Source organism: Salmo salar, chromosome 06, assembly GCF_965601325.2.
Source record: "Salmo salar chromosome 06, fSalSal1, whole genome shotgun sequence".
In the NCBI taxonomy this organism is placed as follows: domain Eukaryota; kingdom Metazoa; phylum Chordata; class Actinopteri; order Salmoniformes; family Salmonidae; genus Salmo; species Salmo salar.
In genome coordinates, this window is record NC_138296.1 from 70010989 (window position 1) to 70130418 (window position 119430).

General features: G+C 42.2%; 1 protein-coding gene across 8 annotated transcripts; it reads right to left on the reverse strand.

The window, feature by feature from the left end:
* Window positions 1-6374: 6374 nt before the first annotated feature.
* Window positions 6375-115205, reverse strand: LOC106607874 (CD2-associated protein). Of its 8 annotated transcripts, none has more exons than XM_014205331.3 (19): window positions 114928-115205; window positions 73111-73271; window positions 63471-63645; window positions 62438-62538; window positions 61178-61298; window positions 60737-60915; window positions 57482-57569; window positions 57006-57100; window positions 55645-55743; window positions 55424-55480; window positions 48645-48681; window positions 47340-47402; window positions 24216-24360; window positions 23605-23714; window positions 18781-18893; window positions 18243-18326; window positions 10866-11077; window positions 10422-10485; window positions 6375-8904 (listed from the first exon to the last, which is right to left on the reverse strand). In XM_014205331.3, the coding sequence occupies exons 1-19, from the start codon at window positions 114929-114931 to the stop codon at window positions 8863-8865; spliced, it is 1950 nt and encodes a 649-aa protein (XP_014060806.2). In that variant the 5' UTR covers window positions 114932-115205; the 3' UTR covers window positions 6375-8862. The 8 variants fall into 8 exon arrangements, with proteins under 8 accessions (XP_014060806.2, XP_014060805.2, XP_014060804.2 ...); XM_014205330.3 differs by having other exon boundaries at window positions 10866-11119; window positions 73111-73268; window positions 114928-115203; XM_014205329.3 differs by having other exon boundaries at window positions 10866-11119; window positions 114928-115203.
* Between the last annotated feature and the right edge of the window lie 4225 nt (window positions 115206-119430).

The following is a 119430-nucleotide window of genomic DNA, read 5'->3' on the forward strand; positions in this document are numbered from 1 at the left end:
TCTAGGGCCTGGAGGGTAGCATAGGCTGAGATGAACTCAGCCTTGTTGGCTGCAGACCGGCAGTTCCAGAGGCTGCCGGAGACCTGTATGACCTCCCTACAACGCCTGGGCATGCTCCTGATGAGGTGGCGGATGGTCTCCTGAGGGATCTCCTCCCAGACCTGGACTAAAGCATCCGCCAACTCCTGGACGGTCTGTGGTGCAACGTGGCGTTGGTGGATGGAGTGAGACATGATGTCCCAGATGTGCTCAATTGGATTCAGGTCTGGGGAACGGGCGGGCCAGTCCATAGCATCAATGCCTTCCTCTTGCAGGAACTGCTGACACACTCCAGCCACATGAGGTCTAGCATTGTCTTGCATTAGGAGGAACCCAGGGCCAACCGCACCAGCATATGGTCTCACAAGGGGTCTGATGATCTCATCTCGGTACCTAATAGCAGTCAGGCTACCTCTGGCAAGCACATGGAGGGCTGTGCGGCCCCCCAAAGAAATGCCACCCCACACCATGACTGACCCACCGCCAAACCGGTCATGCTGGAGGATGTTGCAGGCAGCAGAACGTTCTCCACGGGGTCTCCAGACTCTGTCACATCTGTCACGTGCTCAGTGTGAACCTGCTTTCATCTGTGAAGAGCACAGGGCGCCAGTGGCTAATTTGCCAATCTTGGTGTTCTCTGGCAAATGCCAAACGTCCTGCACGGTGTTGGGCTGTAAGCACAACCCCCACCTGTGGACGTCGGGCCCTCATACCACCCTCATGGAGTCTGTTTCTGACCGTTTGAGCAGACACATGCACATTTGTGGCCTGCTGGAGGTCATTTTGCAGGGCTCCGGCAGTGCTTCTCCTGCTCCTCCTTGCACAAAGGCGGAGGTAGCGGTTCTGCTGCTGGGTTGTTGCCCTCCTACGGCCTCCTCCACGTCTCCTGATGTACTGGCCTGTCTCCTGGTAGCGCCTCCATGCTCTGGACACTACGCTGACAGACACAGCAAACCTTCTTGCCACAGCTCGCATCGATGTGCCATCCTGGATGAGCTGCACTACCTGAGCCACTTGTGTGGGTTGTAGACTCCGTCTCATGCTACCACTAGAGTGAAAGCACCGCCAGCATTCAAAAGTGACCAAAACATCAGCCAGGAAGCATAGGAACTGAGAAGTGGTCTGTAGTCCCCACGTGCAGAACCACTCCTTTATTGGGGGTGTCTTGCTAATTGCCTATAATTTCCACCTGTTTTCTATTCCATTTGCACAACAGCATGTGAAATGTATTGTCAATCAGTGTTGCTTCCTAAGTGGACAGTTTGATTTCACAGAAGTGTGATTGACTTGGAGTTACATTGTGTTGTTTAAGTGTTCCCTTTATTTTTTTGAGCAGTATATATATATACATATATATATACATATATATACATATATACATATACATATATACATATATATATATACATATATACATATACATATATACATATATATATATACATATATATATACACACACACACACATACACATACACACACATATACATACACACACATATTTGACTGTGTTACAAAATGGGATTAAAATGTATTTGTCATTTTTTGTCAACAATCTACACAATATAATCTGTAATGTCAAAGTGGAAGAAAATGATTTGTTTTTAAGATGAATAAAAATTTAATAACTAAAATATAGTTATTGCAGAAGTATTCAACTCCCTGAGTCAATTCAAGTTAGAAACACATTTGGCATCGATTATGGCTGTGAGTCTTCTTGGGTAAATCTATAAGAGCTTTACACACCTGGATTATGCAATATTTGCCCATTATTCTTTTCAAAATTCTTTAAGCTCTGTCAAGTCTTTCCATAGATTTTCATGCAGATTTAAGTCTGAACTTGGCCACTCAGGAACATTCACTGTATTCTTAGTAAGAAACTCCAGTATAGATTTGGCCTTGTGTCATAGGTTATTGTCCTGCTGCAAGGTGAATGCCTTGCAGCAGTCTCTGGCGTAAAGCAGACTTAACCAGGTTTTCCTACTAGGATTTTGCTTGTGCTTAGCTCCGTTCTGTTTCTTTTTATCCTGAAAAATTCCCCAGTATTTGCCGATCTCAAGCATACCCATACCATTATGCAGCCACCACCATGTTTGAAAATAAAGAGGCAGTTGGATTTGCCACAAACATAAGGCTTTGCATTCAAGCCAAAAAGTGTATTCCTTTGCTGTTTTTTTTTCTTCTTCAGTATTACCTTAGTGTCTTGTTGCATACAAAATACATGTTTTGGACTATTTTTATTCTTCTTTTCATTCTGTCATTTAGGTCTTTATTGTGGAGTCATTACAATGTTTGTGCACACCTCAGCTTTCTCCCATCACTGCCATTGAACTCTGTAGCGGTTTTAAAATCACCAATAGCCTCATGGTAACATAAATTTCATTCCTGTCCTGCTGCTCAGTTCGGAAGTATGACTATCTTTGATGTGTCTGGGTGGCTTAATACATCATCCACAGCGTAACTATTAACTTGACCATGCTTAGAGATATTCAATATCTGATTTGTTGATGTTAAGCATCTACCAATAACTCCCCTTCTTTCCGAGGCTTTCGAAAAGCTCCCTGGTCTTTGTAGTTGAATCTGTGCTTGAAATTCAGTACTTGACTGAGGGACGCTTAAAGATGCATGTATGGGGGACAGAGGAAGGGTTAGTCGTTAAAAACGTTATGTCAACCCAGCTATGATTTCACAGCCTGAGTCCATGTAACTTATGTGATTTGCTAAGCCAAATTTTCCTCCTGAACTATTTTAGATCATTTTTATTTCTCTTAAAAAATATATATAATTTCTATACCACTTTGACAGAGTACTTTGTGTAGATTGTTGACTAAAATGACAAATCCATTTTAATACCATTTTGTAACAATAAAATGTGAAGAATTCCAAGGCATACATATTGTACATCACTATAACATCAGGCTACGTCATCATTACAGTTAGACAGAAACATGACATTCTTTGTGAGAGGTAAAAGTAGAATTTCATATTTTCTGTCCGCAAGAACTTGAACAAATGATTAGTGACAAACAATCCAAATATTTAATAACAGAATGTGTAAGGCTTGAAAGGCAATGGTGCTCTCAGCCCTCTGCGAACCCTGTACACCCAAACACTTCCTCAGAAATGGTCAAACGGATGCAAACCAAGTTTACAATAGTTTAAATGAACAGAAAACTCCTCCACAGCTATGCCTGAGGACTCAGTGAACTTCAGTCCTAGCTGAATAAAGAGGAATTCTGTTGATGAACAAAAGCAAAAAAATCCAATCCTGACAGGTAGCAGCATGCAATCATCAAGCAGTGGGGTGGTGCTCAGAGTGAGTGTGTGACCATGTTGCTAAGACCAGTGGAGAGACACGCTTTAATTTGAACCAGTGGGTCTATCAAATGGAACGTCAGCTGATCCACACAGGAACAACACATAACACATGGAAAGCCTGTGGCTCAGCCGTAACATCAAAAATAAACAACTAGAAAGGAGAAAAAAGACAAAACCTGATATGAAGATGTGAGAATCTCATACTTATTCATCATTTTGTTTGTTATTCAACGTAACAAGTGCATTACGTCATGTCACATCTTGCACACTGTCATACACGTCTACACTCTTTTTCTCTAAATAAATGCAATCTTCAAAATGTAAGAAATTGTGTAATCCCTGTGTAATCCTGGCTGGCAATTATCATAAAAGCTTCCTCTTCAATACAGCATTAGATACCGGTTACGAAACAGGCTGCTTGCTATGAAATATCAATTACACAGATGGTTCAGGAGGGCAACACTTTTATGGGCACCTTAGAAAATGAATCAAGTCTGTTTAATTAACTAGCATGTAAATCTGTTGAGTGGGGAGGGCAACCAAACAGGGTATTATTGTACTTGATAAAATACTGTACAAATTAAAAAATATCACACACAGTCACTTGTAAATGTCAGTCAATTGCAAATATCTTAGGATGTTAAAATAGTTTGGACTTTTGGCCATGTTTTTCAACATAATGTCTAAGTAATGTATTGGATTATACTGAAATATCAGAGTTTAGTGGGCCATTGACAACCGCACTGTAGCACCACATCTTGATGCTCATGAGCAAAATTACTATGGCAAAACATGGTCAACAAGCTTATTTGAAGCTACTATTACTATGCCCTCTACCACGTCAATTAGGTATTCTCAGACTGTCTAATTAGCTAGTACTATAACCATTCATGCTGTGATCTTTCCTCACGTTTAGCCTGAGTAAATACAGCTCTTTTACAAGATCAATACTAATTAGGCATCACTCACTGAAATTCCATGCACTGAAAACTGTATTTAAACATAATCCTTTACACGTGGTGTCACAATACCAGTCATATTGTGACTCACAGGACAGTGTTGTGTTGGGCTTCCAGTAGGAGGATTTGGGGGTAAAGTGTTACCAAATTAAGGCAGGAGAAAGCTGTTTGCCATGATGCTAGTCAATCCCCTGAACCCGGGTTTTTGTATGGAGGGCTTAAGTGCTCACAGCTGCTATTGTCAAACTGACAAAGATGCGTAAGGCAGTATGACACCCGTCTTTGTCTCTGGGAGACTCACTGTCCCCCTTCTCCTTATGACTGGAGTGCGGCAATTGCTTTCAGAAAAGACAAAGTGGTCAGAGTTCAGACAGTAGATGAGAACAGAGGGCAAAATGGTGTTGTAAATTGCCATTGTGGCATTGCTAGGACATTGGATGTTCTTGCTATTGTGTGACGGTGTCAGTGAAATCGACTGTAGCCTCTGACAGTCACTCTCACTCTGCAGGACAGCAGTGCTCCAAGAATCCACATTGATTAGAAAATGCACATCTGTAAAAATAATTTTCCCGTCATTTAATTGCAGAACTCGGTTTCCAATACATCTCCCCTGTCGGGTGCTACTGTGCATTCAGAAAGTATTTTTTTCCCTCATCAATCTACACACAATATCCAGTAATGAAAAAGCGAAAACAGGTTTTTAGAAATGTTAGCAAATGTATTAAAAATAAACTGAAATACCTTATTTACATAACTATTCAGACCATTTGCAATTTACCACAGGTGGACTCCAACTGGATTGGAGTCCACCTGTGGTAAATTCAATTGATTGGACGTGATTTGGAAAGGCACACACCTGTCTATATAAATTCTCACAGTTGACAGTTCATGGAATTGTCCGTAGAGCTCCGAGACATGATTGTGTCGAGGCACAGATCTGGGGAAGGGTACCAAAAAAGGCACCTAAAGGACTCAGACCATGAGAAACAAGGTTCTCTGGTCTGATGAAACCAATATCGAACTCTTTGGCCTGAATACCAAGCGTCACATCTGGAGCAAACCTGGCACCATCCCTACGGTGAAGCATGGTGGTGGCAGAATCATGCTGTGGGGATGTATTTCAGCGGCAGGGACTGGAAGACTAGTCAGGATCGAGGGAAAGATGAACGGAGCAAAGTACAGAGAGATCCTCAATGAAAACCTGCTCCGGAGCGCTCAGGACCTCAGACTGGAGAAAAGGTTCCCCTTCCAACAGGACAACGACCCTAAGCACACAGCCGAGACAACGCAGGAGTGGCTTCTGGACAAGTCTCTAAATGTCCTTGAGTGGCCCGCCAGAGCCCGGACTTGAACCCGATCGAACATTTCTGGAGAGACCTGAAAATAGCTGTGCAGCAACGCTCCCCCTCCAACCTGACAGAGCTTGAGACGATCCGCAGAGAAGAATGGGAGAAACTCCCCAAATACAGGTGTGCCAAGCTTGTAGCATCATACCCAAGAAGACTCAAGGCTGTAATTGCTGACAAAGGTGCTTCAATAAAGTACTGAGTAAAGGGTCTGAATACTTATGTAAATGTGATCAGTTTTTTATTTTGAATACATTTGCCATTTTCTAAAAACCTGTTTTCGCTTCGTCATAATGGGGTATTGTATGTAGATTGATGAGGGGAAAAAACAATTGAGTCAATCTTAGAATAAGGCTGTAACAAAATGTGGAAAGAAATCAAGGGGTCTGAATACTTTTCGAATGTACTGTATAAAGTCAGCTCTGATTCATCCTATAGACAGGAGAGATACTATATGCTTCCAAGATAGACTCCCTCGCTGTAATAACATGTGGACCTATCAATTCAGCTCTGTGTCAATATTCTCTGCTGCTTCCATTTACTGATGAGTAAATATGTCCTCTGGCTTACCAAGCCATGAAAAGGACTCCCCATGAGGGTGTGGTGTACCTATGTCTAGTGATGAGAGGAAAGACAAGATCGAGCTCAACCAGTGGACAAAATCACATAACACAATAACAAATGATTATAAAATAACCTGGTACTCATGAGTGTAAATAAAGATATTTATTCATTTTGGAGAAAAAAAATCAAATTTCATGCAACTTCACAGCACATGTAAACAAGATCACTTGAAGATGTTAAATGTGCACATATTTTCTATTTTCTTTGCATTAAATAATGGAATGTACAGTAATTAAGTCAAATAACCGTTACATGGATAGCCTTTTCTTTATATATACATACTGTATATACCTTTGCATGATTATCTCTTTAGTCAACCTCAACTTAGAATGTAGCCATGTGAAACATGGAGGGATGGAAACAAGACATTACAGATTCTTATTGCTTTAGGGATCAGCATGTAATCTTGCCCTTTATTTTAGCTAGAGCAGTCAACAAGGCCAAACACACTTACAAACCTAAAATCCAACCTCAGACACACACAGGCTCTCAGGCTTCCTTCCATGCATACACATGGACACACACCGCCCGTGATCAGGAATGCTTTCTTTTAAGGGATAAGATAAGCCTGAGGATAGTACACAGCTTGGTGTACTCTTGTGAAGGACAACATATAATTTCCTGGATAAGACATTTTGTGAGATCAGTATATATAAAAACTTTGAAATAACGCATATGGAATCATGTAGTAACCAAAAGTATTAAACAAATCAAAATATATTTTAGATTCTTCAAAGTAAAAGCAAGGGGTGACTACTTTGAAGAATCTAAAATATATTTTGATTTGTTTAACACTTTTCTGGTTACTACATGATTCCGTATGTGTCATTTCATAGTTTTGATGTCTTCACTATTATTCTACAATGTAGTAAATAGTAAAAATAAAAGAAAAACCCTGGAATGAGTAGGTGTGTCCAAACTTTTGACTGGTACTATATATTTAAAATGTAAAGCAATTGCTAAAATATAATATGCAGAAGGATGCAGACAGAAGGCCATCCACAGTATTCAGGAGGACCTGGAGTCGAGGCAAACATCCTTCTGATCATCATGGTTAAGTAACACGTTAAGAATCATCAAATTGCTGCATAAACTAGATGCAACCGATGCTTTTTATCAAAGGCGATTTCTTTCATGATTTGTCTGAGCGGTACACAGAATGCATACCATCAAAAACACCTTGTGTGAACTCCTTCCATGAGTTCACCCTGGTCACGCTAATGTGGCGTCCATCTTTAAGGCTTTCAACTCAAACTCTAGCAGGGTCTCGGAGTCCTCCAATACCATTCGACAGACAGTCACAACAGATGGTTCAATGACAAACAGTGGTGTTGGCGGTGCATAAGTACGGTGTAGAGCTTAACCGTTCTGTATGAAGTAGATCTCTTCCCTAATGCCTTTCTATTCAGCCTCTCACTTACAGTACTGAGAAATGGCAGAGATACTGTGTACTGTCCAGTTAGCCTCCACGCTCCATGTTTGCACTTGGTCAAAGCATAAAGACATGTGACACATTCAGGACAACATGGAAACAGACACACAAAAGGTCACTGCTATACAGGACTTCAGGTCTCATCTGGGAGGATGGAAAGAGATTGCTCACTCTTTAAAGTACACATGGCTTTCCTTTACAGAGAAAGAGTTGGAGAGAGCTGCATATGGTTCATAAAAGAGGGGTCAGCGCATTTGGCGTACAGGAGAACAACAATCAATGAGTAAGCCCCAATTTTTACAGTGGCATGAAATAAAATTGAGTTTTAGCCCGTAAATCACTGGTGCTCTTTTCAAGTATGGCTATTATTGGCTGTATTTGATGGTACTAAATATAGGATCTATATTATTCACCTGTACAATGACTCTAATTGCTCTTTCTGAGAGAACCTTTTCACATAAATTGTACACGAAGAGAAAAACGGCCCTCTATGTGTAAGCACATCGTCAGTAGACTTAAAAAAATATATCATGCAGCAAGCCTAAACCATTTGATAAATGTAAGCTACCAATATTAACACTAAGATTTTTTTAACAGGCACAATAGTGATACCCTGGATAGGAATGTTAGAAAAAAGAAAAGGAAAAAAAAAATCTCCCTAATGCCAAAGCAATGGAGTACAACGCCGCCATAGCAACAGACAAATCACAATATCATTCATTATGATCTAAAGACGCTAACATGGATACTTAAAATGAACTACTTGGAAGTCGTAAAAAATAAGAAAACAATCGCAAAAAAAAAAAAACTATCGCTTCATACAGATTCAGTAGTAGTATTGAGAGCAATCCTCACACATTCCCATAGAGAATGCCAGTCCAGCACAGAAGTAAGGCCTCAATCATTTGTGTTGGCAAAACAAAAACTAAAACATAACAAAAAAAACATATACATCTGTATTTAATTACACCTTTATATAACTAGAAAACCTTCATGTGCAAAAATGTAAATCTTACAAATGTGGAATAGGTTGATAACTAAAAGGATTATAGGAATGCCATCGTGCCCCTCCTGAGTCTCTGCCCAGCGGGGTCAGCGACAGACAGATAGGTGACTGATGTTCCAGGCTGATTGGGTCAGACTTCACGTCGACTGAACGGTCTTCTTTAATTTCTCTATCTCCATCTGAAAGGCAGGCAGGAACACACACAGCATGTGTTTTAATACATTTTCTTATGCGAAACCAGCATCAGATGCAATTCTGATAACATCGTAGCTATCAGCCTCACAGGGAAGTATGTATGGGCATCAGCTCTTGAATTTTATAATGGATTATTTCCACTTGTGATGAAAATTAACCCATCCATAGCATAGCAGGGATTTTTCTGTCATTGTAATCATTGGGTGGGCTGTGTAAGTGTTGTTTTGGGTTGCCTAAGTGCAAACAGTGTAATTATTATAAAAAAAATATATGTAATTTCCAGGATGTAAAAAACGCTTTAAGTGTAGAAAAAATAATGGACCTATATCTTTTTTTTTATAATATCATCTTTGAGAACTAACAATAACCAAAATAAAAGCTAGGCAGCCCGGAATAACTTAAAATTCTATGTCTGAGTATAAAAAAAACAGCATTAGCCATGGCAAAATGCATAGAATTGCAGGAAACTAGTTTTAAAACTGCAATGCGTTCTCTTAGCTCCATGGCAGAATATGAAGAATCATAGGAAATTTGCTTTAATACTGCACCATTTTCTCTCAGCTGCATAGCATAATTTGTAGAATTGCAGGATATTCGCTTTAAAACGGCTGCACAGAGCTATGAGCAATGACAGGAATAATAGAGTCCAATCATGAGTCACCACTAGGGTTGCAAAGCGAGAGTATATTACTGGAAACCTTCAAATTTTGCTAGTAAACTAGCACCATTTTGGTAACTTTCAAGGAATATATGGAATGATCACATGACATCTTTTTGGGGTACTTAAGATTATCACAGGTGTCTTTAATCATCTCTGACCCTCTGTGTGGCCTTATCACATGTAAAATATATTAACAATTTTAAAATGTAAAAATAGAATGACAAAGCTGTAAAACATTATCCTAAACAAACTGTGAATACCATTGGTGTTTAGTATGAGGGTTTCAACATGGGTTTCCTTTAAAAAAATGTTCTCACTTATTTGACTGTCAATATATTTTTGTTGTAAATGTTTTGGGGACAGACTGGTGGCAGTTGTGAAAAAATAGTTGGAAGAGTTGCCGAGCTAAATTGGAAGAGTTGCTGAGCTATTTGAAAATAATGCCCCTGTTTTCTCTTGAACCATATGGTCTATACACTCGAACCCCATGGACACTGATATTTAAAAAAAAAAAATATATATATATATATGAATACATGTAAAAGTTATTCAAGTATAAATTACCAAAATGACAGGAGATTCCAGTAACTTTGGTAAATTACCAGTACCTCCCTTCACTGCTCCTGGGGAAAAGGATGGACAAGGTTGTGGTAGGCTGGGTCTCTCCCTGGGTAGTGCCGAGTAGGGCCATAAAGCATCCCACAGTGTGTGTGCGTGTGTACTCGGCGTGGGTGTGTCCAATAGTAATGTCTATTCATACCTCTCACTCTCTACAGCCCATCTCTCACCATCTCACTGTGACAAGCTGTGATGTAAAGATGGACATGGTGATCAATTTACCTGCAGGGCCACTCGTTTCAACTTCTCCTCATCCAGCTCGCTTCTCAGCTCTGCCATCTCTCTCCTGCAAAGCAATGCCAAGACGTTCACATCAGTGCTTGCCTGGCTAGCATCTGCTCAACGATAAGATCACATCACCATCAGCTCTGTCCGACCAGGCTTCACTCAAGTTCTAACAGTGACTCGTCTATATACCTCCCTAGAAACAAGCCATAGGGCACTATATAAAATATTATTTTGAAAAAGGTTCACAAAGAAAAATTGTTGACTGATATTTCTAGCTAGCTTTGATAATGATGAAGCTAAAGGATCTTAACCAGGCAACATTCGCTTGGAAAAAAGGGCTTGATTGCAAAAATGACGCACTATCCCTTTAAAGTCAGAGTTTGAGAGCAGTACGTAGGAACTGAACAACATCATCTAAGGAAAGTGGTAGTTAGTTACATTTGCTGGGTCTTCAGGAGCTCCACAGACAGCAGAAGTTCTTTCATCTGGGATTGGAGGTCCTCCAGCTCAGACCTCTGCTCCTCTGGCTCTGCCCTGGGCTTGGGCTCTGTGCCGGGGTCTGGGCTGTGGCTGAAGCTAGGGCTGGGGCTTCTGCAGCCAGGGACCGACGCCAGGTAGGCTTTTGGCCCCTCCAACAGGGATGGGCTGGGCTTAAGGACGGGAGACTGGGAGTGTGAGCTGTGCATGGAAGGCTGTGGACACCAGACAGATACTGTTAGCTGGACAGGGGGATCCTAAATATTCTTGCCCTGGCTGTGACACTCCTTTAAGCTTTCTGAATGATTTTGACTAATTAAAGTCTGTTTCTTTGCTCAAAATTAATCAAGTCAATGTTTCTGGTCATAACATACATTAGTCTTTAGCCACGAGACATCACTGCGTAGGAGGGAGCTACAGTAGCCATTTTAATCACACTGTTGTTGAGCATTATTGTACCTACCGAAGCTGCGGACGTCTATTTCATTTAGACTGAACACAATTGATTCCCTGTGCTTCCTTCTGAAGTTATGTCAGGGGTGCTTTAATATTGTGATCTTCAACCTCCCATCGTCTGGGGGATATGGTTTTCATTTATTTATTTTTTGTCAGAGGGTCAAAATCTTTAATTCAACCTATAGGAGTTCTGAGCCCACAGTTATGGGGCTTGATGCGCAGGGATTATTCACTCGATTTGAGTGGTACTGATAAACGACGGGTCTGGTGGGTCCTTTGAAAGGGCCTCCAGTGGGGCTGGTCTCCTCACATAGACCATCACAAGGGCTTTTATTGCTCCCAAATCATGATATCTCCACTGTGAAGTTTCCCCACAACATCCAGCCCATGGTCTGTCAGCCAATAATAGAAGGTGTGCCTTAATTTGGGCAATAAGAGGGGACGTGAAACACATACAAAATCTCTCGTCTCCTCAAGTGCAATTATAGTGAAAGCCACATGCTAACTGGAAGATGACAATTAGCCGCTGTGTGTAATGGGTCGGTGTGAGTCTGGGGATAACAGGATGAAGAAGACAGCATGCCTTCACTATAGAGAGTCCTGGGGATTTGTACGGTCTGTGGAGAAAGGAGAGGTTCTAGAATTATCATTTCTAAAACCTCTCCTTTCTCCACAGACCGTACAAATCCCCAGGGCTCTCTATAGTGAAGGCATGCTGTCTTCTTCATCCTGTTATCCCCAGACTCACACCGACCCATTACACACAGCAGCTAATTGTCATCTTCCAGTTAGCATGTGGCTTTCACTATTATAGGTTGTTAGCATGGAGGCGGAGGGCGTTGTATTCCCTCAGTCTCCCGCTGAGCATCTGGGGAAACACTAACAAGACAAACACCACGTGGATGGAAACTAAGTCTTCATTAGAAAAGTGAGGATGCGCTTCATCACGCATCTGCAGGACAACTAGCTAAGTTATTAACAGAGTGTCCCAGTGTGACTGTAGCCTAGCCTCATGTGCTAATGAGAACCACCTGCCTTACACTGGACCTGAGTGCGTGTGTAGGAATGCAAGAGAGAATGATTTGGTGAATGTGTGCGAATATCTGCGTTAGTGCGTTTGACTCAAATCAAGTGTTATTTTTCACATGCGCTGAATACAACGGGTGAAGACTTTACTGTAAAATGCTTGCTTACGAGCCCTTCCCAACGATGCAGTTTAAAAATAATAAACCAAAAATAAAATATAAAATAAATGGCGCTATATACAGGGAATACCAGTACCAGATCAATGTGTTTGAGGTACACTATATATACAAAAGTATGTGGACACCCCTTTAAATTAGTTGATTCAGCTATTTCAGTCACACCTGTTGCTGACAGGTGCATAAAATCAAGCACACAGCCATGCAATCTCCATACTAAACACTGGCAGTAGAATGGCCTTACTGAAGAGCTCAGTGACATTCAACATGGAACCATTATAGGATGCCTTTCCAACAAGTCAGTTCATCAAATTTCTGCCCTGCTAGAGCTTCCCCAGTCAACTGTAAGTGCTGTTACTGTGAAGTGGAAACGTCTAGGAGCAAAAACGGCTCACCCGCGAAGTGGTAGGCAACAAGTTCACAGAATGGGACCGCCGTGTGGTGAAGCGCATAGCGCGTAAAAATCTTCTGTCCTCGGTTGCAACACTCACTACCGAGTTCCAAACTGCCTCTGGAAGCGACGTCAGCACAAGAACTGTTTGTCGGGAGCTTCACGAAATGGGTTTCCATGGCCGAGTAGCCGCACACAAGCCTATGATCAGCATGTGCAATGCAAAGCATTGGCTGGAGTGGTGTAAAGCTCGCCGCCACTGGACTCTGGAGCACAGGAAATGTGTTCTCTGGAGTGATTAATCATGCTTTACCATCTGGCAGTCCGATGGACGAATCTGGGTTTGGCAGATGCCAGGAGAACGCTACCTGCGAGAATACATAGTGCCAACTGTAATGTTTGGTGGAGGAGGAATAATGGTCTGGGGCTGTTTTTCATGGATCGGGCTAGGCCCCTTAGTTCCAGTGAAAGGAAATGTTAACACTACAGCATACAATGACATTCTAGACAATTCTGTGCTTCCAACTTTGTGGCAACAGTTTGGGGAAGGCCCTTTTCTGTTTCAGCATAATTTTTTATTTTTATAACTAGGCAAGTCCATTAAGAACAAATTCTTATTTACAATGATGACAGTGTACATGACAACGCCGCCCGTGCACAAAGCGAGGTCCATACAGAAATGGTTTGTCGAGATCGGTGTGGAAGAACTTGACTGGCCTTCACAGAGCCCTGATCTCAACCCCATCAAACACCTTTGGGATGAATTGGAACGCCGACTGCGAGCCAGGACTAATCGCACAACATCAGTGCCCGACCTCACTAATGCTCGTGGCTGAATCGAAGCAAGTCCCCGCAGAAATGTTCCAACATCTAGTGGAAAGCCTTCCCAGAAGAGTGGAGGCTGTTATAGCAGCAAAGGGGGGGACCAACTCCATATTAATGCCCATGATTTTGGAATGAGATGTTAACCGAGCAGGTGTCCACATACTTTTGGTAATTTAGTGTACATATGTACATGAAGGCAGGCTAAAGTGTACAGTGTAAAAGTGAGTGAGTGTGTATGCATGTGTGTGTTTGTGTTGCGTCGGTATGTGTGTTTGTACTGTATGTATGTGGGTTTTGTGTGGGAGTGTCAATGTAGTGTGAGAGATTATATTGTGTGTATATATTAGAGGTAGACCGATTAATCAGAACGGCCGATTAATTAGGGCCGATTACAAGTTTTCATAACAATCGGGAATCGGTATTTTTATACCTTTATTTAACTAGGCAAGTCAGTTAGGAACACATTCTTATTTTCAATGATGGCCTAGGAACGGTGGGTTAACTGCCTTGTTCAGGGGCAGATGACAGATTTTTACCTTGTCAGCTCGGGGATTCAATCTTGCAACCTTACAGTTAACTAGTCCAACGCTCTAACCACCTGCCTTACATTGCACTCCACGAGGAGCCTCCCTGTTACGTGAATGCAGTAAGAAGCCAATGTAAGTTGCTAGCTAGCATTAAACTTATCTTATAAAAAACAATCAATCAATCATAATCACTAGTTAACTACACATGGTTGATGATATTACTAGTTTATCTAGCCTGTCCTGCGTTGCATATAATCGCTTAGGTACACATTGCTCCAACCATAAACATCAATGCCTTTCTTAAAATCAATACACAAGTATATATTTTTAAACCTGCATATTTAGTTAATATTGCCTGCTAACATGAATTTCTTTTAACTAGGGAAAATGTGTCACTTCTCTTGCAAACAGAGTCAGGGTATATGCAGCAGTTTGGGCCGCCTGGCTCGTTGCGAACTGTGAAGACTATTTCTTCCTAACAAAGACAGCCGACTTCGCCAAACGGGGGATGATTTACAAAAGCGCATTTGCGAAAAAAGCACAATCATTGCACGACTGTACCTAACCATAAACATCAATGCCTTTCTTAAAATCAATACAGAGAAGTATATATTTTTAAACCTGCATATTTAGCTAAAAGAAATCCAGGTTAGCAGGCAATATTAACCAGGTGAAATTGTGTCATTTTGCGTTCATTGCACGCAGTCAGGGTATATGCAACAGTTTGGGCCGCCTGGCTCGTCGCAAACTAATTTGCCAGAATTTTACGTAATTATGACATACATTGCACAACCTACAATGTTAATTGGAATATTTAGACTTAGGGATGCCACCCGTTAGATAAAATACGGAACGGTTCCGTATTTCACTGACAGGAAAAACGTTTTGTTTTCGAGATGATAGTTTCCGGATTCGACCATATTAATGACATAAGGCTCGTATTTCTGTGTGTTAATATGTTATAATTAAGTCTATGATTTGATAGAGCAGTCTGACTGAGCGATGGTAGGCAGCAGCAGGCTCGTAAGCGTTCATTAAAACAGCACTTTCGTGCGTTTGCCAGCAGCCCTTCGCAATGCATTGCGCTGTTTATGACTTCAAGCCTGTCAACTCCCAAGATTAGACTGGTGTAACCGATGTGAAATGGCTAGCTAGTTAGCCGGGTGCGCGCTAATAGCGTTTGAAACGTCACTCGCTCTGAGACTTGGAGTAGTTGTTTCCCTTGCTCTGCATGGGTAACGCTGCTTCAAGGTTGGCTGTTGTCGATGTGTTCCTGGTTTGAGCCCAGGTAGGAGCGAGGAGAGGGACGGAAGCTATACTGTTACACTGGCAATACTAAAGTGCCTATAAGAACATCCAATAGTCAAAAGGTATATGAAATACAAATCGTAGAGAGAAATAGTCCTATAATTCCTATAATAACTACAACCTAAAACTTCTTACCTGGGAATATTGAAGACTCTTGTTAAAAGGAACCACCAGCTTTCATGTTCTGAGCAAGGAACTTAAACGTTAGCTTTTTTACATGGCACATATTGCACTTTTACTTTCTTCTCCAACACTTTGTTTTTGCATTATTTAAACCAAATTGAACATGTTTCATTATTTATTTGAGGCTAAATTGATTTTATTGATGTATTATATTAAGTTAAAATAAGTGTTCATTCAGTATTGTTGTAATTGTCATTATTACAATATATATATATATATAAAAAAAAAACACAAAATCGGCCGATTAATCGGTATCGGCTTTTTGGGCCTTCAATAATCGGTACCGGCGTTGAAAAATCATAATCGGTCGACCTCTAGTATATATAGTCTAGTGCAGTGGTCGCCGAAGCATTCCACCAAGGCATTACTAGTTTTTTATTCATTTTGTGATTCTTGCGGTAGGTGCACTTGATTCAGCAGCCCTAGCGCCGGGAAGCCAAAATGTTCCCATTTTGAACCATTTCATGTGTCTGAAGGTAGAACTCCGCCTACCTGGCAAGCCCAGAGAGCAAATCAAGTGCGCCTAAAGGCCAACTGCTCACCAATCAGATAGCTCAGATCACCGTGTCTGCACAGTTTCCTTGAGCCATAGATGTAAAAAGAAGCATCTAGCGCACAGCAAAGTTAATACTGTGATATGTCCAAACTTTTAAAACCATGACTATAGAGAGACTCAACGAATACAACAAAGCGCTGCAGTTTTTATGAGTAAGTTCATGTTGAAGTTGTTATTCAGCACTGTCAACACCTTGTTCAACACGTTTATTTTATAAGCCTTAAAATGCGTGTTCTCCCTACTTCCACTCACGCTACAACCAGCACTGCAGCTGCAATGAATGAGTATAGCAGTGTTTTGATAAGCTTGCGTTGTTATTATTAGCAGTCTCTTATTATATAGAGTAATATTAAACTTCCTCTGGACATCGGATTAATAACATGAATTGGTGCATGAGGCAGAAATAACGGAACGTGACTTGAGTTTCGCCATCAGCTGGAAGACTGTCCCCCCTTTTCTCACCACTGCCCTCTCCCTCCCCTCAGACTGACCATCAGATGCAGGCCATCAGTCCAGTAAAATAAAAAAGCAAATTATGCTCACTCAGCTGTGTTTTACAAGTAATACAACACATGATCTATTACTAGTATGAGCATACCAATTATATATATATATTTTATTTCAAAATGGTCTGAGAAGAACATTGGCAGGGCAATTCAACATAGCCAATATGCAGTGATAATGTATTAGCCATATAGCCTACTACAAAACCTCATTTCTAAGTAAGTGTTTTTAATAGGTTCATGTTGAATAGGCTTGGGTTTTTGAAGTCATGTTTAAAAAAAAATCTGAGCGGTATATCTCGACATGCATTTTGACTCAAAGAGATCTTGATTTAAAAAAGGTTGGTGACCACTGGTCTAGTGAGTGTGCGTAGGGTCAGTGCAAGATAGAGTCAGTGCAGGTAGTTCGGGTTATTATGGCTATTTAGCGGTCTAATAACTTGGGGGTAGAAGTTGTCTCTGAGCTTGTTGGTCCGAGAGCCGAAGCTCAGGTACAATTTGTCGGATGGTAGCAGAGTGAACAATCTATGGCTTGGATGGATGGAGCCTTTGGCAAATTTTTGGGCCTTCCTCCGATACCACCTTATATAGAGATCCTGGATGGCAGGGAGCTCGGCCCCAGTGATGTACTGGGCTGTCTGCACCACCCTCTGTAGGGCTTTGCGGTCAAGGTCGGTGCATTTGGTATACCAAGCGGTGATGCAGCCAGTCAAGATGCTCTCGATGGTGCGGTTGTAGAACATTTTGAGGATCTGATGGCCTATGCTAAATCTTTTCAGCCTCCTCAGGGGGAAGAGGCCGATGCCATGCCCTCTTCACGACTGTATGGGTGTGTATGGACCATGTTAAGTCCTTAGTGATGTGGACGCCACAACACTTTTGTGTGTACGCCAGGCTTGCGACTGTGCTGTACTGGAGGGATGAGGGTTCATCAAGATAAGAGGATGATTTAGACATATTAGTGAGGGATTACTCAGAGGCACTGAGAGAGGTCTCCAAGACATATCTATGACATAACTAAAAACCACAAGATGGTTGCAGGCCATTTTTCATGGGATGTATTAGTTAATTTCTATAGTCAAACCTGAGTCAGTTTCTGAGCTGAGACATATGCTTTGCTGTTCTTCTTTTGGGGTGTTGTGTCCTCTGTATGTATGAATTCTCCACTGAGGGAAAACATTGGCTGAGGTGACTAACTTTTAGCAATAGGATGCATTCTGGATGAATGACAAGTGTCTGAACTGAGATAGATCTAATGTACATTTGGGACATTGATCCATACATACAAAATAGTTGTTCTGGAATGGTTCATGGTGTACCAAACATACAAGTTCAATACAGGACGGACACTGACCAATACAATCAGACACGTCAATGTCATCGTTACCTTTCTCGTGTCTATCAACTTTGGTTTGGGGGCTTCCTCCTCGTCCAACTTTAAGGTTTTCTCCACGCTGATGTCCTTGTTTGGCTGAGAAGACAGAAAACAAATCACAACAGGTCTGCTCAGTTTATGACACACCTTGCCAGACACTGACTGAAACACTCTGGCTTGTCATGTCCCCCTGTTTCTAATGGAAGGCTTTCACATTACTCTTCAGGGAACACGGTCAATCAAAGACAATCGGAACGACCCGACAAGTCTCCTCTCAGCCCTTAAAGTAAGTCAAATGTTTTTTCAATTGGACATTTACTACCCTGTTCCCATCTCACCCCAACCCATCATGAGGTGCAGATAAGGTGAGGTATGGAATATGGTGATGTACATTTACTGTACAGAGAGGGCCTGCATGTGGAAATTCTGAGAGGAATTTGATGTCTCAATGTAATGTATGGAGCAAGATGAACACATGGTGTGTAAGTGTGGGTGTGCAGAGTTGTGTGTTCTCCGTAGCATGTTGGTATTTAAAGGTGTGTGTACTCACCGAGTGTCCTCCTCCAAACTGAGCGGGCAACCTCCTGCCTGGCATCTTTGGTCTGTTAGCGGTGGGGTGAGACAGCTTCTCAGAGGTAGACGACAGATCAAAGCTCATCAGTTCTTCACAGAGGGAGAGAAGAGAGAAAAGATAACATTTTGGATAACCATTTTTTAAAGGAAAACAATTTTACACATTTTGTAATACATTTTAGGTCATATTTTGGAAAGTTACTTTAAGACAGCCTTGACAATTGTATACATTGAAACATTGCCACACAGTATGACAGACACCATCTTCAATCACTATAACAAAGCCATCACTACAATCTAAGTAAGCACTATATAGCCCTATTTAAAGACTATAGACGGGATCTTAAATAAGATTGCAGAACTCCCAGAGGAGTGAAGATGGAGGTAAAGGAGAATGAGGAGTGTGTTTCCGTGTTTGTCTTCATGCCCTGAGCCCATGGGGCTGATGACCTCTGGAGCTGAGAGCCATCATGGTTTTAGCAGCTATTTTGTCGCTTTTAGCGGTATGGCTCACAGACACGACTCCCTATCCTCCACACTGTCATTATTAGGCGGTGGGCCATAGCAAGCTATCTGCTTTAGTTTTCTGGATGATTCATCTCTGTCGAGGGAAGAGCTGTTTTTTACGTAGTGTATATTTACATATTCTGAAAACATTTCCTTTTGTTGGCAATGCCAATTTGAGCTATTTTTTTCAAAATTATTTTATGTTCACTAGCTGGACAGGTACACCACCCAGTTCACAAAAATGGTTAGCCCCTATAGACAGTGAGTCACGGGGCCGTGGCTGGCTATATCAAGCAGGCAAGACGGGCATCAAGGCATTCAGTTACTGTTCAATTGAACGTTAGAATGGGAAAAAACTAGTGACCTAAGCGGCGTTGAGCGTGGTATACTCGTAGATGCTAAGCGCGCCAGATGAGTATCTCAGAAACGGCCAGCCTCTAGGGCTTTTCAAGCACGACAGTGTCTATTGTTTACAGAGAATGGTGCGCCAAACAAAAAACATCCAGTCAGCGGCAGTCCTGTGAGCGAAAACAGTTTGATGAGAAGTCGAAGGAGAATGGCAAGAATTTGGCCACAAACAGGTAAATAACGGTGTGCAGAACAGCATCTCGGAAAGCACAACTCATCGGTCCTTGTCATGAGTGGGCTATTGCAGCAGACAACCACACCGGGTTCCACTCCTATCAGGTAAAAACAAGAAGAAGCGGCTCCAGTGGGCACGTGATCAACACTGGACAATTGAGGAGTGGAAAAACGTTGCCTGATCCGATGAATACCGGTTCCTGCTGCGTCATGCTGATGACAGAGTAAGGATTTGGCATAAGCAGCATTAGTCTATGGTCCCATCTTGCCTGGTGTCAACGGTACAGGCTGGTGGTGTAATGGTGTGGGGAATGTTTTCCTGGCACACGTTAGGTCTGTTGATACCAATTGAGCAACATTTGAATTTGTAGAATCATTTGTAGAATCCATGACACAAAAAAATCAGGCTGTTCTGGAGGCAAAGTGGGGTCCAACCCGTTACTAGATAGGTGTACCTAATAAACTGTTAGACAGTACATGCCATATGTATCGGCTAATTTGCATATATAGCTGTCGTTTTTAAACCTTCATTCTAGCATACATGGCACACACACATTTCTATCTACATGCATTTATTTATTTATTTGTATGCAAATTATATAATTTCATGTTTAATTAAGTCTGCAGCTAGTTAATGAGACAATCATGCCAAAACATGATAAAAAAATGTAATTCACCGACAGAGATAGCTAATGAAATGCTAGTTTTCTGAGCAGGCACATTGATGTTTAAAGTATTAGCAGGCTAGTGGCTAAGCTAGTTAACCGTAAGATTGGCTAGCTTTCAATAAATTGCCCAAACGGAGTTACCTCTTCATATGATCTAGACCATTCGTAATGCATGCTGCATATTTCAAGTGCATTCAAAAACATATATTTCTCTTATTTCAGTCTTTGGGACCTAATATTAGTTCCTCTTAACACATTGACAGCAGATCACAATTTCATGGTAGGCTGTGTTTACATCTTTAGATGTAAGCAGGCCAATGGCTGCCTTCATCATGAAGGGTATGTACGGGAGTTCTGATTGATTCCAAGTTTAGCAGTTCTCAAATTTGCCCGAGTAGACAGTGATGAAATATATTTTTCAGAGAAAATTAACAAGAATTGAAGGTGCTTGTACAGTAAACATAAGAATCGTTCATTGTCATATACAAAAATAAATCCCTCGACATCGATCGATTAACTTCCTTGTTCTCGTCATCGGCCCCCCACCTACATTCTGAGAACTCACCAAAACTCCCTCGTGTCCTCCCTCACCTTTGTCTCACTCCATCCCCTACCCTCTTCCTAAATGCTCTTCTCTTAATGTTTTTCCTGTTTGTGATTGAAAACAGAAGCAACCTCCCCTTTCCATCTATCCTCCCATTTCAGTCTATCCTCCTTTATCCCGCTGTCCTCCCCTTTCCGTCTATCCTCCTTTATCCCTCTATCCTCCTGAACTCAGGACACAAGCTGAAAAATTATCTTTCCACGGGTTTAGAGGATTAAATCAACACATTAGCAACAACTCTAAAATATATATATTTTTTAAGTAAGTAATTATGGATTTAACGGGCAAAGCTGTCCACATACCTTAGAGCATTTGGTAATGTGTCAAAGTACGCCTGAATTGCTTTACAAAAGGAAGCAGTGACTGACATTAAACCAATGCGTTTCAGAGTTTACATACGTCTCCATTTTCATTTGTTATACAGAATCATTGTCAATCTACTGATATGCTTCAAAAGGGCAAACCAATCACATAAAATATACATGTTAGCAAAACTAAGTTCTTAAACGAACACAAAAAGCGTATTGTACCTTTTAAAAGTTGGAAGCCAACATTTTGAAGAATGTCCAAATAAGAATAACTCAAATGAAAACCGAATTATGAAAAAGGGTTTTGAGCTCATTCCCTTTAGGTCAGTGTTTCCTGCTCTTGAAGCCATTACTCCAACATCCTGTTGCACCAGGACGAGCAATATACAACTCAATTATGGATCTGGTGCACTAATCCTCCGTTTAGATAGAATCCTATTAGCATGTAGCAACTCATCCCAAAACTGTTTAAACACAGGAGGGCTGTAGACCCTTGGGGAGGAGGGAGCTACTGCAGAGTGCTACAGACAAGACAACTGGTGCTGGTGGTACTCTACATGGATAGGCACAGACACTGTCAAAGTGACAGAGGAGCATAAACCACTATGCAGGGTCACAACTGTTTAGGGTAAGTACTAGTAGCTACTAGTATTCAACTTTAAAATGAATTAAGCACCTTGAACTATTTTTAGTAAAAAAAAGAAAAAAAGTATTGTAATCTGTAAAACTGCCACGTCCATTTGCAATATTTCAACAAAGAAGTTACTCCAGACAACCAATAGTGTTATTTTTTAAAACATTTTTTTTTACCTTGGACATCTTTGCACATGCGATAGAACAGCATAGTATGTACTGCAATGTTTTTTCCCCCCACCATGCTGGATGCTCCTCTCCTCAGTTTCATCAACAAAACAAAAGCAATAACAAAAGTGCTGGGGCGAACAGTGGCGCTCTTTCACCTTATACAGATTTCAGCTTTAAAAGGAGCTATTTTTTACAAAACAAATCTCTATTTTTGATGTAAATGGCATGTTATAGAAGGTTGCAGAGACCCTTTGTGATGTCACATGTTTTTAAGAAACTTACCCCATACAGCAAATCACAACGTCATACTTATTGTGTAGTATGGGGGCCTTGAAAAAACATCCTTTTAGAAACAGCCAAGCTCTCAGTATAGTGATGCAGGTCTTTAGATGTTGTAAAGTACACACAAAATTGTGTAATTCCTAATTTTAAACGCAATGTTATATTCCCTTTTGGGTGACTCGAGCGGTTCCATTTTCTGTGTAGCCGCGCTCGGACTGCCAAAATAAAGGAAATGCAAACAGTGTCTTAATAGGGCATTGGGCCACCACGAGCAACCAGAACTGCATCAATGCACCTTGGCATAGATTCTACAAGTGTCTGGAACTTCCTGTGTGGAAACACCCCATGCTTTCAATTGCGGTTGTCACGATACCAGCATCGTGATCCTACAATACCTGATTTCCTTGGCAAAAAGGCAAAGCAGACTAAACTCTTCGGTCCTTTAAAAAACAAACTGTTTGTATAATCTTGTGTGCTATAGCTTGGAAAAGAAACGTGTGATTCTGGGTGACAACATAAGGCTGTTTGTTTCCAACAATAGGACTGTTTTCCTCAGGAAATTTAGTCCACTTCATGTTTTGTTTGTTTTCCACAATACTGGTATCGTGGCAACCACGTGTAACCATGCCAGCCCAGGAACTCCACATCCGGCTTCTTCACCTGCGGGATCGTCTGAGACTAGCCAGCCGGACAGCTGATTAAACCAAGGAGTATTTCTCTATGTAATAAAGCCCTTTTGTGGGGAAAAACTCCTGATTGGCTGGGCCTGGCTCCAGCCAGTTGCACCCCTGCCCAGTCATGTGAAACCTATAGATTAGGGCCCATTTTATTTACTGATTTCCTTATATGAAATGTAACTCAATAAAATGGGTGCATGGTGTATTTATATTTTTGTTCAGTATAATAATGATATCATGGAGCTTTATAATTGTGTAAGTGTATATGTTCGGGACCCCAAATGAACGTTTCACTGCATGTCTTATTCAAGGTCTTAATGCTCAGAATGTCCTCAAAATAAAAGTTCACTTCAGCAGAGCCATACATACCCATGTCAATGGCTTTGTCCCCCCAGTCACCGGACAGCGTTTTTGATTTGCTGGGTAATGTTGGCTCAATGTCAGACTTTGGTCGCATGGAAGGCACCTCTCCATTGTGCCTGTAAAGGGGGAAAACAACATCAGTAACAGTAGTAGCATTAGTAACGGTTGTAATCAGTAGCGCTAGTGGTACAGTGAGAACATTTTATTTGCATATGTGCCTGATATTTTGCTATGCCACCTGGAATTTTTATTTAGGAGCACTAGTGCGCCTAGAAAAATTAAGGATTCTGGCTTTATTACCTGTAGACTTAGAAAATAGCATATTTTCAGCGTGAATGCAATCATTCAGAAGGCATAAAATGTCTAAAGGCATGACAAACAAAGAAACGAAACACATTGGTTTGCTAGTGTTTACATTAGTTTATTAACATTATTATACAAACATCATTATGCAACATAGAGGCATGAGTCAGAACTAGGCAATGTTATCCTTCCTCAATGTACAGTGTATATACCCAAAATGTGACCCTAGATGGCTCAGACATTGGCTGAATGGATGTTTGAACAGAGGGAGGGATGGAAGAAAAGAAAGATGGCAGAAGTAAGGGGAAACTTACTTGGACCCTGGGGAGGGTGCGAGAGGCTTGTCTGGTCGTTTTGGAGGGAGGCTGCCTGGTCTTCCCTTGCTTGGCGGGGGTACGGGCTTCTTGGGGGGGACCAGAGGGGCAGTAGGCTTTGACACTTTGTGATCTGTCTTGTCACCTTGAGAGAGAGAGATTGATTCTGAATCAGCATGATCATTGTGATCAAATATTTCTAATAGTTTTATGGCACGAAGCCAGAAAGGTTGATGGTTGTTTTAGGTGCCTTAATTTTTCATTCTCAGCAGCCAGGACATGTTAGCATCTATCCCAAGGCATTCTCCAAAATAACACTAAAGTAGCCAACCCTTAATCTCATTAGGGAAATTCTTCATTCTTCAAAGAGAAGTAAACAAACAATCCTGGGAAAAATGTGTCATATGCATTGAGGCCGATTAGATACGCCAACCAAGAATAGGGGTACTTCTTTGATTTGAAAGGGGAAAAAATAGCTATATATTTCTAGTAGCCCTAGAGAGACAAGGGTCCCAGTGGCCCTGAGGTCATCCTTGGAAAGGGGGGAACGCCACGGCGAAGGAACGTTTTTCAGCCACCCTGAGGACTGCTAGTGACATCACTTCTGTAAAGTGACAGGACACGGCAAGTTATTTTTTTCTAATTTTGTGATATCCAATTGGTAGATACAGTCTTGTCCCATCGCTCCAACTCCCCTACGGGCTCGGGAGAGGCGAAGGTCAAGAGCCATGCGTCCTCCGAAACACGACCCTGCCAAGCCACACTGCTTCTTGACACAATGCACTCTTAACGCAGAAGCCAGCCACATCAATATGTCGGAGGAAACACCGTCCAGCTGGCGAATGAAAACAGCTTCCCGGCCGCCACAAGGAGTCGCTAGAGTGTGATGGGACGGCCAAACCATCCCCTAACCCGGACGGCGCTGGACCAATTGTGTGCAGCCTTATAGGTCTCCTGGGCATGGCCAGCTGTGACACAGCCTGGGATTGAACCCGGGTCTGTAGTGACGCCTCAAGCACTGCGATGCAGTGCCTTAGACCGCTGCGCCACTTAGGAGGCTCGACACGCCAAGTTTTTTCACAAGAAGAATGTACCAGACAGTGGATGTGTGTAACTGCAGCACTTCACGTTGACACCAAAGGTCAAATGAGAAATGTGCATGAAACCCAGGGGTGCACAGTTAAAAATATATGGCAAAATAGAAATCAAACTGGATGAGCTTCAGAGATAGATGGGAGGGGTTGATGGTAGCTGAAGGATTTGATTAAAAACAAACAAAAGATATCTATTGTAAAATACATTGTGTCCATAAAATGTATAAGCTGGAAGTAGAGCCCAAGTGTCATTGTCGATTAGTTTACTCCAATTAGGAGAGGGGTGGTAGGGTTAGGGGAAAATAAAGGAAAACACATACAAAAAAAAGGTGTATAAACAGTTGAAGTCGGAAGTTTACATACACCTTAGCCAAATACATTTAAACTCAGTTTTTCACAATTCCTGACATTTAATCCCAGTAAAAAAATCCCTGTTTTTAGGTCAGTTAGGATCACCACTTTATGTTAAGAATGTGAAATGTCAGAATAATAGTAGTGAATGATTTATTTCAGCTATTATTTCTTTCATCACATTCCCAGTGGGTCAGAAGTTTACAAATACTCAATTAGTATTTGGTAGCATTGCCTTTAAATTGGGTCAAACATTTCAGAGAGCCTTCCACAAGCGTCCCACAATAAGTTGGGTGAAGTTTGAGCCCATTCCTCCTGACAGAGCTGGTGTAACTGAGTCAGGTTTGTGGGCCTCCTTGCTTGCACACACTTTTTCAGTTCGTCCCACAAATTCTCTCTGGGATTGAGGTCAGGGCTTTGTGATGGCCACTCCAATACCTTGACTTTGTTGTCCTTAAGCCATTTTGCCACAACTTTGAAAGTATGCTTGGGGTCATTGTCCATTTGGAAGACCCATTAGCGACCAAGCTTTCACTTCCTGACTGATGTCTTGAGATGTTGCTTCAATATATCCACATAATTTTACTTCCTCATGATGCCATCTATTTTGTGAAGTGCACCAGTCCCTCCTGCAGCAAAGCACCCCCACAACATGATGCTGCCAACCCGTGCTTCACGGTTGGGATGGTGCTGCAAGCCTTGCAAGCCTCCCCCTTTTTCCCATGGTGTTTATACTTGCTCACTATTGTTTGTACAGATGAACATGGCACCTTCAGGTGTTTGGAAATTGCTCCCAAGGATGAACCAGACTTATGGAGGTCTACAAAATTTTTTCTGTCATATATTTAGATTTGTTTAATACTTTTTTGGTTACTACATATTCCATATGTGTTATTTCATAGTTTTGATGTCTTCACTATTATTCTACAATGTAGAAATAGTAAAAATAAAGAAAAATCCAAGAATGAGTAGGTGTGTCCAAAAGTTTGCCTGGTACTGTATATATTTACAAAAAAATATATGGGGGATTGGAAATGAGACAATTACAATGAAGCAGACAACTATAATTTGCACTATTGAAGCTAAACCTTTTTTAAAAAAATAACTAAAATCAGACAAAAATGCTGGAGCTAGGGCTGTGGTGGTCATTATATTTTGTCAGACGGTGATTGTCAAGCAAATAACCGCCGGTCTCACGGTAATTGACAATTAATTAACAAACACATTTAGTATCTCTTGGCTTCCACGCATAGCATAAAAGCCACTGATGCAGACCTTCGGAACATCTACATTTTGAAAAGTCTAATAAATACATTTCATATAGCGTACACCATCACAATAAATCCAGGATTTAATTTAGACAGGTCTAAAGAAACATGATATGAAGAAAATGTAGTGTATTTCAGAAGAACAGAATAGCATACTCAGTTGTCCTTATGTTAGGTCCTGATCTAACTATGCCATATGGCTGTGGGCTACACTAGTTCATTTAGCAGACAAGATTTGCTTAGAATTCAGTGGTATTATTTTATAATATGAAGAATACAATTGAACATAGATTAATAAAAGATAAATATTTTCTACAATCGGTGTTGAGCGGTTACCTAAGAAACAAGTCCTCCTATATGATTAATTTAGAGTTATTTCTGCAACTTTAGTTGTGATAGAAATGTTGGGCTATATGTTTTGATTTTTAATACATTTTAAGGCTGCATGATACGACTAATGATGATTTGAAAAAAGTTGCATGAAAGGCATGAGCTCTGCTTTGTTTTTTTGCACAGGCTGTACAGACTTCATCAGTCTCTCATTCACAATTTAACAAGCACTTAATGACTCGAATTTCCCGGCGCATCCCCTTTGTGAGGTCTCCCCGGCTGCGTGCTCCGTAGCACCTCTCACTCACATGGCTCTCGCAGATCTCAATTCTTATTAGCCAATGCCCGTCACGTGATCAGGTCCTTCTCACCGGCTACAAATGAAGACAGACACATCGGGGACACAACTGCGCGCGTTCTTATCCAATTCCCGAGGTTGGAAGAACTGTCCATATTTACTTATCGTCAGCAAACAAAATGAGTAGGCCTAACAAACAGCAAAAGTACAAGCCTATGTCAATCTACTATCCCGCATAGAACAAACATTTACCTATTCTATTCGAGAACAAAATATTCCAAACATAGTCTGGGACAGTTGTGGGATGCAATAGATCCCAAATTAATACAACCACTTGCATCAAAAAAATTGTTTAAAAAGCAAATGAGGCTAACGCAACAGATCAGAACATTTAGATTAAACGGTTGATAAACTATTAGTCTATTTCTTAACATTGTAAGCGCAGCAATGCGCACGCGGCAGTAGTATATAAATGTAAATGTTCCAAAATGCAATCAATTAGTGGGAAAACACCATTTTCAAAAATGACCGCAAATGCGCATGTAAAGCTTTTATTATAAAGGTACATTTTTATGGTGAAAATGATCTTCCCCAAACTTGAAACTCACGTGCTGCGCATGTATGCTAGTTAGGCTCTATACCCGTTGTAAAGCAGATTAATGTGCTTAATTGTAAGAAGTTTTGGCCACTTTAGTTGTGAAACAATTCTTATAAAAAAAATATTGGCCTATGGGCTAGGCTAAATGAGGTGTGCGACTATGATTTGAAAAAGTTGCAAAAATAAAAAAAAAAGGCATGTGCTGTTTGTCTTACTGTACACAAGCTGGACATTATTCACAAGTGATACGCTAATAGCCACCCATCAGCCTATTCTTGATTTAATCTCGTGTTTACAAATACCAAATAATGTGTGAAAATTTGTTTTGATTTAAAATGGACCATTGTCATGCACCTGTCTGGAAACATGGGCAGGGGGGAAAAAAATACATGTCATCTATGCACTTAAATACCTACTGGAGGACACATTTCACATAGTTCATTATCATGCCAGCCAGGTAAGCTATACTCATGTTGTAAAGAGAACCAATGTGTTTAATATTAGGAAAGTTGAGAAATAAATATATAGTCAGCCTATAGAAGCTGATGGGATCCTCTTGTTAATAGAGAGCGTCAAAACTCTGTTCTCTCATGCAATTGCATAGCTTATAGAAATGTTGCGCAACATGAGCTCATGGGCTCTCATTAAGTGTTTGATTAGATTTTCTAATACATTTGCATTGACGTAAGAGTGATTAGAGGGACAATAGAGTGCTGAGTACCAGGCAGTTAGCAAGTTTGGTAGTCTACTAATGACCAGCAGCAGCATCAGAGCTTGGAGAAGCTAGTTACCGAGACTAAACGGTCACGTGGAATTTGACTGTGGTCATGACTCGTGACTGCCAGTGTGGCGGTAATACAGTCATCGTAACAGCCCTACCTGGAGCTACAATATATATACAAATTAAGGGTGCTTTGAGGATAAAACAAGAAGTAAACTTACATACATGAAAGAAACGTATTAATAAAAATATTTAGGCTACATTTAGATTTTAGTCAATTACCAGACACTCTTAAAAAAACTAAATGCATATGCCAAAACTGAAAATGATATCTAAAACGTAGCCCAGTACAGGACATTTACATTAAGAGTTAGTTGTACATTACAGTGCATTCAGACCTCTTAACTGTTCCACATTTAGTTACGTTGCAGCCTTATTCTAAAATTGATTAAATAAAACATTTTCCTCATCAGTCTCCACACAATACCCCATAATGACAATGTGAAAACAGGTTTTTAGAAATTTAGACAAATAGTAATAAGTTACTTACATAAATATTCAGATACTTTGCTATGAGACTCGAAATTGAGCTGAATCCTGTTTCATTGATCATCCTTGAGATGTTTCTACAACTTGATTGGAGTCCACCTGTGGTAAATTCAATTGATTGTCTATATAAAAGGTCCCACAGTTGACAGTGAATGTCAGAGCAAAAACCAAGCCATGAGGTCGAAGGAAATGTCCATAGTGCTCCGAGAAAAGGATTGTGTAGATGCACAGATCTGGGGAAGGGTACATAAACATTTCTGCAGCATTGAAGGTTGCCAAGAACACAGTGGCCTCCATCATTTTTAAATGAAAGAAGTTTGGAACCACCAAGACTCTTCCTAGAGCTGGCCGCCTGGCCAAACTGAGCAATTGGGAGAGAAGGGCCTTGGTCAGGGAGGTGACCAAGAACCCGATTGTCACTCTGACAGAGCTCCAGAGTTCCTCTGTGGAGATGGGAGAACCTTCCAGAAGGGTAACCATCTCTACAGCACTCCACCAATCAGGACTTTATGGCAGGAAGTGGCCAGGAAGACACTCCTCTGTAAAAGACACGACAGCCAGCTTGGAGTTCGCCAAAAGGCACCAAAAGGACTCTCAGACCACGAGAAACAAGATTCTCTGGTCTGATGAAAACAAGATTGAACTCTTTGGCCTGAATGACAAGCGTCACTTCTGCAGGAACCCTGGCACCATCCCTACGGTGAAGCATGGTGGTGCCAGCATCATGATGTGGGGATGTTTTTCAGCGGCAGTGCCTTGGACACTAGTCAGGATCGAGGGAAAGAAGAACAGAGCAAAGTACAGAGAGATCCTTGATGAAATCCGGATCCAGAGCGCTCATGATTCACCTTCCAACAGGACAACGACCCTAAGCATACAGCCAAGACAACGCAGGAGTGGCTTTGGGACGAGTCTCTGAATGTCCTTGAGACCCCCGAAAATAGCTGTGCAGCGATGCTCCCCCTCCAACCTGACAGACCTTGAAAGGATGTGCATAGAATGGGAGAAACTCCCCAATACAGGTGTGCCAAGCTTGTAGCGTCATACCCAAGAAGACTCTATGCTGTAATCGCTGCCAAAGGTTCTTCAACAAAGTACTGAGTAAAGGGTCTGAATACTTTTGTAAATGTGATATTTAAGTCGTTTTTTGGGGGGGGGTAAAAAAACAAACAATTGAATCCATGTTAGAATAAGGCCGTAACGTAACAAAATGTGGAAAAAGTCAAGGGGTCTAAATACTTCTGGGCTCACAAAAGCCGTCAGAAGAGAGGCCTTTGAGATGTCTTCACCAGATAGATCCACTGCCCTGGCTGTTCCCCCTCAACCAGTGACTCATTAGTGTCAACTAAATCACTGTATTAACAGCACACTCACAACACAAACGCTTTGTCCTACATTCAGTCTGACAACTGATAGTAAACAGCACATTCAGCCATTTTACACAATTGAGTGTTCCACTCTGCATTCTCTCTCTCAATCATAGATTAGGCCACATGGAGTTATAGATTAGGTTAGGCCTAATCATAGATTAGGCCACATGGAGTTATTATTTGATGAATAACCTGGAAGAATAAATTAATTCTAAACGTAAACATCCCAGAGAAGGTTAATTGATGTCAGGAAGCTGATTACCTACCGAGCTGTTTCCTGTTTGGACCCCAGGAAGAGTAGCCTCTGGGAATCCTTATGAATAGAAAAAAAAAATAATTCTAGGGACATTTGTTTTTAAATGCCAGGTAAATGTTAATGAGCGCATGCAAACATGTACTACTAAGACAGACAACACAGCTAATAAAGTTATGGAAGTATCTCAAAACGCAGTTCACAGCACGCAAAAAACAAAACATTTGACAGCAGGTATCTTAATACAGGAGGGGATTGTCTCCGCTGCTGTTACCAACAAGCTTGATCTTGCAAGCTAACGTTAGGCACTAAGTTAATGTTAGCAAAACCCAGCTGGAGAGATTTTTTTTGGCACATCTTAGATACGCTACATGTATGTGGACACCTGCTCGTCGAACATCTCATTCCAAAATCATGGGCATTAATATAAAGTTGGTCCCCACTTTGCTGCTATAACAGCATCCATTCTTCTGGGAAGGCTTTCCACTAGATGTTGGAACATTGAGGCCACAAAAGCATTATTGAGGTCAGGTACTGATGTTAGGCAATAAGGCCAGGCTCGCAGTCAGCATTCCAATTCATCCCAAATGTGTTAGATGGGCTTAAGGTCAGGGCTCAGTGCAGACCAGTCAAGTTCTTCCACACCGAACGACAAACCATTTCTGTATGGACCTCGCTTTGTGCACGGGGGCATTGTCATGCTGAAACAGTAAAGGGCCTTCCCCAAACTGTTGCCACAAAGTTGGAAGCACAGAATGGTCTAGAATGTCATTGTATGCTGCGGTGTCAAGATTTCCCGTTGCTGGAACTAAGGGACCTAGCCCACACCATTAAAAACAGCCCCAAACCATTATTCCTTCTCCACCAAACTTTACAGTTGGCACTATGCATTCGGGCAGGTAGCGTTCCCCTGATATTTCATCAAGTTCCAGACGAACAGTTATTGTGCTGACGTTGCTTCCAGAGCCAGTTTGGAACTCAGTAGTGAGTGTTTTAACCGAGGACAGAAGATTTTTACGCGCTACAGCACTTGGCGGTCCCGTTCTGTGAGATTGTGTGGACTACCACTTGTTGCTCCAAGACGTTTCCACTTCACAATAACAGCACTTACAGCTGACCGGAGCAGCACTAGCAGGGCAGAAGTTAGACGAACTGACTTGTTGGAAAGGTGGCATCCTATGATGTTCCATGTTGAAAGTCACTGAGCTCTCCAGAAAGGCCATTCTACTGCCGATGTTTTGTCTATGGAGATTGCATGGCGGTGTGCTCGATTTAATAGTTGTCAGCAATGGGTGTGGCTGAAATAGCCAATTCCACTAATTTGAAGGGGAGACCACATACTTTTGTATACAGTGCCTTCGGAAAGTATTCAAACCACTTGACTTGTTCCACATTTTGGTACGTTACAGCCTTATTCAACAATGTATTAAATCGCATTTCCCCCCCCCCCCCCATCAACCTACACACAATGCCCCGTAATGATAAAGCAAAAACAGTTTAAAAAAATAATATTTGCAAATGTATTAAAAATACAAAACTAAAATATCCCATTTGCACAAGTATTCAGACCCTTAACTCAGTACTTTGTTGAAACACCTTTGGCAGCGACTACAGCACCGAGTCTTCTTGGATATGACCCAACAAGCTTGGCACACCTGTATTTGGGGAGTCTCTCCCATTCTTCTTTGCAGATCCTCTCAAGCTCTGTCAGGTTAGATGGGGAGCGTTGCTGCACAGCTATTTTCAGGTCTCCAGAGATGACAGATCGAGTTGAAGTACAGGCTCTGGCTTGGCCACTCAAGGACATTCAGAGACTTGTCCCGAAGCCACTCCTGCGTTGTCTTGGCTGTTAGCTTAAGGGTTGTTGTCCTGTTGGAAGGTGAACCGTCGCCCCAGTCTGAGGTCTTGAGTACTCTGGAGCAGGTTTTGATCTAGGATCTCTGTACTTTGCTCCGTTCATCTTTGTCTCAATCCTGACTAGTCTCCCAGTCCCTGCCGTTGAAAAACATCTCCACAGCATGATGCTGCCACCACCATGCTTCACCATAGGGATGTTGCTAGGTTTCCTCCAGACCTGACGTTTGGCATTCTGGCCAAATAGTTCAATATTGGTTTCATCAGACCAGAGAATCTTGTTTCTCATGGTCTGAGAGTCTTTAAGGTGCCTTTTGCCAAACTCCAAGCTGGCTGTTATGTGCATTTTACTGAGGAGTGGCTTCTGTCTGGCCACTCTACCATAAAGGCCTGATTGGTAGAGTGTTGCAGAGATGGTTGTCCTTCTGGAAGGTTCTCCCATCTCCACAGAGGAACTCTGGAGCTCTGTCAGAGTGACCATCGGGTTCTTGGTCACCTCCCGATTGCTCAGTTTGGCCGGACGGCCAGCTCTAGGAAGAGTCTTGGTGGTTCCAAACTTCTTCCATTTAAAAATGATGGAGGCCACTGTGTTCTTGGGGACCTTCAATGCGGCAGACATTTTTAGTACCCTTCCCCAGATCTGTGCCTCGACACAATCCTGTCTCGGAGCTCTACGGACAATACCTTTAACCTCATGGCTTGGTTTTTGTTCTGACATGCACTGCCTTTCCAAATCATGTCCAATCAATTGAATTTACCACAGGTGGACTCCAATCAAGTTGTAAAAACATCAAGGATGATCAATTGAAACAGGATGCACCTGAGCTCAATTTCGAGTCTCATAGCAAAGGGTCTGAATACATATGTAAATAAGGTATTTCTGTTTAGTTTTTTTAATATACATTGGTAAAAACGTATAAAAACCTTTTTTGCACTTTGAGAAAACGTTTTTTTTAAATCAATTTCAGAATAAAGCTGTAACTTAACCTAATGTGGAAAAAGTAAAGAGGTCTGAATACTTTCCGAAGGCACAGTATATAGTGTAGTTAACGTAATAGTTATAAGATATATAGCTGGCAAACATTAGTAGTGAATTTCATACAAGTGTAATGTGATCATCTCACTTAAGTTGCGCTGCAGGAAACTCAACCCAAGAAGCGCGTTTCGCTCGATGTGCTACTTGGTAAAGAAACACACGACTGGCTCAAAACAGCTGTTTTGGGAAACTATTATTGGTAAGATTCATAATTAAAACTAATTTAACAGGCAAAATTATGAAGGCCATCCATTTTACCTAATACCTAGTGGACAAGTTGACTGCAGGTATTCATTTAAAATGTACAAATATTCACATTTATTAAAAACAGTATTGACTGTAATGGAAAATCATACAGAGGGTATTTCAAAATACCCCAGGATTCAGTATATCGCCCAACCCTAGTCCGGACCATTACTGTTTTTTACCTCATAATTAATTGCACAAACCTGGTGTCCCAGGTCTGAATCAGCCCCTGATTAGAGGGGGAGACATTTTATTAAAAAGCAGTGGAATTGGCTTTGAGATCCAGATGTCAATTTGAGGGTTGTGGATTAACAGGTGTCTCAGTGCACTATGCACATATAAATAGGCATATGGTCTTCTGGGCTTACATAATCAGCAAGTAGCACAGCGGTGCACTTATTGGGGCAGCAGGTAGCCTAGTGGTTAGAGTGTTTGGCCAGTAACCGAAAGGATGCTAGATCAAATCCCCGAGCTGACAAGGTAAAAATCTGTTGTTCTGTCCCTGAACAAGGCATTTAACCCACTGTTCCTAGGCCGTCAATGTAAATAAGAATTTGTTCTTAACTGAATTGCCTAGTTAAATGAAGGTTAAATAAAGGTTAAATACAAATATTATTAAGCCTGACTGGAGGCTGAGAGACAACAGCAAACAAAAGCAGATAGTTCCAGCACAAATTAATTGATAGCACCTCAATCCCCCTGAGCTATGAAATGTCCCTATTAACATCAAGTACACAAAAACAAATTACATATGTAATTTGATGTGGTTCCTGCCACTCGGGAGATATAGAGGGGGAGTTTACTTGTCCACTAAAAGTATGGTAATATCAAATCACGATTGATTGACAATAGAATTACATAAGGGTGGTAGAGTATACAAAAGGACCTGAAAAAGATGTGTACACACGTCCACCACACACAAAAGTAGGTCAGAAGAGAGGCCTATGAGACATCTTCACCAGATAGACTTGGCTGTCAATTAGTGACTTAGTGTCAACTTCATCACCGTGTTAACAGCACACTCGCAACACTTTGTCCTACATTCAGTCTGACAACTGATAGTAAATACGCAAATGTCTCTCTCTCTCTCTCATTGGGCCACGTGGAGATGACTTATATGATTAGTACCCTGGAAGAAGAGTGTTAATTGTAAACAAGAACATCCCAGAAAAAGTATGTTGAGGTCAGGAAGCTGACTGCCTGTTTAGAAAACATGATGCTGAAAAGCAGCACAGCTTTCAAGTAAAATAACATTGTTGTAGAGCAGGGGTATTCAAATCTTGCTGGTGTTCTGTTCTACCTGATAATTCATTGCACACACCTGGTATCCCAGGTCTGAATCAGTCCCTGATTAGAGGGGAAGAAAAAAAGCAGTGGAACTGACTTGAGCTCCACGTTTTAATTTGAGGGCTGTCGAGCAACAGTGTCTCAAAGGACAGACAATAGGCTGCAGCTGACATTGCTCTGAAACCACCAGGGATCCTCACATACAAAGAAACTTTCAGAGAGATACAGTGCCTTTAGAAAGTATTCATCCCCCTTAACTTATTCCACATTTTGTTGTGTTACAACCTGAATTGTAAATAGATAAAAAATATATAATCCTCACACCCATCTACACACAATATTCCATAATGACAAAGTGAAAACATATCTATAAATTGTAGCAAATGTATTGATAATGAAATACAGAAATCTCATTTACATAAGAATTCACACCGCTGAGTCAATACGTTAGAATCACGTTTGGCAGCCATTACAGCTGTGAGTCTTTCTGGGTAAGTCTCTAAGAGCTTTGCATACCTGGATTTGAACATGAATTATGCCCCGATTTAAAATTACTCTGATGTTTTTCGTATGATTACTTAAAACTTGCTATGTCCTCATTGTGGTTTTATGGACGTATTCAATGCGTCTTATTTATACACTTTTGTAGTGTTTGTGAAATGCATATTGTTATGTTTGGTAGCACTTATTTATTTTTCCTTTGCCTCCCACCCCTTTCCATGCGTGGAACGGATGTGGGTGGGGCTAGGTCTACATAGAGGTACTGTTTTCAGAAAATTCACAAAAGCTCTGACGAAGGCCGTTAGGCCGATACGTAAGCTTATTAAATATCAGTGTTACTATCAAGAGCAGTGTGCGGTTTCCTTTTTCCTTCATCCTGTTTCAACTGTTGCCATGCACCTGCAATAAGATTGCTCAGATGTGCGAGTGCCTTTTGAATTTTGTATACCTGGATTGTACAATATTATTAAACATTTTTCAAGCTCTGTCAAGTTGGTTGTTGATCATTGCTAGACAGCCATTTTAAAGTCTTGTCTGAGATTTGAGCCAACTTAAGTCAACTTAAGTCAACTTAACTAAGCCACTCAGGAACATTCAATGCATCTTGGAAAGCAACTCCGGTGTAAATTTAACGTTGTGTTTTAGGTTATTGTCCTGCTGAAAGCTGAATTTGTCTCCCAGTGTCTGTTGGAAAGCAAACAACCAGGTTATGCTCTTGGAGTTTGTCTGTGCTTAGTTAGCTCTATTCCGTTTGTTTTTATCATAAAAACGACCCAGTTCTTGCCGATGACAAGGATACACATAACATGATGCAGCCACCACCATGCTAGAAAATATGAAGATTGGTACTGACTGATGTGTTGGATTTGCCCCAAACTTAATGTATTCAGGACTTAAAGTAAATTTCTTTGCCACATTTTTTGCAGTTTTATTTTAGTGCCATATGCATGTTTTTGAATATTTTATTCTGTAGTCTTCCTTTTCACTTAGGTTAGTATTGTGGAGTAACGACAAGGTTCTTGATCCATCTTCAGTTTTCTCCTATCACAGCCATTTGTAACTGTTTTAAAGTCACCATTGGCCTCATGGTGAAATCCCTGAGCGGTTTCCTTCCTCTACGGCAGGTATTCCCAAACTGGGGTACGCGCAATGCTGTCGGGGGTACGCCAAATAAAAATGTGATTCACATTTTTTTTTTTTAAATGTACTTTTTTCCCCCTTTTTGCATTTTCAAACAGTCTATTTAGATTTTCCAACGGGTGAGGTTTTTCTCTCGCCTGAGTAGCTTCATATCTCTCCCAAAAATAAAGTTAAACCATCTAGCGTTCAGCGAAATAACAACAATGTCAATACAGGTAGCCTAGTCAAATAATTAACATCCAATCACATTAACGTTACTCTCTAGCGGGAATTCCACTAACGGTCCGTATGTAGCCAAACGTAGCTGCTGCTCATTCCGTTTGCTCGAAAATTGATTAATGGTTAAAAAAAAAGGCCCGCATCCATAGAGACACATATCAGCTTTATTGGTATTACTGCTACTACCAGCAGTACTACACCTGCACCTGTCGATGACACAAGTTGTTCTGCTTCCACAAGCACATGCAATGCTAGCATCAGTAATTCTAAATTTCTTGTTAGCCCAGCTAGCATGGACACTGACAGTTGTGAATCTGATGCAGCCGAAGAGCTACTGCCCCCTTAACCGGGAAAGCACCGAACAACAGACAGGGACGTTGGACCATCGAAGAGGCTCAAATATGGAAACTGGAAACCAGGACAACAGGAGTGGATATAATTTAAGTACTGGACAGCTTTGTGACATCAAATGGACTTTGGTAATCAAGATGTGTTGGTACAGTGAGGGAAAAAAGTATTTGATCCCCTGCTGATTTTGTACGTTTGCCCACTGACAAAGAAATGATCAGTCTATAATTTTAATGGTAGGTTTATTTGAACAGTGAGAGACAGAATAACAATAAAAAAATCCAGAAAAACGCATGTCAATAATGTTATAAATTGATTTGCATTTTAATGAGGGAAATGGCTGGCCATGCTTTTCTCCTGGCTACCCCAACCCCGGCCAACAGCTCCGCACCCCTCGCAGCTACTTGCCCGAGCCTCCCCAGCGTCTCCTTCACCCAAATCCAGATCGCAGATGTTCTGAAAGAGCTGCAAAACCTGGACCCGTACAAATCAGCTGGGCTAGACAATCTGGACCCTCTCTTTCTAAAATTATCCGCCGCCATTGTTGCAACCCCTATTACCAGTCTGTTCAACCTCTCGTTTCGTCCGAGATCCCTTAAGATTGGAAAGCTGCCGCGGTCATCCCCCTCTTCAATGGGGGTGACACTCTAGACCCAAACTGTTACAGACCTATATCCATCCTGCCCTGCCTTTGTAAAGTCTTTGAAAGCCAAGTTAATAAACAGATCACTGACCATTTCGAATCCCACCGTACCTTCTCCGCTGTGCAATCCGGTTTCCGAGCTGGTCACGGGTGCACCTCAGCCACGCTCAAGGTACTAAACGATATCATAACCGCCATCGATAAAAGACAGTACTGTGCAGCCGTCTTCATCGACCTGGCCAAGGCTTTCGACTCTGTCAATCACCGTATTCTTATCGGCAGACTCAATAGCCTTGGTTTCTCAAATGACTGCCTCGCCTGGTTCACCAACTACTTCGCAGACAGAGTTCAGTGTGTAAAATCGGAGGGCCTGTTTTCCGGACCTCTGGCAGTCTCTATGGGGGTACCACAGGGTTCAATTCTCGGGCCAACTCTTTTCTCTGTATATATCAATGATGTCGCTCTTGCTGCGGGTGCTTCCCTGATCCACCTCTACGCAGACAACACCATTCTGTATACATCTGGCCCTTCTTTGGACACTGTGTTAACTAACCTCCAAACGAGCTTCAATGCCATACAACACTCCTTCTGTGGCCTCCAACTGCTCTTAAACGCTAGCAAAACCAAATGCATGCTTTTCAACCGTTCGCTGCCCGCACCCGCCCGCCCGACTAGCATCACTACTCTGGACGGTTCTGACCTAGAATACGTGGACAACTACAAATTCCTAGGTGTCTGGCTAGACTGTAAACTCTCCTTCCAGACTCATATCAAACATCTCCAATCTAAAATCGGCTTTCTATTCCGCAACAATGCCTCCTTCACTCACGCCGCCAAACTTACTCTAGTAAAAGTGACTATCCTACCGATCCTCGACTTTGGCATTTACAAAATAGCCTCCAACACTCTACTCAGCAAATTGGATGTAGTCCATCACAGTACCATCCGTTTTGTTACCAAAGCGCCTTATACCACCCACCACTGCGACCTGTATGCTCTAGTCGGCTGGCCCTCGCTACATATTCGTCGCCAGACCCACCTGTTCCAGGTCATCTATGAGTCTATGCAAGGTAAAGCTCCGCCTTATCTCAGCTCACTGGTCACGATAACAACACCCACCCGTAGCACGCGCTCCAGCAGGTATATCTCACTGGTCATCCCCAAAGCCAACACCTCCTTTGGCCGCCTTTACTTCCAGTTCTCTGCTGCCAGTGACTGGAACAAATTGCAAAAATCGCTGAAACTGGAGACTTACATTTCCCTCACTAACTTTAAACATTAGCCATCTGAGAAGCTAACCGATCGCTGCAGCTGTACATAGTCCATCTGTAAATAGCCCACCCAATCTACCTACCTCATCCCCATATTGTTTTTATTTACTTTGCTGCTCTTTTGCACACCAGTATCACTACTTACACACCGTCATCTGCTCATCTATCACTCCAGTGTTAATCTGCTAAATCTTAATTACTTTGCTACTATGGCCTATTTAGTGCCTTACCTCATGCCATTTGCACACACTGTATATAGACTTTCTTTTTTTTCTATTGTGTTATTGGCTGTACGCTTGTTTATTCCATGTGTAACTCGTGTTGTTGTTTCTGTCGCACTGCTTTGCTTTATCTTGGCCAGGTCGCAGTTGTAAATGAGAACTTGTTCTCAACTAGCTTAGCTGGATAAATAAAGGTGAAATAAAAACATTTTTTTTTAAATGATGCTTTAAAACGCACTGTTTGATGAAATTGTAAAGATACACAAATGACAAGAGGGAGTCTGACCGCAATTGATTTGATTGTGACGGGTCGGGCTCAGACTGTGTGACTAGCACCAGTTGTCTCTCTCTCGTCCCTGCTGCAGCGACCACCACAGAACATCAGTGTTTATCACGCTGTCCGTGTTGCTGAAGCTGCAACATAATTACCACCACTTCTGACAAAAGTTGTTACCAAAATACCTCATTTGTTTAGGAAAAACATTCTCTATTCCCTTAACCCGTGCTTTCTTTACGTGACACATGTATGCATTGCTTTAAAGAAAGACTTTATTCCAGCAAAGACTAAAAACAGTCGCATGCACTCGTGAATGCAATTGCAGACATGGAACGGTTTATTAATTGTTTACGCTAATTATTCAAGACGCTTTGCTATTTTATAACTAAAATGCTTGACTGCATATTAAATCATGATTGACTCATATGCTGTGTGATGACAGGAACAAATTAACTATTGATTGATACAGTAGCCTACATACAGTAAGTATTGAAATACAGGCATAAGTAAGTTACGCTATTAAGCCTAAACAGGATGCGCTCCTAGGCCTACAGCTCGATGGTGGTTATACAAGGCTGCTATACTAAGCCTACATTACATTTATTAAAATGGCCAATGACTTCAAGTCTGTATGTAGGCAGCAGTCGCTCTGAGTTTTCTGATGGCTGTTTAACAGTCTGCTGGCCTTGAGATAGATGTTTTTCAGTCTCTCGATCCCAGCTTCGATGCACCTGTACTGACCTCGCCTTCTTGATGATAGCAGGGTGAACAGGCAGTGGCTCGGGTGGATGTTGTCCTTGATGATCTTTTTGGCCTTCCTGTGACATCGGGTACTGTAGTTGTCCTGGAGGGCAGGTAGTTTGCCCCCAGTGATGCGTTGTGCAGACCACACCACCCTCTGGAGAGCCTTGCGGTTGTGGGCGGTGCAGTTGCCGTACCAGGCTGTGATACAACCTGACAGGATGCTCTCAATTGTGCATCTGTAAAAGTTTGTAAGGGTTTTAGACACATTTCTTCAGCCTCTGGAGGTTGAAGAGGCGCTGTAGTCAATGAACAGCATTCTTACATAGGTATTCCTCTTGTCCAGATGGGATAGGGCAGTGTGCAGTGTTATGGCGATTGCATCGCCTGTGGACCTATTCGGGTGGTAAGCAAATTGAAGTGGGTCTAGGGCAGGCCTAGGCAATTGCAGTCCTCGGGGGCCTGATTCGTGTCACACTTTTTCCCCATTCCTAGCAAACAGACCTGATTTAAACTAATTGCATTTTTAACTCAAGATCATAATTTGTTGATTATTGGAGTCAGGTGTGTTAGCTGGGGCAAAAGTGCGACACCAATCAGGCCCCGAGGACTGGAGTTGCTCAGGCCTGGTCTAGGGTGACAGGTAAGGTGGAGGTGATTACGATCCTAGACTAGCCTCTCAAAGCACTTCATGAAGACAGAAGTGAGTGCTACGTGGCAATAGTCATTTAGTTCAGTTACCTTTAACCTCTTGGGTACAGGAACAATGGTGGACATTTTGAAGCATAGTGGGGACAGCAGACTGGGATAGGGAGAGATTGAATATGTCCATAAACACACCTGCCAGCTGGTCTGCGCATGCTCTGAGGATGCGGCTAGGGATGCCGTCTGGGCTGGCAGCCTTGCAAGGGTTAAGACGTTTAAATGTCTTACTCACGTCAGCCATGGAGAAGGAGAGCCCACAGTCCTTGATAGCGGGCCGCATCGGTGGCACTGTATTATCCTCAAAGCGGGCAAAGGTGGTGTTTAGTTTGTCTGGAAGCAAGACGTCAGTGTCCGTGACGTGGCTGGTTTTCTTTTTGTAGTCCGTGATTGTCTGTAGACTCTGCCACATACGTCTTGTGTCTGAGCCGTTGAATTGCAACTATTTTGTCTCTATACTGACATTTCGCTTGTTTGTCACCTTCCCATGTTTAAATGTGGTGGTTCGCGCTCTCATTTTTGCGCGAATGCCGCCATCCAGCCACGGTTTCTCGTTAGGGTAGGTTTTAATAGTCACAGTGGGTACGACATGTCCTATGCACTTCCTGATAAACTTACACACTGAATCAGCGTATATGTCGATATTATTTTCTGAGGCTACCCGGAATATGTCCCAGTCCGCGTGATCAAAATAATCTTGAAGCATGGATTCCGATTGGTCAGACCAGCGTTGAATATATCTTATCACAGGAACATCCTGTTTGAGTTTCTGCCAATACGAAGGGAGGAGAAAAACTATTTGCCTGAAATGAGGGCGGGGAAGGGCCTTGTATGCATCGCGGAAGTTAGAGTAGCAGTGATCCAGTGTTTTGCCAGCGCGAGTACGACAGTCAATATGCTGATAGAATTTAGGTAGCCTTGTTCTCAAATTTGCTTTGTTAACAAAATCCCAAGCTATAATGAATGTAGCCTCAGGATATATGGTTTCCAGTTTGCACAAAGTCCAGTGAAGTTCCTTGAGGGCCGACGTGGTATCGGCTTGAGGGGGGATATACACGGCTGTGACAATAGCCGAGGAGAATTCTCTTGTGAGATAATACAGTTGGCATTTGAATGTGAGGAATTCTAGGTCAGGTGAAGAAAAGGATTTGAGGTCCTGTATGTTGTTGCAATTACACCATACGTTGTTAACCTGTTTAGGATAGGGCGCAGTATTTTCACGGCCGGATAAAAAACATACCCGATTTAATCTGGTTATTACTCCTGCCCAGAGACTAGAATATGCATATAATTGTTTGATTTGGATAAAAAACACCCTGAAGTTTCTAAAACTGTTTGAAGGGTGTCTGTGAGTATAACAGAACTCATATGGCAGGCCAAAACCTGAGAAGATTCCATACAGGAAGTGCCCTCTCTGACCATTTCTTGGCCTTCTATAGCCTCTTTATCGAAAATAGAGGATCTCTGCTGTAACGTGACATTTTCTAAGGCTCCCAGAAGGCACCAGAATGGGGAATGATGACTCTGCAGTCCCTGGGCGAAAAACAGTAGGGCTTTTGGAAAGTGGTCGTTCTGAGAACAATGACACGGGCCCGCGCGTGCATGTGAAGACTCCATTTTCTATTTTCAGTGTTTGAATGAAAACAAGGTCTCCCGGTCGGAATATTATCGCTATTTTGCAAGAAAAATCGCATAAAAATAGATTTTAAACAGCGTTTGACATGCTTCGAAGTACGGTAATGGAATATTTTGAAATTTATTGTCACGATACGCGCCGCCGCGTCACCCTTTGGATAGTGTCTTGAACGCAAGAACAAAACGCAGCTATTTGGATATAACTATGGATTATTTGGAACCAAAACAACATTTGTTATTGAAGTAGAAGTCCTGGGAGTGCATTCTGACAAAGAACAGCAAAGGTAATCCAATTTTTCTTATAGTAAATCTGAGTTTGGTGAGTGCCAAACTTGGTGGGTGTCAAAATAGCTAGCCATGATGGCCGGGCTATCTACTCAGAATATTGCAAAATGTGCTTTCACCGAAAAGCTATTTTAAAATCGGACACCGCGATTGCATAAAGGAGTTCTGTATCTATAATTCTTAAAATAATTGTTATGTTTTTTGTGAACGTTTATCGTGAGTAATTTAGTAAATTCACCGGAAGTTTTCGGTGGGTATGCTAGTTCTGAACGTCACATGCTAATGTAAAAAGCTGGTTTTTGATATAAATATGAACTTGATTGAACAAAACATGCATGTATTGTATAACAATGTCCTAGGAGAGTCATCTGATGAAGATCAAAGGTTAGTGCTGCATTTAGCTGTGGTTTTGTTTTTTGTGACATATGCTAGCTTGAAAAATGGGTGTGTGATTATTTCTGGCTGGGTACTCTCCTGACATAATCTAATGTTTTGCTTTCGTTGTAAAGCCTTTTTGAAATCGGACAATGTGGTTAGATAAAGGAGAGTCTTGTCTTTAAAATGGTGTAAAATAGTCATATGTTTGAAAAATTGAAGTTTTGGGATTTTTGAGGAGTTTGTAATTCGCGACACGCTCTATCATTGGATATTGGCGAGGCGTTCCGCTAGCGGCACATCTAGATGTAAGAGGTTAATCATGAAACATATACCCCCGCCCTTCTTCCCGATGTTTATTCCTGTCGGCGCGAAGTACAGAGAACCCAGGTGGCTGTACTGACTCCGACAGCATATCCCGAGAGCGCCATGTTTCCAGGAAACAGAGCATCTTACATTCCCTGATGTCTTTATGGAAAGCAACCCTTCCCCTAATTTTGTCTACCTTGTTATCTAGAGACTGGACATTAGCGAGTAATATACTCAGAAGCGGTGGGTGGTGTGCTCGCCTCCAAAGTCTGACCAGAAGGCCTCTTCTCCGGCTGCCTCTTCTCCGGCTGCCTCTTCTCCGGCTGCCTCTTCTCCGGCTGCGTTGTTTTGGGTCAGCCTCTGGAATCAGTTCAAATGCCCTGGGTGGTTCGGACAAACGTTCCGCTTTGGGAAAGTCGTATTCCTGGTCATTGTGACGCCACTCTGACATCTAATATTACATACAGCTGGGACAGCTGGGAAGAACTAACACTTAAGATTTTCTGGGCTAACAATGTAAGAAATAAACCATTAAAAAAAACAAAATACTGCAAAGTCTCCTAAGGACTAGAAGCGAGGCAGCCCTCTCTGTCGGCACCATTTTCCATATACAAATATGCAAACAGAAATGACAGTCCATCATTGCTTTAAGACATGAAGGTCAGTCAGTGCGGAAAATTTCAAGAACTTTGGAAGTTTCTTCAAGTGCAGTCGCAAAAACCATCAAGTGCTATGATGAAACTGGCTCTCATGAGGACCGCCACAGGAAAGGAAGACCCAGAGTTACCTCTGCTACTGAAGATAAGTTCATTAGAGTTAACTGCACCTCAGAATGCAGCCCAAGTAACAGACATCTCAACATCAACTGTTCAGAGGAGACTGCGTGAATCAGGCCTTCGTGGTCAAATTGCTGCAAAGAAACTACTACTAAAAGGACACCAATAAGAAGAAGAGACTTGCTTGGGCCAAGAAACACGAGCAATGGACATTAGACCGGTGGAAATCTGTCCTTTGGTCTGATGAGTCATGCCATGTCTTCTTGAGATGCAGAGTTGGTGAAGAGATGATTTCTGCATGGGTGGTTCCCATCGTGAAGCATGGAGGTGGTGGTGTGATGGTGCTTTGCTGCTGACACTATCAGTGATTTATTTAGAATTCAAGACTCACTTAACCAGCATGGCTACCACAGCATTTTGCAGCGATACGCCATCCCATCTGGTTTGCGCTTAGTGGGAATATAATTTGTTTTCAACAGGACAATGACATAACACACCTCCAGGCTGTGTAAGGTCTATTTGACCAAAAAAAGAGAGTGATGGAGCGCTGCATCAGATGACCTGGCCTCCACAATCGACCGACCCCAACCCAATTGAGATGGTTTGGGATGAGTTGGACTGCAGAATGAAGGAAAAGCAGCCAACAAGTGCTCAGCATATGTGGAAAAGCTGGTTGAGAGAATGCCAAGAGTGCGCAAAGCTGTCATCAACGCAAAGGGTGGCTACATTGAGCAACATTGTCTAGGAAAAGGTACCAACTCAACAGCACACGGATGTTTCAGAACCGCGGACAGTGGCCGCTATCTGTATTTGTTATAAAAACACTTTTATTTGTATTAGCGTTGCACTATTGTTCTTTTGTAATATAACCATATACAATTTCAGCAGCACTTGTCTTCGAGCGATTGACTATGCCATCCCCACGGCCTCCACAATGGATTAGTCCACTCAGACAGGTGCGATTCAGACCGGTGTACAGTACACCATGAATTATAATTTTTTGCTACTGCTCGACTAAATAAATCTCGGTCGGCCAACACCCTATTGACCAAACAATCGTCCAGTCGACTAAATGGGGTCAGCCCTAATTCAGTGTCTGTTTTTTACCCATCTACCAATAGGTGCCGTTCTTTGGAAGGCATTGGAAAACCTCCCTAGTCTTTGTGGTTGAACCTGGGTTTGAAATTCACTGCTCGACCGAGGGACCTTACAGATAATTAATTGAATGTGTGGGGTACAGAGATGAGGTAGTCGTCATGTTAAACACTATTATTGCACAGAGTGAGTCCATACAACTTATGTGACTTGTTAAGCAAATTTGTACTCCTGAACTTATTTAGGCTTACCATAACAAAGGGGTTGAATACTTAATGACTCAAGACATTTCAGCCTTTCATTTTTTATTAATTTGTAAAAAATATAATTCCACTTTGACATTATGGGGTACTGTGTGTAGGCCAGTGACAAAATCTCAATCATTTTTTAATTCAGGCTGTAACAACAAAATGTGTAAAAAGTCAAATGGTGTGAATTCTTTCTGAAGGCACTGTACATAATGTCTCTTACACAATAGGTGGAAGAAATCATAGAATTTCTATAGGATAAATAAATAAAACCATCCATAGTATGTGTGAACTGGTAGCCAATCTGATAAATTGTCCAACGATTGTATTAAACTTTAATTGTATACACCTTTACTTGTTAATAAAAGGAAAGCTGAAGAAACAAGTGTTGTGTTTATCCAGGAGGACACATTTCCCAACATATGAAATAAAAAGATGAGACTGTGCTCCTCTTTTAATACCCTGAGGTATGGTAGGGTATGGCTAGGACTGGTGCTACTGCTGCTAAACTCCCACTGATTAAAAAGTCACCGCTGTAGCGAGGGAACCAAGACCAGGTCAAAAGCACATTAGCATAATCACCATCGCCCTTCAAGCTGTTCTACTGTCAAAAAGTGGATCCCTACCGTTATCTGTATGACAAGTGTCTGTCGAGACAGGGTCCAAATGCACAGGCAAATGTCGGCTTTCTCCTTGACACTTGGTACGAACACTTAGTAAATCAAGACCTGCATGTCTATCGGCAAACAGAGCAAACTCTCCTTTGGTGTTACGGATGAGACTGACTCCCCCCCCCCACACATAAACCCAGTTAGGGCCAGGTTGAACTGCAACGCCGCTAAAAAAATATATATGTGATATCGGAGAGGATATGATTGGTGGGGTGGGCTCTCATCCGGAGAGCCACATGTCCCTTGGAGCAGACGGGGCTGATTGGGAGGTGGGAGGTGTTGTCTGCAACCTTCACACCAACTCATCTGCTGGGGCACAAGTGCTGCACCCAGGGGGGAGAGGGGAGAGGTTTCTCACCCCTTAATGGGAAAGGGCAGATAGGTGGAAGGGAGGGAAGAGGGCGACCCTTACCTCTTTCCTCAGGATGGGGATGCTGGGGCTTCTTGTCGGCGCTCGGGACCTCGGGTTTTCGAGCTGAAAAGCGAAGCATGTTTCCGTTGTTTAGTAACGTCCTCCTCTCTTTACCGTCGATCTATGAGTCTATGAGGACAGCCACTCGAACACAGAGCAAACTGAACAGATATTCTGCAGACAGGCAGGAGGATGTGGAGACAAAAGTGTTTCCTGTGCCGACTAAAGGGAGTACAGAAATCTTTGCAGTGCTTTTTGCAAGCGCCTGTAACTTCAGATGTGGGTGTGCTAGATATGAGCCTTTCGTTCAATCAGTCTTAGCACCCCTCTCGGAAACAACAACCTCAGAAGAGAAAACATTATTTTTTCCAATCAAGACAGATAGCTAGGTGAATGCCGGTGCTATGTAGAACAGCCAAGTACCTTCGACAATTCGGAAAAGTAATTCAAATCTAAATACAAATGTGAGCACTTAGAATGAATGGGCCTAGTCATTAATCCGACACCTTGAGGGCATTAGGGAAGTCTCCATGCCTCCAGAGATCTAGATCTATGGCATAGTTAAAACCCATTATACCGGAGGTTTTGTATCTCCTCTAACAGCCGCAGGGATGAAAGCCCTAGGAGTCTGCTATGTGAGACTACATTGTGCTATCAGACAGGAGTCAAAGGATCCTAAATACCAACATGCATCACGTCTCGGTCGGCCTTGGCAGTTCGGCTTAGATCTGGACTGAGTTTACTACTTGGTAGTAAACAAAGTTGGGAAAGTCTTAGATGTTGGTTTCTTTGCCCTGAATCTTGAACCCCTTGGAGTCGTAGCGCAACACAGCCATCATCTCAACTCAAGGCATTCTTAATAACGCACCAATTTAGGCATCCTCTCGGGAGATTTACAGCAATTGCCACTTATGAAAATCTTTGAGTGGCGTTTAAATCTATAAAGCATCCCCTAACCAAGCATTCAGAACTGGAGATGACAATTATCTGGTGGATTTTTCACCTTGTCGGCTGAGGGATTCGAGCAAGTGACCTTCGGTTACTGGCCTAACACTAACCGCTAGGCTACCTGCCGCCCATGATGTTAGGTGACAGGATGTGCTAATGGACACAGGCAGAGGTACACGTTTATGTTTGTCTGCCCATATTGTTTGCTACTGTACTAGAAAAGACTCACGTGGGGATGTTTTGAAGATAAGTCGCCCGCTGCCTGCCTCTCCATTAACTGATAGTGATCTACTACTACACATGCTCATCTACAGGAGATTGATGATGGTCACATGTTCCTTATGAAACAGGCCTTACCTATGCTTTTTGATGGTGGCGGCGGCTTCTTGAGTCTCTGAAAAACACAAAGTGGGTCAATGTGACAAAGAGGACTTGTCATTCATCTACAGTAGCCCTCAGTTTAAACATCAGACTCCCAGCAGACACACCATGATGGCCAACAAGTACAGAGAGAAAGAACACTTTCTTGCCCCACTGAATTAGGTTCATTCAGGGAATATGTTAATAAGTACAGTACTTAATAAGGTAACAAGTCAAGCCTTTTTCCAAAAGAAAAGCAACCCAGAATACCTTGTTACGGGTCAACAAGGCTGATGAAAAACAACCCAGAACGAATTTGAATTGGCCACACCTCAAGGGACGCAGAATTTGAATTACATTTGAATTGAAGGAAGAAGAAATTAATTCAAACCAATTCAACTAAGACATGAAATATGAGTCTCATTCATTTGACTAATCATTTATCAAAAGGATATACCACTTATTAATGTAAAGAATACACATAAAAATTAGTTTGATTAGAACTCAGATGTCAAACCAACAGTATTTTTTCTTTGTCATGAGATGTTAGATTGTTCCCTTCCATACTAGTGTTTGATCTATGTATTCTGTATCACGGCCTGGTATGGCAACAGCTCCACCCTCAACCGGAAGGCTCTATTATCTATCCAGTTGCCTAGTCACTTTACCCCTACTATATGCACATCGCTACTTCAGTTACCTTGTACCCCTGCACATCGACTTGGTACTGGTACACCCTGTATATAGCCATGTTATTTTTTTACTCATTATTCACTGTGTATTTTTCTCCTTGTGTCAAATCACCCCCTTCCCTTTGTCCCTCCATTTGCACGTTCACACGCGCTTCCGCCATATGCACAAGTGTCCCAAAGCTGAGGGAGTGAAATGGTGAAGGGGCTAATTAATCCCTTCGATAACAACTTAGACCGAGTCAGCTACACTGCCGGCTTCAGAGCGAAGTGGTATCCCATAACACACTGCATCCTTTTTAAGTTCGCGCAATTTCACACAAAATAGTCATCCCTAATTATGAGTCACCTGTATTTGTTTTTTTTAACTGTTACTGGGGGTTTATATCTACAGGGGGAATTTTCTCATTTGAAGGTCATGCTTGTTTTATAATTTAAAAGTGCAACATGAATTGCATTATTCAAGTCATGAGTGTGTCCTGAAATTGATTGGTTTATTTGATCCCTTGCCACTCTTGAAGTCACCGTCTGAGTTTCATCAGCAACATGTGACAACGGAGCGCCCTCCAAGCGAGTTGGTAGGGGTGAGGGGGTGGTTTGTGAACACTGAAAGACAGTAGGCCTAGGGTTAATTGTTTGTTCAAGGGGACACAATGTTTTCATGTTTTTTTTAAGTGCACAACTAAATTCAATTATTTTGGGGCAATTGCTCAGATGAATTTCACATTTAACAAAGAAGGCAGGGTCTGTTCAACAATTGTTTGTTGCTCCAGAGAATGACAACCCTTTGCTGTAATCTTTACAACAATGTTTGGATGCTTTGGTCTTCATCAGTTTCTTTACATTCTTCCCAATTCATGGTATTATTTCTGCCTGACTTCTGTGATACATTTGAACATGCTTAGACTTTATTCTTACCTGATATCTTTCCAATTTAAACCGTATATCAATAGCAACACAGGGCTTCCTTACTGTAAAGTCATGTGCCAGAGATGCAGATGTCACGACAGCTGTTCCAGGGAGCCAGCCTGAGCAATGCATTGGGCCGAATCACTGATCTACAAATCACCTTGCACCTTAGATAGAAAGATTAAGGAATCTGCACAGCGCCTTGCTCAGGCCCATCAGTGTGTCAGAGACTAGAGGGCTGAGGAAGAGTGATGCCAGGCATCTAATGCGGAGGCCAAAGCATGAGTCAGAAGAGAAGCACATGCTCCAAATGAACACAACAAGCAATTATGCTCAGTTTCCATGAATAACTTACACTGATCTTAATCTTGCTCATCTTAAAATGTGCTTTAATGTCTGTCCTATGGAATTACATTAAGTCGTTAATAGATGATGCCAAGCAGTAAGACACCGCAGTAACACTGACAGCTTCTAGGCAATAAGTATGCGCTTTATATTCATAGCTCAGATTCAATACATTTGTAAGTCTTTCCACAAGCCCAATGAGATCATTCTATTATAGTGTGACGACAACTTACATGGCAACTTTCCATGTTAAGGCTATACCTGAGAATTAATTGTAGACCAACGTTGGTAGTCAAGAGGGAACTAGCAATCTTTATCAACAGCATCAGTGGGACACCTATGAGTGGTGGATTAGGAGGTTTAAAGCTCCGTCTTTCTCTTGTAAGTAAATGTCATGCAGTGATAATAGGATGGATACAGCCACAGGCCACTGCAACATTTCAGATTGACAATGCTCCTTGCCAGCACCACAAAAGACGCATACCGGAATATGTATGCTGTAACAATCCACACTGGGAGTTTATACCATACTGGCAAAAACTATTTAGAAATAGAGAGAGAGATGGAGAGAAAGAAAACAAGAATGAAAACAGAGGAAGAGAGAGAGAGCGAAAGAGACTGACCTGGTAACCTCTTAATGGAGATCTGTTTATGGCTGCCCTCTACTGAGCATCTATCAAACTGAGAACATACCCTTCTCATCCCTCCCTCTCATGAACATTTGACCAGCGTGTGTTTCTCAACAATCACATGAGCCAGTGCTCATCACATTCCCTCTGCCTAGGCCAGGGCCTTAAATAAAGGGCAACATTGAGCTAATTTATGGAGTAAAAACTCTCCTAACGCTCTGGGCCAGAAGACTGTGCTCCACCACTGCTTCACCCATTGACCTACATGTGGAGGGGCAGAGCAGCGTGTTCTCTCCACAGGGCCGTGACACGACACAACAACAGCCACTGTGTGGGCCGATGAGGCAACAACGGCCAGGACTCTTTGCCATGGCGATGGAACTAGTTCAAGTACCAGGAACTTTAATTACGATTAAAAGGAATCTTCTCCGAAATTCAACTTTAACAAATGACTATTTAGCTGGAGGATACTTTTTGACCAGAAGGAATTGATACGGTACACTTCTCTTTGAACAGAACAGCTGTGAGCAATGTTCCCTCTAAGCTGTGCGCATGCTCGGGCGCAGCTTCCCCAGGACTGCCGCGCAGATGAAATACCAGCCCGCAAAGAGATGCACGAGATTGAACTACCCTCAACTTTAGTAGTTTGGCCTGTTAGTTTACATAATCAACGTATCCCTCCAATGTGGGAACTGTGATCAAATCAACATATTTCCCACCTTTCAATGCAACATACTGAAACAAATCTAACAAGACTGTCTGTGATTTTGATGTAGGCAGAGCGCATCGTCTGAGGATTCTATTGACAGCACAACGCATGAAGCCACGTGTGCACATTTATTCATATTCTTTGCTGGTTAATATCCCAGATTGCTTCCTACAACAGCACAAAACGTGTACATTTCTAGCCATCCTTGAAAATCGAGTCAGAGCTTTTTAATGTCTTAAAGGGGCAGTATTGTATTTTGAGACATGCTTGAATAAGCTAAGACACCAATAGGCAGAGGGTAGCAGCCATACATTGTCTGATTCACTATAATAATAGTATGGGGATAATAATACATTTTATTTTGTAAAATCTCATTGAACGTAGGCTACATTGAACAACACACATTGGTTACTACTGTAGGCTGTATCATAGAAACGTTATTAGATGCATTTTCTCCATTGTTTTTGATGGAATGCCATTCTGGTAGACCTATATCAGGAATGCAGGCCCGCCCCAAAAAAACATATTTTTGGGGGAACTCAGTTGGAGTCTCAACTTCCTGTTGAGAGTTAGAATAGTAGAATATACAATGTGCAATTTAGACATTTGGTTGTGCATCAGCAGTTTCTCTCTCTCAATTAGCCATGTCAACTAAAAGTTTTTTGGTAAATTAGTCTAGCTATCTAAACTGGTAGTAATAATAGTTGAACTACCGACCGGGGCCCCCAATGATTTTGTTAGGCCGTCTCACTCCGAAATCATATTAAAAACTGCATTTCTACATTTCTTCCCCACCCTATGACAGAATTTGTAGAGTTGCAGGGAATTACCTGTAAAACTGAAGAAAAATGCTCCACCCCATGGCAAAATTATTAGAAATGCATGAAATTAGTTATAAAATTGCTAAATCTTTTACATCAAACTTGCTTTAAAACTGCAATGTTTTCTCTATGCCCATAGCAAAATGTGTAGAGGGGGGCCGCTAAAATGTTTTGCTTGCAAGGTGCGGGGGGCCCCTCAACAAAATGTAACTTAGGACCACCAAAAGGCTAGGTCGCTGACTGCATGTGTGGGTATGGCTATGGGTACGCAGACCCGCAAGCCACTGTGGCCCCTCATGTTAAGTTCAGTTTTTCTGTGGCCCACGCCCCTATCAACAAGCAGCATACCACCCTGCATCCCACTGCTGGCTTGCTTCTAAAGCTAAGCAGGGTTGGTCTTGGTTGGTCCCTGGATAGGAGACCAGATGCTGCTGGAAGTGGTGTTGGAAGGCCAGTAGGAGGCACCCTTTCCTCTGGTCTAAAAAAAATATATCCCAGGACAGTGATTGGGGACATTGCCCTGTGTAGGGTGCCGTCTTTCGGATGGGACGTTATATGGGTGTCCCGACTCTCTGTGGTCACTAAAGATCCCATGGCACTTATCGTAAGAGTAGGGGTGTTAACCCCGGTGTCCTGGCTAAATTCCCAATTTGGCCTTCATACCATCACGGTCACCTAATCATCCCCAGCTTACAATTGGCTCATTCATCCCCCTTTCTCTCCCCTGTAAGTATTCCCCAGGTCGTTGCTGTAAATGAGAATGTGTTCTCAGTCAACTTACTTGGTAAAATAAGGGTAAAATAAAGAAGTTATTTTTGAAGGGGTCTTAGCTAGAGACAAGATTATAACTGTGAGAGCTCAGTAACTACAGTTGAAGTCGGACGTTTACATACACTTAGGTTGGAGTCATTAAAATTCGTTTTTCAACCACTCCACTTTGTGCATGACACAAGTAATTTTTCCGACAATTGTTTACAGAGATTATTTCACTTATAATTCACTATATCACAATTCCAGTGGGTCAGAAGTTTACATACACTAAGTTGACAGTGCCCTTTAAACAGCTTGGAAAATTCCAGAAAATGATGTCATGGCTTTAGAAGCTTCTGATAGGCTAATTGACATAATTTGAGTCAATTGAAGGTGTACCTGTGGATGTATTTCAAGATCTACCTTCAAACTCAGTGCCTCTTGCTTGACATCATGGGAAAATCAAAAGAAATCAGCCAAGACCTCAGAAAAAAATGGTAGACCTCCACAACTCTGGTTCATCCCTAGGAGCAATTTCCAAATGCCTGAAGGTACCATGTTCATCTGTACAAACAATAATGCGCAAGTATAAACACCATGGGACCTTACAGCCATCATACCGCTCAGGAAGGAGACACATTCTGTCTCCTAGAGATGAACGTACTTTGGTGCGTAAAGTTCAAATCAATCCCAGAACAACAGCATAGGACCTTGTGAAGATGCTGAAGGAAACAGGTACAAAAGTATTGATATCCAAAGTAAAACGAGTCCTATATCGACATAACCTGAAAGGCCACTCAGCAAGGAAGAAGCCACTGTTCCAAAACCGCTATAAAAAATCCAGACTACGGTTTGCAACTGCACATGGGGACAAAGATCGTACTTTTTGGAGAAATGTCCTCTGGTCTGATGAAACAAAAATATAACTGTTTGGCCATAATGACCATCGTTATGTTTGGAGGAAAAAGGGGGAGGCCTGCAAGCCGAAGAACACCATCCCAACCATGAAGCACGGGGGTGGCAGCATCATGTTGTGGGGGTGCTTTGCTGCAGGAGGGACTGGTGCACTTCACAAAATAGATGGCATCATGAAGAGGAAAATTATGTGGACATATTGAAGCAACATCTCAAGACATCAGTCAGGAAGTTAAAGCTTGGTCGCAAATGGGTCTTCCAAATGGACAATGACCCCAAGCATATTTCCAAAGTTGTGACAAAATGGCTTAAGGACAACAAAGTCAAGCTATTGGAGTGGCCATCACAAAGCCCTGACCTCAATCCTATAGAAAGTTTGTGGGCAGAACTGAAAAAGTGTGTGTTAGCAAGGAGGCCTACAAACCTGACTCAGTTACACCAGCTCTATCAGGAGGAATGGGCCAAAATTCACCCAACTTAGTGTGGGAAGCTTGTGGAAGGCTACGCGAAACGTTTGACGCAGGTTAAAGAATTTAAAGGCAATGCTACCAAATACTAATTGAGTGTATGTAAACTTCTGACCCACTGGGAATGTGATGAAAGAAATAAAAGTTCTCTACTATTATTCTGACATTTCACATTATTCAAATATAAAGTGGTGATCTCAACTGACCTACGACAGGGAATTTTTACTAGGATTAAATGTCAGGAATTGTGAAAAACTGAGTTTAAATGTATTTGGCTAAGGTGTAGGTAAACTTCCGACTTCAACTGTATTATGTATGAATATTTAGAGAAAGCATAAGTCTCAGTCTAAAGTGAGTGATGACTTACAGAGCCCCTTGACAAAGACCACACATTATGGTGGATCCAATATCAGCAGAATATTCCCAGGATACCACTCTCATCATAACTGTGTTTTATATCAATGGAAGAAGCCCATATGAATTTGGTGAACATACACCAACACCATGTACTCTAACACAAGCATGTGGACAGCCCAGCGTACCTCTTCTGCTTCCTGCTTGGGAGACAGTTTGACTGATCCTCTTGATGTGGGAGCTGGCTGCAACATGAAGACAGTTTTTCATAAAAAAAGATATCATATTTTTATAACTAAACATGTATGATCATAAGACAAATGACTGACTTCACACACAGGCTACTAGAGGACAAAAGGCAACTAGGGAACACATATGGGTTCTGACATTACTACCACTTTTATCTTACCTCTTTGTCTTCATCTGACATAACAGCCACAAAGTTGTCAGGAAAGACGCCCTCTTTCCCTCCGATCTCCCCTCTCCACCACCCCGGCTCCCCCGTGTCCTGAAACATAACAATAACTTTATTGTTGAAGCACTTTTCAAACATTATGATGAAAAGGCTAAGATAAAAACACAGAACATCATAATACAGACAGTTGGGAGACGGGAGTCTGAGAAACATTCTAAATGTCTGCATCAGGCCATTTTGTAATCAAAATAAATTCTCCATCTACTCTGAATAAACAATGATTATTTTCATTCGATATAAATCAGCCTCACTTCGTGTTAGACGCAGCGTTCACATATGCAGCGTTTACTGTGAATGCAGTCTCCGCGAACGAAGAAACATTGCCTTTAGATTTCAAATCAAGTTGAATGCAGCCCTTGAACATCAATCTGCTAAATGGACACTAGATGGCGCTTACACATCTTGATATATCCGCAGCGAAACATGATCTTTCATAATGCGTCTGCCTTAAATAACAAACCATGATCCGAGAGACACATCATCTCTTAATGGTAACTCAACCTGTCCAGACGGACTAGCACTATGTCTTGACTGCGTTCCCATTCAGGGCATTAATGCTTTTCTTCAGGGTGTGAAATTCAAGTCCCCAGTCTCTGGCCAACATCAAGGGAAGCTAACTGCCATAGATCACCTACTTGCTATGACGACAGCTTCCTCTCATCATACTGCTTCCAAAACATAGCAGGGTGCTCGTTGGTGATCAGCGTTGTGTTTAGAGGGCTTTTTGAAATGGAGAGGTACTATCTGAACTGGTCCAATAAGAGGATAACCCATTTTCTTTTTCTAAATGTCGTCGTGCCGACAAACTAACCAGGTCTGCCTAAATCCCAATACAAAGCATTAGGACTAAATACTCAAATCTGTCCCTGGGGTCCTGGTCCAGTCCTTGCTCACAACATTCACCTAGGTCACTAGGGAAGAATAGACAGGCAGGGTTGGAGAGTGTGCAGTAAGATGGATGACTATACCTGGGTCTAGTCTGGGGGTGAAATTAACACACTGAGGACCACGGTCTGTGAAGGACCATGTTGACCAGGACCAAATAGATAATGCCTGGTGTTAATATGTGGCACATTTGCCAGGCTTAAAGTGTAGCCACAGGGCAGGAAATATAGATCCTCTATCTAGTTACCTCTCTCCCTTACAAGAAAGACAGTCATGTAGTCTGTTTGAAAACTTTTTTGACTAGCAAATGGAGACTGTTGAAATAGTAGCAGTAGTAGGAGCTTTAAGCTTCTCCACTGAGTATAGGCTAGGGCCACGGGCTTGTTGCTGGTCAGTGTGGCTTTACTTACCTTACTCAATATCTGTATGACGTCACCATCTTGCAGTGTCAGTTCGTCTTCGTTTGTGGACTCAAAAGCAAAGGTGGCCTTGCAGTATTCTTTTACTGGGGAAGGAGGAACAACACTCTGCATTTCTCAAGAAGTCATTGACAAACAAACCACACACACAGAATACATGAACACGTGTCAAGTAATGGATGTGATATGTTTATTCCTAGTGATACCATTCCCACTGGCTAATCCTAACCCTGCAATTGGCTTTAAAAAGTTGAACACTTAGCTAGGTAACAACGGTGTGATTGTAGTTACACATTCCCTCACAATAAAACAGTATATACCCTGTGAACCTACCCTCAATGTAAGAACATGTAAGAATCACAATAAAACACTATACATGTTGTGTTATGATGATCAAGTGTAATGTCTGAGAACGCATAGAACAGTCACTTCTAATCACAAACACTGGGACTAACACTCGCTCTTACCTTTTGCTTTGCTGTCCCCCTCTGCTTTCTGTGAATCTGTCGTGTTGGAATGGGCGGGCTTTGCGGCAGATGGTAATGATGGGATTGGCTAAAATGAAGCAAACCACAGATGGATTTACTGACATGATTGGATGCACAGCACAATGCCCAGATGGTCTCCACCAGATCCCTGACCAGAATGAACACAGAGCCATCAGCAGACTCACTGATTGGTCAACAGACAGTGTGTCAGTCAGCGTGCAGGTCAGTGTTTGTGAAGAGTATGCCAGTCTACTACAGACTATGTCACATGGGTTAAGAGTTATGCTAAAACATATACCAACATCAGAAAGCTTGGGATGGGAAAGAGTCGACATGGAACAGCCTTTGTTAGTTGTGGAGCGAGCAGACAGACAAGTGGTAGAGCCAGGCAGGCCTAAGGTAGTCTGTTTTGTCTCAGATGAAAGGAATTGAGAGCAACAAGCTGTTGAGTCACGAGCAGAGAGAGAGAGCAGAGAGAGATGCATCTACTGATGGAGTGTGTGTGTGAACGACAGCGTAATGGAATATGCCATCTTGTAAGCTGTGGGACGAAGACTGAACCAACGCTGCCATGACAAAGGGGGGGAAGAGAGAAGAGTTTCAGAGGGGGTTAAATGGATGCTGTAATCTACAGAGTGCTATTAGCGGGGCTATTAACGCGAATAAAAAAATAATCTGGATGCGCAGCTGCAGTTTGTCTGTAAACACACCGAAATATCTCCCTCAGAAACGCACTGAAATACTCTACATGAGCAAAAGTATGTGGACACCTACTCGTTGAACATCTCATTCCAAAATCATGGGCATTAAAATATGGAGTTGGTCCCCCCTTTGCTGCCATAAACAGCCTCCACTCTTCTGGGAAGGATTTCCACTGCGGGGACTTGCTTCCATTTCAGCCACAAGAGCATTAGTGAGGTTGGGCACAGATGTTGGGCGATTAGGCCTGGCTTGCAGTCGGCGTTCCAATTCATCTCAAAGGTGTTCGATGGAGTTGAAGCCAGGGCTCTGTGCAGGCCAGTCAAGTTCTTCCACACCCATCTCAACAAACCATTTCCATATGGATCTCGCTTTGCGCACGGGGGCATTGTCATGCAGAAACAGGAAAGGGCCTTCCCCAAACTGTTGCCACAAAGTTGGAAGCACAGAATAATCTAGAATGTTATTGTATGCTGTAGTGTTAACATTTCCTTTCACTGGAACTAAGGGGCCTAGCCCGATCCATGAAAAGCAGCCCCAGACCGTTATTCCTCCTCCACCAAACTTTACATTTGGCACTATGCTTTGGGGCAGGTAGCGTTGTCCTGGCATCCGTCAAACCAAGACTAATCTGTTGGACTGCCAGATGGTGAAGCGTGATTCCTCACTCCAGAGAACGCGTTTCCACTGCTCCAGAGTCCAATGGCGGTGAGCTTTACACCACTCCAGCCAACACTTGGCATTGCTCATGGTGATCTTAGGCTTGTGTGCGGCTGCTCAGCCATGAAACCCATTTCATGAAGCTCCCGACAAACAGTTCTTGTGCTGACGTTGCTTCCAGAGGCAGTTTGAAACTCAGTAGTGAGTGTTGCAACCGAGGACAGAAGATTTGTACGTGCTACGCACTTCACCACACAGCGGTCCTGTTCTGTGAGCTTATGTGGCCTACCACTTTACGGCTGAGCCGTTGTTGCTCCTAGATGTTTCCACTCCACAATAACAGCACATACAGCTCTAGCAGGGCAGAAATTTGACGAACTGACTTGTTGGAAAGGTGGCATCTTATGATGGTGCCACATTGAAAGTCAGGGCTCTTCAGTAAGGTCATTCTACTGCCTATGTTTGTCTGTGGCGATTTCATGGCTGTGTGCTCGATTTTATAAGCCTGTCAGCAACGGGTGTGGCTGAAATAGCCGAATCCACTAATTTGAAGGGGTGTCCACATAGATTATATATACAAAAGTATCTCCCTTAGAAACACACAGAAATATCTCATTCAGAAACACACTGAAATTTCTCCCACAGAAACACTGAAATACCTACCATAGAGACACACACTGAAACATCTACCTCAGATATGACGCCAGGAAACTAGGTCAGTCAGAGGGAGCAGGGAAACTGCCTGCCTGCCACCCAAACAATTAGCGAACAAAACAAAGCTGAAGAGAGGGAAAGGTTGACAAAGTAAGCCAACCCACACTACACTGCGCCACCTCTCCCAGGACTTAAACAAACACTCAGGGGGTTCCAAAAGGCCAGCGACACCTATGATTACTCCTTCACGCAACACTAAACAATACCGACTGTGTAAAGGTGGCTGAACTCAGAATGTTAGCTAATGTAAAACAAGTTCATAAACCAATATTATTCAATGTAAAATTATTTCGTACCCCAGCATTGGTGTCAATGCAATCCATTTCTGACATGATTCTCAGTATCAACATGCTAACCATAAACAGTGGAGTAAAGTACTTAAATAAAAATACTTTGAACTACTTAAGTAGTTTTTTTTGGTATATGTACTTTACTTTTTATAGTTTTGACAACTTACTTCACTACATTCCTAAAGAAAATAATGTACTTTTTACTCCATATATTTTCCCTGACACCCAAAAGTACTTGTTACATTTTGAATGCTTAGCAGGACAGGAAAATGGTCCAATTCACACACTTATCAAGAGAACATCCCTGGTCATCCCTACTACCTGATCTGGCGGAGTCACTAAACACAAATGCGTTGTTTGTAAATATTGAGTGGAGTGAGCCCCTGGCTATCCGTAAATTAAAAAAAACAAGAAAAACCGTGCCGTCTGGTTTGTTTAATATAAGGAATTTGAAATGATTTATACTTTTATCAATTTCATTGACTTTGATACTTAACTATATTTAAAAGCAAATACCTTTAGACTTTTACTCAAGTAGTATTTTACTGGGTGACTTCCACTTTTACTTGAGTCATTTTCTATTAAGGCATCTTTACTTTTACTCAAGTATGACAATTGGGTACTTTTTCCACCACTTACCATAAGCATTCCTTACTGGTTTTATACTGTTATGTAACATATGACAGTTGGAAACTTTTTAGACATTTAAAAAGCATGCCTATCTTCCTCTCAATTGTGAATTAGTTCTCAGAGGACTTCGGCCTATTTTAATGGGAAGTATTTAAGCCTTATCGGGACCTGTTGAGGTCCATGACACCATGTAAGTGAGTTCTCAGACAGGCATCTCTCAGTCCCGGCTTAGCTCACTTACTTTGTCTTTTTTCTCTTCTCCCTCTGAGCTGGGCAGGCGGACCTTCAGCTTGACTGAGCCTTCCCTGAAGATGTCCCCGAAGCCCACCCCCCGGATCTTCTTGGGCTGGGCGATCACTCCGTTGCCTGGAGAGGGGTGGATGGGAGTGGGGAGAAGCAGAGCTTCTTTACCGCTACCGTCTGTGGGAAGGACACAACGTAAAATGTGAATGGAACAAAACAAAAACGTGCAGAAACACGTGCATGTGTATACGCGCATGAGAAGAACACACGCTCGCCCACATACACAAACAAAGACAGGCACTATAGCCTCTTACCTAGACACAGTAATACAAACAGAAGCCTGGAGATCCAGCAAAAAACCTAAATCCTTTAGCAGCTCTAACTTGTTATGACATGCTCTGATTGAACACGAGTCACGCTCTGTTATCGCCATTATTACCAGTTTCATCTGTTACGTCGTTCGTTTCTTCATCTTCGTTCGTCTCAATCTCTTTGACGAAGTTGGAGGGGAACAGTCCTGATTTGCCGTTCATGGTTCCACTCCACCAGCCTTCCTCTACCTGGAACAACCAATCAGAACCCTCTGAATACCTGATGTACACATCTAATCATCTTAGAATAATATACCATATACATCACCAAGTTCCAACATTAGCCTATTGCCTAAGGCTAGTGCTGAGCGAATAGTGCTTTTTGAGGTCGGTTTAGTTATAAAAAAATTAAACACATTTTTTTTATTTGTTTTGATTCGGTTTTTAAACATTCAATTCATTATGCATTATGTGAGTTAAATGCTGTAACACAGAACACAACAATGAATAAAAGTCCCATGATGGTAGTGACTGCCCATTGCCACTTATCACGTATTAACCATCATTTATTCACATGACTTATATTTCAGTTGTTGTGTATATTACATTTGTTTTATTTGATTACTTGTTTAATTCAATTCCAAGTCACCCATCTCTACAGAGCTGCTGCCTATGCTGTCTGTCAAAATCCCCTTTTTAGTAGTTTAAAGTAAATAAGGTATACTTTTATGACTGCTGAATACCAACTATCAATCACTTAGATCATGTATTTTCAGGTAGAGATACCTCACGAAGCAACTGCTCTCCATTTCCTCAATGTTTGCCCCACACAGACTGGACAAGTAGGTGTGCAATAGTTTATGGTCATTGTAGTTAATTACCACGTTTTCTACACTAAACTATGCAGAATATTGGCCTGTTGGAAACTACAACTCCCTACAGTTTTGGCTTGATGTAATTTATCTCTAGAGAAAACGGTGCATTGAGCTGACTAAAAACTAAAAAACTAAATGGAATTCAAATAATTGAACAGATATATTGGTCAATAAGTTGTCCAAAAAGCGGAAAACAACAAAAATGTTGTTAATCGCTCAGCTCTACCTAAAGAACTATTAACTGTGAGTTAGGATTTGCATCCAATGTAAATATGGTCATGTGTAAACACCATTAGGCTGTAAGTTAGTTACAGAAAGAGCATGGCCATTTCTCTTTCATTCTCCCATGCAAACCTAACCTCTACGACTTCAACAGACAAATCAACTCTGAACAGAAAAATGTGTAACACGTTTAATAAAGCACAGGTAAGGTAACCCAATGCAGGAAAGTCATTACGAGCAGCATATGTAAATAGCAAAATGTAGGGCAGTGTAACGAAGCACTAGCCTCACCTCCTCATTGATGTCGATGGTATCCCCTATTTTCAGCTCGAGCTCATCCTCGTTCTGGGGCATGTAATCAAACAGCGCCTTGCACTGCCGCTTCTTAGACACTGCAACAACAACAAAAGACAGGAGCCTGAGAAGGCTGGGAACACCAGTTACACCAGTCCATTCGCTGCTCAATGGGTCGGCTAATGGCGTCAACATCCTGGAAGCGCGTGCACGGGTGTTTGTTTATGATGTGTTTATACACCCTGGTGTGCATGAGGGCAGTGTGGGAAGGGTGTCTGGATCCAGGAAGTGGAGGAGAACACTCCTCTCCTGCTAGGAGCACTATGGGACGTTTCAGCAAGGTGCTCCTGTGGCAGGACACACCCCTCTGAACAAGCACAGCTGCACACAGGTGCTGAGTTCCAATAATATCTCCTTTCTTCTGAAGGGTACACGCATTCACTTCTTCCCACAAATGTAAAAGCATTGGATTGGAGGAGGCATGGGCTAGTGGGAGTTTCCTGCAGAGACGAACATGATTATCAGAAGTTCGTCATCTTCCACTTTAATGCTGCATTTCAATAGGGACTTGACCTTCATGTAACCCTGCTGCTGTTGACATCAATTCAATCAAGTTCTATTCACCAACGTCACACAAGAGAATGTGTGCATGCTATACAAAGGCTCAATGTGGAAGAAAAGCCTCCATGACTAGCAGACAAACATGCAAATACAGTAGCAGGAAATATATAGGCTATGTCCAGTATGCACCTACAATCCTTTTAATACATTTGACACACTTCAGAGGACAGACATCTGATTTCCTTCCTCCCACAGTGTTGGGAAACATGAAATGAAAGCGGTTTATTCTGAGAGTCATATGTGTTGGTTCCCTCTGTGTGCAGCTGGCTTTAGCCTATGGTAGATTAAGTCCACAGAAATGAATGGAAGACCCTGGGAATTCTTCCTAGTGTTTCAGTTAGTGCTTCAGTGGAGACAACATGTGATTAGAATGATGAAAGCACAGCCAGCACACGCACGCACAACTTACTCTTCTTGAGTCCACGGGGCTGTGAGTGTGGCTGGAAGCCCCCAGCTGGGAATCCGTAGGTGCTCATCCTCTGGACCAGGTTGGCCACGTTCCCTGCGCTCTTCTCTCTCTGCTGGGGCAGCTCCTCCTCGGCCTCCTCCTTAGTCACGTTCACCTCCTTGGGCTCCATTACCTCCTGCCACCACACACACACAGCAGAGAGGACAATGATTCATTTAGGCTATATTACAAGAGGAACAGTTGCACATTTTCGTGGAACAGCTCCATTTCAATAATGTTTTTGTTTCTCAAAATCATTGTCACGTGGCTCATCATAAAAATCTGAATTAAAATGATCTAAAAGTTAAAATTCAACTAAAGTGAGAGCACCGGCCTCTGCCATGTGGACACATTGATACACCGAGATCTATTGGCAGCTAAAGAAATTCGCGCATGGAACTCATAGCCTATAGACCAATGCAGCAGTAAGACAATAAATTCCATTGTCAACTAAGTAAAAATACATAAAGACGACAAAAACATGAAAATTCAGGTTCTTTCAGTAGCCATCTTTCTACTCAGCCTGTCTGCCTGCAATTCTGTCTAGACTTGAGATTCTCTTTTTACCAATTCCCCATTTCGTCGGTTTACTTTCTGGTGATAGATGTAATGGGGAATTGATCAAAATAAACTAACAATCAATGGGCAAACAATTCACATAATGAAACAATGACTGTGCAAGAATTGGCAAGAGACAGCTGAACCACTCTGGAGAGAGACTCGCCTATATCTTCGCCACCTCCCCCTCCCTTTCCTGTCTAAAATGTTCATTATATGCAAGACACATTATCTTCACACATACAGCGCATTTGTAAAGTATTCAGACCCCTTGACTTTTTCCACATTTTGTTACGTTACAGCCTTATTCAAAAATGGATTAAACAAAAAAAAATCCTCAATCTACACACAACACCTGTTTTTTTCTCTGTCATTATGGAGTATTCAGAAATGTTAGCAAATTTATAAAAAAACAAACCGAAATACCTTAGTCTCATAAGCATTCAAAGCCTTTGCTATGAGACTTGGAATTAAGCTCAGGTGCATCCTGTTTCCATTGGTCATCCATGAGATGTTCCTACAACATGGTTGGAGTCCACCTGTGGAAAATTAAATTAATTGGACAGGATTTGGAAAAGGCACACACCTGGCTATATAAGGTCCCACAGTTGACAGTGTATGTCAGAGCAAAAACCGAGACAGGATTGTGTCGAGGCACAGATCTGGGGAAGGGCACCAAAACGTTTCTGCAGCATTGAAGGTCCCCAAGAACACGGAAGACAGTCTCCATCATTCTTAAATGGAAGAAGAGTTGGCCATCCGGCCAAACTGAGCAATCTGGGGAGAAGGGCCTTGGTTAGGGAATTGACCAAGAACCTGATGGTCACTGACTGAGCTTCAGAGTTCCTCTGTGGAGATGGGAGAACATTCCAGAAGGACAACCATCTCTGCAGCACTCCACCAATCAGGCCTTTATGGTAGAGTGGCCATGCGGAAGCCACTACTCAGTAAAAAGCACATGACAGCCCACTTGGAGTTTGCCAAAAGGCACCTAGAAGGCATCAGACCATGAGAAACAAGATTCTCTGGTCTTTGGCATGAATGGTAAGCGTCACATCTTGAGGAAACCTGGCACCATCCCTACGTTGAAGCATGGTGGTGGCAGCATCATGCTGTGGGGACGTTTTTCAGCAGCAGGGACAGGGAGACTAGTCAGGATCGAGGGAAATATGAATGGAGCGGAGTACAGAGAGATCCTTGATGAAAACCTGCTCCAGAGTGCTCAGGGCCTCATACTGGGGTGAAGGTTCACCTTCCAACAGGACAACAACCCTAAGCACACAGCTAAGACAACGCAGGAGTGGATTCGAATGCCCTTGAGTGGCCCAGTCAGAGCCCGGACTTGAACCCGATCGAACATCTCTGGAGAGAATTTCTAAAAACCTGTTTCTGTTTTGTCATTATGGGGTATTCTGTGTAGATTGATGATGGGGGGGGGGGAACTTAATCAATTTTAAAATAAGCCTGTAACGTAACAAAATGTGAAAAAAGTCAAGGGGTCTGAATACTTTCCGAATGCACTGAGATGCTTTTCACTGACAGCCGCAACTCAATCATTTAAGCGTATCGATTTGTGTTCTTCCCATATTGTGGGCTTCCCAAATAGGCATAGGCTTACAAGCTTGTGATTTGAAACAATCCACAGCAAAACATTTTAAAGAAGCTAATGATCCACGATTCCTCTGTGGCTAAGTGACTTGTATTGTCCCTCTAATCTGACGTCAATGCACATGCAATCTAAAATCACAAACACTTATCAAAACAGTATCATGCTTTTAAAAAGCCACCATTATGCTACATTGTGATTGAAAAATTTGAAGAAAGACATTTAACGAAAGGTTGCAACTGAGTGGAAAACATGTTTTTTGTGGATCTGGTTTCAAAGCCAAACAACGAAATTGACAGCACTTTCTAAGGTGATGATTAAAACAAAGCATTTAAGATGTCACATGTACATTTTACATTTTAGTCATTTAGCAGATGCTCTTATCCAGAGCAACTTACAGTAGTGAATGCATACATTTCATTTCATGCATTTTTTTTTGTACTGGCCCCCCGTGGGAATCGAACCCACAACCCTGGCGTTGCACACACCATGCTGGTGTTGCAAACACCATGCTCTACCAACTGAGCCACAGGGAAGGCCCATAAACATATTAGAACGGATAGGCCTATACGAGCCCAAGCAACAACAAAAAAATGATTGTCCCATTATACAATACATAGCCCATTGTATATTACGCACAGCAGAATTCTTATTTTATTTTTTAAGATTCAAGATGTCTTTGGGACATAATTGGTCTAGCCTATAGGCTACACCAAAATTAAACAAACTCTAGTTATAGCCCTTGAGTGTGGACTGTATTATTATGATATTATCATCAATAGTGCAGGGTGGCTTACAGAGTATAGTTAGCCTACAATTACAGTGAATTTGTATTTGATTTTGAATAGTCTAGTAATAAGGCATTTGTTATATTTTCCATAATGAACAGGCTGACATTACCTTTAGCTACAGAATGATGGCTGCCATTAAACACACACATGTATTTATTTCTCAGCTGCTAATATTAAGCACATTGCTCAGCTGTAAAACCAAAATGAACCGTTGGAAATAGCAACCTCCATTCGCCATGTCTTTTTTCCCCTGCCCTTGTTCCTGCCCATTTGATAAGGGCGTATTCTAAATTGAAATTAATGTCACATATTAAAGACAAGATTACATTGAGAATAGCCTGATGGGTGAGAATATTATCACTTGATGAGAGAACAGTGTGTGCATCCTGAGGCGAGAAACAGAATAGTTGCATCATGCTGCCCATACAATAGATGTTTTTAATTTCTAAAGACATTAAGGATTGTATCATTCACAACTGTAGTGGTCAAATAACTCTAAATCTAGTGTATAGGAATTGTTTCAAATGATCAAATACAATTTTATTGGTCACATGTGCCTAATACAACAGGTGTACACTTTACCGTGAAATGCTTACTTACGAGCCCATTCAACAATGCAGAGTTAAAAAGAGAAATATTTGCTAAATAAAATAGGAAATAGTAACACGATAAAATAACAATAAGGCTATATACAAGGAGTACCAGTACTGAGTTAATGTGCAGGGGTACGAGGTAGATCACTTTTACGCTCATACTCTAGCTCATATGCTATTCTGTTCTTCTGAAATACATTTACGTCATATCATGTTTCTTTAGTCCTGCCTAAAATAAATCATGGAGTTATTGTGATGTTTTATATTAAATGGATTTAAACTTTTTTTTAAATGTAGATGTTCCAAAAGCACGCGTCAGTGGCTTGTACGTGTGGAGGCCTGGAGATGCTAAACGTGTTTATGTTAATTAAACAGTCAATTACTGTGAGACTGGCAGTTACTGCATGACATTTACCGCCTGACAAAATGTCATGATCGCCACAACCCTGAACACAAAACCTACAATCATGAACTGATATAGCCAAAATATCTGATGCCTTCATATTGAACTTGCAAAGTAACTTTCACAGGCCAAACCATGTGTAGGCTCTCACTTTATCTAGCCCTAACATTTAAGTTCATGTTAGCAGATTAAACTCAGTTGCTGGGCAGGGACTCTTGAGCGGCAACTAGCTTGGGCGGACTGGAGCTCCGACTTCACATAAAATGATGTTTTTATCAAAAACTACTGATTATCCAAAATCAGTAGTTTTGGATAAAAACCATTTTAAAATAAAATTGTATGGGTCACATGTAACGAATACTACAGGTGTAGACTTTACCATGAAATGCTTACTTACAAGCCCAATCCCAACAACGCAGAGTTAAAAAGTAACTTATGTTACATCGGCGCTCCAGTCCGCCTACACTAGTCGTTACGCAACTCCATCGTAAATTGTTGAGTTTAGTAAATTGTTAAGTCATGTTACAGACTACTACTGTTCCACTTGCAAGGTTGTAAAGAACAACTACTCCTGGAGTTCAAGAGGCACAAAGTCCAACCATGTCAAGACTTGAATAGTGTGTCGTGGGGGGGGGGGAAGCAGCCAAAGGCTAAGTTCATGTAGGCCAAGGTTTCCCTTTAACTGCCCAGGTGGAATCAACCATTTTGTAGTTCCCGCCCTCAGAAAAGCTATGATTCACCGAGCTGAGCAGCAGGAACTACACAGGGTCATTCCTCCTCAGAGCACTTTAACAGACTCCTCAAACATACAAAAACACTCACAACAACTGGACTCCTCAAACAAACACACTATTGATCTACTGTACTAAAAGTTTGCTGACACAGGTCTCTCACCTTGTGTGCTTTAACATTTCCACAGCATTAACCACTATAATAACTGATACAATATAGTACATGCTCTGAGTGAATGTGTGAGTGTATGCTTTACTACTCTGTGGACCTGTCTGCTCATGTTGAGACCTGCTTCCTTTCCTCTCCAGTTCAGGCCATTGAGCAGGGCTAGGACAGCAGCCAGTCAGCCAGCCACAGCCCGCTCCACTCACTCTGCCAGAAACTCCCAGGAATGCTGTAAGAAAGCACTATGGAATCTCTCCCAGTCTCTAGTGGAGTCCACCTCGCTGAACAAATGAGAGCTATGGCAACCTGCTTTTGAAACTTGCTTTGCAAAGTCTTCACATGCTGAATTTACATCAAATGATCATATTACAGACTACTACTGTTCCACTTGCAAGGTTGTAAAGAAACTACTACTGGAGTCCAAGAGGCACAAAGTCCAACCATGTCAAGATTTGAAGCTGCAAATTACCAATACACTCAACAAAAATATAAAACGCAACATACAACAACTTCTAAGATTTTACTAAGTTACAGTTCCTATAAGGAAATCAGTCAAATTAAATAAATACATTAGGCCTTAATCTATGGATTTCACATGACTGGGCAGGGGTGCAGCCATGGGTGGGCCTTGGCAGGCATAGGCCCACCCATTTAGCAACCAGGCCCACCCAGTGGGGAGCAAGGCCCAGCCAATCAGAATGAGTTTTTCCCCACAAAAGGGCTTTATTACAGACAGAAATACTCCAAGGTGCACCTGCGTAATGATCACGCTGTTTAATCAGCTTCTTCATATGCCACACCTGTCAGGTGGATAGATTATATTGGCAAAGGAGAAATGCTCACTAACAGGGATGTAAACAAATTTGTGTACAAAATTTGAGAGAAATAAACTTTGTGCGTATGGAACATTTCTGTGATTTTTTATTTCAGCTCATGAAACATGGGACCAACACTTTACATGTTGTGTTTATATTTTTGTTCAGTGTAGATGATTGTTAAGTTGTGACTGTCAGTGAAAAGCAGAGAGACCCATACAGGCATATCAGAATAAAATAAATACAATCGCAGACGAACTGTTCGAAAAGCAAATGGCTATTGCACCAGCGGAGAACATTGGCCAAATCCCCGGTGAGTGTGCATATTCACTCAGAAAACTAGGCGTATGTTGCATGTCACTACCTCACAGGAGCGCCACTTGAACGTAAACTTAAAAATAAAATAACATATAACAAACTTGTATGACATCTGAATACAGTTTAGCCATGGAAAAAGTGAGCAACCTTCCTGCTAGTCATGATTGGCTGAGATAATGAGGGGGCTGGACATGCCTAGAGAGGAGTTCAGATTGGTCTGCCATGTAGCAGGCTTCTGTCTACAATATGAGCTGGTCAGTATGTGTAGGTAATCCTTTCTAACGTGGCTTTTTTGAAAAATATAATGTATCAGATCTCCATAAGTATTGCTCTCCACTTTCTGGAGGACTGAGTTTTGCAAATCAGTGGAATTAGAGTATGATAGCTAAGGAGAAGGAGAAAATTCTGGCATTTGATTGCAAATATTCAGACGGAGTCAAAAAGAGAACACACAGAAGGCTGTTGAATAAAACACCTGTCTCCGGATTACATCTTCAAACTAAGGGCAACAATGGCATCCGTGAAAGAGAGGGAGAAGCGTCCATTGATATATGCGGGTAAGATATGCGGGTAAGATAGTCTAGCTAGCTACATTTTCAGATATGACACGTTTCTAATTTTGTCAGAAAGTCATTTTCATTTCAAGTTAGCTAGCTAGCTAACGTTAGGTGTATGATCTGTATAGTAATATTATTCAAATCTCAGAGCCATTTGTATTGCTAGTTATAGACTAATGTTAACTAGCTAACATTAAACCTGGTTGGTTAGCTACCTTCATGCAGGGTAGTAATGTTATGAGTTAGAATTATGGTTAATTGTTTAGCTAGCTAGCTACATGTCTACACAAAAGACTCCACTAGGCAAGTAACTATTTCAATAGAATGTTTATGATGTCACTGAGACAACTGTCGATAGACGTAGCTTGTAAATTCGCTTTGGCTATCTACTCCGATTTCAGAGCACTCTCGTCTGTGTGCCAGAGCGCAGAATTTACGAACGCTCAACACCCGTTGAATATGTCCGGTGTCAGGAAACATTGGCCAAAAATATTAATTAAATAGTTGCCAGCAGCAGAGTTGCAGTCACCAACGCTCTGTATAACATAAAAACAGCCTAACGGCTCTGCTAGAGTGAGTAAAAATGGTCAGAGTGAGCTGTTCTCTCATTTGTGTCTGGAAGTCACTAGCAAGCTAGCCAACGTTAGCCAGTTAGCCTGGGTGCTTGACTGCTGTTAGGCCAGAACGCTCAGATCAACCCTACTTTTCAGCCAGAGTGTCTAGTGTGCGCTCTGAATGCTCCGAGAGCGAAATGATCTGAATTTACAAACAGCCAATCTGACAACACTCTGTCAACGAATGCCCAGAACACACTCTGGCACCCCAGATTAAATTTACGAACACACCTGTAGTATAAGCCGGCCTTTAGTCTTCAAATCTTTGGTTGTTTAGTACATAGCCTCACATGTGAATCTTGAAAGAGATGGGTGGGGCTAAAGCTTAAAATGGTGTGAAAGATGCTGAATGGGTGTAGACAAAGAAAAGCTCTCTAGTAGGTTCAAAAACATTCATGGGTCATTTTCTCAAAAGTAAAGTTTATCAACTTTCAAAGCAGAATTACTTTCCCATTGTTCCTCAACTGTAATGTATGATATACCATTTTCTATTTCCGAGTCTCTACTTCTATCCAACGTAAAAAAAACACTTTCAAATTTTGCTACATAAGGCTAAATCGAGCCGGTCTGTCACATATTGTATTTGTCTCCCCCCTTTCGTAGGCCAATTATATGCATTTTAGAATTGTTTAAATGTAACCTTTATTTAACTAGGCAAGTTAGTTAAGAACAAATTCTTAGTTACAATGACGGCCTACCCCGGCCAAACCTGGACGACACTGGGCAAATTGTTCGCCACCCTATGGACTCCCAATCACGGCCGGATGTGATACAGCCTGGATTCAAACCAGGGACTGTAGTGACACCTCTTGCACTGAGATGCAGTGCCTTAGACCCCTGCTCCACTCAGAAGTCCAACATCGATCAGACAACATTGTTTTTAATTCATCTGGGTGTCCCGTACCAGTAAGAAATGTAACCTACTTTCACCCCTGCTGATCCCCGCTCCATCCGCTTCCTGGTTCACACATGCTGACTGGATATTTTCACAGCAGAGGAAGAGGAGACAGACAGGAACGCTGTGTGTGTCCTGCTGACTGGCAGCTTCTCTCACACTGAACAGCAAGTCTCTTCTCTACCTTATGGGCGGCAGGTAGCCTAGCGGTTAAAGCGTTGGGCCAGTATCTGAATCGCCGGTTCGAATACCAGAGTTGACAAGGTGAAAAATGTACCGATGTGCCCTTGAGCAAGGCACTTAACGCTAATTTGCTTCAGGGGTGCTGTACTACTATAGCTGACCCTGTAAAACAACACATTTCACTTTTTTTACTCCTGTAACAGGAGAGAGACCAGCGTCCTGACTCCTGAATTATAAAACTATTTTAATAAGATTCATTCAATTCAGAAAATAAAGACCAAGTCAAGAGTGACGGCAAGGAGTTGAGAGTCCTCGGGAGGAGCCAGACTGCTGAGAGGGGGGAGAGAGAAGGAGAGACATCCTCCTCTGGCTGACTCTCAGCTCTATCCCAAGAGAGAAACAGCCATTCTCAGAACAATAACACTTTCTAAGAGTTTAACGCTGACTTGTACAACTCACTGTGGTGAAGCTGAACAAACAGCAAATGTACCAGACTCAAAAAAATACCTAATTTTCTTGCATAATTGGCTGCTATTTCCAACAATCACATATTGAGAAAATGAGTTTCTTTCCTTTTCTCCCTCCTCTCCTTGGAGAGCCAAACAAACAGATTTAAGTCTCTGAGGTGTCAAAAGTGCAAACTGTGACAGCCCCGCCAACACCCAAAACATCATGACCTCCGCTGGCAAACAGCAGAGTTGTTGATTATAATACACACCTCAAAGAACCCTGTCATGTTGACGTTTAGTAAAGACGAGTAAATCCCTTACCGACTCCTCCAGCTCAGACATGATTTCCTGGGAAGAACTTTTAGTCTCAGACAGTTACAGAAGCACTTATAGAGGAAGAAAAATAGTCTCAGTGTCCGGGAGCAAAGTTCAGTTCAGTACAGCGAGATCTCCCTCCTCAAAGCTGCCAGACTTCCTAGAGGATTACCTATCTCACTACTCTGGATTACAGCCAGGAGGGAGGGACGAGGGAAGAGCAGCCGCTCTCTGTGACTTCATCACAACATTCTACTACTAGCTCGACGTAGAATTTGCAATGAGTACCATGACAACTCCATTTCATATTAGAAAGAGAAGGGTACGCATGTCTTCAACAGAAACACCTAATTTCATGGTGCACTAGGGTTTACAAGTCCCAAGTGTGCAACCAGTACTCTGTAGTTGGTAAAGCATGGAGCTTGCAACGCCAGGATAGCGGGTTCAATTCCCAGAACCACACTTACATCACTTTGGATAAAATAAGTGCCTGCTAAATGGCATTTATTATAATATTATAGTACTGTTAGTGTACCTGTCAACCTGGAAGTTGTTTTGGGTCAGTGTCTCAATATTGTTTAAAATGGGGAGAGAGGCTCTAAATCACCTTGACGAAGTTGTCAGGGAAGAGTCCTCTCTTCCCGTTGAGGTCTCCCTCCATCCATCCCTCCTCCTCGATCCTGCGGACGTTCCTGATCACGTCTCCCAGCCTCAGGGTCAGCTCATCTTCATGGAGGGCATCGTACTCATACTCAACCACAACCTCTACTGGAGAGAAGGAGGTAGGGCGGGACCAAGAGAGGGTGGGTGGGCAGAAGCAAGAGTGGGCGGGAGATATTGAGGGAGATAGATAGAGGGAGAGAGGGAGGGAGTGGGGGGAGAGAGAGGGAGTTACCAATATAACAAAACAGAGATCGCTGGACACATTGTCATGACATGTTGAGGTATGACAGTCCTGAAGCCTTGCAACAGCTAGACTATACGGAGGCATCACTGCATACAAATCATGACTGCAATTGTGCATACCGACTCTTCACTCAATGACATTGATCATACCTGCATGCTTTTTAAAATGTATTTTATTTAACTAGGCAAGTCAGTTAAGAACCCTAACCCAGAAGACCCTGGGCCAATTGTGCGCCAACCTATGGGACTCCCAATCACGGCCGGTTGTGATACAGCCTGGAATCGAACCATGTTCTGTGGTGACACCTCTAGCACTGAGATGCAGTGCTTTAGACTGCTGCGCCACTCGGGAGCCCAAACATGTTGCATTTGAAGAATGTTTTTGCATTTTAGGCTACAAGTGTGTGAATTGAAAGCAAAGCATTCTTTGGGAAAACAGGGATGGATCAAACAACATAGCCTACCTACTATGATATGAAGTCTCTAAAATGGGTGATTTTCGTGAAACCAGTTTTAACCATGGCAGTAACAAAGAGTTTGAAAATCATGGTGCATCTACAACATTCATCTATTATTCTATAGGCTAAGATGCTTAGTTTATGGTAGTGTAATTTCCACACCAAATTCTCATTACCGAAATTTGTCTGGAATAAATTCAGTCATTTTATAAAAATTTCCTTTAGAAAAACCTAATTTATCTGAATAAAACTAAATATGTTCCTGTAGTTTGTCCATAAATTATAAAAACTGTTTACTAGTTGAAGTTTAAATTAAACTATCATATTTATTGCGTAAAAACTGTCTTGACATGTTTCTCATTACCGTAACACCTTTCGAAGTTGCTGTAAAATCTCCAATAATTTGGTTTAATTCACCTATGATGCATAATCTAGAGGAGAAGTCCTAACATGAGCATACTTTTATTTAATTATTTCACGTATATGCTTTCAGAATGAGGATCTTATTCTCAAACACCCCATGTGCGACGCTTGACCTTGTCATTACCGGAATTACTAAAAAGCTCAAATTGGAAAAAACTTTACCATTACCTTACCAAGATGGAGGCATGAATGGGCTTTAGTGATGTGTTCAATTGTTTGCTGACTCATAATGGCAATCTCCAATTAGTTGCAGATTGAGATAAGGGCCTCATTACTGAAACACACATTTCTCATTACCGCCCCATTTTTAGGGCAGTTTCGGTAATGAGAACCTGCATTTTGGTAATGATAATAAGCCAATTCTAATGTATAGTCAATGGGTGTGCTGTGCTGGTAACTTTATTTACTAGGACCACTGCTTACAGCTATTGTACAGATTTTTTGTAAAACAATTATTTGATTAAGTGTGAGTATTTTTTTTTTATATAAACCATTTAATTTACTTAAAGCCACAATCTGGAGTTTGTATTCAGCAAAGAGTAACCCCACCACTTAAAGTAGTACAGTAAATCCCCCATTTTGACATGTGTACCTGTTTTACAATAGAACTTTATTAATCCCCAAGGGGAAATTTACTCAGGGATGGAAAGGGTGCTTCAGACAGGATAAAACACACACAGACTGACAGTATAATTTTTTATAAATAAAACATTTAAGGCAACAGTTTAAAGTGCATGGTGCAATTTATGAAACTAAATGTCCGTGGTTGCCACAGTTCCTATTAATGGCAGGGCTAAACTATGTCTAGAATAATCCCTAGGTCTTCGTTAATGGTCCTCTTAACGAGGAAGATAGCCTCGGGCACAAAATATGAGGCCCTGTGCCCATTGGAGGGGCACTTGAGACAGGCAGCGTCAAAGGGGGAGCAGTTGGAACTGTCGGTTGAGGACATGGGTGCTGTCCACCAGGATGTCATGGGCCTTCCTCCTGGCCTGCTGCTCAAAGAATGAGGCCAGACTTCTGAGAGGCACCCCGGAGATCTTAGAGCATACCACAATGGCTTGGAGGTGGTTCCTGTTCTTGACAGAGGGGGATGTGAACCAGCACACTCTCGATGAAAGAACTGTAAAAGGTTTGCAATATTGATTTGTGAACACTGAATGAGTTCAGTTTCCTGAGAAAGTATCGGGGCTCCCGAGTGGCACAGCGGTCTAAGGCACTGCATCTCAGTGCTTGAGGCGTCACTACAGACACCCTGGTTCGAATCCAGGCTGTATTCCAACGGGCCGTGATTGGGAATCCCATAGAGCGGCGCACAATTGGCCCAGCATCGTCCGGGTTTGGCCGGTGTAGGCCTTCATTGTAAATAAGAATTTGCATTGTTAAATAAAAAAAGGTTAAAAAAAATCATTTTGAAAAATAATTAACAATGACAGCATCTGTTTTGCTCAAACGTCAGGGTGTTATCAAAGATGGCATCAATATATTTATACTGGTCCACAATGTCCACCTCCTCACCCTGGATGATCGCCGGGTCCATCCTGGCTTCCTCCTGATGCCAACAACCATTTCCTTCATCTTGGAGACATTCAACTCCAGCAGCGCAAAGTCACACCTGTCAATGAAGTCCTGGAGGGCTGGGCAGTGGTCCTACTCAGGCCCTGAGAGGAGTGAGAGGACTGTGTCATTGGCAAACTTCACAAGATGGAGGTTGGTATGGCCACTCTGACAGGCATTGGTGTAGAGAATAAAAAAGGTGACCGTACGCACTGTGGTGAACCAGCGCAAGCGAGTAGCGTGTCTTACCATTGGCATAGACTCTCTGTGGCCGTGGTCGTGATTGAACTGTGAAACAAGTTCTGGCGAGGATGGTAGACTGCATGATGTTAAATGCAGATGAGAAGTCCACAAATAAGAGCCTGACAGAGGCCCTTCTGCCCTCCAGATGTCTGTGGATGGTGTCCATCAAGAACAGCATGGCGTCGTCCTTTTGGTGCGGTATGCAAACTGGAGGGGATCCAGAAGAGCACATGCCACAAACGTGATATGGCCTTGACTAGCTTCTGCAGGGCCTACATCACAAGAGAGGTCAGAGCAATAGGCGTATGGTTGTTGAGAGAGCAAGGCTAGTCTTTCTTGGGAACGGGGACAATGGTGGATGTTTTCCACGGTGGACGTTTACCATTAGCACTTGCTTTTAAAATGGTTTGTTTGATATGTCAAGATAATTGCATGGACCAAAAACTGAGGAGCCTCCAAAGGCATGCAGAGGCCAAATCGAGCTCCGTACCACATTGCCGTGTGCTTCCAAAATGTTGTACCAATGTGGAGGCCTCAGTATAGCTCCGCATTGATATAACTGGATGGCGGTAGGTGGTGGTGGGGGGGTCCTGTATAAACACAAACTCCCTTCCTTGACAACATCCTTCACAAGAGCTCTACTCTGTTACGTGAAATGAAAGAAGTATGAATGCCCTGACTTCTGCAGAGGCGGTATTACAGTAAATTCTGTACGGCCACTGCCGACATGCGATTGACCACGCAGAGCCTTTAATCCATTGCCGAGGCGAGTGTGGCTAAGATGCGGAATGCACGTTTCTCTCCAGAAGGCAGTCTCAACCTGCAAATTTGTGCACATCATTGTTTCAGAACTTCATTGTGTGAATTGTTTGCGTTTGATTGTTAGTGTCTAACAATTCCCCATAACATACAGTGCATTCAGAAAGTATTCAGACCCCTTGACTTTTTCCACATTGTAACATTAAAGCCTTATTCTAAAATGGATTGAACAGTTCCCCCCCTCATCAATCGACATATAATACCCCATAATGACAAAGCAAAAACAGGTTTTTAGAAATGTTTGCAAAAAACCCCAGAAATATCACAAGTATTCAGACCCTTAATTCAGTACTTTGTTGAAGCACCTTTGGCAGCGATTACAGCCTCGAGTCTTCTTGGGTATGACGCTACAAGCTTGGAACACCTGTATTCTCCCATTCTTCTCTGCAGATCCTCTCAAGCTCTGTCAGGTTAGCGGTGCAGCGACGCTCCCCGTCCATTTCCAGGTTTTTCCAGAGATGTTCGATCGGGTTTAAGTCCAGGCTCTGGCTGGGCCACTCAAGGACATTCAGAGGCTTGTCCCGAAGCCACTCTTGCATTGTCTTGGCTGTGTGCTTAAGATCATTGTCCTGTTGGAAGGTGAACCGTCGCCCCCAGTCTGAGGTCCTGAGTGCTCTGGAGCAGGTTTTCATCAAGGATCTCTCTGTACTTTGCTCCGTTCATCTTTCCCCCAATCCTGACTAGTCTCTCAGTCCCTGCCGCTGAAAAACATCTCCACAGCATGCTGCTGCCGTCACCACCACCATGCTTCACCGTAGGGATGGTGGCAGGTTTCCTCCAGATGTGACACTAGGCATTCAGGCCAAAGAGTTGAATCTTGGTTTCATCAGACCAAAGAATCTTGTTTCACATGGTCAGTCTTTTAGGTGCCTTTTGGCAAACTCCAAGCGGGCTGTCATGTGCCTTTTACTAAGGACTGGCTTCCGTCTGGCCACTCTACCATAAAGGCCTGATTGGTGGAGTGCTGCAGAGATAGTTGTCCTTTCTCATCTCATTCTCATCTCCACAGAGGAACTCTGGAGCTGTCAGGGTGACCATCGCGTTCGCTGTCACCTCCCTGACCAAGGCACTTCTCCCTCGATTGCTCAGTTTGGCCGGGTGGCCAGCTCTAGGGAGTCTTAGCGATCTTCCATTTAAGAATGATGGAGGCCACTGTGTTCTTGAGATCCTTCAATGCTGCAGAAATGTGTTGGTACCCTTCCCCAGATCTGTGCCTTGACACAATCCTATCTCAGCCCTCTACGGACAATTATTTTGACCTCATGGCTTGGTTTTTGCTCTGACATGCACTGTCAACTGTAGAACCTTATATAGACAGGTGTGTGCTGTTCCAAATCATGTCCAATCAATAGAATTTACCACAGGTGGACTCCAATCAAGTTGAAGAAACATCTTGAGGATGATCAATGGAAACAGGATGCACCTGAGCTCAATTTCTAGTTTCATAGCAAAGGGTCTGAATACTTATGAAAATAAGGCATTTCATTTTTTTTTTTTTTATGGGGTATTGTGTGTAGATTGATGACGAAATGTTTTTTATTTAATCCAATTCAGAATAAGGCTGTAACGTAACAAAATGTGGAAAAAGGGGTCTGAATACATTGTTTAAATCACTTAATAATTCAGACAAAAATTATATTGGTAAAATCACTATAACTAATTGGTAGGTCTACTATTACTTCTGTGAACTTTCATTATCCTCCCTTATAAGGGAGAGAAATGTGAAATATCTCAGAAGGTACAGTATCTGGGTTTTTGGTAACACAATTACAAGGCAATATTTGTTAAACTTACAGAAGGTACACAATTTATCCAAAACGAAAAATTAGTTGGCAGTTGTCTTTACGTCAACATTATTGTATTTACGATACATTAAGACTTTTTCTGGTAGATATTTTCTAAGACCCCTTGTCCATCTGTTTATCCAGAAATCAAAGCCTTTACTTATGCCATATATTTTTTAGATGAAAATGGTATCTTTGCTTTCATTTGCCCAAAATAAGTTAGCTTTCATTTGACACACAATTTGATATGCTCCTATGAACTTCACGTTTGTGCTCATGGGTCCTTTTACATGGAAATGTCCTAGCTAAATACCACAGCCTCATCTGACTCATGGCGGCTCATCATCCAGTTGACAAATCATTTTATGTACAGCCATGCTTTCGGCCGTTCCTCTCAGTATTTATGTCTATAATGATGGCCACTTCAGCAGATATCCCCATAAGCTTATTGGTAATTGCAGTACCGTCGGAGTCAGAGCCTTTCCCGTGCTCCATTGGTTCCTGTGCTTTGATTAGGTCCAGGCTTGGATCAGTGGACTAGACATATGATGGCGCCGGAGAGAATGGCTACCGTTTTATTAGCTCTTAACCAACCGTGCTATTTTGTTTGTAACTTATTTTGTACATAATGTTTCTGCTACTGTCTCTTATACCAGAAAAGACCTTCTGGACATTAGAACAGTGATTACTCACCTCGAATTGGACAAATCATTTTTCTTTAACGAGTTGGACGGGAAGGATATACTCCAAACACCCGAAAAGTCTTTCATCCCCGTCATTCACAGAAGAAAGAAACAGATTTCATGGAAGGAGATCGGGGTGCCTTGTGTGTAGGCGACGAGTGGCTAATCTGCCTTTGCCATCCGTACTGCTAGCCAACGTTCAATTGCTGGAAAATAAATGGGACCATCTAAAAGCATGTATATCCTACCGACGGGACATTAAAATGTGTGAAATATTATGTTTCACCGAGGAGTGGCTGAACGACGACATTAATAACAGAGCTGGCGGGTTATACACTCCATTGGCAGGATAGAACAGCAGCCTCCAGTAAGACACGGGGTGGCAGCCAAAGTATATTTGTAAACAACAGCTGGTGCACAATATCTAAGGAAGTCTAGAGGTTTTGCTCGCCTGAGGTAGAGTATCTCATGATAAGCTGTAGACCACACCATCTACCTAGAGAGATTATATGTATTTTTCATAGCTGTTTACATACCATCACAGACCAATGCTGGCACTAAGACTGCACTCAATGAGCTGTATACCGCCATAAGCAAACAGGAAAATGCTCATCCAGAGGCAGTGCTCCTAGTGGCCGGGAACTTTAATGCAGAGAAACTTAAATCAGTTTTACCTCATTTCTATCAGCATGTTAAATGTGCAACCAGAGGGGGGAAAAAAATTACAAATAAAAAAATAAAAAAAATTAAACTCTACACCACCTTTACTCCACATACAGAGACGCATACAACGCTCTCCCTCGTCCTCCATTTGGCAAATCTGACCATAATTCTATCCTCCTGAGTTCTGCTTACAGGCAAAAATTAAAGTGGTCAGATGAAGCAGATGCTAAATTACAGGACTGTTTTGTTAGCTCAGACTGGAATATGATCCGGGATTCTTCCGATGGCATTCAGGAGTACACCGCATTGATGACGTCCCCCCCACAGTGACTGTACATGCGTACCCCAACCAGAAGTCATGGATTACAGGCAACATTCACACTGAGCTAAAGGATAGTGCTGCCGCATTCAAGGAGCAGGACTCTAACCCAGAAGCTTATAAGAAATCCTGCTATGCGCTCCGACGAACCATCAAACAGGCAAAGCATCAATACAGGACTAAGACCGAATCGTACTACACCAGCTCCGACGCTCGTTGGATGTGGCAGGGCTTGCAACTATTACAGACAACAAAAGAGAAGCACAGCCGAGAGCTGCCCAATGACACGAGCTACAAGACGAGCTACATCACTTCTATGCTTGCTTCGAGGCAAGTAACACCGAAACATGTGTGAGAGCATCAGCTGTTCGCACACGACTGTGGGATCGGATCACGCTCTCCGCAGCCGATGTGAGTACGACCTTTAAACAGGTCAACATTCACAAGGCCGCAGGGCCAGACGGTTTACCAGGACGTGTACTCCGAGCACGAGCTGACCAACTGGCAAGAGTCTTCACTGACATTTTCAACCACCCCCCGTCTGTAATACCAACATGTTTCAAGCAGACCACCATAATCCCTGTGCCCAAGAACACTAAGGTAACCACCATAAATGACTACCGACCTGTAGCACTCATGTCTGTAGCCATGAAGTGCTTTGAAAGGCTGTTCATGGCTCACAACACCATTATCTCAGAAACCCTAGACCCTCTCCAATTTGCATACTGCCCCAACAGATGCAATCTCTCTTGCACTCCACGCCTAGACAAAAGCCACACCGGTGAGAAGGCTATTCATCAACTAAAGATCAGCGTTCAACACCACAGTGCCCTCAAAGCTCATCACTAAGCTAAGGACCCTGGGACTAAACACCTTCTGCAACTGGATCCTGGACTTCCTGACGGCCACCCCCAGGTGGTAAGGGTAGGTAACAACACATCCGCCACGCTGATCATCAACACAGGGGCCCCTCAGGGGTGCGTGCTTAGTCCCCTCCTGTACTCCCTATTCAGTCATGAATTCACAGCCAGGCACGACTTCAACAACATCATTAAGTTTGCCGATGATGACAGTGGTAGGCCTGATCACCGACAACGATGAGACGGCCTATAGGGAGGAGGTCAGAGACCTAACCGTTTGGTGCGAGGACAACAACCTCTTCCTCAACGTGATCAAGACAAAGGAGATGATTTTGGACTACAGCCCCATTCTCATCGACGAGGCTGTAGTGGAGCAGGTTGAGAGCTTAAAGTTCCTTTGCTGTCCACATCACCAACAAACTAACAGATCCTCAAAAAGTTTTACAGCTGCACCATCGAGAGCATCCTGACTGGTTGCATCACTGCCTGGTATGGCAACTGCTTGGCCTCTGACCGCAAGGCACTACAGAGGGTAGTGCGTACGGCCCAGTACATCAATGGGGCCAGGCTTCCTGTCATCTAGGACCTCTATACCAGGCTGTGTCAGAGGAAGGCCCTAAAAATTGTCAAAGACTCCAGTCACCCTATTCATAGATTGTTCTCTCTGCTACTGCATGGCAAGCGGTACCGGAGCGCCAGGTCTAAATCCAAGAGGCTTCTAAACAGCTTCTACCCCAAAGCCATAAGACTCCTGAACATCTAATGGCTACCCAGACTATTTGCATTTCCCCATCTCTTCTACGCTGCTGCTACTCTGTTATTATCTATGCATAGCCACTTTAACTCTACCTACATGTACTTATTATCTCATTTACCTCGACACTGGTGCCCCCGCACATTGACTCTGTACCGGTACCGCCTGTATATATACATATAGCCTCACTATTGTTATTTTACTGCTGCTCTTTAATTATTGTTACTTTTATCTCTTACTTTTTCGTAAGTATTTTATTAAAACTACATTGTTGGTTAAGGACTTGTAAGTAAGCATTTCACTGTAACGTCTACACCTGTTGTATTCGGCCCATGTGACAAATACAATTTGATTTTGATGCCATTAGGCTACTCTGGGACTGTACTATACTGAAGCACCCCCATCCTGTCTGTCTCAACAACATGAGCTGCTCTCACTATTATTGTGTCTTGGCATCCTAGTATAGTATTGACTAGTGTGTGACCTCTCCCTGTATGTATTAGTCTACAGTGTTTCCTCGCCTTGGACGTGGTAGTAGTGCTATTAAATTAACCCACTGACCCATATAATCAGCGGACCCACTTTGTTCCAGAAGCACTCAGGGAACAAGCTAGTCCTGACCTCTCTCCCACTGTAAGCATATGTTTTGAATCCAGCCATGTGTGTGTGTGTTAATCTGTACACCAATAATAGGCCGATACTTTTGAGCTGGTTGAAATAGGCTATTTATTTTAGTTTGTAACGTAGGCCTATCCTAAGTCATGACGCTCCACTCCTGGCCCGTTTTTCAGTCCAGGCAGGTGACTCTTTCAAATCTCATAAAACCGAACTGGAAGGAAGTTTCACCCACTGGTCAACATGGCACATTAATGGGAGTATTCAGAAAGCCCCCAGTCTACTTCAAAAATAGAAGTGTCCTATAAAATCTGAATTGCAAATAATGCCGACGGAATCTAGACATTGAAACGGAATTCAATAATATAAAAAAATGCATTTAACATAGAAGGAAATTCACTAATTGTATTGAATTTATTATTAAATGCATTCATTTGCCCAAGTTAAAGCTGCAATATGTAACTTCTTGGGTGACCCGACCAATTTAACATGGAAATGTGAAATGTCATTCTCATTGAAAGCAAGTCTAAGAAGCGATAGATGTGTTCAATGAGAACTTTTTTCTATTAGAAAAAAAGCCTAGCTGCTGCACTAACCACCTGTGTGCTGTAATGTGTTTAGGAAGGCATTTCCTCCTAAGGAAAAACTAAGAGGGCTTTCTTTGTCTCCTTCCCAGCAGTGCCAGTATTTCAAGGGCGAACATTACTCTGGCAGAATAAGAACAAGTCAACCCAGGACAATCTAAGACAAAAAGAGGATGATTTAGCCTAGACCCCTTTTTAATAGGCCGACGAGGCCACCTTTGGCAAAGGACTCTTGGAGGCAAAACATGGTGGTATGAAAGCATCTTTTGTCCCAGATCTCCATCCACCACTTATCTCTGCTTCACCACAACATCCTTTATGGAGGCCCCCGACGGGAGGGACGAGTTCCTAATTTCTGTCCGTGTAACAACAGGATGAGATACTGTCTGACTTTGGCCAGTGGTAAACAAGGCTCTGCAGACAGACTGCTGGTTTGGCCAGGACCCTGCCTCATGCCCTGCTGTGCCTTCTCAATGTAGGCTACACCATCAACGCTAACACTGATTAGTGTAAGCAGAAGTAAGTGGCCTTATCTGTGGTGCCTGGGCAAATAATGGGCGCTGGGGGAATTGATGGCTGCTGGCCAGTGGGATGGATTATTAAGGCGTGAGAGCTCGCTATCAGCTAAGTGGCAGAATGTCCTTGCCAGGCCTAAGTCAGGATGAGGATCCGAGTGTCTGGATGGAAGCCTGAGGAAAAGAGGCTGAGGGATCCTGCTGGCAGTCGTTCCCACATACAGGTCCCAGTCCAGCTTGGCGTTTCAAGTCGTAATGATTGAGGGTTCGGATCCGGGTAGGGAAAGCTGATCATGGATCTGTGATTAGTGGTATTTTCTCTCTCGGAGCAGGCCCAGGCTGCTGGGCCAACATTGATGTCAGAGGAGCAGAGCCACTGAGCAATTATTTTCAACAGTAAGTCTGACCTGGCTGCCCAGTGTGCGTGGTTTAGTGCTGAACGGCACCTCAGCTGCCACCAAGGCCCAGCCAAAGACTAAACTGCTATGGTGTGCGTGCACACGGCCGTTTGCTGTGTGTGCATCATTGACTGCTTTGATGTGTGTCATGCTTGTGTGCTGTCATGGTGTTTCTTTGTTCTTCTGTATGTCTGTGTTGTATAGTGGTCCCATTTGTGTGGGCTAAGTTATGTTTACGCCAAGCAGCGTAGCACCGCTCCTCCTGGCCGATTAACACGCTGGCTGCTCATTGGGCTACAAACTGTTCTATAGTCCTATATGTATAGAAGTGAATTGCCCTCATCATCATCATCATCATCATCATGGCCTGCATAATGAGAGGACAGGACACAAGCAGCAGAACAGACTGCACAGTCTAGCAGTGGCTGGGCTTACACATTAGCTAACATGGTAATGCTAACAACAGTGGACCAGATGACAGAATAGGGTCACAGGAGAGGATTTCACTCTGTATGAGTTAACAGCTCTTGTCTTATGGCGGAGGAAGGCGAGTGTAGTCCCATTGATCCAGACATGGCCTCTGTAAGGAAGTGATAGTAGGCTAGTATGAGATCAGTCAGTCTTATACAATTCCATTTGTAAGATTTATCTGTTGCCCTACTTATATTTTCTCAACATTTCCATTTGTAAGATTTAATCTCTGCTTATTGTAGAATTTTTGTCATATTTAAAAAATCTCTTTCAATTGGCTCTTATCTAAGATTTTTACAGGCTTATTATTATTCGTCTGTAACAATCGGTCTGTCTGGCTAGCCTATTGCCTTTGTTTCCACAAGGAGACTGGCTAGTACACTGTACTGCACTATCCTACTGGCTTGCTTATCTCCCACATCGCTATGTAAATAACCACGGTCAACAGAGATTGCGTGTGTGTGTGTGTGTGTGTGTGTGTGTGTGTGTGTGTGTGTGTGTGTGTGTGTGTGTGCAAACAACCAATCAATTGGCTTTCAGGCGCATGAATGACTGAGTCACTAGATATAGCATATTACAAGGCTGCTGTAGACAACATGACACAGCTCCGATATTCAAGTCAGTCATCTAGCAAATGACTGTCTTTTCTTTCCCCAAGGCGTGTTTGTGTGCTGTGGTCGGCTAACGATGACTGGATATCGAAGAAAGCCAAGTGGCAGACAGTGATTTTGTTTAAAGGAGACTCATTTTGAGAATGTGGTCAATGTATTGAATGAGCCACATAGTGGTCTTGTCTAAACTAGATTGATTAGCCAGTAAATAGCAGATACCTAAAAAGGGTGGTTCTCACGAAACTGGCACTTGACAAAAAACATGACAAAAAAAGAAACATTTTCTTATTGCATCACTAATATTAGGATCTGTGGTTAGTTAAAGCTGTACTGAGCTCTTTTTAGATTCAGTAACCCAATACAAACTGTCATTTGTTAATCCCAAAAATTACTTGCATAATACTAAACTCACTGATCATAATGCAACTGACTAAAACACCTGTTATTTCAGCATAAGAACTATAATTACGTGTATTTTCAAAATTCAAAAGTGGAGATAAAAAAATATATAATAATTATACATTATGCTTAAGGTCTTTACAGGTAATATTAGTTTATTAGAACATGAATATGTGTGGTTCTAAAGTATTTTAGATGCATTTCTAAATATAATGGAATCGTTTGGGAAAATGGCATAACATGATATGCCTATAAAGTAGGGCTATCTCGACCAAAATTCATCTTAAAATCGTCCGAAAGTCATCTGTTCTTTCGACTAATCGATTGGTAGACATTTTAAAATGTGTATTTTTCCATATATAGACACACCCTGTGTTTTAATAAAATCAGGTATATGCATGGAGCCTGTCTGATGCTTTAAGTCACTGTTTGATTACATAAGGCAAAAATAACTCTATTTATATTACCATTTCTAACGATCTGCGTGCAGTTACATATACACATTTTCGTGTAACTGTTTAATATTATTTATAATAACATCTTTGTAACTCAAAATCATTGTCATGTGGTTAATCAAAATTCTATCCAAATCTAAATGAAAATGATCCAAACCTAAAAAATAACTTATATTGCCAACTACACTACATGACCAAAGGGATGTGGACACCTGCTTGTCAAACATCTCATTCCAAAATCATGGGCATTAATATGGATTTGGTCCCCCTTTGCTGCTATAACAGCCTCCACTCTCCTGGGAAAGCTTTTCAGTACATGTTTCAACATTGCTGAGGGGACTTGTTTAAATTCAGCCACAAGTACATTAGTGAAGTCGGGCACTGATGTTGGACGATTAGGCCTGGCTCACAGTCAGCGTTCCAATTCATCCCAAAGGTGTTCGATGGGGTTGAGGTCAGGGCTATGTGCAGGCCAGTCAAGTTCTTCCACACTGATCTTGGCAAACCATTTCTGTGTGGACCTCGATTTATGCACAGGGGCATTGTCATGCTGAAACAGGAAAGGGCCTTCCCCAAACTGTTGCCACAAAGTTGGAAGCACAGAATTGTCTACAATGCAATTGTATGCTGTAGCGTTAGGTGGCAGTTGACACAGTGCAGTCGGGCAGGTAATGTTTACCTGGCATCTGCCAAATCCAGATTAGTCCGGGCAGAAATTTGACAAAGTGATACGTTGAAAGTCACTGAGCTCTTCAGTAAGGTAATTCTACTGACAATGTTTGTCTATGGAGATTGCATGGCTGTGTCCTCAATTTTATACACCCGTCAGCAACGAAGGTGGTTAAAATAGACGAATCCACTCATTTAAAAGGGATGTCCACACACTATATTTACAAAAGTATCTACAAAAAGCTGCGCATGGGATAAGAAGTAATCAGGTAGGCCTATTTTATGACATTTCCAGTGGATTGGAGTATGACATTTTTCCCTTTCACTCCAAGTGGTTATCAAAAGGAGATGGAAAGATTTTTCAAATACATTGAGGAACAATTGTCACTCAATGGATGTAAAAACAGACTTTGCTGGCTGTTTGAGGTGAAGAAAACATTACTTTGAGAAGCTCCACAGCTCATTAGTGGTGGTTTGGTAAGCCAATCAGAATTACTATCAGATCCCCAAATGGGAATATTTATATGCCTACATTTGCACGCAGGCCAGGTAGCCTATAGGCCTACTTTAGGTAATCAGGTGCACTTCTTTACTCAATATTGACAGGAGAGCTCCAAACAAAAGACAATGACTAAATTGACAAAAAACTCGTAAATGTAATGAAATAAACCAAAACTTGTTTCTCACAAGTGTAGCATAGGTTGTGCGCGCTGCAAACAACGTATCCACTCCGACAATGAGAATGGTAAAACACTGGATTAACAACATATTGAATGCATTAGTAGAAATTACCGTAACTAAACAAAAATGTACTACTTGTTATATACAGTGTATTCGGAAAGTATTCAGACCCCTTGACTTTTTCCACATTTTATAACCTTACAGCCTTATTCTAAAATTGACTAAAATGTTTTTGTTCCTCAATCTACCCACAATACCCCATAATGACAAAGCAAAAACAGGTTTAGACATTTTTGCAAATTCATTAAAATAAAAATCAAATACGTTATTTACTTATGCATTCAGACCCTTGCTATGAGACTCGAAATTGAGCTGTGGTAAATTCAATTGATCAGACAAGATTTGCAATGCACACACCTGTCTATACAAGGTCCCATACTTGTCAGAGAAAAAAACAAGCCATGAGATCGAACGAATTGTCCGTAGAGCTCCGAAACAGGATTGTGTCGAGGCACAGATCTGGGGAAGGGTACCAAAAAAAGCTGTGTTTCTGCAGCATTGAAAAGTCCAAGAACACAGTGGCCTCCATCATTCATAAATGGAAGAAGTTTGGGACCACGAAGACTCTTCCTAGAGCAATCGGGGAGAAGGGCCTTGGTCAGGGAGGTGACCAAGAACCCGATGGTCACTGACAGAGCTCCTCTGTGGAGATGGGAGAAACTTCCAGAAGGACAAACATCTCTGCAGCACTCCACCAATCAGGCCTTTATGGTAGAGTGGCCAGACAGAAGCCACTCCTCAGTAAACGGCACATGAAAGCCCACTTGGAGCTTGCCAAAAGGCTCCTAAAGGACTCCTTACTGACTTTATTGTCCCCATGGGGAGATTTTCTTGCAGCGTCATGTACACGTTTAAAGTGATGTTTAAATATAAAACAAACTGACAAATTTCATAACAGTTACATACCAAAAAAAAGAGATAAGCCTGTTGGCCTTACTGGGTCGATAAGAACATTAGCCTGAGTTATTTAGGTGGGATATCACACCTGGCACAAATGTCCTATACCTGCCCTCAGAGGTGATTAGTTCAAAGTCCAGGTACAGGGGGTGGCTTGGGTCTAAAATGATTTTGTGAGCATCTAGGCATGTCTATTTCACTCCAATTCCCTTGCTGTGGTGATAATCCTTCACAGCATATTTCTCTTGCTAACAGTGGCATTGCCAAACCAACAAACAATACATGAGAAACAAGAATCTCTGGTCTGATGAAACCAAGATTGAACTCTTGGGCTGAATGCCAAGCGTCACGTCTGGAGGAAACCTGGCACCATCCCTACGGTGAAGCACGGTGGTGGCAGCATCATGCTGTGGGGATGTTTTTCAGCGGCAGGGACTGGGAGACTAGTCAGGATCGAGGGAAAGATGAACGGAACAAAGTACAGAGAGATCCTTAATGTAAACCTGCTCCAGAGCGCTTAGGACCTTGGAAGGTGAACCTTCACCCCAGTCTAACAGGACAACGACCCTAAGCAGAGAGCCAAGAGAACGTAGGAGTGGCTTCGGGACAAGTCAATGAATGTCCTGGAGTGGCCTAGCCAGAGCGTGGACTTGAACTCGATCAAACATCTCTGGAGAGACCCGAAAATAGCGGTGCAGCGACGCTCCCCGTCCAACCTGACAGAGCTTGAGAAGATCTGCGGAGAAGAAAGGGAGAAACTCCCCAAATACAGGTGTGGCAACCTTGTAGCGTCATACCCAAGACGACGAGGTGGCAATCGCTGCAGAAGGTGCTTCAACAAATTACTGAGTAAAGGGTCTGAATACTTATGCAAATGTGATATTTTCGTTTTGTATTTTTAACACATTTGCAAATATTCAAAAAAAAAAAAATGTTTTTGCTTTATCATTATGTAGTATTGTGTGTAGATTGATGAGGGGGAAAACAATTGAATCCCTTTTAGAATAAGGCTGTAATGTAACAAAATGTGGAAAAAGTCAAGGGGACTGAATACTTTCCGAATGCACTGTAATTCTCAAAATGTACAAAATAAAAATCAGTAACGGAATTACTGCAACTGATTTGGTTACAATGGAAAATCATAGTCACAAACCACAGTTGTGTCACCTGTTACTGTCCTCCCTTCCAATGGCATACTGTTATGTTTAGTTCATAACAGTTTTCTTTGGTCTTTCTGTTGCCTGGTGGTCAAACCAAGAGTGTTAACCGATTAATCGGAATGGCCGATTAATCGGTTAAACTCGAGTGATCATAATCGGTAATCGGCATTTTTTGACACCGATTACATTGCGCTCCACGAGGAGACTGCGTGGCAGGCTGACTACCTGTTACGTGAGTGCAGCAAGGAGCCATGGTAAGTTGCTAGCTAGCATTAAACTTATCTTATAAAAAAACAATCAATCTTAACATAATCACTTGTTAACTACACATGGTTGATGATATTACTAGTTTATCTAGCTTGTCCTGCGTTGCATATAATCTATGCGGTGCCTGTTAATTTATCATCAAATCACGGCCTACTTCGCCAAACGGGTGATGATTTAACAAGCGCATTCGCGAAAAAAGCACCGTCGTTGCACCAATGTGTAACTAACCATAAACATCAATGCCTTTCTTAAAATCAACACACAAGTATATATTTTTAAACCTGCATATTTAGTTAATATTGCCTGCTAACATGAATTTCTTTTAACTAGGGAAATTGTGTCACTTCTCTTGCGTTCTGTGCAAGCAGAGTCAGGAAATATGCAGCAGTTTGGGCCGCCTGGCTCGTTGCAAACTGTGTGAAGACCATTTCTTCCTAACAAAGACCGTAATTAATTTGCCAGAAATGTACATAATTATGACATAACATTGAAGGTTGTGCAAAATTTAGACTTAGGGATGCCACCCGTTAGATAAAATACAGAACGGTTCCGTATTTCGTTGAAAAATCATAATCGGTCGACCTCTACTTAAAACTGTCTGTCTCTCTCTCTCTCTCGTCACCTCTCTCTCTCGTCACCTCTCTCTCTCCCTCTCTCGTCACCTCTCTCTCTCTCTCGTCTCTCTCTCTCTCTCTCTCTCTCGTCACCTCTCTCCCTCTCTCTCGTCACCCCTCTCTCTCGTCACCCCTCTCTCTCGTCACCCCTCTCTCTCTCTCGTCACCCTCTCTCTCTCTCTCTCGTCACCTCTCTCTCTCTCTCTCGTCACCTCTCTCTCTCTCTCGTCACCTCTCTCTCTCTCTCTCGTCACCTCTCTCTCTCTCTCTCGTCACCCTCTCTCTCTCTCTCGTCACCTCTCTCTCTCTCTCTCGTCACCTCTCTCGTCACCTCTCTCTCTCTCTCGTCACCCCTCTCTCTCTCTCGTCACCCCTCTCTCTCTCTCGTCACCCCTCTCTCTCTCTCGTCACCCCTCTCTCTCTCTCGTCACCCCTCTCTCTCTCTCGTCACCCCTCTCTCTCTCTCGTCACCCCTCTCTCTCTCTCGTCACCTCTCTCTCTCTCTCTCGTCACCTCTCTCTCTCTCTCTCGTCACCTCTCTCTCTCTCTCTCGTCACCTCTCTCTCTCTCTCTCGTCACCTCTCTCTCTCTCTCTCGTCACCTCTCTCTCTCTCTCTCGTCACCTCTCTCTCTCTCTCTCGTCACCTCTCTCTCTCTCTCTCGTCACCTCTCTCTCTCTCTCTCGTCACCTCTCTCTCTCTCTCTCTCGTCACCTCTCTCTCTCTCTCTCGTCACCTCTCTCGTCACCTCTCTCTCTCTCTCGTCACCTCTCTCTCTCTCGTCACCTCTCTCTCTCTCTCTCGTCACCTCTCTCTCTCTCTCTCGTCACCTCTCTCTCTCTCTCTCGTCACCTCTCTCTCTCTCTCTCGTCACCTCTCTCTCTCTCTCTCGTCACCTCTCTCTCTCTCTCTCTCTCTCGTCACCTCTCTCTCTCTCTCTCTCTCTCGTCACCTCTCTCTCTCTCTCGTCACCTCTCTCTCTCTCTCTCTCTCGTCACCTCTCTCTCTCTCTCTCTCTCGTCACCTCTCTCGTCACCTCTCTCTCGTCACCTCTCTCTCGTCACCTCTCTCTCGTCACCTCTCTCTCGTCACCTCTCTCTCGTCACCTCTCTCTCGTCACCTCTCTCTCGTCACCTCTCTCTCGTCACCTCTCTCGTCACCTCTCTCTCTCTCTCTCTCGTCACCTCTCTCTCTCTCTCTCTCGTCACCTCTCTCTCTCTCTCTCGTCACCTCTCTCTCTCTCTCTCTCTCGTCACCTCTCTCTCTCTCTCTCGTCACCTCTCTCTCTCTCGTCACCTCTCTCTCTCTCTCTCTCGTCACCTCTCTCTCTCTCGTCACCTCTCTCTCTCTCTCTCGTCACCTCTCTCTCTCTCGTCACCCCTCTCTCTCTCGTCACCTCTCTCTCTCTCGTCACCTCTCTCTCTCTCGTCACCTCTCTCTCTCTCGTCACCTCTCTCTCTCTCGTCACCTCTCTCTCTCTCGTCACCTCTCTCTCTCTCGTCACCTCTCTCTCTCTCTCGTCACCTCTCTCTCTCTCGTCACCTCTCTCTCTCTCGTCACCGCTCTCTCTCTCGTCACCTCTCTCTCTCTCGTCACCTCTCTCTCTCTCGTCACCTCTCTCTCTCTCGTCACCTCTCTCTCTCTCGTCACCTCTCTCTCTCTCGTCACCTCTCTCTCTCTCGACCTCTCTCTCTCTCGTCACCTCTCTCTCTCTCGTCACCTCTCTCAGTTCTTACTGACACCGACCATAGATGTATGTTTCACAAGTTTGGATAGGACAATACAGTGAGTAGAGCACAATAGAGGACAGTAGAGTCCAATACAGTAGTACAGTACAATAGGGTAGAGTACAGTAAAGGAAAGTAGGGTATTGCAGAGTATAGTATATTGTCCTGTACTCATGGGTTGCATTAACACAGCATTCAGCATTTCTGAGGCAAAAAAAAAAAAAGTGTTGCATTCTGATAACGCAGATGTACTGACCATGACATTCAATTTCAGGTTCCAACTTTTTATACTTATAGACTCGCTGCAATTATCTGAAACATCTCACACATCCTCCAAACCACTCGTTCCCTCTCTGCCTGTCTGGGAGGGTGTATGTGGCAGGAGTCTCTGACAGTGGGATTTAAGATGTTCCCAGCACACGCTAAGCTCGCAGCGCTTTCTGTGGGCCTCCCTGGGTCCAGTGTTAGCTGCCAGAACTGACTTCTGATCAGGAAACGCTTCCCCCATGGGCAGTGATCACCTGGAGTCCCGAAATTTTTACTTTCATAGGGCACGCACCATTTTTACCAGGGTGCCGAAAGGAGAAAATAGAAAGCAACAGATGGAGGGAGATGAAGTAAATAGCCTAAGTGTGCACATTTGTGAAACATGAGGAGAATGACATTCAAATCCATAATTACGCATTTCTGTGTAGTACAGATCAGGGACTCATGATCAAATTCCATTATCGTAATTCTGTTAACGGTTGTAAATCCACTTCACTTATTGTAGTTTAATAACCAAAATATATTTTTTTCAAACTCCATGTCATAGCTGACACCCCATTCTTTCTGCAGACATCTTTGAATCTTAATTCAGAGCAGATATTTCTGAAAAATTTGAGTTCGAGTTTCTGGAGAATTTGTTCAATTGCAGTACACTGCAGTTATTCTGCAATTACTGCGTCCAAAATACCATAGTCGACTGCAGTTACTGCACTTTTAAAACTGCTATCTTTTCTTGTAAGGCGAGGGAGATTTGACCTTAATTCCATTACCAAAGTTTGCATCTGCACAGTTCTTCCACTAAGTTCGTGTTCGTACATTTTTCTGTGGAAATTGTTAAAAGGAGTCCTTGTGAATAGCGTTATGGTTTGTTAATCTTTGAAATCAATGGTTTTTGTTTGGCATACATTTTAAAGTGAAAAAAAAAACTGAGTCAAAGCGTAATTCTGTTAACATGTAATTGCCGTAGAGAAGCGTAGTCTTGCTAGCCTCGCTAACCAACAGTGTTCAACAAGTCCGTCTTAAAACGGGAAGTTCACCCAAAAACACTTCGGGGCACTTTATAACACTTGCCTTGTCGTTTGTCAGTACCCCAGACAGTTTGTAGGTCCATTGCGTGAGTATTTAGATGTAGGTCCAGTAGGCCTAATCAGCTGATTCTACCCCGCCTTTCCCATAGAAACCCAATGTAACATCAAAGTCCATCATAAATACCTCCCAAACACACCATACTGACCTCCCATGACCGCAATAGTCCTTGTAATGACTTTCTCAGCACAATTTTTAAGATAACTTATTTCAGTAGGCACATTTTTGCCAATCGATTGTTGTTTTCGTATTAATATCCAGGAAGTAGATTAATACGTGGTCGTGACTACCGAAGTGGGTATGGTTGAAGGATGTAAACAATAATTTTCTGTTCTCACTCCCTCACAGTATTTGCTGCCCTCGTCAAATGTATTAGAGTGAAGAATGTCAGATCGAGAACGAAGAGGAAATTGGAGACCTGCCATATTTTCAGAATGATACTTTTGGGCCATATCGGTTTGAGCCAAAGTGTACTGAGGCTGAGTTGCTCCATTTGCGAGCTGACCTTACAAAAAAAGATTGCAGTTCTTGAAACTGCAGTCGACAGTGGTATTTTGGATGCAGTAATTTCAGAATAGCTGCAGTTATACTGTACTCTAAATGCAGTACACTGCAAAATTACTGCAGTAAAAAAGTACTTTGCACGCAATATTTGCAGCATACCGTAGTTATACTGCACTCTGACTGCAATCTTTTTCGTGAGGGGACCGAGAGAAAAAAGCTAGAGAGAGAAGGAAGCAAGCAGATGTCGAGGAAACACAGGCTCTTCCCAGAACGCACAGTGACTGGTGGTACAGCTGCGGGAGATGCATACCTCTACCAACAGACAGTGAAAATTTTGGCTGTCGAGAATGGGACCAGCTAATTCTGATAATGGAGGAGGTAGAACATTAGACTGACGATGCAGCAGAAGATCCGATTTCTTGTCTCTCGTCAATCCTGGCGTGCTGGAGACTTTCTTCATAATGTAACTGGCTACTGTACTCCCCTTCAAGTTTGTCTGACAATGATGACATCCTGGCTAGGTAAACAGTGTCTAGAACTGTATAAAGTCAGAAGTATACAGCAACACACTTGACCACTAACACCCTTTGAACAATGAGTTGGCTATACAGTCTTCAAGTATACAAGACCAAGAGAGCTGTCAATAGTATTGCAGCAGGTAGCCTTCGGTTAGAGTTTTGGACCAGTAACCGAAAGGTTGCTGGTTCGAATCCCCGAGCCTACAAGGTGAAAAATCAGTCTGTGCCCATGAGGAAGGCACTTAAACATAAATACTCCTGTTAGTCGCAAAATGACCTAAAAGTAAATGTATTGTGCCATCATCAATACGGCTTACAAATGAATATGCTTAATGATCCCTGAGCCTGTTATATATGTTGTAAAGGCTTATTTATTTTCTTGATTGTTGTATATAAAACATGAAATGTATTTATTTTCTGTCTCTCTAGACCAGGTGTGGCAACTTCAGTCCTCAGGGCCTGACTGGGGTCACACTTTTTCTCCATTCCTAGCAAATACAGATGATTCATCAAATTGCATTCTAAACTGAAGATCATGATTAGGTGATTATTGGAGTCAGGTGTGTTAGCTGGGGCAAAACTGACACCAGGCAGGCCCACGGGGACTGGAATTGCCCACCCCTGCTCTAGACAATACAGACTGGTCTCTTATTGGCTCACCCTGGAGTGGATGCTGAGGAGAGAACATCTAAGTTGAGGCCAATTATTGCATCACGCACAGCAAGCGGTACCAACGCACAAAGTCTGGAACCAACAGGACCCTGAACAGCTTCTACCCCCAAGCCATAAGACTGCTAAATAGTTAGTTAAATAGTTAACAAAATAGCTACCCGGGCTCTCTGCATTGACCCTTTCTGCACCAACTTTTTTGACTCATCACATACACTGCTGTTACTGTTTGTCACTTTATTCCTAGTTATATGTAGATATCTGCCTCAATTACCTCGTACCCCTCAACATCAACTCTTGTATATAGCCAAGTTATCCTTACTCATTGTGTAATTTTATTACTTTTCTGTTATTTCTCTCTGTTGGGAAGGACCCGTAAGTAAGCATTTCACTGTTAGTCTCCACCTGTTGTTTACGAAGCATGTGACAAATTAAATTTGACTTGATAACAACACCTGCCAGCCATTGCAAGTGTACCTATGAGTTGACCAGTCAAATTGACACTTTTATTTTACCGTTATTTATCTAGGCAAGTCCGTTAAGAACAAATTCTCATTTACAATGATGGCCTACCGGGGAACAGTAGGTTAACTGCCTTGTTCAGGGGCAGAACGACACATTTATAGCTTGTCAGCTCAGTGATTCGATCCAGCCACCTTTTGGTTACTGGCCCAACGCTCTAACCTTTTGGTTACTGGCCCAACGCTCTAACCACTAGGCTACCTGCCCCCCCTCCCCTGCAATCATTAGGTTAGCTAAAGTTAGTTGCAAAGTTCGGCAGAAAAGTTTTGCCACTAGTACCACCTTGGTTGGTTTTTCAACCAGGGCGATGTTGGGAGGTAGGTCTAGTCTAGTGTGTCAACTTTGAAGTCTGGGTCTTTGTATATGATCTGCTTATCTTCCCGCCGCGTGACAGCCTGCTGGGTCAATCGTGTTCTAAAGTTGAATGTCTTCAGTTCAGACACTCTTCTCTACCCAGTTCTTGGCCTGTTTGGAACGCTCCACACGGCTTCTTAAATATCCTGAAAGATGTGTAACAGAATAACAAAACAAAAAACAGAGTCCTAATTAGTCTTTCCTTGCATCCTCCTGAAAAATGATCGGAGGCATGAGTGGAAGGACATTGGGTGCCCTCTTTGAAAAAGGTGTGATATACAAAGAAGATGTGAGAAATTGAACAAAGATCAAATCCGAGACCGTGTGGTTCATTGTCCTATCCTCATGTCGGTTCCACCACCCATCTCCTTCTTCCATTCCCTCCCAGGCAGGCAGGAGCTAAAATGTGTAATGTTTTAATTGAAATAATTTAAAGGTTTGGCTAGTTTGTGGTCATTACAACTCCTGCACCAGCTAGAGCCATATATTGATCAACATGGTTATGGCTAGGGCTGTGTCCCATTCATTGACCTTAACTAGGGCAAGTAATTTTATACAATCAATAGCACTACAGAAAACTGTGATGCCCAGTAGAAAATATAGTATTTATTATCAGTAATGTTATAATGAAAAAGGGAATTGCATCACAAAGCAAAATAAACAAAACAGTCAGTAGGACAGGATAACATTACCACCAACTAGTTCAGAGAATGGCAAACAAAAAACACTATAAATTACTTTGTGGTGACAAGCTACAGGTGTTAGCAACTTAGCAAGCAACATACCTTGAATGGTTGGAGCTTTCCCATCCATGGCGGAAAGAGGGTGGGAACAGAACCCGGTTTCAACCGGTCCCCATTGTAGTCAGTGACCACAAAGTGATCACCGGACTTGGTCAACCACAGCTGGTGAATGACTTGATGTCGTATCGACACCATAAGCAGGATGTCAGATGGCCTGCAGCCATGCCCGGCAAAAAGCTCCATCGCGATCAGGAAAAGAGTGGAATTGGAGTATATTTGTATCTGACCGGAACATTATTTCACCTGGGTACAATGCACTTAATTTTGACCAACGTCACTCTGCTAACAGTTACTCTACTACTAACGTTATTCGCCTAGCCTTCCTTTACTTCAGAGATTACTAACCGCTAGCCTAGCTAGGTACCATCTCTTTGTTTACTTCCTTTCGTTCTGATTTCCTTTCTTGAAAACCAATAGTAAAATGCTCATTTTGTCCCACCTCCTGTAATTATCCATCTTAGAACCACAAAGAAGAGTATATACTGGAAGACTTTTGAGCTAGCATAAAGTCTGTTTTTTTATACTTTTTACATTAAAAACATGTATTTGGCAATTCAATCATTGTTTATGTAACAATAAATATACACTTAATACATTTAAGATCATTTCAGAAATTCAGCATTTATATATATATATATATATATATATATATATATATATATATATATATATATATATATATATATATAAAAATGCTGAATTTCTGAAATGATCTTAAATATATATAAATAAAAATGCTGAATTTCTGAAATGATCTTAAATATATATATATAAATAAAAATGCTGAATTTCTGAAATGATCTTAAATATATATATATAAATAAAAATGCTGAATTTCTGAAATGATCTTAAATATATATATATATATATATATAAATAAAAATGCTGAATTTCTGAAATGATCTTAAATATATATATATATATATATATATATAGAAAACTAAATGCTCAAACAATGAACCTAAAAACTGTCTGGGAGTACTGACAAACAGCCAGGCAATTGTTATAAAGTGTTTTTGGGTGAACTTCCCCTCTAAGTATTTATGTCACTGAAGAGTTAGTCAGGCTATTTATTCTCTTCTTTACCCTACAGTGTATGGTAATTGTGTCTCTGACGGAAAGTCAGTCATGCAGCAGCAGGGTTTGGAACCGGTTCAGGGAACAGAATCTCACCCGCAAAATTTCTGTCACATCTTGCACCTCACTTGTCTGTCCAATGCATGTACATAGCTTGTCCGCTCCATAGCAAGCTGCTCTATCCATTGGTGAAGTCATTTAGATGTCGAGCTAAATAATAATTTAAAAAAAATCTAATTCAGAGGTTTAAAAACGAACGATATAAACTGTTTTTGGTTCAAACCGGTTGAGAACTTTATATTGCTGGTCGAAACAAAGAATAATGGTTCTGTTCAGAATTAAACAATTGGAAAATAACTTTGGTTCCAACCCCTGAGCAGCAGGCTATGTAAATGTAGTTAGAGCCGGGACGATAACAGTATCGCAATATTTTTTCCATAGCAAAAATGAAGACACGAAGAAGACCAAACCTACTGTATGTAAAATATTGCGTTCTATAGCTTGGAAAATAAATGTGACTCTGGATGACAACATAATGATGTTTGTTTCCAACATTTGGGCTGTTTTCCTAAAGAAGTTAAATCTGCTTCGTGTTTTGTTTCCTTGCCACGATAATGAGACTCGCGATACTGGTATCGTCTGGGCCCTACTAGTTACAATGTCTTCTAATGTAGAGGGCCTGTCAGAACGTTACAGAAGAGAAAGCTTTCAAGTTGGGTTGAGTTAATGAGAGCCATCTCTCTGCAGCTAGACTACTGTGTCATTATACAGGACCATGGCTGCCACTCTGTAATCAGCCTTATTCTCCCTCACAGGGTACACACAAACACACAGGAGGCTTCAGCGACCCACAGGTGCTGGCCTCGTAGTGAACAAACTGCCCGATGGGCACACCAGTTGAATGTGAAGTGATAACACTACTTTAAGTGAAAGAGGGAAAAAAAAATCTGTGAATACTACTTGCATAATGTCGACTACCTTTTAGCCTGGTCTTATAGAATAGATGTAACATAGCAAATGTAAATCCGGGACACTCAAATTAGTACATATTACGTTTGATATGGTTGCATAAGACAGACGGTTACTTAAGGAAAAAAGGAAAGTAGGGTGGTTGGTCAGTGTGGATCGGTGAGCGTTTAACGTGAACGTCTAGCAACCCAAAGGTTGCAAGTTCGAATCTCATCAGGGACAAATTGAGTATTTGTCAAATTGAGTATTTTAGCAACTTTTCAGACACTTACTACTTTTTAGCATGTTAGCTAACCCTACACCCCTAACTCTTTTGGCTAACCCTTCCCCTAACCCTTTAACCTAACTCCTAAACTTAAACCTAAACCTAACCCCTAGCCTAGCTAACGTTAGCCAGCTACCTACAATGTGTAACACATTATACATTTAGAAAATGTTGTAACCTATTGTACTTTTTGATAATTCATAACATATAATACGAATTGTAATTCATAACATATCATTCAAAATGGGTGATTGACATCCACAAATTAATACATACCATAGGAAATGTAACAGGTCACACTAAATGAAGTAATATGAAATGCTCTGAGACCAGGTTGTACCTTAGATGATTGAAAGGTTTGAGTAAGAAAGGCATGAATGACCAAATTTCTTATAAAAAACTTCAGTTGCTTTCACACATTATGAGCACAATAATAAGAAATGCCATGTAAAACATTGATTGACTTAAGTTGGGGTGAATGTAGTCTACACAACATAGGCTATACCATTTGCAACAAGCGGATGTTGATTCGAAGAGCCCCCTATAAAACCAACAACACACATTCTGAAAGTCAAGCCTGAAGCACTCTGTGTGTTTTAGGTAGTTGTAGGGGAATTGTTTGATTACTTGTTACAGCACTGCCAGAACTAGAAGCACAAGCATTTCGCTACACTCGCATTAATATCTGCTAAACATGTGTATGTGACAAATAAAATTTGATTTGACAAGGACACCATATAAAACACAGGTCTGTTTCTCCAATTGGAAGCAGAAGGGGGAAAAAGCCTTAAACTTAGCATCAAGACAGTACATTCCAAACAACTCCACATACTATTAATAACCCCAAGTAAGCGTACACATTTTTGGGAGTCACCATAATTGCCAAGTATAGGCCTAGCTCTAACTAACATAATAGGGAGGTTAAGGCTATATGCTAATGCTAAATGAAGTGGAGATTAGGGGGAAAAGATTGGGCTCAGTAACTCACTCAGACCCTTTGGCAACAGAAACACAATGTCACAGTGTGTCACCACAAGGTAGAGGCAGTGAACATATACTACATGGCCAAAAGTATGTGGACACACCATCAAATTTGTGGATTTGGCCATTTCAGCCACACCCGTTGCTGACAGGTGTATAAAATCGAGCACACCACCATACAATCTACATAGACAATCTTTTTTTCTTCCAAGATGACGTAGCAGTTCAGACGTCCTTTACCCTCCTCCTGTCGTGTCCCGTGTATATACACTGCTTAAAAAAAATAAAGGGAACACTTAAACAAAAAAATGTAACTCCAAGTCAATCACAGTTCTGTGAAATCAAACTGTCCACTTAGGAAGCAACACTGATTGACAATACATTTCACATGCTGTTGTGCAAATGGAATAGACAACAGGTGGAAATTATAGGCAATTAGCAAGACACCCCCTATAAAAGGAGTGGTTCTGCAGGTGGAGACCACAGACCACTTCTCAGTTCCTATGCTTTCTGGCTGATGTTTTGGTCACTTTTGAATGCTGGCGGTGCTTTCACTCTAGTGGTAGCATGAGACGGAGTCTACAACCCACCCAAGTGGCTCAGGTAGTGCAGCTCATCCAGGATGGCACATCAATGCGAGCTGTGGCAAGAAGGTTTGCTGTGTCTGTCAGCGTAGTGTCCAGAGCATGGAGGCGCTACCAGGAGACAGGCCAGTACATCAGGAGATGTGGAGGAGGCCATATGAGGGCAACAACCCAGCAGCAGGACCGCTACATCCGCATTTGTGCAAGGAGGAGCAGGAGAAGCACTGCCAGAGCCCTGCAAAATGACCTCCAGCAGGCCACAAATGTGCATGTGTCTGCTCAAACGGTCAGAAACAGACTCCATGAGGGTGGTAAGAGGGCCCGACGTCCACAGGTGGGGGTTGTGCTTACAGCCCAACGCCGTGCAGGACGTTTGGCATTTGCCAGAGAACACCAAGATTGGCAAATTCGCCACTGGCGCCCTGTGCTCTTCACAGATGAAAGCAGATTCACACTGAGCACATGTGACAGTCTGGAGACGCCGTGGAGAACGTTCTGCTGCCTGCAACATCCTCCAGCATGACCGGTTTGGCGGTGGGTCAGTCATGGTGTGGGGTGGCATTTCTTTGGGGGGCCGCACAGCCCTCCATGTGCTCGCCAGAGGTAGCCTGACTGCCATTAGGTACCGAGATGAGATCCTCAGACCCCTTGTGAGACCATATGCTGGTGCGGTTGGCCCTGGGTTCCTCCTAATGCAAGACAATGCTAGACCCCATGTGGCTGGAGTGTGTCAGCAGTTCCTGCAAGAGGAAGGCATTGATGCTATGGACTGGCCCACCCGTTCCCCAGACCTGAATCCAATTGAGCACATCTGGGACATCATGTCTCGCTCCATCCACCAACGCCACGTTGCACCACAGACTGTCCAGGAGTTGGAGCATGCCCAGGCGTTGTAGGGAGGTCATACAGGCACGTGGAGGCCACACACACTACTGAGCCTCATTTTGACTTGTTTTAAGGACATTACATCAAAGTTGGATCAGCCTGTAGTGTGGTTTTCCACTTTAATTTTGAGTGTGACTCCAAATCCAGACCTCCATGGGTTGATAAATTGGATTTCCATTGATTATTTTTGTGTGATTTTGTTGTCAGCACATTCAACTATGTAAAGAAAAAAATATTTAATTAGATTATTTCATTCATTCAGATCTAGGATGTGTTATTTTAGTGTTCCCTTAATTTTTTTGAGCAGTGAGCTAGCTAACTATAGCTATTGAAACAGATGTCGTTTCGCTATATTTTTGGGGAAGAACATTGTTTGCATCCATGAGCTAGCTAGCTTTTTTTATGACCAGCACTGTAGGTGCGCGAGACAACTTTACCAGCATTATAGCATAGGTATCGATGAATCGTTGTGACATATGAAATACGAGTGATAGTGTAATCAATGAGTAATAACTACGTAAAAAATGAATGAACGTGTTAAATTATTATGTGAAGTGCAGTCATATTCAGGTCCTGATTGGTCAAATAGTGTTATTTGACCTGTCAATATGTTATTTGACACGTAAAGACCAGACTGAACAAATGTAAAGAACGACTGAACAAATGAACAACGAAACAGCACAGCAAGTAAAATAAATAGGTTTTGATTATGTTTTATGGGTAATGGGGACATACGTAAATGCCAACAAAATAACATTTTGGTCAGTGTGGTGTGTGTAACCTTTATTTAACTAGGCAAGTCAGTTAAGAACAAATTCTTATTTACGATGACGGCCTACGCCGGCCAAACCCGGACAACGCTGGGTCAATAGTGCGCCGCCCAAGGGACTCCCAAACACGGCCGGATGTGATACAGCATGGAATCGAACCAGGGACTGTAGTGACGCCTCTTGCAGTGCCTTAGACCGCTGCGTCCATGTGTGTATGTTAACTATTTAACTGTACTAGAATGCTTAACCCGTCTGGGCTAGGGGGCAGTATTTTCACGGCCGGATGAAAAACGTACCCAATTTAACCTGTTAGGGCTAGGGGACAGTATTGACACGGCCGGATAAAAAACGTACCTGATTTAATCTGGTTACTACTCCTGCCCAGTAACTAGAATATGCATATAATTATTGGCTTTGGATAGAAAACACCCTAAAGTTTCTAAAACTGTTTGAATGGTGTCTGTGAGTATAACAGAACTCATATGGCAGGCAAAAACCTGAGAAGATTCCAAACAGGAAGCGCCCTCTCTGACAAGTTGTTGTTCATCTTGGCTCTTTTTATTGAAGACTGAGGATCTTTGCCGTAACGTGACATTTCCTACGGCTCCCATAGGCTCTCAGAACCCGGGAAAAAGCTGAATGATATCGAGGCAGCCTCTGGCTGAAACACATTATCGCGTTTGGATAGTGGCTGGTCAGAGTACTCAGACTCACGCTCGTGCACGAGGGAACGAGATGTATTTATTTTCTCTCTCTTTGTACGTATACAGGCTTTCCCGGTCGGAATAGTATCGCTTTTTTTACGAGAAAAATGGCATAAAAATTGATTTTAAACAGCGGTTGACATGCTTCGAAGTACGGTAATGGAATATTTAGATTTTTTTTGTCACGAAAAATGCGCCATGCTCGCCACCCTTATTTACCCTTTCGGATAGTGTCTTGAACGCACGAACAAAACGCCGCTGTTTGGATATAACAATGGATTATTTGGGACCAAACCAACATTTGTTATTGAAGTAGCAGTCCTGGGAGTGCATTCTGACGAAGAATACCAAAGGTAATCAAACTTTTCTAATAGTAAATCGGAGTTTGGTGAAGGCTAAACTTGCTGGGTGTCTAAATAGCTAGCCCTGTGATGCCGGGCTATCTACTGAGAATATTGCAAAATGTGCTTTCACCGAAAAGCTATTTTAAAATCGGACATATCGAGTGTATAGAGTAGTTCTGTATCTATAATTCTTAAAATAATTGTTATGTTTTTTGTGAACGTTTATCGTGAGTAATTTAGTAAATTCACTGGCAGTGTTCGGTGGGAATGCTAGTCACATGCTAGTCACATGCTAATGTAAAAAGCTGTTTTTTGATATAAATATGAACTTGATTGAACAAAACATGCATGTATTGTATAACATAATGTCCTAGGGTTGTCATCTGATGAAGATCATCAAAGGTTAGTGCTGCATTTAGCTGTGGTTTGGGTTTATGTGACATTATATGCTAGCTTGAAAAATGGGTGTCTGATTATTTCTGGCTGGGTACTCTGCTGACAATCTAATGTTTAGCTTTCGTTGCAAAGCCTTTTTGAAATCAGACAGTGTGGTTAGATTAACGAGAGTCTTGTCTTTAAAATGGTGTAAAATAGTCATATGTTTGAAAAAGTTTTTGCATTTTTTAGGTTTTTGAATAACGCGCCACGGGATTACACTGGCTGTTGAGTAGGTGGGACGCTAGCCCATAGAGGTTAAACAGCGTTTGACATGCTTCTAAGTAAGGTAATGGAACATTTTGACTTTTCGTCTCTGGTTCCGCGCTCGCGCGTTATGCCTTTGGATAAGTGATCTGTACGCACGAACAAAACGGAGGTATTTGTACATAAATATGGATTATTTCGAACAAAAACAACATTTATTGTGGAAGTAGCAGTGCTGGGAGTGCATTCTGACGAAGATCAGCAAAGGTAAGAGAATATTTCTAATAATAATTCTGAGTTTAGGTTGCCCCAAACTTGGCGGGTGCCTGAATAGCTCGCCATGATGGCTGAGCTATGTACTCAGAATATTGAAAAATGTGCTTTCTCCGTAAAGCTATTTTAAAATCTGACACAGCGGTTGCATCCAGGAGAAGTCCATCTATAATTCTTTAAATAATTATCTATTTTGTCAACGTTTATGATGAGTATTTTTGTAAATTGATGTGCACATTCACCGGACGTTTTGGTGGGAATACATTTTCTGAACATCACGCGCCAATGTAAAATGCTGTTTTTTGGATATAAATTTGAACTTTATCGAACAAAACATACATGTATTGTGTAACATAATGTCCTAGGAGTGTCATCAGATGAAGATCGTCAAAGGTTAGTGCTTCATTTAGCTTTGTTTTGGGTTTTATTGACACATGTCCTTGCTTGGAAAATGGCTGTGTGATTATTTTTGTCTATGTACTCTCCTAACATAATCTAATGTTTTGCTTTCGCTGTAAAGCCTTTTTGAAATCGGACAATGTGGTTACATCAAGGAGAAGTGTATCTTTAAAATGGTGTAAAATAGTTGTATGTTTGAGAAAGTTGAATTATGACATTTTGTTGTTTTTGAATTTGCCGCCCTGATATTTCACTGGCTGTGTCCCGCAGGGACGCTAGCGTCCCACGTAGCCCATAGAAGTTAAAAGGCCCCTAAATTTAAAATATCAGTTAATGTTGTTTTTTTTGGCAAGTAAAATATCGGATATCGGTATCGGCCAAAAATGTCACATCGGTGCATCACTAGTTTTAATGGCGGAGCAGCCGCACACACACCTAAGATCACCATGCCCATTGCCAAGCATTGGCTGGAGTGGTGTAAAGCTCGCTGCCGTTGGACTCTGGAGCAGTGGAAACGTGTTCTCTGGAGTGATGAATCATGCTTCCCATCTGGGAGTACTACGGACAAATCTGGGTTTGGCGGATGCCAGGAGAACGCTACCTGCCCCAATGCATAGTGCCAACTGTAAAGTTTGGTGGAGGAAGAATAATGGTGTGGGGCTGTTTTTCATGGATCAACTAAGGACCTTAGTTCCAGTGATGGGAAATCTTGATGCTACAGCATACAATGACATTGTAGACAATTCTGTGCTTCCAACTTTTTGGCAACAGTTTGGGTCAGGCCCTTTCCTGTTTCAGCATGGCAATGCGACCGTGCACAAAGCGAGGTCCATACAGAAATTGTTTGTCAAGATCAGTGTGGAAAAACTCAACTGCACAGAGCCCTGATCTTAAACATCGAACACCTTTGGGATGAATTTGAATGCTGACTGCGAGCTAGGCCTAATCGGCTAACATCAGTGCCTGACCTCACTAATAGTCTTTTGGCTGAATGGAAGCAAGTCCCCGCAGCAATGTTCCAACCTCCAGTGGAAAGGCATCCCAGAGGAGTGGAGGCAGTTATAGAAGCAAAGGGGGGACCAACACCATATTAATGGCCATGATTTTGGAATGAGCAAATGTCCACATACTTTTGGTCATGTAGTGTATTTCCAGCCAGAGAGATTCGTTCCACAGCAGAGTTTCATAAGTGAGGCTAGGCAAGGCATGGAGGGCACTTGGAGATGAACTCTCCTTCCCTTTTTTGGTTCCCCCCACCATTGCTCAATATCCTCCAGTTCTCTCTTTTTGTCTGTCTGCACATGCCTTGGGAACTAGCCAGTGAAAATGCTTGTAAAAGTGCTACTTGAGAAAGAGATGTTTATCAGACAATGGGGATATTGGGAAAAATATCATCCAGGACACAGCCAGCCAGGCATGCTGGGTCATTGGAGGCTGTAGACTAGGCTTGTGCCATGAGACGCAATTTACAATTAAATTGATTGCTAATGACAAGAGTTTTTGTCCCCGGGCCAAACCCAATGTTGAGCTGCTGTCCAGTAATCCTGATTTAGAAGCCTCTCTTATGAATTGTCTGCCAAAGGTCCACACAGCAGAATAGGGCATAGATCTAGAAGACTGCATTAGACTCTGCTTTCAATTTCAGCAGAGGGGCATTTTTGAAGCACAAAGTAGTAGCCTACCATTTACCAAGGGGGATCAAATCATTGTAATGGAAAATGTAGATAAAAGCTGTTGCTGTCTCAGCTGAGACTGGCGCTCAATCAAAGACAAGTGACAGTTACATACACATTTTGCTGCAACCACTATACCATCTGCTAAACTGTGTGTGTGACCAATAAACTTTGATTTGATAGTAAACACATTAGGGATAAAACTAGTCAACAGCATGGGGGTCATAAGGTCAATCTCAGCTGCCAGTTATAAGTAGTGAATTAAGCATGTACACTAGCATATCATAAAGCTTTTGTGTATAGGATTGTTGTTTATGTCTAAATATATTGAGCCAGACAATGATCTCTGTCCTATCTAGCCATTCCTAAATGTTGGCACCAAACCTGTTTAACCCAGAAAGGGGTGTGTGTGTGGGTGTCCAAAAACTCTGCATAAATCTGCCATGTCTAATCTTGCTGACCTGTTACGCTGTCTCCATCCTATCACTTTTCCCTTTTTAACTTAACATTAACATTCCCATGCTGCAGACATTTGCTTTAAAACAGTATCCAAATCCATAGGATGTAGGGATCACAATATAGTAGCCATATCTAGGAAAACCAAAGTTCCAAAGGCTGGGCCTAATATAGTGTATAAGAGGTCATACAAGAAGTTTTGTAGTGATTCATATGTTGATGCAAAGAATATTTGCTGGTCTGTGGTGTGTAATGAGAAACAACCAGATGCTGCACTTGATGCATATATGAAACTACTTATTCCAGTTACTAATAAGCACGCACTCATTAAGAAAATAACTGTAAAAACTGTTAAATCCTATTGGATTGATGAGGAATTGAAAAATTGTATGTTTGAGAGGGATGAGGCAAAAGGTATGGCAATTAAGTCTGGCAGCCCAACTGATTGGCAAACGTACTGCAAATTAAGAAATCATGTGACTAAACTAAATAAAAAGAAACTACACTATGAAACAAAGATAAATTATATAAAGAATGATAGTAAAAGCTTTGGGGCACCTTCATTAATTGAATCAGATGGCTCATTCATCACAAAGCCCACTAATATTGCAAACTATTTGAATGACTTTTTCATTGGCAAGATAAGCAAACTTAGGGATGACATGCCAGCAACAAAGCGCTGACACTACACATCCAAGTATATCGGAACAAATTATGAAAGACAAAAATTGTACTTTTGATTTCCGTAAAGTCAGTGTGGAAGAGGTGAAAACATTATTGTCGTCTATGACAAGCCACCGGGATCTGACAATCTGGATGGAAAATTACTCAGGATAATAGCAGACGATATTGCCACTCCTACTTGCCACATCTTCAATTTAAGCCTACTAGAGAGCGTGTACCCTCAGGCCTGGAGGGAAGCTAAAGTCATTCTGCTATCCAAGAAGAGTAAAGCCCCCTTTACTGGCTCAAATAGCTGACCAATCAGCCTGTTACCAACCCTTAGTAAACTTCTGGAAGAAATTGTGTTTGACCAGATACAGTGCTATTTCACAGTAAACAAATTGATAACAGAATTTCAGCATCCTTATAGGAAAGGACACTCAACAAGCACAGCACTTACACAATGACTGATGATTAGCTGAGAGAAATGTATGATAAAATGAATGTAGGGGCTGTCTTGTTAGACTTCAGTGCAGCTTTTGACATTATCGATCATAGTCTGCTGCTGGAAAAACGTGTGTGTTATGGCTTTACACCCCCTGCTATAATGTGGATAAAGAGTTACTTGTCTAACAGAACAGAGGGTGTTCTTTAAAGGAAGCCTCAAATAGAATCCAGTTAGAATCAGGAATTCCCCAGGGTAGCCGTTTAGGCCCCCTTGCTTTTTAAAATTTTTACTAATGACATGCCACTGACTGAGTAAAGCCAGAGTGTCTATGTCGGCGGATGACTCAACACGGTACACGTCAGCTACTACAGCGACTGAAATGACTGCAACACTCAACAAAGATCTGCAGTTAGGTTCAGAGTGGGTGGCAAGGAATAAGTTAGCCCTAAATATTTCTAAAAGTAAAAGCATTGTATTTGGAACAAAACACTCACTAAACCCTAAACCTCAACTAAATCTTGTAATAAATAATGTGGAAATTGAGCACGTTGAGATGACTAAACTGCTTGGAGTAACTCTAGATTGTAAACTGTCATGGTCAAACATATTGATGCAGTACTACCTAAGATGGGGAGAAGTCTGTCTATAATAAAGTGATGCTTTGCCTTCTTAACAACACTATCAACAAGGCAGGTCCTACAGGCCCTAGTTTTGTTGTACCTTGACTACTGTTCAGTCGTGTGGTCAGGTGCCACAAAAAAGGACTTAGGAAAATGACAATTGGCTCAGAACAGGGCAACACAGCTGGCCCTTGGATGTACACAGAGAGCTAATATTAATAATATGCATGTCAATCTCTCCTGGCTAAAAGTGGAGGAGAGATTGACTTCATCACTACTTTTATTTAGGAGAGGTATTGACATGTTGAATGCACTGAGCTGTTTGTCTAAAGTAGAGGTCGACCGATTAATCAGAATGGCCGATTAATTAGGGCCGATTTCAAGTTTTCATAACAATCGGAAATCGGTATTTTTGGATGCCGATTTTTATTATTTTTTATCTTTATTTAACTAGGCCATAGAAGTTAAGAACACATTCTTATTTTCAATGATGGCCTAGGAACGGTGGGTTAACTGCCTTGTTCAGGGGCAGAACGACAGATTTTTACCTTGTCAGCTCAGGGATTCAATCTTGCAACCTTACGGTTAACTAGTCCAACGCTCTAACCACCTGCTTTACATTGCACTCCACGAGGAGCCTGCCTGTTACGCGAATGCAGTAAGAAGCCAAGGTAAGTTGCTAGCTAGCATTAAACTTATCTTATAAAAAACAATCAATCATAATCACTAGTTAACTACACATGGTTGATGATATTACTAGTTTATCTAGCCTGTCCTGCGTTGCATATAAGCGCTTAGGTACACGTTGCTCCAACCATAAACATCAATGCCTTTCTTAAAATCAATACACAAGTATATATTTTTAAACCTGCATATTTAGTTAATATTGCCTGCTAACATGAATTTCTATTAACTAGGGAAAATGTGTCACTTCTCTTGCAAACAGAGTCAGGGTATATGTAGCAGTTTGGGCCGCTTGGCTCGTTGCAAACTGCGAAGACTATTTCTTCCTAACAAAAACAGCCGACTTCCCCAAACAGGGGATGATTTTAAAAAAGCGCATTTGCGAAAAAAGCACAATCGTTGCACGACTGTACCCAACCATAAACATCAATGCCTTTCTTAAAATCAATACACAAAAGTATATATTTTTAAACCTGCATGTTTAGCTAAAATAAATCCAGGTTAGCAGGCAATATTAACCAGGTGAAATTGTGTCATTTTGCGTTCATTGCAAGCAGTCAGGGTATATGCAACAGTTTGGGCCGCCTGGCTCGTTGCGAACTAATTTGCCTGAATTTTACGTAATTATGACATAACATTGAAGGCTGTGCAATGTAACAGGAATATTTAGACTTAGGGATGCCACCCGTTAGATAAAATACGGAACGGTTCCGTATTTCCCTGACAGGAAAAATGTTTTGTTTTCGAGATGCTAGTTTCCGGATTCGACCATATTAATGACCTAAGGCTCGTATTTCTGTGTGTTAATATGTTATAATTAAGTCTATGATTTGATAGAGCAGTCTGACTGAGCGATGGTAGGCAGCAGCAGGCTCGTAAGCGTTCATTCAAACAGCACTTTCGTGCGTTTACCAGCAGCCCTTCGCAATGCATTACACTGTTTATGACTTCAAGCCTGTCAACTCCCAAGATGAGGCTGGTGTAACCGATGTGAAATGGCTAGCTAGTTAGCTGGGTGCGCGCTAATAGCGTTTCAAACGTCACTCGCTCTGAGACTTGGAGTAGTTGTTTCCCCTTGCTCTACATGGGTAACGCTGCTTCGAGGGTGGCTTTTGTCGATGTGTTCCTGGTTCAATCCCAGGTAGGAGCGAGGAGAGGGACGGAAGCTATACTGTTACACTGGCAATACTAAAGTGCCTATAAGAACATCCAATAGTCAAAGGTTAATGAAATACAAATCGTATAGAGAGAAATAGTCATATAATTCCTATAATAACTACAACCTAAAACATCTTACCTGGGAATATTGAAAACTCATGTTAAAAGGAACCACCAGCTTTCATATGTTCTCATGTTCTGAGCAAGGAACTTAAACGTTAGCTTTTTTTACATGGCACATATTGCACTTTTACCTTCTTCTCCAACACTTTGTTTTTGCATTATTTAAACCAAATTGAACATGTTTCATTATTTATTTGAGGCTAAATTGATTTTATTGATGTATTATATTAAGTTAAAATAAGTGTTAATTCAGTATTGTTGTAATTGTCATTATTACATTACATGTCATTAATCATTTTGCAGGGCTCTGGCAGTGCTCCTCCTGCTCCTCCTTGCACAAAGGCAGAGGTAGCGGTCCTGCTGCTGGGTTGTTGCCCTCCTACGGCCTCCTCCACATCTCCTGATGTACTGCTCAAAAAAATAAAGGGAACACTAAAATAACACAACCTAGATCTGAATGAATGAAATAATCTTATTAAATACTTATTTCTTTACATAGTTGAATGTGCTGACAACAAAATCACACAAAAATAAATCAATGGAAATCCAATTTATCAACCCATGGAGGTCTGGATTTGGAGTCACACTCAAAATTAAAGTGGAAAACCACATTACAGGCTGATCCAACTTTGATGTAATGTCCTTAAAACAAGTCAAAATGAGGCTCAGTAGTGTGTGTGGCCTCCACGTGCCTGTATGGCCTCCCTACAACGCCTGGGCATGCTCTTGATGAGGTGGCGGATGGTCTCCTGAGGGATCTCCTCCCAGACCTGGACTAAAGCATCTGCCAACTCCTGGACAGTCTGTGGTGCAACGTGGCATTGGTGGATGGAGCGAGACATGATGTCCCAGATGTGCTCAATTGGATTCAGATCTAGGGAACGGGCCAGTCCATAGCATCAGTGCCTTCCTCTTGCAGGAACTGCTGACACACTCCAGCCACATGAGGTCTAGCATTGTCTTGCATTTTGAGGAACCCAGGGCCAACCGCACCAGCATATGGTCTCACAAGGGGTCTGAGGATCTCATCTCGGTACCTAATGGCAGTCAGGCTACCTCTGGCGAGCACATGGAGGGCTGTGCGGCCCCCCAAATAAATGCCACCCCACACCATGACTGACCCACCGCCAAACCGGTCATGCTGGAGGATGTTGCAGGCAGCAGAACGTTCTCCACGGCGTCTCCAGACTGTCACATGTGCTCAGTGTGAATCTGCTTTCATCTGTGAAGAGCACAGGGCGCCAGTGGCGAATTTGCCAATCTTGGTGTTCTCTGGCAAATGCCAAACGTCCTGCACGGCGTTGGGCTGTAAGCACAACCCCCACCTGTGGATGTCGGGCCCTCATACCACCCTCATGGAGTCTGTTTCTGACCGTTTCAGCAGACACATGCACATTTGTGGCCTGCTGGAGGTCATTTTGCAGGGCTCTGGCAGTGCTCCTCCTGCTCCTCCTTGCACAAAGGCAGAGGTAGCGGTCCTGCTGCTGGGTTGTTGCCCTCCTACGGCCTCCTCCACATCTCCTGATGTACTGGCCTGTCTCCTGGTAGCGCCTCCATGCTCTGGACACTACGCTGACAGACACAGCAAACCTTCTTGCCACAGCTCGCATTGATGTGCCATCCTGGATGAGCTGCACTACCTGAGCCACTTGTGTGGGTTGTAGACTCCGTCTCATGCTACCACTAGAGTGAAAGCACCGCCAGCATTCAAAAGTGACCAAAACATCAGCCAGGAAGCATAGGAACTGAGAAGTGGTCTGTGGTCCCCACCTGCAGAACCACTCCTTTATTGGGGGTGTCTTGCTAATTGCCTATAATTTCCACCTGTTGTCTATTCCATTTGCACAACAGCATGTGAAATGTATTGTCAATCAGTGTTGCTTCTTAAGTGGACAGTTTGATTTCACAGAAGTGTGATTGACTTGGAGTTACAATGTGTTGTTTAAGTGTTCCCTTTATTTTTTTGAGCAGTATGTATATATATACATTTTATTTTTTCTAATTTTTTTAATAATTTTTTTATTTTATTAATTTGTTTTTTTTAAATATTTTTTTAATCGGCCGATTAATTGGTAGCGGCTTTTTTTGGTCCTCCAATAATCGGTACCGGCGTTGAAAAATCATAATCGGTCGACCTCTAGTCTAAAGTACTGGCACACAGCTCGGACACCCATGCATACCCCACAAGACATGCCACGAGAGCTCTTCACAGTCCCCAAGTCCAGAACAGACTATGGGAGGCACACAGTACTACATAGAGCTATGACTACATGGAACTCTATTCCACATCAAGTAACTGACGCAGCTAATGGGGATCCATAATAAATACAAATACTTTGAGAAAGACAGTGTATACTGTCATGGGGCTTGCCCTGGTGTATGAGTAAAGTTACTCAAGGAGGACATTTTCTTAAGGCTGGGCCAGATAAAGCTGGATATCAAATACCTCCAGATTATTGTTTCCGTCACTCAAGTACTTCCTGGCCGGCCGCTGTTTCAATGTGTAGCTTACACGCAAGCGTGGCCTTGACTGTTTCCCCCTCTCAGGTAACGCATCACACTGTCACTGGGTTATGTAAGCTACACATTGAAACAGCGGCCGGCCAGGAAGCTGCCTGCTAGCCGCATTCTACACAGCTGTACCCAGACCCCTCTAGAGTCTAGTACACAAACACTGACTGACTGCTAGCCAACATATGAGCCTAGAGGAAACTCATATCTGCATACTTTTCCACTGATCGAAAACACTTTTGGTTGGTGTGTGTGTGTGTGTGTGTGAGAGAGAGAGATAAATGTCTAAAGTTAAAGTGGGAAGCCTGATACAAACTATGAGATGGAAATACGGAGAGCATGCCACAGACGATAAATGTAAGGCAGTCTGACACGTTGAAACATATCGACTGCTACAAAGCAAGTTAGTTACACTGAACCTTGGTAAGAAAGGACGCAACCCAATGATAAACCGTAGACACCAGCATGCCGTGTGTACAGCAGTGGTGTAAAGTAAGTAAAAATACTTTGAGGTACTACTTAAGTCGTTTTTTATGGTGTCTGTACTTTACTATTTATAATTTTGACTACTTTTACTTCACTACATTCCTAAAGAAAATAATGTACTTTTTACTACATACATTTTACCTGACACCCAAAAGTACTTGTTACATTTTGAAAGCTTAGCAGGACAGGAAAACGGTCCAATTCACACACTTACCAAGACAACACATGGTCATCCCTACTGCCTCTGATCTGGCAGACTCACTAAACACAAATGCATCTTTTGTAAATGAGTGTGCCCCTGGCTATACAGACATAAAAACAAGAAGATGGTGCCGCCTGCTTTGCTTAATAGAAGGAATTTAAAATGATTTGTATTTTCTCTTTTGATACTTAAGTATATTTTAGCAATTATATTTACTTTTGATACTTAAGTATATTCAGAACCAAATAGTTTTAGACTTTTAATCAAGTAGTATTTTAATGGGTGACTTTTACTATGGTATCTATACTTTTACTCAAGTATGACAATTGGGTACTTTGTTCACCACTAGTGTTGTTTAAAAATAAGTGTTGATCTTTCACAACATAGCAGTGTTGAAGAACTTCACACTGAATGTTACACATCCAAATACAGCTCTTTTAAAAATGGCTTCATGACATGCAAGTTTGAGATTCACACTTTGCAATATGTCAAGATTATGGGGAAGATGTGTTTGGTGCCTTCCCCCAAGCGCACACTTATCAGAAGGTTTTCTGTGTTGCTTAGACTTTGGGTGTGAAACTGGGACTGTCAATGAGTTGTGTCAAGCGGGTTTGACACCATACATTTGCAAGTAACATAATCCAGGGCAAACCTGGCTTGAAATGCTGTACAAAAAGAACAAGCAGTGGGAGGAAAATGTTGCTTCTTAATCTTATTTAGGTTTCACCCCATAACGCTTAGTTAGCAAACAAGTAGCAAAGATGGGGTGGAGAGGTGGCGTGCTATTTGCTTTTCCACTGGACCGATAAAAACATTCACATTTTTACTAACTGGTGCTACTGCTAACTAGTTGACTATCTAAAAACAGGCATACAGTAACCATTACTTCTGACGCAAAAACCTGGCCATTGAATTGCCTTGTAAGCTAGCTAGCAAAGCTAGATAATTGAGCAAACTTGCCGGCAAAATAGAGCTTATGTTAGCATGGAAGCTAACATTGTCGCTTGGTGTTAAATAGCTAATTTAACTAGCTAAACGAAGATAGTACAGTGATCCATCCCACAAGGAGCACACTCCAAATCCGGGCACGGTTGGTGATGATGGATCCCTATTTCTGGCTACAGGCTATTTGAAGCGGGGAACATCGGATAGCCATCACGATAAACAAGAACCACATAAATGAAAATACTCACCCATAATGTCCTTCAATGTCGCTATCAGATGTTTGGAATCTGCTATCCGGTTGCTGCGGTAGCTAGCAGCTTGAATGCTAGCTAGCTATGTGTATTTACTAAGCCACGGTGGTTTTTGCCAATTCACTACCGATATGCAAGTTAAGCCATTCGCCTTTGGCTGAATAGCAGCTTACCAAACCTATGTTTGTAATGATTATTGTGCAAGGAAGTCTCCACCTTTCTTGGACTTGCCTGAAACTACTGCCACACATATAAACAGCAGGAAAATTCGCGATATTTAGGAATGTGAGTCCCGCGAGAGGAAATTGGAACTAATGGAATGCCATTCGTTCATTAGCACACAGCATGAACAGTGTGATGGACTGGAGATTTTTTTTCTATCCACCAATTGAATCCGTGTTGAGCATCATCAGTGACCATTGCTTTCCTGGTGAACATTAGTTTTGACATTTGCATCATCAGACAGACAACAACATTGACTGAAACATGATTGATGTTCATGTTTATTATTAAATAAATCTACTTTTATTTCTCCAGTTGGTCATGGTAGAATAACATTATTATAAGGGTCATTCCATGCTTTCATTGTATTAAATAGGCTACAAAGATATCCTCTTTTATTGTTATTTTTCTTATAAATAAATATTTGAACTTATTTATTTAACCTTTAATTTGACAGGGAGTGATGAAACATACAGAGTTTAAACTGCATTGTGATTAAAGCTTTTTTTCTGACCACAGGTTATGACTAGGGCCCCAAGTTTCTCCTGGTCAGAAAAAATCCCTGGTCCTAAATTCTGATGGTGAATTGGCCCAGTGACTCCCACCTGTCTCCCCCTGTCCCCTATTAGCAGAGACATCCTGGTTTGACCTTTCTGTACTACATGCAAAGTGCACTGAAAAATGAAGTACAGCAGACAAATTTGCTTGATTGGATCGATTAGACAAGAGTTCCAACATCCTATAAAGAAGCGGCGTAAACACAAATTCTATGCAAATTAATCTAACCACAAAAAGGCTAAACATGGAGGGACACCAGGGACGGCTCAGAATGAGGCATAGAGATCTATTTTAGAGCAAAATACAGAATGAAGATTAGCACTGGCTCAGTAACATCACTTCAATATATGTAATATTATTAATGCAACTTAATCAACTGTCAAAACACGATGGATTTTTATTTGCTGGTTGCTGGCTTTCCTACATTACCTCTCTGTGCTACAGTATGAACCTTGACACTTAGTGGAATGTGCTGCCACCTTGTGTTGAAAATCAATTTACAACAAGTAATTCAGCGTTCCATAAAGGATATTTTAGAGATCTGAAATCCTATTGGAAAACAATGGTATCTAATTGTAAAATAGTGAACCCTACAGTCTTGTCAGGGGGTTGCAAAGCATCAGGGTACAGGCAGTATTCAGGTGCAACATTTCAGAAGGTGAATAAAACTGGATCCAAAATGTAGGTTTATAGGCTGGACTAGAGAACGTCAATGAACTCTGACATAGATGTAGACTTACAAAATAACAAACAGTTATCTAAATGGCCAATAAGATATGACTGGCTTCTAAGGCAGAGCGCCTTTGAACTAGTTAGAGTGCCTTTAACTTTGACAAAGAGTAAATCATTCATTTTAGTTTTAGAGGGCCATGGAACAACATGTCACTCCAGTGTAGCTTACTCTCGCTTGCCTTGACTTTAGAATGTATAATTAATGTCTATATTAATTTTATTGGAAAAAGATCTCACCCAAAATATTACAATAGCCTACAATACTTAAATAAACACTGAATACACAGAGTTTGATTATAGGTGATAGAGCACTGAGCAGTTACAATAGGCTAAAGTCAAAAACTTCAGAAGATTGTAACAGACCAAGATGTCCAGCAGAGGTCAAACTTAGTGTTCCTATCGCAGCAGTTGGCTTCAAGAACACAGTCAGAGAAACATTAACCTATGTAGCAGATGTAATAGAAACTGAGCGGAGTCCCCACATCCGGTTTTCAAGGGAAACGGACGCTAGGTTGAAGATACTGTATCCATGAAAACCGGATGTTACTGGTTTCTACTCACCCCGCATAGTCTTGAGAACATTAAACTAACGGAGAAACAGACATAAACTGAAAGCGGAGTAGACCTACATTGCCAGTCAATAGTTTGGACACACCTACTCATTCAAGGTTTTATTTTTATTTTTACTATTTTCTACATTGTACAAGAATAGTGAAGACATCACAACTATGAAATAACACATATGGAATCATGTAGTAACCAAAAAAGTGTTAAACAAATCAGATTCTTCAAAGTTGCCACCCTTTGCCTTGATGACAACTTTGCACACTTTTGGCATTCTCTCAACCAGCTTCTCCAACAGTCTAAAGGAGTTCCCACATGCTGAGCATTTGTTGGCTGCTTTTCCATCACTCTGCGGTCCAACTCATCCCAAACCATCTCAATTGGTTGGGGTCGGGTGATTGTGGAGGACAGGTCATCTGATGCAGCACTCCATCACTCTTCTTGGTCAAATAGCCCTTACACAAACTGGAGGTGTGTTTTGTGTCATTGTCCTGTTGAAAAACAAATGATAGTCCCACTAAGCGCAAACCAGATGGGATGGTGTATCGCTGCAAAATGCTGTGGTAGCCATGCTGGTTAAGTCTACCTTGAATTCTAAATAAATCACTGACAGTGTCACCAGCAAAGCACCCCCACACCCTCACACCTCCTCCTCCATGCTTCACGGTGGGAACTACACATGCGGAGATCATCCGGTCACCTACTCTGTGTCTCACAAAGACACAGCGGTTGGAACCAAAAATCTCAAATTTGGACTCATCAGACCAAAGAACAGATTTCCACCGGTCTAATGTCCATTGCTTGTGTTTCTTGGCCCACGCAAGTCTCTTCTTCTTTTTGGTGTCCTTTAGTAGTGGTTTCTTTGCAGCAATTCGACCATGAAGGCCTGATTCACCCAGTCTCCTCCAAACAGTTGATGTTGAGATGTGTCTGTTACTTTAACTCTGTGAAGCATTTATTGGGCTGCAATCTGAGGTGCAGTTAACTCTAATGAATTTATCCTCTGCAGCAGAGGTAACTCTGGGTCTTCCTTTCCTGTGGCGGTCCTCATGAGTGCCAGTTTCATCATAGCGCTTGATGATTTTTGCGACTGCACTTGAAGAAACTTTCAAAGTTCTTGAACTTTTTTGGCATTGACTGTACTTCATGACTTAAAGTAATGATGGACTGTCATTTCTCTTTGCTTACTTGAGCTGTTCTTGCCATAATATGAACTTGGTCTTTTACCAAAGAGGGCTAACTTCTGTATACCACCCCTACCTTGTCACAATACAACGGTTTGGCTCAAACGAAAGGAAAGAAATTCCACAAATAAACTTTTAAAAAGGCACACTTGTTAATTGAAATGCATTCTAGGTGACTACCACATGAAGCTGGTTGAGAGAATGCCACGAGTGTGCAAAGCTGTCATCAAGGCAAAGGGTGGCTACTTTGACGAATATAAAATATATTTTGACCTGTTTAACACTTTTTTGGTTACTACATGATTCCATATGTGTTGAGCACGGGGCATTGGCTTAGCCATTTATCGTCTAAAATTCTAATTTCAACGAATACTGAGCACTTAGCAGTCCCCATAACATTATTTTCTACTTGATTAAAACATTTGATTTGAACACAGAACTTCTCCCCTTCCTAAATATGGGTTTATTTAAGGCAATATAGTAACTCTGATCTGAGAGCGACAGAGATTCCCTTAAGGCGAAGGGAATGCTATCCATGTTGAAAGTCACATCTCAGCTTGAGTGCACAGCAATGTTGGCCAGGCAGGCAGGCAAATCACTAGCCAGTATCTGGCTCTAGCTCTGCCTTTTCTATCCCTCTGCTGAGTCAATAACCCACTTAGACTGATCCCCCCCCCCCAGCAGAAAACAGAGTGGCACCTCCACATACATGCCAGATGGTGTGTTGTGCTAATCTATCAATTGACTCTATTTGGAGTCACTGTCTGGGCAAAGCTCAATATCCTACATCACTGATGCTGGGCCTGAGCCATTTCTGTTCTACTGACACACATGAAGTGAACCATTCCTTCTGCTTTTTAGTAGAACATTTATATGGCAGTCTCATGGTAAAAAAAATGGTGGCCAATGTTGGGGATTAAATAGAGAATGTCCATTCCTAAAATGTGCAGTATCCACATGACTGTGCCAATATGAGTCCAACACCACTGTTTGAATGGCATGCAAAAACATGTACAAATCCCCTATTACACACTAGCAAGTATGGCTCAGTTGGTCGAGCATGGTGTTTGCAACGCCAGGGTTGTGGGTTCGTTTCCCAAAGCACACTGGACATGTTTAATCCCCTCACCTGTGCCCGAAACAAATAGACTATCCGTCAACATTTCGATATTGAATTATCTTTAATCTATGTATAGCTCTATCAACATAAAATGTAACCTCAGTTTTAACCTGGTAGTTA

Excerpts from the sequence above, each read along its gene's own strand:
- LOC106607874 (XM_014205329.3), bottom strand. Across the intron at positions 63,646-73,110 it reads TCCCTGACAACTTCGTCAAG|GAGGTAATGGAGCCCAAGGA; the intron begins GTGATTTAGAGC and ends GTGTGGTGGCAG. Across the intron at positions 10,486-10,865 it reads CTCCTGAAGACCCAGCAAAT|GAGAGAGATGGCAGAGCTGA; the intron begins GTAACTAACTAC and ends ATTGCTTTGCAG.